Source organism: Telmatherina bonti, assembly GCF_933228915.1.
Source record: "Telmatherina bonti genome assembly, chromosome: 6".
NCBI lineage: Eukaryota > Metazoa > Chordata > Actinopteri > Atheriniformes > Telmatherinidae > Telmatherina > Telmatherina bonti.
This window is the reverse complement of record NC_136624.1, coordinates 39720366-39864544: the sequence shown is the minus strand read 5'-3', so window position 1 is coordinate 39864544 and position 144179 is coordinate 39720366. Positions and strand designations below refer to the sequence as shown.

General features: G+C 42.6%; 5 protein-coding genes across 7 annotated transcripts in view; 4 read left to right on the top strand and 1 right to left on the bottom strand.

The window, feature by feature from the left end:
• The window catches only part of fgd5a (FYVE, RhoGEF and PH domain containing 5a), a 40390-nt gene extending 28898 nt beyond the window's left edge, over positions 1-11492 (bottom strand). For both annotated transcript variants that reach the window (XM_079242440.1, XM_079242441.1), the window contains exons 1-2: positions 11310-11492; positions 6972-9735 (exon numbers count right to left, since the gene is read on the bottom strand). In XM_079242440.1, the coding sequence (XP_079098566.1) occupies positions 6972-9735; positions 11310-11319 (2774 nt within the window). In that variant the 5' untranslated portion in view covers positions 11320-11492. The remainder of the gene's footprint in view (positions 1-6971; positions 9736-11309) is intronic.
• Positions 11493-43805: 32313 nt separating this feature from the next.
• Positions 43806-49256, top strand: uba3 (ubiquitin-like modifier activating enzyme 3). Of its 2 annotated transcripts, none has more exons than XM_079242541.1 (17): positions 43806-43820; positions 45269-45389; positions 45491-45571; positions 45650-45732; positions 45821-45901; positions 46082-46125; positions 46384-46448; positions 46555-46710; positions 46808-46910; positions 47024-47137; positions 47796-47849; positions 47988-48024; positions 48124-48205; positions 48299-48399; positions 48506-48569; positions 48668-48722; positions 48811-49256. In XM_079242541.1, exons 1-17 carry the CDS (start codon positions 43810-43812, stop codon positions 48897-48899), a joined length of 1341 nt encoding a protein of 446 aa, XP_079098667.1. In that variant the 5' UTR covers positions 43806-43809; the 3' UTR covers positions 48900-49256. The 2 variants fall into 2 exon arrangements, with proteins under 2 accessions (XP_079098667.1, XP_079098668.1); XM_079242542.1 differs by lacking the exon at positions 43806-43820 and adding an exon at positions 43936-43968.
• Positions 49257-50169: 913 nt separating this feature from the next.
• tmf1 (TATA element modulatory factor 1) lies at positions 50170-60308 on the top strand. Its single transcript, XM_079241756.1, has 17 exons — positions 50170-50658; positions 50759-52137; positions 53127-53230; positions 53556-53682; positions 53831-53936; positions 54715-54857; positions 55118-55284; positions 56524-56680; positions 56789-56881; positions 56970-57126; positions 57208-57400; positions 58520-58589; positions 58672-58764; positions 58858-58980; positions 59068-59211; positions 59341-59466; positions 59593-60308. Exons 1-17 carry the CDS (start codon positions 50523-50525, stop codon positions 59731-59733), a joined length of 3459 nt encoding a protein of 1152 aa, XP_079097882.1. The 5' UTR covers positions 50170-50522; the 3' UTR covers positions 59734-60308.
• Positions 60309-60971: 663 nt separating this feature from the next.
• eogt (EGF domain-specific O-linked N-acetylglucosamine (GlcNAc) transferase) lies at positions 60972-77810 on the top strand. Its single transcript, XM_079241696.1, has 16 exons — positions 60972-61093; positions 62743-62983; positions 64019-64119; positions 64303-64411; positions 64630-64733; positions 64818-64922; positions 67701-67807; positions 68351-68454; positions 68760-68852; positions 69742-69813; positions 70678-70764; positions 76143-76211; positions 76495-76556; positions 76703-76822; positions 77190-77292; positions 77435-77810. The coding sequence occupies exons 2-16, from the start codon at positions 62792-62794 to the stop codon at positions 77579-77581; spliced, it is 1575 nt and encodes a 524-aa protein (XP_079097822.1). The 5' UTR covers positions 60972-61093; positions 62743-62791; the 3' UTR covers positions 77582-77810.
• A 19854-nt stretch (positions 77811-97664) lies between these two features.
• On the top strand, positions 97665-122274 carry tafa4b (TAFA chemokine like family member 4b; the record flags this gene model as incomplete). The annotated part of the gene is made up of 5 exons (XM_079242163.1): positions 97665-97779; positions 106908-107063; positions 120189-120334; positions 122057-122084; positions 122171-122274. 5 exons carry the CDS (start codon positions 97665-97667, stop codon positions 122272-122274), a joined length of 549 nt encoding a protein of 182 aa, XP_079098289.1.
• Positions 122275-144179: the final 21905 nt, after the last annotated feature.

Here is a 144179-nt window from a genome sequence, read left to right as displayed (position 1 = left end):
ATATTATCTAAAAAAAATCAGAAATAATATCTTCTATTAGAACATTTTTTTCAAATTATTTGTGTTTGGGAAGAAAAAGAAAAGATGTGAAATATGTTTTAGAATGAAAAAACTGTCTATAATAAGGCTGTAATAAGTTTAGTGTGAATAATATGAAACTCATTCATCCTGCTATGTACTGACTGTTTACCTGCGGTGCCTTAAGCAGCCGCCTGAGCCTCCAGTGGACAGTAGAGCGCTTTTAAAAGACTAAAGGTTAACAGAGTTACCTGCTGGACTTTATTTCCACTCAGACCTCCCCCACATCTCTCTCCTATACACACAAACACTTATCAACCTTATTGGGTGGGCTGGTGAAAGCACCTACAGCCCATTACTCATGGCTGAACTCAGGTAGACAGGTCATCCTGGCCTGGGCTCCTGGGTGATGCACTGAAGGAAAGAAGAACCAGAGGGACTCTTCTCTGAACTCATTCTTCAGCTCTGATTTATCATACAATCTATCGAAGGACCAAGTTTCACCTTCACCTTTTCATCTTCAAGCATGAGCATCACCACCGTCTCAATTATTCATGTTTTACAGAGAAGGAAATCTGGTTAAATTTGTAATTCGTTATGACACTGATGTTTTCATAAAAATGTGCCAGCCCACCTCAGCTCCTCGAGTTCAACACATTTAAACCAGTTTGTTTTGTTGTGACACAGAAAAGAAGCATTAAGGCAACGCTTTCCGGCTGTTTTCAACAATATTACAAAGTTAAATCTACTGTGTCAAACTCAAAGGACACAATGACTCTGGTAAAAAAAACTCTCCGCCGCAGTCCACAGTGGGTTTGATGGTGTGTGTAATATCTAAATCAATTGAGCTAAACACTGAAAGTACTGAAATATACATTAGAACCAGCCTTGTCCCACTTGTAATGGCATGTTAGAGGAAATAGGACCAACTGCACGGGTTCATTAACTCGCTAACTATAGATAACTGGGATACCAATGGGGGGGGGGGGGTAATGGTAATTAGGCAGTTTTAAATTGTTTGCAGTTTTCAGTGAGGATGGTTTTATGTAGACTCTATTCTAGATTCAGGGCCACAAATACAAGCAATATGGTCTCTGTTGAGTGTAAAAGTCTGGGACATTTCATGGTTTGAGTCGAGAAAAGCAAGTCAGAAATGTCTCCCTTTAATTTTACATGGAGCGGCACGTCACTCTTAATACGCTCATTTCTGCTGACGAGGGGATCTGATCCCTCATCCCTCCTCTGAACTCATGGTGACACGGCTTTACTTCTCTCAGAGAGGAATTTTTCTGCTGAAAAGACATGTTTAAAAGACTAGTGAAGTTGCTAGCATGTATACAGTGAAGTTGTGTAATTAAGGTAAAAAGAAGCGAGAATCACTAAGATAAAACTCATCTTCATCTAAAAACAGATATTCACACAACTGCAATGTTAAATTCAGGTTTATGTTAATATTTAGTCACTTTACAACAAACTCAGAGCTTCTCGACAGTTTAAAGGCTGTTTTCTGCTATATGGATGGGTGAAGATAGAATACCTGCAAATTTCAGTCTAATTCAATAAACTGTTACAGAAAAATCAATATATCATTAAATTTAATATATAAACATACATTGTGATCACCTAGTTTGACTGAGTGACATAAGATCACGATTTAATGTTTTAATAGAATAGATACATAAATGTGACGGAATGTGATTTAATACACTTTTTTAGAGAATAAATAAGAAATAAAGAACTAAATAAGATTAAAAGTAAATGTTACTGTACAATAGAAGAAAAATTATGTTGTTTTTTTATGTACCATGCATAAATGTCTAGATGACATGTAGTATGAAACATTTAATGCATGACCATATGTTGAGGCAAAAATGTGATTTTTCTCCCCATCATGTCTTAGTGGAAATCTTGTGCAGCATTTCCTTCCATAACATCATTGTTTTTTACAATATTTCAGCATTTCATTTACTAAAAGGACATGTAGAAATTGAAATCTAATTTCTCTCCCCGTCAACAGCAGCCTGACCTTGCCATTACCGTGTCTGAACCTGATAAATAAAGAGGTTTTGAAGCACTGCAGTCTTTAATGTCTGCACATTGCTTCATGAAACATCAAATATAACTACCGTTTGCATTCAGACAACATAAAGTCGTGCAACAACATGGCAATCCTGATGTTTAAACTATGAAAGCCGCCACCCCATTACAGCGAACCCCCTTCCTCCCACCTTATCCCATCTATCCTCCCTTTCTCCACCTCCCTACCTTCCACCAGAGCCCCACCCTTGTCCTGCATTTCCTGTAAACAGGCTGGTGGGAAGCTCCTGGGCTACTTGCTTCCTCCCCGGGGATGACCTGGCTGTGACCTCGGCACGACTGGCACCAGGCCTGGCGAGCCAGAGACACACCCTGTCCACCACCTCGCTGCACGCCACCCAGCACAACAATGTGCTTGAGATGGCTCCCTCATCACTCTTAACACTAACATAGCAGAGGGTGGATGTGGTGTTTTAAAGGCCATGCCAGGACACTGTCATCACGCTTAAGAGGTTCGTGTTGAACTCTTAAGAGGACAAAATGAAGCCAAAGGGTAAGCCAGATAAACAGCCCTTTAAACATCAACAATGCCATGCTAAGCATAGTAATAATGAATATGCTTCGAGTGGAACAACAGCTTATCTTTATTACTGTAAGTCTGCTTAAAGCTGAACTGCTTAAAGCTTACTTTAAATGGACGGTGAATGGTCAATAAACCGAGCAAAGGGCTCCGGAACATTCTGGATAAAATGCCTTTTTTCCTGCTCTCATTTGTTGCTGCATGGCTGCTTGGCAACGACAGTTCTGCTGAGAATGCATCCTCAGCAGCAGCTTCATCTTTGAAAAAGCAGACTTGTAGCTAAGTTGGCTTGCAGATATATGCATGGTACACCCATACCTCCAGGCACTGTGATTCTGGATTAAGATGAATCATTAGTGTGGCTTTCATCCATTGTACTCGATTGCAGGTTGCTAATTAGTGTTTCTCTTTGCCTAGTTGGAATATTTGTCTTCACACAGCATCTAAACACTGGTGTACATTAATCACACAAGTAGAAACAAGGCAAGCCTGCTGGGCAGCAAGCTTTCTAAGCTCTCTTTAACATGCATGTCTGGGACTACAGGCACAACCTTTTATGTGCAGCTTTCTGAGGCTGTTTGGTCATTTTCCTCACCACAAAAATCCACTTGTTCCTCAAGTCTGCAGCCATGCTGTGTTGAATGTGTTCTCAATGAGTTACTGTCATCCTCATCTGAGTAACCTTACAGCAGTAGGATGCAAAAAGGTTTGGAGCAAGATGTGCTCACAAAAGCAAACTGAAAACTGTTTTTTTTCCATGTGTGCATTGGCACATCCATAAGGGCACTCCTTACATAGACTTAAAGCAGGCCTGCCTCCGTCCAGAGAGGGACCCTGGTAACAGGAAGATCTCCAGTGGGAATGCCGCAGGAATGGTGACAGGATGGATAGGCTCTTTGCATCTGTGTGGACTGTGTGAGCCGTCAAGCACACAATAACCCACACTGATAACATCACTATGACACAAAGAGCCTGCACCAAATAATTGTCTCGGAAATGGGAAGGTCTCAAATTCAGAGATATGTTCAAGGTTTACTGGCTCACCACAAAGTCATGCAGTCCATGCTTTTATAGGATGCTGCTTTCTCACATAAACCATATGTTGAAACATTTTCTCAGGTGGAAGCAGGTTTTAAACACAGAATCTGTAAAATAGCCACGAAATAAGCTGTGAGCCATTAACCCTCTGGGGACCAAGGGTATTTTAGAGAGATAAACCTCGCCTGACTTTTTATTTTAGTTTAAATGCTAATAAACACCACCTTTCAATGCCCCGTAATGTCCTATACCTTGTTTTTTTTATTTTTTTAAAAATTATTTTGAATTGAAATATCATAAACTGCTATGTAAATGAGGCTCCTTTGCCTATTATAATTATAAAGTATTATAATTTCAAAGCATGACCAAAGGTACTGAAGGGGACTGAAGCACCACAGCTTTCTGAAGTCACTGTCAGCTGCACACACTGTATCTGTTACCAAGTTATACATCTGTTACGACGCCGTCGTGTCGTTTATGTTGAAATAAACTACTTGAGTAATGCAAATGTTTGGTTGAGCAATTCCGCATGGTATGTGTGCGTAAAAGCTGTTGTTTTCATAATTTATCGGCCTTGTAAATGCAGAAGGCAGCTCTCCAACTGCTAATGACACGATGCAGAGTGATTGACACTGTTTGGAGGCGTTTCCTGAGGCATCATCGGCTCTGATTGGACAAACACGCGTTATGCGCCAAAGACAAGGCTCTGATTGGAACACCTATTCTGACACAACACTGTATCACATATGAATGGGCTACAGTGATGCCGGAACCACCGTCTGAAAGCCCGGAGTCTCCCGATCAAGAGGGGGGAAAAAGCAAGTTTCTTTCTTTTATGGTTCGAAAGCTATGCTGGATGAAACACAACATGGTCCCTGGCATCGCCGACGATGCCGGCGTCCCCAGAGTGTTAAAACACAAACCAAGAGCGTCACAAAAAGGAGAACAAATTGAGGCAGAGACTCTCTGGATGAAGATGAGGATGGGAGCTCCCCTTGTGTTTGGGGTCATCAAACACAACTTTTTATTAAGACTAAGGGGGGATAGTCTGTAATGACTCACGCTGTGGTGCAGGCTGGGATCATTCTCTACAGTCTGATGGTGGTGACTACTCACTCCATCACACACTGCAGTAAATCCCAGACCCCCTCAAGGGCCGTGTGAATAGAAACACTCAGGAGAGAGCTGCTTTAATAAAAGGCCTCCTAAACTTAAACATCAGAGTCAGGTTGGGGGGAGTAATTACACCAGAAACTGCTCCTGCTTTTATTTCTATTGTTCATAGAAGATGATCTACCATTCTGCTTTATCCTTCTAAACCTTGTTTTCTCCTGCTTCCTATTAACACCTCCTCTCCTCTGGTGCTCTCACTATCTTTTTTTTTTTTTCCTCCTCCACCTCAAAGTGTGAAAAACTACCCCCCTCCTTCACCCATTTCTTCACTTTTAATTGCATGCATAATGACTTTGGCTAATGCGAACGAGCTGCACTCAGCGAGCTACCTCATTGCCATTACCTGTCCTATTGGGTCAGGCGTGCGTAGGAAGCATCGGCGCCAGATGTGACCTCTAAATTTGCTGATTGAAAAACAGAAGTAAGCTCTCCCACAAGCACTGTCCATCTTCCCGAAGCCGGTGATGCTTGACACAACAGGCTGCTCGTTTCTCACACAGAACACTTCCCAAACACTCCGACTGCTCTTATCCAGGAGGCTTTTTGCTCATCAGAGATACGGTGCAGTGTGAGAATATCTGTCAGTAACACAGAGGTGTCTTCTTGAGTGAATATGTGAGTATGGTCAAAGCAAATCGTCTGACGAGTTCAGATAAAAGCTTTCCTATCTCTACAAAGCGGCTGCATTTGAACATTTGAACATGACCTGACAGGATAAACGGCAATCCCTCGATCAGAGATAAAAAAAAGTATCATGAGCTAATGACGTTAAACTCATCTAACAGAGATGCCGTAAATGCTGTATTATTGGTTATTTAGTGTTTCAAACAGATGAAGTATTGGTTATCAGAGTAATTTTACATGCACCACTCACCAACGTCATGCAGGTAAACAGATTTCCATCTGGGATGCTCATTGCCTTCAAAATATGACCTTATTTCTACGCCCTGCTTCCACTGCTTGGTCTGGTTTAGCTTTACTTAACTGTGTTTGCTTTTTCTACATGTTTCTACTGATGATCCTGTGTTAATAGTTATTGTTTCTCCACAGCAGTCGAGCTTGCAAGCAGGAAGGCTTGATTGTAAAACAGCTAAAACACTGTAGACCAGGGATGGAAAAGGCTGGTCCTCACAGGTCACAGTTCCTTGCTGTAGACCATTAATTACTTCAGCAGGTCACCTGTACTCACATATACCTATGGAGACAGATCACAACCCCTAAACCACAGTGTTTAAAGCACGAGTACAGGTTTACACACAAGATCCAAGATCAGCTTTAAGCACACAGTTGACTGCTATTCTATCTGTAGGTTTCATGTTCAGTACCTCCATCATGACTGCTGCATGCAGCACCATGATGATGGGGTGCTACACTGGGTGCAATGGGAAAACACAGTTCTCCGCTGCAGCATCTCTTATTACAGGGGTTCCCAGACATTTTTTTCCAGAAAGCTAAGAACCCCTGCCCGCCTTGTGTTGACACCAGGCTTGGTTTTCTAGTTTCATTAGCTGGATCAGAGTTATGCAATCCAGCAGGTTTTCCATGTATCCCTGCTCCAACACATCTGACTCAAACCAATAAGCCACTGTGCAGAAGTTGATAGGCTGTCAGATCCATTTATCTGGATGTAGGTGCGTTGAAGCAGGAGCACACAGAAAACTTGCAGCATTGTGGTTTTTCAGGACAGGATTGCGTAAACCTGAGCTAGTTTTTTTACCCTAAATGATTCACTGTGATCTCTTCTCCTTAAATTGAACCAACATTAGGCTAATTACCAACATCTAGGCTTATTCTTCTTTGTTTTTTCAAAATCAGGATGAGTCATCGGCACAGTTTTTCAGACATGTTTCATTAATAAAATGCTGCCAAGTGTTTTCAGGCTTCCAGAACATGTAAATGAAACACCTAAATAATAAAAAAGAGCCTCTGGGACCCTCTGTGCTTTTAGGGGGATCACCTTTGGGGTCCATGGACCCCAGGTTAGGAACCACTGAAGTCTAAGGACATATTTTAAAACAAACAAACAAAAACCTCTGTCATTAGATAGAACTAGAGGCTTGGTTGACGTTAAGGCGTTGTAAAGACTGCTGGGGATGAAAAAAGAGAAACAAACTATCCTGCCTACCTTTCAGTGTCGGTTTTTGATGACAGGGGCTTGCTGTCTATCCCAGGGAAGCTGTTCATATCCACATAGCCGTCGTTTTCATTGCAGGGAACTGTTGTGCGGCTTGGATTCTCAAAAAACTCTGTAACAGTGTGGGACCTGACGGGTCTTCCTGGAATCTGGATGTTCTCGTAGTCTGAGCTCATGGCCGGGATGTTCTCATAGTCTGAGGTATCTGCACTGGGAAAGGAGATGGAGCGAGGTTTCGTCAAAGGTAGCGGCATGACGGAGCGGCGAGAGCGCTCCTCGAAGGACTCCACTCGGGAGACACTCCTCCCATAAGCTTTAGGGTCTCCTTTTCTCCGGTGGGGGTCTTTGTAGAGGACAAAGGAAGATGGGAGGTCTGCAGGGCGCTGCTGGGGGTTCACTATGCGAGACTGAAGTTGGGGAGAGCTGCCAGTGCTTCTGCGATCAAGCTCGATGACCCTCAAAGGGCCGTGATGGCTGGACTCGGAGGAAGAGCGTGAGGAGCGAACGCTTCCGTCACCACAACCCTTTGAATCTGTCTTCTTCTTGAACTTGAACGCCAGAAAGCGTTTGATTGAGGTCTTCTTCTTTTTGGGTATTTCACTGGGTTCATGCTGGATGAGGAGGGCTGGTGAACTCTTTGTCACCGGTCTTTTAGTGATGTATGCAAGCTCGAAAGGTGGAGGGATGTCCACGAGAGAGGTTGGTGTGGAAACGCCGCTGGATGACTGGTGGCTGCGCTGAGAGAAGCTTCCAGAAGAGGTTATGACACATGGAAGGGAAAGGGTGTCATCCTTCCTCTTTATCCTGATCTCATCCTTCAGTAAGTGGTCCTTCGCTGCTGAGGAGGTCAACGACAACTCTGGACCATCTGCAGACCGAGAGTATAGCAAGAAGCGGCGACTCTTCACAGAGGAGTTGCCTCCTGGCTGCTGCGATTGGCTGAGAGGTTTGCTGCTCTTGTCCAAGGCTACGGTGCAGTAGTCATGAGACTGGTACTCTGTCCCGGTTTCTTCTGGTACAGTTTCTGGGACATAACCTGGAATCTTTCCAGAATAGGATCGTGATCTTGTCACAATAGTCTTTCGATCGAGAGTCACAAAGTTCTCTCCTTCAGAGTCAAACCCAGCCTCTTCGTATATATGTTCTTCGCTGTCTGAGTCTGTGTCTTCATAGTAAGGCACAATATGGCAGTCCAGTTCTTCTATGTCTTCTTCGAAGGCCTCGGTGGTGTGGGCAAACACCACCCTGTTGGTGAGCTCTGGGGTGCGGCCCAGATCTAGATCTGCTGGCACTGTGATGTTGCACAACCTGAGGCGAGGCTGGCAGCTTTTCCTCTGGCTGCGGAAAGCCTGCTCTCTCTTAGCCGTCCTCTCTTTTGCACTTTTTACCCGGATATGTTTCTTTCCCGTGTCCTCCTCTTCATCCTCATCGCCTATCTCGACGTAATCCTCAGATGAGACGCATTCAGACTGATCACAGTTGTCTGCTTTTGGGCAGAGCGAATCGTCAATGTCTGCATATTCATCTGCTGACTCACCGTCTTTTGCTTTGCCGTCAGGCTCGTCAGCGCCCTCCTCAGGCGGGTCTGAGAGGGCTCGCTTGTCTTCGAGTTTGTCCACATCGTCTGACGACACATAGTACGGTTCCTGGTTCGAGGCATCTTGTGTTTCAGCTTCATTTGCAGCTGATGCTTTAGCATCATCATCATCATCATCATCCTCATCATCATGTGGGGTCCACTCAGGGTCAGCAGTGGCGCTCACATCTCCTGGAACCGCCTGTATGACAGAATACGGGCCGAACACGTCCTCAGTACTGGCTGTAAACCGAAAACAGCCGGAGACATCCTTGGTGGCTCTTTCTGGTTGCCAGACCTCTGTTTCGGCCGGATCACACGATTCACACGTGTCACTAGCATAATCTGTTGGACCAATCACATCGTAGGGGTATTCCTCAGTTACGGTGGGAAGCACGCTGAATCCGAAAGCGAAGGCTCCAGCTTCCACGTCAGTCTCGTTTGTGAGTGAGAAACTGGAAATGTCTTCAGTTTGCTCAACGTGTGCTTCATCAGGTCCAGTATCTCTGCTCTCACCACCACAACAGAAGGACTCTGTTTGAGGAAGGTTTTTCCTTTCTGCATGTTCATCTGCTTGACCCGCAGGGCAACAAAATACTTTAGTCTTTTCAGTGAGTGGCTGCTCCTCCTCTTCCTCGTGCCCCGCTTCATCCTCTGGTTCAGCTGAAGGAACTGAAGGCGGTGATGCGTTTTCATCATCTGTGTGTTCGCCAACTTCAGGCTGAATCGAGTCACTGTCAGTGTTTTCCTCTTCAGTAAGATCATCGGCTTTGACTGTGTCCTCGGAGCCAACGCTGCCGACATCACCATCGTCGTCTAATATGTCCTCCTTTTCTGCTCCCACCACAGATTCTCCTTCTGCTATACCTTCCTCACTCCCTCCTGTGCTGCTGTCACTAACCCCTTCCTCTGCCTCCTTTTTCTCCTCTTTGTTATTCTCTTCTGCCATTTCACAGGGATCCCCGTTCTCGCCATCAGAGTGGTCCAGTTCTCCGTTACTGAGGCGCTGTTGAGGACCGGGCTCTCCATGTGGCTGATGCAGGGGTCTGGGCTTGGGGGCAACAGGAGGTTTTGGGCCATGGATAGGAGGACAAGGTTTTGACATCAGCTTGGACTGCACTCTGATGGTGAGGTGACTGCGGACCTTTGGTCGAGGGACTTGCAGTGGATTCTGAAAATCTGTTCAAAGAAAGTGAAAGAAAAATGAGTTACTTGAGGACTTTTCACAGTTTTCTGACTACTTATAAACTACATAAGGATGAAAATGTGGCCTTTGCTGGTGCACTGGCTGCTGAAAGGAAGCAGAGTCCCGTACAGCCGGCTGTGACAGGCGGAGAGATGCAGGGGACATTATCAGCCGGAAAAACAACAGAGCCACCAAGTACCAGCAGGAGGAACAAAAACATCTCCGTCTGGGAAATGACACGTAAAGGTTGGGCGTTTATAGAAGGACTGGATTAATAATTAATTATCTGATTTTGATTTAACTTTATGAATCAAACTGTTGCAAACTGCTTTGAAATGGAAAAAAAATATTGTGAGACTCAAGTTTTTTCCAACTTTGGGAAAGATTTATTTTAAAAAACGGTACAATCAGTAGAGAAAAGTGATTCTGAGACGTCCAGTTGTCATGGAACCCGCCCAGTGTGTACACCCCTGGTCTCTTCCTGTTATTTAGTACCTGCCCTGACGCACATCCTACTAAACCCTGCGTGCACTCGGTTATCTCTAAGTGTTTCACTCCGTCTACAGTTTGTTCTTTCTCATTCTAGCTTGCCAGGCATCAGCTCCTTGTGAGGCTGTCCCTTACGGCTGTGTAACACTTTCTCCAAAACTTTAATGATTTTTCTCTATTATTAGCATCACAACACTTTTGTTTTCAAGAACTCTGGGTTCATTAACCAGTCCAGCTGAGGCTCAGTGAAGGACTCCACACAGGATGTCAAGGGGGGGAGGACATTACCAGCAAGCCCCCCCATCACTCCTCCATAAACCTCTCCAGGAGTACGCATACTCCAAATGGACTTCCTTCTCCTCATTCTTTCCCAATTCTCACGCACACCAACACAACTGCACATATAAGTGTGCACAGTCTTTTTTTCTTTCTGAAAAGGGTCCTTTGAGTGCGCCAGAGAACAATAAAAGAGAGGAGAGAAAACAAGAATCCCAGTCTGACAAAGCGCCAAACTGCAAACAACAGGATGTGAATTATGCAACAAGAATTCAATTAAAACAAATGTTTGAGAAACAAAGGAAGAGATAGACACTGGGACCTTGACTGTGCCAAACTTCCAGGATATGATTTCACTCTGCTTCTAAATGTCACCATGAAACAACAACAACTTGTCTGAAATCTGGTGACATCACTTTGGAATAAACTAGAAGTAGTTTCATGATTACACACAGCCAGCAGGTAATCTTCAGAGTCTGTCTCATTTCAAAGGGTTTAAAAACACACACTAATCCGTAATAATGTGGATCTTTGACATTATTCCACAGAGAGCACAAACCTTCTGCTGCAGAACAGATTTAATCCCTTTAGAAATGTCATTCATGTTGTGCCTGAAACAGTTCTGAAACAGCTGGAGCTGCATGCCACCTGAGATTTCTGCTGCGTAAAGTTAGTGTCCAAACAGCAAACAGGAGAAATGCAGGCTGACTGCAAACACAAGAAATATCATCTGCCATCCACGCACGCGACGCCTCGTCCAACACAAACAAGTTTGCTTCAACATGACTCATTTCCCACCAACCTGCGTTCATCGTGGGACATCATCATCCACGGCAGCCGACTGTCGTCCACATTTCCCCCCCAGCAGACTGACCCCCACCTCCGAGAACCACGCAGAAACTTAATCCAAACACATGGCCACAGAACCAAGTTGTGACGGAGTCACCATGATGCTTTCCACGGCAGGCTGGCGCGAGGTGCTGCTGTTCCTCTCGTGGAGTGGGTGGTGGAGCTCCCAGCTCTCAGTCAGCGCTCATCGCCACTCCTCCTCCTGTGACTGGTGCGCTCCTGTGCGCGTGGAAACGGGAGGTGCCGCTTCCTGAGGCTGGACCCTCACGGAGCGCGAGCCACGCAAGACATTCCCCCTTTTCTCCTCCTTTTTCTGAGCGCAACATGTCACCGTAGTATTTTCCCTCTGATTCTGCTTTGTTCCAGGAGCCACATGTGTCCAAACAGCTCCAGAACAATACCAGGGTCAACTGGAGGACACCAAATCTGCCAAAATAAGAGGGGATTTGCGCCAGAAGTATAAAGCTGTAAGCCTCAGTTGGGGTCCAGTTCATCTTCCCATGAACAGCTTTAAGTTTTCAGCTGCTTTGCACACAGAATATTACTATACCTTCCATGGCAGCAGCCCACGTTTGTCCCTTCAGTAACACACTGATAACTATTCTAAAGTAAAAACCTCAGCTGCTCAGATGTTTATTCTGCTCAAAAGACTGGATCATCTCTGCATTTTATAAGGAGGAAGTCAGAAATGAAACCGTTTTTCTCACAGCTATCCAGTGTGTTTTGCTCGTGCACTATTTCCTGAAACAGAACAGTGCATAGAAAGGTTCCTTATAGCGGTTTCCAAAAACAGTTTCTCTAGGACACCAGAAGCTTTTGCTATTGGCTGGGCTTCCTGGCCCAGCATCTGTTGCATGATTGACTGAATGCAACCCTTGAAAAACTTCTCTTCATAACAGGAAACTGCTCTCCCTGTTTCCTGCACAACTGGCTGCACTTCCTTAGCAACAGATGGGAAAGGTTGGTATGATGTTAACCCCTTAGGTAGCCTTCAACAGATTTGATGAACTGTTGCAGCTCAGAGTCGGATCTACTGATGAACTAGAAAAGCATTGAACACCTCAAGGTTGGGGGTAGCGGTGAGATTCCAAGGACAGAAGAACCACTGGCAACATGGCTAAGACGCTCATTCACCTGGGGTCTTTGATTTGACAGCTCCCAAAGCTGGCTAAACACCTCTTTTCTCCTTCTCATACACACTTGAAGGTCAAACAAAGCACCAGACACAGCAGAGATGAAGTGGATAGTGATAGAGCTGGGAAGGACAATAAAAGAATCCACTGTACTGAATGGCCACAGGGCTCTGGTCCTGACGGCTGCAGCGGCTTCTACACCCATTCATTACACACAGCAAAAGTCCCTTTCCAGATGGTTCGGTGCAGAAGGGATTGGGCTTCGCTGCACGCGTATCGCGTTATCAGACTGCAGGAGGTGATTAGAGAGTTTCACAATCAGCTCATCTTTCCACCAGCTGGAGGATCAACTTATTAAATAATAAATGCTTTTATGTGTGTAATGATGGAATATCTGCATTATTTAGTATGACAATAAAGAGGGTATAAAACATGAAATGACTTGAGTTGAAGATGATTATTGTGTTTGCTGCAGTAATTAAACTCTGCGTAGATGCTGAGTAATGTCCCTTGCATTATGCTACACACACAATTCATTTGCAGTGACTCAGTTGTTTTGCTTCCACTTGTTAGGAGTGAGATACTGTAGCAGCTATTGTGTTGTGCCGAGCCAAGGCAAGTTTTTTTAAGTGTCAGTAGTAGCACATTTACAGCTGCCATAAAGTAACCTTTTGTTTTGGAACTGGATGACTAAAGATAGCTCTGCTCTGGTGCCAAACTCGCTGCTCTCAAGAGTCTATCGTGCACAAATGACCTTTTTTTTTTGCACAAAAATATGTTTTGCTTTTGCAGGGTGTGCAAATACAACCTGTCAAGAGTATTGTGTCATGTTACAGGAGAAAAGAATGGCTTTAGGAGTAAATATCCCTCCAGATGTGGCACAGACGGTCAAAACATGTTTTTGGACGGAGGACACGAGTTTCCTGGACAGCCTGTAGCTGTGCGAGCTGTGCTCTGTCACCCCACCTGGAACGCAGCTTGGCGGGGACAGAAAGGCCGAATGGAGATATTAGGAAAAACATACTGCAGTAACAGGGAACAAAGTGGCGTTATCTCCCCTCCACTCGTCTGCACATACAACACCAAACAGGAAAGGGACTGGGGAAAGAGGTCAGCAACTGGTTCCCAGAACCCAGAGAATCCACAACACCTGCTTGGTGTGGACAGACGCTGTTCGCCGTGGACGAGATGGAGCATAAAGTTATGTAAAATCACCCTGAAAGCACATTGTGTGTGTTTTTCTACAGAATATGGACGTGTTATAAAGCAACTTCTGGACTGGGCAAACCAAACAGTCTGTTAAATTCACATATTGATTCCTGTGAAACTCAACAACAATCAGGCAAAGGTTTTTCCCATTTTAAAGTGACCTCAAACACCTTTGTAATTGGAAGGCAAAGCATTTGACTGCTGCCATGGATCGAATCATCATTGACAAGTTTTATTGATTCCCAGCTGTGCACAGTAAGGGACAGAAGCTGCACTCCCCCCAGACTGGTGGATTTGCTCCGAGCTTTGGATTCTGATTAAGAGACTTCAGAGCAGATGAGATGGATATGATAGGACAACAGGCTTTATTAAAACGTCAGAAAACTGAAGAGTGTGGAGATTATTTTGAGATTAATAGAGCTTGGTTGCTCTCGACAAAGAACTGTGACAAGATAGATGGTACATTATTAAACCCAACCGGATCACCACCTGCCCAGGAAACTCTGGTGTCTTTTTGCATTAAAAAGATGTTTTCTGTAACCGAGGTGAAAATAAAGCTCTGTTGTCAGCGGTGTGTATGAGAACCTCATCTGAACAACCCCCCCAGTGACTGCAGGTGTAAAGCCAGCACTTCATCAGGTTTCAGCTGCTGAAAGCTCCTCCAGGACTCCACAGCAAATCAAACTATCCTCTGTCATTTTTGTCTCCTGGGCAATAAATGGATATTACATCAAATAAAGAAGAATGTTTAAGATACATAAATGCTTCTGCTGTGTCACCAGAAATGTGGATTTCCAAAACACTTAAGCATTTTTCATCTGATGATGGCTTTTCTGAATAACGTCTGAAGAAGAAGTGGCTGATCATGGGAAACTTCAGAAATGCAGGTTGTGTTGGATCTCTAAAAGTAGCAGCGTTGCTTCCAAACATGTAGCAGAACATCACGACTTTGTTGTAAATGTGCAGGTTTTGGCGCAGTGGCTGTCAACGTTGTGCTTAATTAGCCTCCAACCCAGAGAGTAAGCCAGGCTTCATTACCAGATGAATCTGTTGTGTTTCTCTCTGCTGCAGTGCAGAGAAGCTTCCAAGCTGCAGTCGTCGACGGGATAAAAAGACATTTCAGTCGCAGCTCTGAGCAGCCGCTCCGCGGCAAGAGACTGATGAGGTTCTATGCAGAATGACTTTTTAAAAAATGATTTCTAAAAGTCTTGATTCAACGATAACTGAGGAATTTTCTGTGTGTGTAGATGTGTGCTGGAAGTATCGACGCAGCAAGTGAGCGTTTGGATTGTATATACCACTAAAGGATCTGGAGTGAAAACAATAGGATCATGAAAAAAAAAGCCCCCAAGCCAGAATTTACTCTTCCTGTGAGTGTTTTTATATTTCTCAGCCAAAGGAGACTGGGAGGATGCAGATACTCCTTTGGCAGAGCCTTTACATAACCTCACGCAAGGCTGCTGGAAGGTAAAAGTGCACAACTTGAGCTGTGCACCAACATGGAGCAGAAGAAAGCGTGCAATCAAACCGAGCTGAGCACATTCACTGTGGAGCGAAAAGTTAATTTTTTTCATAAGTACAAGTTTCAAAATGAAATATTGTCCCAAAACGTCGGCTGCTGTAATAAAAGAACACCCTACACAATGTGAGCAGCGACCATAAGTCAAATCTCTCATGCTATTTACTGCAAATGACAGCAGGTACATGAGTTGTTGCTTTGAAAACAATGATACTGGTGTGCACATGCTACAAGTGGAACAACATATCAGGGGGCTTTCCAGCTTTTTCTGACAATGCATCTTTCATCATTTTGCCCGATGTGCAGATATGAGTGAATGATGTGATGTCTGTCTGTTCACTCTGGGATTTTAGATAGCTGCGCCAGCGTGTTTGGAAATTACAGATTGGTTGTTGCTTTTGCTTCTTCCGCCAGACCTGTGTGACCTTTTACACAAAGATAACAGGGCAGTCTCTTATCCCAGGACGCCCCCACCTCCTGGCCAAAAAGCAGCCTGGCCCGGCAACGCAGACAGAGGACTTCCTCCCCTCAAGCTGTCTGAACAATATCAACACTGAGCAGCACAGCCCTCCTTCTGCGTCTCCAGCAGGTTTTTGTTTTGAAGTAATGAAGTTGTTTCTAATCAGGACGGCTCCCTGACAGCAGGAAATGAGTTTCATATTAACACAAGATTAAACATGTGGTTGTCTGATCAATTATGTAAGATTCATTTAAAAGTTCTGGTGATGGTTTGATGAGTTATACTGTTGTCGTGATGCAGATTATCATTGTAGGTGTTTGGGATTCATTACAAACCATTTTTAGAAGGATTTGATGGTATTCAAGCCTGTGGTGGAAAGGTTTTAAATGTGAACTTACATATTTTTAAAAAATGGGTCACAGTGGTTAAATCTCTTTCTCAGATGTCCAAAATCAATTTGTGTGTAAGCCTCTTTATAAGCTGGGCATTGTGGTTTATAAGACACGTCAGTCCTGCAGAATTAACTGGTGTTTAGTGGGACTTCTGTGAGACAAGAAAGAAGGTTTTTCCTGGGTTGGATAGTGCATCAGTAGTACTTCTCATATAGATGGAAATCTCTGCACACAAATACATCATCAGACTCTTTCTTCAGTGGTTTCACTTGCTGTCTGACTTCAGTTCTCTTGGAGGCAACATACTTTGTTCTCTTTATGTTATTGTTGTCATGATTTCTACTCTGCCCTCAACAAGCTGCACTATTTCCCTGCTTGATTGCTGATTGTCCTCACCTGTGCTGCCCTCTATTTAAACACCTGCCCTAGATCTGCTCAGTGCGAGACTCTGTCTTTCTACAGCCTTAAAGTGCTGTTCGTGTGCTGGACCCTAAAGAAAACCTGATCTTGACTCTGCCGGTTCCCCTTTGCTGCAACCTTTTTGGTATGAATTGACCAGCTGTTGCTGAACCCCGCCTCTTGCTTCCTTGGCTTTCTTCAGCTCAGATGTTTTTTTTTGGTGTGGAACCTGGACTGTTTTTGGACCTTGTTGTTCTGGATTGTGGAAAGTGTTTTTCCTGCTCTGGAGAACTACTCTGTTCCCCCATCTCCTGGCAAACATTCCCTTTTTGGTCTCCAGTATCATCTCACCCCTTGGATCGTTGGCTCACCTCTGTCTTTTGAGTTCCAGACCTCCTGATGATCCGACCAAGCAAGAACACCTTCAACACCATCTTTACTTCAACAAATCTGTTGAACCTTCCTCGTTGGATGAGTTTTGGATTCTGGGTTCTATAATCATTACACTTGGGTCATTTCTGCATCTACAATGTCATGAGCCTCACTGAAAGACACGGTGCATTCCAGTGGTTGAGTCTAGGCATCGTCATTACCATATAGACGGTGTTCCAGAAAATAGATTCCTGCAAAACGGCCCATTTTCGAGCTACCATCTACAAATGCTGAATAAAACTATAAAATCACAAACTCATTGTGGAAATGTGCACCACGAGAACCTCAGTTTTGGTGATGATGATCAAGAAACCATATTTCTGTGATTTTTCACAAACAAGCTCGTGGCAGCAACGTAACTAGCATCTGTACACTGGAAACATAATGAACACACAGAATTTAAGGAGCTACTAGTAGTGCCGGCCATCCTGAAATCTGAACTTTTGGGGTTCTCAGAAAAGCCCTGTTTCCTCCAGCAGGTCCGGTTTGGTACAGTTTTGTTTGATCATCCTGATCTGTTGCGTTTCCAGCTGTACCTTTACCTGCTAGTCTGATAACCAGAGATGCATTAGCTGCCTTTTGCATGATGTGATAGCATGTCTTATCTGTGCATTGCCTGTCTGAAGTGAAATGCAACACAGACCTGCAGGATGAGAAGCGCTGACATGCAGCAGTTTGTGTGGTTTCTTCTTGCATGTGCCTTTAAACAAACAATTCCCTGTAGATTTAGACACGGTGCTGTTTGTGCTTTGCTCCGTTGCGTATGCAGCTCTACCTCAGTAGGACCCCAATGGAAGGATCCTAAAGATGTGGGACGGTTCGGTCTGGATGTGCTGGTACCCTTCCCAGTTTTGGTACTGACCTGTACCAAACCTGTTGGTTTGGTGTTGTACTTGCGAGTTCAGCGTTCAGAAAAACGAAGTCAAATCATGATTTCAGGAGGAAATTCCTCAGAATTCCGAGCTTTAAGGACAACAGGAATGCAGAGTCAGTGTGGTGATTTCCTGGAACACATTGATTCTGCATTTTTTTTTCTCATCTCTCCCTAACGGACACACTCGGGGGACACGAGCAGTTTAGCTGTTTGGTCTCTGGTCGGAGTTTTTGCTGAGGTGGTTTTGTTTGGGGGGGGGGAGTTTCTTGTGAATTCCCATGCATGCATGGTGAACCTCTGGGGATGAAGGGTGTGGCTGGAGTAAGATGCTCCATGCACACACTGGAGGGTTCCTACAAGATCAGCACAAACAAAACAGTTTTCATTTGTAGCGGTTGCAAAACCACTGAAGTGTGGAATTCGCTTCAGCATGTAAATTTGATCATGTAGTAAATCAGTTCAATGCAGCATTGTGATGCTGTAGCGCCGTTAAGTAAACTACACACTCAAAAATAGAGGTACCAGCTTGTACCTAAAAAGGTACAAATGCTTGTCGCTGGGGGTGTACTCTTTTGAGAGACATTTCTGTACCCTTCAGTTCTGGTCTATTTTTGTACCTTATCAAGTTCAACCTCACCTTTTCAAGTTATGTTTTTTTATGTTTTCCACAGCATTAGGCCTGGTCCATTCCACTTAGCAATATTATCTTATCTTTAATCTAGAAATAATCTTCAAAAACTCAAAATACTGACCAGACGTACACTTAGTTTGCAGCATCTGACCTTCATTGTCTGGTGTAGTAAATGACTGTTAAGTAGTTCTACTGTCATCACTCAACTCTGCTCTAGTTTGTGACATTACAGCCATTAACATTACATTTTTCAATGCTGCAGGTACCTTTATGGTTAAAATGGTACAAATTTGTACTTTATGTCACTTTGAACCCTTTTTCGTACCCTGAAGGTGCTTCTGGTCTCTTAAAGACCAGTATTGTACTTTTGAGAGAACATTTCTTTAAAATGTACCTATAGGTACAGAAATGTCCTTATCTTGTACCTCTATTTTTGAGAGTGTATAACAGAGTTGATATGTACAAAGGTCATTTCTGTTGGATCATTTTTAAGGAAACCTTTGGATTAAACAGATAAATATATTAATCAAATCATCCACTTTCTGACTATTTATTTCTATACGTATGTTGTGACCTTAGTGTAACGAGACAGTATTGCTCACACAAGGATGAATAAAAGAATAAAATAACATTATCCATCTATCAGCCCCAGGTGATGGATGTTATTCTTCACTGTGTCTGCTGATGTCAATCAGCTATTCCTAAGAGAGAAGGAGAGAGAAAAAGAGAGAGATGATGGTGTGTAACTATGGCAACAAGGTGGTCAAAAGGGTCACCTTTGATACAATAAACCAGAATCAATTGTTACTGTTGTCGCAACACATTGGCAGGGTGATATTGTGCTGTCATTATTTGGAGCAATGAAAATCCCTTTTTCTTTCCCTCCTGGGACACACTCCTCTGCTCACCCCTCATTGACCCGGTAGCCTTGGTCTGTAATGCCCACAGTCGTTCTCCTACACGCTGTGGCTCTGTTCAGTCCAGGGTTTGAGCACCAGCACACTAATCAAGATTTAAATGTCAGGTGTGTGAGCGTCTTTCACCTTAATGTGTGTAATAAAGACGTATTGCAGCGGTGAGAGCGTTGTTTTAAGTATTAAGAGTATGAAGGTTGAAATATTTGTTTATATCTGTGTGGTGCAAATCTTTTTCATTGTGCTCTAACAAGGTTGAGGAGAGCCTGGAGGTGAAGCACAGCTGAGGTCATTGCCAGACTGCCAGACACAACAATCTACAGGGTTCATTTTTCACATTTTTCATTCAAATGAGGCAACTTCAACCCAAACCCCAGTGTCATGGCTAAAGATGTGCGATAGTCATAGAGAAAAACATGCTTCAACTACATCAGAAACATTTCTTAGATGTGATGCAGAGCTGTTCCTAAAATGTCTGGAGCTGTTCCTGACGTTGTCATGATAGATAGATAGATAGATAGATACTTTATTCATCCCCAGGGGGGAAATTCAGATCATATCATCTGTAAGTGATGCCAGTGTTTTGAAGCTGAAAGTCTGAATGTTTGTGCAGTAAAATTTCAAATCCTTCTTTTAAATTTCTATCAAGAATCATTTTTGATGCTAGTTGTGTTGCACAATATACAGCATAAGTAATAAAAAGAAAACATTTAGATTAGCATCAGTGCTCTTTTCATTGTTTCTGCCATACATCCCTGCTGTGAGAAAATCTTTACCTTCAAGCAGTGTGCACATTTTATGAGCTCCATTACAAAGTTTGTGCTAGCACAGACATAAAACGGCCATAAAATGAACATTTTCCTTGGGGCACACCTCTCTATTGAGTCGCTGCTCTCCTCAGGATGGACATATGCTTATCGTGTCAAATAACTGCTTCTTTTCATGCCACTCAGCTTCTTTTACCTCCTAAAGATGTGTGTGTGCGTTGGACATTTGTCTTCGTGTGTAATTTGCATGACCATCAGAAGGTCCTTGCAGGTCTTGCAGCTTCACTGCATCACTGCAGATGGAGAAAGAAGCAGCACTGTGTGGCAGGGTGGCGTTTGGAACAGTGTTTCCTCGTGGCGGACAGCTAGCAAAGTGAATGGTGACAGGAGTGGAAATGAAGCTCTAGGTGGTAGGCTGTAGCTGAGATGACACACGAGACGTCTCAGTCAGACGGATAACAGCAAAACAGCAGAGCCACTGAGCTCCCTGCAGAGACAGTCAGCAGAGCGCAGCATAAAGTCATAAACGGGCCAAATTTCTCTGCTAAGCTAAATGTCGCAGCTATTATATTGGAAAAGGATAGCACTTGAAGAAAATGTTCATTAGCCGAAGGTTTCATGTTTGAAATAGTAAATTCGTTTAGATGAAAACACTTTTGGAAAAAGATTTTTGTTTTGTTTTTTTGTTTCTTCTTAGCTGTGACCAGTGTCCTAACCTACAGAGGACAAGGCTGTCACAGTCTCATCTGCAATGTGCATCCATTACTGTTTGGAATTACAATAGGACAGAGTCACTCCAAGGGCAGAGTCAAACTCTAACATGATTATGGTAATGACCGCCAGCTACTCCTGTAAGCAGCAGAGAGATACCACCGACAAGGCAGGGCCTAACAATTAATCAAAACGCATAAGTGGACATAATGTCATTGACTTTCGGTCTGGCAGACAAGTGATTGGTGAAAATTGTTGTTACCTTTAAAGGTATTCAATCATGTTGATGCACGGGTCTGGAGGTCGTAAAAATGGTCAGGTTACAATATATCAAGTAAACATTTAGTTTACACTTTGTTTGCTAATTTAATTAGCTAGAATACCAGTTTTTCAGTTCTCCAACATTTAAAACGGCGCCTTGTATTTTAGTGTTAACAGACTCCTAAGGGCTCCCACTGAGACTGCAAACTGCACCCAGCAAAGCTACTGTTTTCCTCTGTTGGACACTGGTGTTTAATAAAAATAACACATTAAATTGGGCATTGAGAGGTTTGACTGTAAAAAGCTGAATTTAAAACTGGTTTTCAGTCATGCCTGCAGCTCTATGAAACTGTCCTAATGCTATTGTCAGCAAGCTAGCATGCTCAGGCAAAGACAATGCTAACTGCATGTTTGCTAACTATTTAGCTTAGGCGCTAATTGTGTGAGATTTAGTGATATCTTCAAGTTAAACTTATATATTTCAACCAGCTGACTAACACTACTGCCTAAATTTGTCATAGTTTGGAGTTTTTATTTTGTTTTTTGTTCTTGTTTGCTGTTTCATTTTGGAGTTTTCCCTCTGTTTAGCTTCCTGTGTCCTTCATTCATTCATGATCTGAACCACTTCATTTGATAAACGGTCGCGGAGAAGCCGGATCCTATCCCAGCAGTCTTTGGGCGAGAGGCGGGGTACACCCTGGACAGGTCGCCAGTCCATCACAGGGCTTCCTTAGTCCTGTTCATTATATTGCCTCTAGTGTATTTAGCTCATATAGTCCACCTGTGTCTTGTTGTGTTCTCTGTGTGTATATAGACCACTTGGTTTCAGTCCTCCTTGTCGAGTTCATTCTTCTAGTCTTCTTTCTCGTGCCAAGTCAAGTTAAGTTTTTATTAAACATCTTTTTCCTGGGCCCTGCCTGCCTCCTGGTCTGGATTTGGGTCCTCAACACAATTCTTTGACAAAACTAGAAAAAAACAAAGCCTACTAAAACTAAAAAACATGAAAGGTCCATCATGGAGCCAGTGTTTAAATTTTCCCTCCTGGGTTTTAAGACAGCATGGCTGTAAATGTCCAAAGCATTGGGTGGGTGACCACATGGTCTATTAGATATAAACTACTCATTTTCTACGAACCACCGTTCCTCATATTCTACTCCAAAGACAGTTACGAACCTTAAAGCATTAGGGTAAGACTTTAAACAGAAATAAAACTTTCTTCCTGTAATTTCCATTACCAGGCTGATATCTAATTCTTTTTAATAAAATTACATGTCTTCATCATCTTATAATGACCGGCCATTATTTTTACTACAGTGTCTGAATGGACAACATCTCTGCGCATCAAATTAATCACATGAGCTTTAAAGAATATTTTGTTTGATAGGTGCTGGAACACCATTTGGGATGATAAACACCTTAAAAGGTGTTACCAGTAGTGCAGTCATCACTGTAATGTAAGGTTAGACTTTAAAATCTTGAGTAATTCTGTGACCCCACCACTAAAAACATTTGTCCAACTCTGCTCTGAATGGACAAGCAGGACCACTCGGTCCACAAGCCGTAACGACTGCAGACTGCCCGGACGTGGCTCAGCAACAGACAGGCTTCTCATGCAAGGCCATCAAAGAATGGAACAAATTCACAGAGAATCTGAAACTCTTCACAGACCTGAAGGACTTTTCTCTTAATGTTTGAAAGGTGCTTAAAGAAAACCAGCAGTGTCAACACTAAGAGTTATATATATATTATTGATGTTTTGTTGATATTGAGTGTTTGGAGAAATGTAAGGTGATTGTATAAAAGTGTGGCTGTTGTAGATTGTTGAATACTGTTTAAATTGTATGACTTTTCCTGCTCAGAGACTGCAGATGGAAACTAGGCTAAACTGGTGAAAGGCATCTTTTGATAATGTTTTTACATGTTGTCTCTGACAATTAAACTAAACTAAACTAAACTAAACTAAACTAAACTAAACTAAACTAAACTAAACTAAACTAAACCTGTAGCCAAGGGATCCCCTTACAGATGAAAACATGTTTATGGCTGGAGGAATATTGGCCACTGATGGCCACCGTCCATTCACAACAGTGCTTGCATATATATGTATATATATATATATATATATATATATATATGTACACCTGCTAAATGTACTTCCATATGAAAACTTTCCAGTTTATATATGTATACTTATATGTATACTTATATATATATATATATGTATACTTATATATATATATATATATATATAAGTATACATATATAGTATACATATATACATATATACTATATACTATATGTATACTATATATACATATATATATATATATATATATATATATATATATATATATATATATATATATATATATATATATATATATATATATATATATATATATATATATATATGTACACCTGCTAAATGTACTTCCATATGAAAACTTTCCAGTTTTTCTGGCTGCCCAGATTTTGCAGAAATAAAAACCCAATCACACTTTTTTTATGAGCAGTGACTTGGAAAACACATGAAAAAACTAAATACAATTACTTTCCTGTGACATTTTATTTATTTATTTAAATTAGGACAATGCATATTCATCAACACATCGGCAAAAGCTTCAATGTAAATATGCCGGAGTTAGCACAAAGCTAATTTACATCCGTAGTCCTAAGGCAGGAAAGGACAGATAACACGTAGTCCCAACACAAGAAAACAAAAAAACAATACAGACATTACATCATAACAATAGACAACAATAGACAAATCTCACAGAGTTTAAGAGGCCCCAAGAAAAAAAAAAAAAACCTAGTGTGAGCATGCTTGGTTGGTTTTCAGCCAGTGTTTCAGAGCTGTTTTAAAGGCTGAATACGTGCCACAGTTCCTGACATGGGCTGGCAGTGTGTTCCAGGTTTGTGAGCCTCTGATTGACCCCACCATTTGACCAAATTTTGTCCTACGCCGCTGTACGTTACAGTCTCCTCTGGTCGATGCTCTGGTATTTGGCCGATCACTAGGTTTTTTACCTATAAAATCCATTAAGGGAGGAGGAGCAAGTCCATTTACAACTTTAAAAATAAGGCAAGCATCCATAAAAATTTGATAACTTTCGAAATCCAAAATATTATACTTACTTAGAATGTTACAATAATGGTAGTGTAATGGCTTTTTGTCCAGAGTTTTCAGTGGGACTTTAGTGGCTTCAAAATGGCGTCTGAAGTGTGAGACCAAGTGGTATAACAGTAGGTGATATGACTAAATATCATGGCGTGCATATAAGCCTTAGCTGATTCTGTGGTCAGAAAGGGTCTTATATGCTTGAAGTTTGACAGATTAAATTTAATCACATGCAATACTTTTTCCACATGTTGCTTAAAATTTAGATTAGAATCAAAAACTACTCCAAGATATTTAAATTGTTCCACCACATCCAGTCTCTCTCCATTGACTAACACAAATGGTTGTTCGGCCTCTGCCGGCTGCCGGGAAAAAAACATACAAACTGTTTTTTTTGTATTAAGATGTAGACAAGCGTCATGGAGCCAGTAAGATACTGGCACCATAGCACCAGAGAGTATTGCAACGGCTTCACTTTTGGTTTTTGCATGAAAAATATCAATGAATAAATAAATCAATGAATAGATAAATCACAGCCAAATTTCTGAAACTCTACTTGGCGTTTGTTATTCAGACAGTTTGTCACACATAAAAGATTGTTTTCAACCTCCACTGAAATAAACCAGCCGTTCTTGTGGCCATTTCTGACGTTCACATAAAGAGATGTGTTTTTTCTGTGTCTACATTAGACTGAGTGACAAAAGAGTAGATTATAATAACTAGTAGAATTTCATCATTTGAACGTGTGTTTGATAAGGTGACTGAATATGGCGTTTTAAACATATGACAATGATGGCGTCTACCGTCTGGGCGTCGTGGACTTGGTGTGAGGTGTGTGGTGTGAAGCTGATCAGAACAGTGACAGCCTCATCGCCAGATCCTCCACTGTTCAGAGGAGAAGCAGCTGCCAGCTCTTCTCATGAGCTACCAACCTTCCCCAGAAACATCCCTCCTCAGCACATACACTCGCTGATGTGGTGCAGGTGTGATCAGTGGAGCGAGTGCTTAAACGCAACTGTTCCCTACTTTCTTTGTCCACAGACACAGATGGGGCCCCCTCCTTCCCGCGACACCTTCCCTTTCCTCTCTTCAAGTATATACAGTTTTGATTTATGTTCCCCTGCCATTAACAACTTTTTTTTTTACGCCTCTTCTTTTAATTGGTTTAGTTTTGTTCCTCATGCCCCCCACCTCTTCTTCCTTTGGGTGGGAAATGATTAGACAATGTGGTCTTGTAATAAAGCTGCAGTAGCCTTTGCTGCTTCAGGCTGTGACTGAGGCCAAAGCCGATATGAAGTCCATCTAGCTGAAGCTGGTCTCATGGGCAGAACTGGCCTGGAGGACTCCGTATATGTTGGGTAGAAATACTTCAAATTTCACAGGAGATCTGCATCTACGCTACTGGTTTAAGTTTAATGACTTTAAAACCACCACAAGATGTTTTCTTTGTCTCCCCCCAGTTATGTTTTTATTGCTTTCTCTGTAATACATTGCAAGTTTTTGTTCTCAGTGTCAACGGGATTCTTATAACCAGGAGAAATATCTGCCTTTTATCAAACAGTGGCTTCAGGGTCTATATTTAGAAGCACACCCATACACAATGCATTATTACCCAGAAATTCAGGCCATTCAGAAGGTAGTTTTTATTCTATTTACTGCCATTTATTAACGATAAAGGAATGCACAATATGTTCTTATTATATGACAGCAACTGTGGATTCGGTGTAAGATTTTCTGAGCTCAACATGACCTCGTCAAAGCGAATAACAAGATATCCATAATCTGGAGAAATAGGAAAACAATCACGTTAGCTGTAATGTGTGTGTGTGTGAACAGCATTTTTGGCTGAAATGTGCGTTAGTGATTAGTCCTGATTGAGTTGTTGTGACTTCCCACTAAGTCCCACCCTGACCAGTGTGATTGACCACCTCACAGATAACTGCCTCGTTGGCGGTTTGTGAAAAAACAAACATACATGTTACCATTCAGGTCTAAATGTGCTCCAATGAAGAACATTTACATAAGCCTGCTTTTCTGGTACCAGTGGCCTTTATTTGACATTCAATAGACAGGATGCAGAGGGAGAGGGTGTGTGTGGTGGACGGCGGGGGGAGGGGGGGGGGGGGGGGGGGGTAAGGCATCATGCAAAGGTCCAGAGACCAGAACTTTGCTGTAGATCCTTGTCTGACTATAAAGCATCAGAATCTTGTTCATCAAGCTGAATCTGATCATAAAGAATGTAAATTAAGGTTGTTGTTTCATGTTCAGGTTGCAAAATGTAGCGGAGAGTTGCACTCATGGTGATGAATTACAAATCTAATAGTGTTTGCATTCCAGACAGTTTGAAACTTTCCGAGATCTTTTGCATCACTTGATGGTAAAGACTAATCCCACAACCCCATTGTGTGATACTTGTCTTCTGCTCCATGGTGGACACGTTAATAAGACATTTAAGTAGCACATTTTATCTATTTAAAACTTTATACTTTGTTGATTACTACTTTCCCAGTCTATAAAACAACTCTTGATTTCTCATAAACAGTGTTTTTTAAAAAATCTGGTGGCTGAGAACTTGTTTTAACATGTTTTAAATCAAGCTGGTGGTTTTGTGCCAACGTTTATGATCACTAGTGGAACCATCGTCTTCCTCACCAGAGAGAAATAAACTTAATGACTCAGTATAATCCAATTTTCTGCTTCATTATTAATCTCTTTCTCAGGAGCTGTTATCAGGAGGGAAATCTGTCCAAAATGAATCATTTGATGCTGTTTGTTGGAGTCTCTGTGCCAGTTTTTCTGAGCCACTTGGCTGATGGATCAGAATGTAACAGGAAGTCAAACCACCGCCCATGAAAAAGGTTTTTAAGGGTTTTCCAGCAATCAGTGAATTTCTAAAATCATTCCTGGTATGTTTGTGCATTTTTACACATGGAAACATTTAACATCATCACAAACTCCTCCCACTGCTGAAACCCATCAAAATTCAGCACCAGAAATGATATTGTAATGATTACGTCAACAAACTGACAGTAAACTCAGAAAACAGCTGTGATTCTTTACGATATTCAGATTAATCTGACATCTGTCCCACTGTAGCTCCATTTCTGTCACATCCTGCTCGGTGGCAGGTGGTACGTTTACATGAACACGTTTACGGCAACAAATGCTAATTCTCACTATTTGTTTGGAAGCAAGTCATCGATGACATTTAGTAAACTACAATGTATTACAGTATTTATTATATAAACTACTTTTTAAAGTTTATACTCCTTGCTTTTATTTGTTCTGATAATTTTCTGTTTATTTCAGCTTTGTTTTTGCTCTTTGCATCCGTAATGTCTGTGATTTAGGTTCACGTTTTTTTAGTTTTGTCATGTGTAGTGCTGGTGTGCATGCTTTATTTTGTAGGATTTTCCATCATTGGTTTACTTTCTACTTCCTGTGTCATTAGTTTCTGGCATGATTCTTTTGTTCATTTGTTTCATGTTTCTTATTGGCCCACATGTGTATATCTACACATGGTTTCCTTTCACTGTTTTAACCCTAACCATTCAGTTCTTATAAATCAGTCCACCTCGCAGCCTGCATTTGGGTTCATGTGCTGTCACAAAATCTTTTTTAATTCCAGGGTTTTCCTTGTGGTAGTCCTCCATGCTGGGGGCTATGCCTGCTTTGTCTGCGGGGTTGTTTACATGAGAATCACCTTTGTCTGGGTGGCTCTTCATGTGTGTGTGTGTGTGTGTGTGTGTGAGTGAGAGAGAGAGAGAGAGAGAAGGGTCAGAGCATGTTTGAGTTATTTTTTTTAACTCTTTTTAATTTGCAGAGACTTTGTTTTGTCAGATAAAGTGCTTTGTGCGACATGAAAAGTGCTTTATGAATAAAGTGATGATTTGAGCATGCAGCAGGTTTTCCCAAATCTCTGCAGTAACAAATTGTTTTAAATACCTTCCCTTAATGACAATGTAAGAAAATTTGATCTTTGGCATGAATTCCCTGACACATGCCTCACACGCACACACACCGACACACACACACTGAGATCAGACAAGCTGTTTATAGAATGGCAGTAAATCCTCAGGAGATGAGCTGCAGTGAGGAAGCGCCTGGGTGTGATTGCCTCTGTCTGAGCTTAACATCGCAATGTTTCCCCTCATGGCAGCCTGAGCAGATTCAGAAAACTCAACCAGGATTTACTCTTTTTATTACCTCGGCAGAGCATTTAATTTCCTGGGCATTTGTGTGGGTTAGTGGTTCAGGCGGGCGATTGTCAAGACTTCAATCACTCAAGGTGATGCTGGGAGGCAGTGACATACCAAGAGACAGCAAGTCAGAGAACTTGATCCTTTCCTTGGTATGTTGAAGCTTCAATTCTCCTGTGGGAAGGAACAGATCATCCCAACATGCACTTGCAAAGGTGGGAATGTGTGGATGCTTCTAAGTTACACTATAAGATACTTTTAGCACTGCATCAGCTTGCAACATCACTTTAATGAGGTACCCTCAGGAGCTAATAAAGACTGCTCAACCAGCACATTAAAAATAAGTTAGCATCCAAAGTGTTTTTAATGAAGATCTTATTTTAGTTTTGCTGTTAAACATAATACTTTGGTGGGTTGGGGAACACTGAGCTCAGCACCAGCTGACAAGTTGCTTAAATGTTAAATGTGCACGAGCTGGTCCAGTGTGTGTCATCAAACACATACAGGAATTATTAACTAGATATAAACATGAGTGTTGCAGTGGAAATGCATGACTTGCTGGTGTAAGTTTGTCCCTTGTTCATTTATTTTAATCAGCGCTCACAGTGTGTGATCTGTATAGATACACCTTGAATTAATTTATTTAGACAAAAAAAAAAAAGACAAAAATGAGTCAAATGAGGCTTTTTAAAGTTTACATTTTGACTTAAAACAGGAGGACAAACACCAGGTTATTCATTAGGGATGCGTTCCACGTGCATGCAGCTCTAATCAACATGCACAGGAACATCAGTGGTGCAGCACCCCTTTATACACCTGAGCGATTTTTTACTGTTTCAAGTCAGAAAGTCTGTCATGAAGACGGTCTTTTGAGCGCATGCTGAAGTTGTACACTACATCACTCCTGCAAGGTAAGACTGTTAAACAGAATATACCATCACTGGTGATAAATTAGAAGGTAATCATACAATTCAGGATGCATTTCTGGTCCTAAAATGAATGTATGAAATGTGAGTAATATTCCACATATTGTTAAGTTGGTTGTCTGTGCAGATGGCAGTCGGTGTAAATCTCAGAAATAATTAGTAAAATGTTTTCATTACTGCATGTGACACTCCTGTTAAATAAATGACTGATTCAAATCTCATATTGTGTCTAAATCTCATTGATGAGATTGAGGGGCGGTGAGCTGCAGGCACTTTCAGGCTCCTACCAGTCTGTTCCAGTGCAGAGAAAATTGGAATTTGAGGATCAACTGGATAAAACTCCTTTTCTTGCTGATGTTTACTTTGAGGGAACTAAGACGTGGGATGCAGTGTTGGCATATCTAAAGGATGAAATGTCAATAAAGTGACAAGTTTCTGCAGACTACAGGAAGTCCTTTTGCATTTCTTTCCTTAGTAGCTCGAGAAGAGATTTGACACCATCACCAGAATCCTCCACCTGAAACTCCTGAAGCCCTTAAACATGAAAAGTTTATAATTTACGTCATGACGGACAGATTTCTCTCCGCATGATTCTGTTCTGCTTCAGCAGGCTAATCATGTCTTCAGCACTTATTTAGTTTTTCTCATAGACTGTATATAAAAAGATGGGCGGAGCCTCCGTGACGTCACCCGTAGGTTTCTAAAGAGCTGAATTGAAGCTTGGTGGGCGGTTCCTGCCATCACCATCTTGGCAGCGTCATGCATCGTCTTGCCCGGAAAATACAAATGTGGGCAAAGAGGTGGAGCTGAGAGGGGGGCCGTGAGCGTCATGGTGGATGATTGACATCGAGCAAACTCCGAGCTTTCTGTAGCTAAAAGCTAACCGAGCTAACCCGGAGATAACAGAAGCTAACCAGCTAACGGAGGTAAGCAGGCTAAAGCTAAGTCACGTCGTTAACTGGCTAAAAACCGCGGTTGTTCTACGTTCTTCTGACTTAAAGCCAGAGATTGGAACCTGTCAATCAAAAGGACACGCCCCTAAATTTGCCGAACTTCGAGATTAAATTACTTTTAAACGGGCGAGTTAGAAATAAATTCACTGACCTAAATTCAAACCTGACCTAAAAACCTAAAATGGATTTTTGAACCAGGCTGTAAACATGTTTATTTCTGTTGTAAACATGTTTATTTCTGTTGTAAACATGTTTATTCCTGCTGTAAACATGTTTATTTCTGCTGTGAAGTTGGTCTTTTTAACATGGGAGTCTATGGGGATTTGCTCTGTTTTGCAGCCCCTAGTGGATGAAGGGGGAACTGCAGTTTTATGTACTTCTGCATAGGCTTTAATTTTAACCGCCAGAGGTTGCTGCTTGGTTTTTCTTCTGGAACCTATGAAGATCCACGATGTCACATGCATGATTATCCTGCATGACAATTTAAAAATAATCTGGATTTGTTTGACATTTTAAGCATAGTAAAAAATGAATAAATAAAAAGAATAGGAAGTGGTGGTTTAGCATATTAAGGATTAATAAACTCATTGCATAACAGATCAAAAGCCTTTAGTCCTCACAGGTCAGGATGATGGTCACAGTTTGTCAAAACCCTCGGCATGTTGCTGCACATAAAACACACAGATGAGATTTTGAAAACACTTCAGTCCTGTTAAAAGGTTGTTTTTTTAAATACAAATCCAGCCTTAGATTAAAAGAAGAGCAATGGACTGATAGAGTCGGGAAATGTTAAGTAATATTAAAACCAAACAAACAAACAAACCACCTGGAACATGAGGATGTAGTGTGAGAACAATACGTATTGTTTCCTCGACAGTTCCCTGACCTCTGAGCTTACGGCTCTGTGTTCATCCCCACCTCGCCTGGTTAGCCGTGACCCTCTGCTCCCGTCTGAAAACGTCCTGTTAGCACAGGAACAGGAAGGTGTCTGCACCTTTACTGAAGCACTCACCACAGACCAATCAGAGATTAAAAACGTTCCTTATGTTAGCAAACATCCGACTTTTTATTGTTTTCAAAACAAGCAAGAAAAAGTTCAAATCTTTACTTAAACTCATTTTTATCTCCACCATGGAGGTTATGTGTCTTCCAACAGTTGTCTGTCTGTCTGTTTGTTTGCAACTTAATGCAGAAAAGTCCTGGAGGGATGCTCATGATGTGTTTCTGAGAAGGTTTCTTGATTCAATTTAGATTTAGATCAGCATCTGGATGCAGGAATGTTGTGAAAGATTCTTCCTCATGTGAGATAGAAACATTTTCAGTATATCTGCATTAAACTCCACAATAAATGGAGAGAGAATCCAGAAGTTCCCAACAGGTTTTCCAAGATATCAGAGATAGATGTGGAACCTGACGGCATCATGGATATTACCATCCAGAACAGGAACAACGTTCCGGATACTACCATCCAGAACAGGAACAACGTTCCGGATACTACCATCCAGAACAGGAACAACGCTCCGGATACTACCATCCAGAACAGGAACAACGTTCCGGATACTACCATCCAGAACAGGAACAACGTTCCGGATACTACCATCCAGAACAGGAACAACGCTCCGGATACTACCATCCAGAACAGGAACAACGTTCCGGACACTACCATCCAGAACAGGAACAACGTTCCAGATACTACCATCCAGAACAGGAACAACGTTCCAGATACTACCATCCAGAACAGGAACAACGTTCCGGATACTACCATCCAGAACAGGAACAAAGTTCCGGATACTACCATCCAGAACAGGAACAACGCTCTGGATACTACCATCCAGAACAGGAACGGCGTTCTGGATACTACCATCCAGAACAGGAACAACGTTCTGGATACCACCATCCAGAACAGGAACAACGTTCCGGATACTACCATCCAGAACAGGAACAACGCTCCGGATACTACCATCCAGAACAGGAACAACGTTCCGGATACTACCATCCAGAACAGGAACAACGTTCCGGATACTACCATCCAGAACAGGAACAACGTTCCGGATACTACCATCCAGAACAGGAACAACGCTCTGGATACTACCATCCAGAACAGGAACGGCGTTCTGGATACTACCATCCAGAACAGGAACGGCGTTCCAGATACTACCATCCAGAACAGGAACAACGTTCCGGACACTACCATCCAGAACAGGAACAACGTTCCGGATACTACCATCCAGAACAGGAACAACGTTCCGGATACTACCATCCAGAACAGGAACAACGCTCTGGATACTACCATCCAGAACAGGAACGGCGTTCTGGATACTACCATCCAGAACAGGAACAACGTTCCGGATACTACCATCCAGAACAGGAACGGCGTTCTGGATACTACCAGCCAGAACAGGAACAACTTTCCGGATACTACCATCCAGAACAGGAACGGCGTTCTGGATACTACCATCCAGAACAGGAACAACGTTCCAGATACTACCATCCAGAACAGGAACAACGTTCCAGATACTACCATCAAGAACAGGAACAACGTTCCGGATACTACCATCCAGAACAGGAACAACGTTCCAGATACTACCATCCAGAACAGGAACAACGTTCCGGATACTACCATCCAGAACAGGAACGGCGTTCTGGATACTACCATCCAGAACAGGAACAACGTTCCAGATACTACCATCCAGAACAGGAACGGCGTTCTGGATACTACCATCCAGAACAGGAACGGCGTTCTGGATACTACCATCCAGAACAGGAACAACGTTCCAGATACTACCATCCAGAACAGGAACGGCGTTCCAGATACTACCATCCAGAACAGGAACAACGTTCCAGATACTACCATCCAGAACAGGAACGGCGTTCCAGATACTACCATCCAGAACAGGAACAACGTTCCAGATACTACCATCCAGAACAGGAACGGCGTTCCAGATACTACCATCCAGAACAGGAACGGCGTTCCAGATACTACCATCCAGAACAGGAACAACGTTCCAGATACTACCATCCAGAACAGGAACAACGTTCCAGATACTACCATCCAGAACAGGAACAACGTTCCAGATACTACCATCCAGAACAGGAACGGCGTTCCGGATACTACCATCCAGAACAGGAACGGCGTTCCAGATACTACCATCCAGAACAGGAACGGCGTTCCGGATACTACCATCCAGAACAGGAACGGCGTTCCAGATACTACCATCCAGAACAGGAACGGCGTTCCAGATACTACCATCCAGAACAGGAACAACGCTCTGGATACTACCATCCAGAACAGGAACGGCGTTCTGGATACTACCATCCAGGACAGGAACGGCGTTCCAGATACTACCATCCAGAACAGGAACAACGCTCTGGATACTACCATCCAGAACAGGAACGGCGTTCTGGATACTACCATCCAGAACAGGAACAACGTTCCAGATACTACCATCCAGAACAGGAACAACGTTCCGGATACTACCATCCAGAACAGGAACGGCGTTCTGGATACTACCATCCAGAACAGGAACAACGTTCCAGATACTACCATCCAGAACAGGAACGGCGTTCTGGATACTACCATCCAGAACAGGAATGGCGTTCCAGATACTACCATCCAGAACAGGAACGGCGTTCTGGATACTACCATCCAGAACAGGAACGGCGTTCTGGATACTACCATCCAGAACAGGAACGGCGTTCCAGATACTACCATCCAGAACAGGAACAACGCTCTGGATACTACCATCCAGAACAGGAACGGCGTTCTGGATACTACCATCCAGAACAGGAACAACGTTCCAGATACTACCATCCAGAACAGGAACGGCGTTCTGGATACTACCATCCAGAACAGGAACAACGTTCCAGATACTACCATCCAGAACAGGAACGGCGTTCTGGATACTACCATCCAGAACAGGAATGGCGTTCCAGATACTACCATCCAGAACAGGAACGGCGTTCTGGATACTACCATCCAGAACAGGAACGGCGTTCCAGATACTACCATCCAGAACAGGAACGGCGTTCCAGATACTACCATCCAGAACAGGAACGGCGTTCTGGATACTACCATCCAGAACAGGAACGGCGTTCCAGATACTACCATCCAGAACAGGAACGGCGTTCCAGATACTACCATCCAGAACAGGAACAACGTTCCAGATACTACCATCCAGAACAGGAACAACGTTCCAGATACTACCATCCAGAACAGGAACGGCGTTCCAGATACTACCATCCAGAACAGGAACGGCGTTCCGGATACTACCATCCAGAACAGGAACGGCGTTCCAGATACTACCATCCAGAACAGGAACGGCGTTCCAGATACTACCATCCAGAACAGGAACGGCGTTCCAGATACTACCATCCAGAACAGGAACGGCGTTCCGGATACTACCATCCAGAACAGGAACGGCGTTCCAGATACTACCATCCAGAACAGGAACGGCGTTCTGGATACTACCATCCAGAACAGGAACGGCGTTCCAGATACTACCATCCAGAACAGGAACAACGCTCTGGATACTACCATCCAGAACAGGAACGGCGTTCTGGATACTACCATCCAGAACAGGAACAACGTTCCAGATACTACCATCCAGAACAGGAACGGCGTTCTGGATACTACCATCCAGAACAGGAACGGCGTTCTGGATACTACCATCCAGAACAGGAACAACGCTCTGGATACTACCATCCAGAACAGGAACAACGTTCTAGATTCCACCATCCAGAACAGGAACAACGTTCCGGATACTACCATCCAGAACTTCCAAAACAGGAACAACTTTTCATCACTGCAAGAGAACAAGCATGCAACCATCACCACAAGAAGCCAAGACACTGTGGAATCATCTAGAATCTGATAGTGGATCCATGTAAGATGGATGTGGGATTAGAACATTAGCTGGAAATGACCATGTGAGCTGTGTGATGAAGGTCTCTGAGTACTTTCAGTTGAATATTTTCTTGTTGGTCTCATAACAAACAGTTTCATAAAGGTCAGCAGGGTGAGGAAGACCTGAGCTTGAGAAGCTGCCTCGGTTCTACTAGTTGTACTCTGTATGGATTATGAGTGCCATCATGCTTTGCCTCCATGCAGCCCCGTATCACAATGCATGTTTGTATTTTACTCTGATCCTGTTGACTTATGCTGAAGAGGAAACAAAATTTTCTTTTATATGCAGAGATTTTCATGCAGCGTTCTTTATCTGTCAGAACTGCAACAGAAACTCTCATTCCTCAGATCATGTTCTAAGTCTAAAACACATCCCATTTAGTTTTCTCCTCTAGACTGTGCACGGCATCATCCACACAGACATTTTACTGCAGCCGCTGCAGTACTACTTATCAGTACTCCAACCTCATGATTATTGTTGCATTTATCTTTCAAATGAGCTTCAGATTTTCAAAATGAGTTTTAGCTTGACCTGATCTTCCTATAATCATTATTACATGCTGTTTAGGTGATAACTGCGTGAAAAGACTCTCTCAGTGGTTAATTATGAAGCGTTAACAGAGTCAAGACACTGATAATGTCTTATGTGTGTAAAATGACATAATGTAGCCTGCAGCAGGGGTTTTACAAACTGGTAAAATGACTTTAATTAGATTTATAAATGGATACCGACCATCCAATTCGCTTTATTTAAACAGTGCATATTAAAACACGAGGCTGCTGCGACGCTGTAACATATAAAATACAACTGTTGAGATATTTCAGACAGCCAGAAAATCTCTTCTACCAAAAAACTTACAAGACTTGAGAAACAAAATACAGGTATGTCTGAAATATCCCAAATGAAGAGTAAACCTACCAAAGGCACCAAAAGAAATTAAAAGCAAATACAAGATTAAAATGCATGAAAAGAAATGAACAGATTAAGAGAGCAGGAGCAGCTGCAGCACGTCGGAGACATGAGCCATGTTGGAACGGTGACTTTTCACCTTTTCACCGCATTACGTTCACAGAGACAAAACGCCTCATAGCAGTAAAAACTGTCATGTTTTCCTGAGGAGAAATCTTAATTTACACACATATCTTACACTCACACTCAGCTGGGCATTGGCACACTTCATTACAGCCACACACACTCAATTACACCCCAACAAAGTGAGATGAACTCACACACATTAGCAGGTGAATCCATCCATGAATACTAACAGAGCTGGTGAATACGCCGAGGATCCACTGAAACTGAAAAGATACGCTGTAATGTCGCAGCTGCAAGTGAAAAACCTGCCATGATGTGTTTGATAAAACCACATTATAAAATTTAATAAAGGAATAATGAAACAAATACTGTAATTAAAAAATGTGCTTTGTTTGAGTTCTTAGATTACACTTAGTACATTTAGTGCAGCGGAGTAATTAAACAATCCATTCAGTGTTTTCCACCTTTTGGAACATATAAAACCAGCTGAATGTCATCTACATGCCGTGATGGAGGAGATCAGCTGTAAGTGGCGAACAGCAGCCATCCAAGCCTCCAGCTTCACTCCTCGCTAATGTTCTCCATGGAGAGGAAGGATATACCCCCCTTCCCTGAGCTCCACCCTGGCCAGGGCTCTGCAGAGGAAAAAGGCCAACATAAAATGAAGGCCTAAGGAACTGCTAATTGTTAAAGCTTAGGGTGGGAACAGACTACACAAATCATGGCTGTCTGGTAATAAATCAGGGCTGCGTGTGAGGTATGTATGGAACGCCGTGCCTTTACAGACGGAAATATTCTGATTTGATCGAATTGTTTCTAGAATAAGAAACAAGTAAAAAGCTCTGAAGTAATTCCCGAAGTAGGTTTGTAAATGGACTTCGGTGGAGTACGACATAAGAAAAAAGTGCTTTATCTGCTGTAAACACATCTGGATGGACAAAGGACCGCTGGTCAACAGCATTTCTGATTTATATTAATAACCGTGGAAAGAGAAAAGACAGGACACCGCCTCCCTCCCTGCCTTTCTGTGTGAGGAAATTCTTTGCTGAAAGGCTGGATGTTCTCTGCATTATGCGCTGTGTCTTTTGTCAGCGCGGGAATGATGGAGGAACAGTGGAGATGGCAGCAGGAAGCGTGCTGAAGAGGACAGGAAACAGGAAGCACAAGCAGGAAGAAACCTTGTTGAAATATCAAAGGGCAGTTTCCACTCTTCAGGCTGAAGGTTGTCCCTGAAGAAATACCTCTGCTGTATTAAGAAGCAGAGATGTGACATACACATCCCAGGTTATATAAATGCAGCAGCTTCTTTTTATCCTAACAATGACCTGAGCAACATGTGCAAAGTGTTAGCAGCAGTGAAACTCAGCAGCTGCTCTGTCGTCAGTCAGGCCGCAGATCTTTGTGGAGCATTTTCTAGATGTTGACGACTTCTCACGCGCCTGGTTTAAATGAAAAAGTTTTACCAGCATCACAGCAGCATGGAAAAGCAACGTTAGCGGGAAACACTAAGCGGCTGATACAGGGGTCTGCAACGTGCAGCTCGGAGCTGCAAGTGGCTCGTTGGACCTCCAGCAATGGCTCTTTTTAACAAGATGAACGAGAACCAACTAATGTTTTAAAATATGAATATAACAAATTCAGGTTTTGGTAGTTTTTCTTTTCTTTTTTTTTTTTTTTTCATTGAATAACTGCAATAAATTTCCAAAACAAAATAAAACAAAAAGATAAAAATGTTTTAGATCCATATTTCTTTTTATTATTAAAAAAATTACATTTATTTTTTACACATATTCTACAAATATCTACGTCCCAAAGAAGAAAATGTATCTGTCCAAGTTTTGAAAATGTTCTGTTTTCATTTGATTTTTTTAACCAAATAATTTCAGTAAAACTGTGACTCTTTGAAAAAGAAAAAAATGTTTTATTGTATATATTATTTAAAAAAATATATATTTTTCTCTCATAAGATCATGTAACATTGTGGCTCTAAAGTGTGGTTTAATTTAGCCAGGTGGGATGTCGAGCATCAGCTCAGCTTCACCAGAAAACAGGGGTGAGAAAATCAAATAGAAAAACTGAATATTAGGATTTTTTTGTGTCACAATTTCAAAATAATATTTTTTGTTTTAAAAAAATCTATTTTATTTTCAATAAATAAAAAATAATCCATTCTAATTTTTTTTAGTCATTTTTTATTGTTTTATTGATCTTTTTACTTGTCTTCTTCTTGCATTAACTATCCGTTTTGTACCATGTAATTAAATCCAACCCAAACCATGACCTTTACTGTCCAGGTCTACTTATTTATTTTATTTAACCAGGAAAATAAGTTTAGAGGTAACAGCAAAGTATTGAAGTCTTAAAACAGGAGAAAAAAAATTCTGCAAGATGAATCTGAAACCGAGTTGGTCGGTTTCTTCTTCTTTCCTCTTTTGTAAAGTCCTTTAATCTCTTGTGGCTCATGAGGACAAGCAAGATGTGGATAGTGGGCTTCATCACATAGGAAAACATCTGGAAGCTGCAGATGTGAACCTGCTGGTGGACTGAACCGAATCTGAGGAAAACATACGGATTAACTTTTAATATAAAACTACAGTGAAGAAAAGTAACAAATCCATCTTCTGCTGTTAGATACAAAAGAAAAAGTCACAAAAGTGGAAAAATGTCTGACTGTCACACTGGAAATGAGAGGTTGGAAAACAAAGGTGAGTTAAAACTGCGGAAAAAACTCTTAATTAAAACAGAGGCTGGCATTGGGCAGCATCGTATCATTTAAGAAATGCCAAAAATAATCAGAAATGTTTAACAAGGAAAATATTTACATGTTGTAACTGAAGAGTAAAGTCTGACATTCAGACTCTGGATGGTTGTTAAAGGAAGGAAAACCTTCTAATCGAAAAGATCAATGCAGGAGCTGTGTTTGGGCCAAATTTTGTGTTTTATAAGAAGTTAAATAGTCATCAGGAACATTTAACCTTTGTCTTGTTTACTGCATCATTGCATCCATGAACAGAAACAAACCTGCTTTTCACCATGACACCAGATATGGAAGCATTAGAACACGTTTTGACTGAACAACAGATATTAAAGCTTTAATGAAACTGCAGTCGTTACAGCGAACTTGCATTAATGTGGATTTTAACGAGGAGAAAGGAGTTGCGCCTACAGTGAAGGATATGTGACATGTATGATATGTGACATATCAGCAGTGGTGCGTTTAATGAGATCAGGTAGATGCCTTTTAGAAAAGTGATCCAACTCACTTCAAATTACTGCGTGGTTGTTACTAAAAATCCTGAACTTTCCCTCCGTTCCAGAAATAATTATTTTTGAGAAAACATGAAGGAAACAAACTACAAGGTCAGTGCATGTCCCCACCCTCGTGTGCAGGAAGTGCTGTGCGCTTCGCCCACCAGCAACAGGAAGAAGAAGCCGGCGATGATGGCACAGCCCTCAAAGTGGTGTTGCTGAACACGCTGGTGATGCTGCAGCCTGCTTCACTTTCAGGCTAAACTCATGCAGTGCAAGATGTTTATAGTTTCAGCTGTCATATTATGTGAAAATGAAACTTTATTATCTATTAGAAACATCCTTCATGGTGTTTCCTAAATAAATTCAGACATGCTGTAACCCATAAAACCATCTGGATGCATTTTCACAGGTAAATATCTAACTGTAGCTCCCAGACCACAGTGAAGTGAGTGCACATAAAACTATTTTACCATAAAGTAAACACATCAATCATAAATTAAATAGATTTATAATGACATGCAAATGCTTTCTGGTTGAATTCCCTGCTTCGATACAAAAAAAGAAGCAGGAAGGGTGGAATTCCCTGGGAATCTCTTCACACTTTGTAGCCATCTTTCCAACATAATGCAACAGCTTTATGAAGATAACTTGTGCATGCACAGAAACATTCGCTCGATAACTGGCAGAGGATAGCAAGACAGCACTGTTTTGTTGAGTGTATATATAGAGTCTAATTACATTGCGAGCAGTGGTGATAAATCACTGGAGTCTTAATCAAAGCACTACAACAGAGAGAGTCATCAATCACTTGCTACAGCACAACACCACATCGGCCTGTAGCTTCTCCTTGTCTTCCGGCTGGAAGTGCGGCTCTGCGCCAAACATGAGCCATGCCGCTGGAACACATTATCATTAGTGCAATCAGCACCACTTTAAAGTCCTGTCACAAGCCATCAAAGAAAAATAGATATGAAGATACATGGAGCCATAAAGCTGACAGCATTTCATTCTGCATGCCAATGAATGTAAAGGCCACAACAAGATTCTCTTTGTTTTCTTCAAAACGGAGGCAAAAGCAGTTCAGAGCTTCTTCCGCTAACAAGAAGACATTCCTGCTGATAGCCTGCCAGCCTCTAGGAAGGGCCTGTTTGAGCTGGGACTCTTCAATCTTTAAATGCATGTTAACTGGAGTTGGCTGTGATGGATGGCAGAGAGGTGGGTCATCTGAAAGGCATGACCATGACATTCAGAAAGTCCCTGCTTGAGAGGAGGATGACAGATGGCATTTCCAGTGAATTTATAAAAATGTGTCAACAGAGGAGATTTTGACATGTAGCCCTCAACTAATGTCCTCCTCATGTGGAAACTGTGTTTAAAACAATTAGGAGGAAAAACATGAGACTTGATAAGAGGCTGTGAGTGACGGGTCTCATTCAGACCAGCATCTTCCATTGCTGCAGGTTTTCATGTCATTGCTTTGCTGCTCAACGTGAGCATGTAGATGAGCCTAAATGGGCAAGACAGACAGCACAAACAGTGAACGAGACAGCAGGCAGTCATCTATGAAGGACATGGCCACAGCAGTTATTTTTAGGGACCAGTTTTCAGAGCCTGTCATTCGGAACATCTCATTAAAAATCTGAAGAAATTCTAATCACAGAAAAACTCTGAAGGTCGGAGTCCTGTTGCAGCTGCACACTCAGCTTTCCAGCTCTGAATAATCCGACCTCACAAGGCTATCGTTGATTAGCGGCTATATTAACAGACTTCTGGTGACCTCTTCAGAAGATACCAACTGCACATTTCCTTTAATATTTGAGGAGATGTGGATAGACAGATCAATTATGCTGCTGCACCTGCAGGCAGGTGTTTTACAGTGCAGGGAAGCTTGTCCCAGGCTTATTAATCATTCTATGATGAGAGATTAAACACATACATTCATTAACACAATGCAGACACAGTGAATGTTTTACTGGTAAATAATTATATGCAGTACAACAGGAATCTAAATTTAATTTCTTATTCACTGCCCAAGCAGTAACTCAGAGTGAAACCTTATGATAATACCAGAAGGACAAACCTTCTTTATATTCTTTATTAAAGGAGTGAATGATTGTCTCAAGTTGGCATTGAGGCCAGTGAAGACAATCTGATTAATTCCTCAGACAGGTCAGTTAATCTGCAATGGGACTCTGACTGGTTCAATAGATAATTGCTCAGGTCCAGGGATGGACCATAAAAAGAATGGAACCACTACAAAATACCAGCATGAATGAGCTTTTTACGTCTCAGTCATACACTGTTGTGCAGCTCGATTCATTTGTCAAAAACCTCAAGTTGCAACACAAGTTATCAACAATTAAGACACCTGCAATACAAAAAGCTACAGAGACAGATAAAATGCAACAAATCCAAAATGGCCCACAATAATTGACTGTTAAAAAGACTTTAATAAAAGGATGCATTTATCTTTAATAAAATTCAAATAAAATGAGGTATCTGCTGCTTTCAGTGCTGGTTCAGTGCTGTGAGGCAGCTGCCACAGTGCTTGCAGGTTGGATGGGTGCATTCTCCTAACTGCCTAACTGCAGTTTTTTCCGTTATTGTGCAATTGCATTAAGACTCACAAGGCTCCAAAGTTTCCTTCTCATCCATTCATTGGTGCTTTTAGATATCTGAATGTTTGGGTCCTTGTCCCAATGCCTTTAGGAGGTCTTGTTGTTTTCTTTAGATGCAAATGAATTAGTTGCACACTGAGTGACATGCAGCACAGAATACACATAACTACTTATGTTACAGAGGGCATGGCGTTATTTTCTTTTCAAGCTTTATTTCATCAACAAGAAGCTGATGGATTTGACTGTCTGAAGGAGTTTCCCACATTTTCACAATGCAAACTGTTGAGTCATAAGTGTACATTTCATACGTAGCTTTTTCCCCTCTCACATAGACATATTTTTTCAGATAGTTATACAGATTCTTTCTCTTCAACAGGGGTGTGATTTGATCGACTGTGTCCTTTTCACATTTAAAAGATTAAACACTACAATCAACGAGATCTTTGTTTAAACAATAAGGAATTTCACTCTGTTGTGATCCGTGTGAATTTCTGTGTGGAAAACTGACGACATCACAGTTTTCAAGGAAGAAAAGTCTATTTTTATTTATTTGTTTATTTATTTCTCACATGGTCATACAAAAGGTAAAACAAGACTTTACAAAAACCCCCCGCATCATTTCATCATTTCAAATGAAATAAAACTTTATTTGTATAGCACTTTTCATACAAAAGCATATCAAAGTGCTTCACAACATAAAAATAAAAAACAGTTTCACATTTATTTTAATGTCGTTAGGGAATCATTGCTCGAGGTGTTGGCTTTTTGACACATTTGTCGCATTGTCGAAACGCATTTTAAAATTTTAAATAACATCTACCCCTCAAAGGAACTACTCAGATTACGCTTTAATATTAATGACAACAATTGCTCATTCTGTGGGAACGACATTGAGCACACCAACCATGTGTTTTCTCCTGTTAAAATGTTTCGATCAGACATATTCATGGTTGAAAGGGAGATTTCCATCTTTGTTAAATTCCTTTGTAAAGGATGACATAACTTTTGGGTTGATCTTAAGGAACAAAAATGATTAACTTTTTTAAACATAAAAGCAGAATGCAGAAATGTCCCCCCAACTTTGCTCACTTTAAAAACAAATTTAATGCATATCTAAAATCCTTAAAATATGTCAATGGCTCTACAGCCCAAATTTTACTGAATGCTATGAGTGAAACCCTCAATGATTCACGAAACTAATCTATTTTATTATAATTTATATGATGACCCCCTTGTGTAAGGTATATCACCATAGTCATCTGATTATTTTACTGACTGGAACTTATTCCCTCTATACAATTTCTTTGATACTTCTATTTTCTCTGTTCCTTCTGAAGGTACTTTTCTATGCACTGAGATTGAACTTTGCCATGTTTGACCTTGTTCTTTGTAATTGGAAAGTATAATAAAAAAATAAAAAAATAAATTGACACATTTGTTTACATGCACTTGCAGTAAATGCTGCCACCTGTTGGACATTTGTTGCAATTGCAGTCTTTAAGACGCGCAACGGTGCTGCCTTCAAGGCAATGGGAAAAATTACATTAACCTAAAGCGAGTACATAAAGCAAAGCTGCCTCAAATATATTTCCACATTTACTTAGCTAAAAAAATAAATATGATATATTTAAATCACAAAGTGTTGGAATTTATGTTTGTTCTTGAGTATCCATATTGTTAGTGCTGCTGAATTGGCTTTTTACGGCGCCCTAGATAGACATTTAATGTTACTGAAACATGGCGGATATGGATGAGCCGTAAGTAGCTGCTGAAGAAACAAGCAAGAAACTCCGAAAGATGCTTTCAAATCTCATTAACCTATGACAGCACAGCATGAATCAACCTTCTTTTATTCTCTCTTTGTAGGGAGAAGAAAAGAAGGAGAGTAGTGGAGCTGACTGAGAAGTTAGTGATGAATTGGTAGAAGTGGCGGAAGGTTTGAGGTCTTTAGACAGGAAGAAGGTTGAGAGGAAAGCTAACCTGTTTGTAAATAAACCCACGAGCAGCTAGTTAAGGAGCTGATTATCGCGACTAGTTTACCATAAGTAACTAACGTGTGTAAACAGTGGTGGAACTTCTGAGGTGCTGCTCACCTTTGAGATCAGTCAGGAATCTGTTTTAACCATTTCACTGTTGACATGGTAGCTATTTATGGAAGGCTAATCACCTAGCCTAGCTAGGCTAATCACCTAGCCTAGCTACCGGGAACTGTCCAATCAGGAGCGATGATGACCTGAAATCCCGACGGTCACAAACACCTCCCTCTCGTTCTCTCTCTCTGTCTCTCTCTCTCTCTCTCTCTTTTTAAAAAAAAAAATTTTTTTTAAATTATTTTTTTTTAATACAGTAAAGGTTAGTCGTTTAGATAGTACGGAAGAGTATTGGGGTCACTGAATAAAAAATAATTTTGTGAATTCTGACTTTTTTCTTGAAATTCTGACGTTAATCTCGGAATTCTGACTTTAATCGCAGAATTCTGATTTTAATCTCCGAATTCTTACGTCAATCTTGGAATTTTGACTTTAATCTTGGAATTCTGACTTTAATCTCTGAAATCTGACTATTTTCGCAGAATTAGGACTTTTTTCTTGGAATTCTGACTTTTTCCTCGGAATTCTTACATTAATTTTGGAATTTGGACTTTAAAGTCAGAATTCCAAGATTAAAGTAAAAATTCCACGATTAACGTAAGAATTCCAAGATTAATCTCAAAATTCTAACTTTTTTCTCAGAATTCTTGCTTTAATCTTGAAATACTTACTTTAATCTTGGAATTCTTCCGTTAATCTAAGAATTTTTACTTTAATCTCGGAATTCTGACTTTAATCTCATAATTCTGACTTCTTTCTCAGAATTCTGACTTTTTCTCAGAATTCTGACTTTAATCTCAGAATTCTGACTTTTTTCTCGGAATAATTTTTTTCTTTAATTCACTGCCCCTAACACGCTTAGATAGGAGATAGGATAAGATAGGATAGGCACCAAAACACGAGTATGTTTCTCTAAAGAACGTCCATATTTTCTTCCTTAAACGCTTTAAATGACGGCATGTCCATCTGTTAACTAATTACCGTCCAAACCATTTTTTTTGCATGATGCCAGTAGATTTAGAAGCTTTGTGCTTTATCAAACCACAAGTTGTCTTGCATTTAATTTGTTGGAGATGCAGTTGACATTACCTCCTGAGCATATGTATTGTCCTCAGGATGGTGGTGGATGGAGGCAGTGGATGCTCCTGTGAGTGGGAAGGCCGATGGAACCATGTCAGAAAGTTTCTGGAAAGATCGGGGCCATTCACACATCCTGACTTTGAGCCCAGCACAGAGGTAGCAGTGCTAGAAAACATGATGTCAGTCTGCCTTTTCGCCCACCCTGGGCCATCTTCCATTTCCCTGATAAATAATAATATTCTCACTTTTCATCACAGTCCTTGCAGTTTTTGTTAGAAACCTGTAAAATCCTGGTCATTGGAGCTGGTGGACTAGGATGTGAGCTGCTTAAAGACCTGGTAAGCACTTTACTACTTTACAGAAATATCTATAAGTATAAATTTTCTCTTATATTTCTTGTCTCTATTTGTTTTCAGGCTTTATCAGGCTTTCAAAAGATTGATGTTATTGACATGGACATCATTGATGTTTCCAACCTGAATCGTCAGTTCCTCTTCAGGTTAGTATGCATATGCAATAGTAAGGTTCTTTTAAAGGGTAGAACCGCTTTTTAAAAAAAACAAAAAAATGTATGTCTTTTTCATCAGGGCGAAAGATGTGGGCCGACCTAAGGCAGAAGTTGCAGCAGATTTTATCAACAGCCGCATACTGGGATGCCACGTAGTCCCGTATCCTGAATGCTTGAGATTTAACTGCTTGTATGTCTGCAGACCTCCTGTGGAACATATGCAAGCTGTTACAGCCAGTATGGTTGTAACGATGGTTGTAATGGTAACAACCATATTTTGAATTCTAAGGTTTGATAAATGAATAATTTAAATATAAATTTATCTTAATGTTTTGTCCAGACATTTTAAGAAAATTCAGGACTTAGATGAATCCTTCTACAGACGTAAGTATCTTTAATGTAGTTTATTTTCAAATTAATTCAAATTGGTAGTTTAAGCCTGATCTGTTCTGTACATAATTAGTTTTTTTATGTCATTCATGTCTCATGTCTAATATACCAACAGTACTTTTAAATAAAATAATTACCACAGTTATCCACTTCCAAATCTTACAAGAGCACGAATGGAATTTAAATAATAGTGTATTATAGCTCATTATCAAGATTTAATATAAATCATTGCACCTTCCTGTCTTCATGTAGAATTCCATATAATTGTCTGTGGACTTGACTCTATAGTTGCTAGAAGGTGGATAAATGGTATGCTGGTAAGTTGTTCCTTTTCACTACAATGTTCCACATGTTTTACTTGCTTTTTCCTAATTTCAGACACAGGTATGAACTGATGCGTAACGCTTTTGTGCTTCCGTGCAGCTGTCTTTGCTGGTGTATGAGGATGGTGTGTTAGATCAAGGATCCATTATTCCACTAATTGATGGTGGGACTGAAGGCTTTAAAGGTAATTCCCGAGTCATTTTCCCTGGCATGTCGGCCTGCATCGACTGCACCCTTGAGCTTTACCCTCCCCAGGTAAGATGGCAGATTTTATATAACAGCTTGGCTGTAGTACAGAATCAGTAGATGGTAATTTGACTATTTTGATAAAACCGACTTCTTTTTCTCATAGATCAACTTCCCCATGTGCACAATAGCATCAATGCCCCGTTTGCCAGAGCATTGTATTGAATATGTACGAATATTGCAGTGGCCCAAAGAGACACCGTTTGGAGGTAGGAAGTCACACTATCCTTACTTCTATTTTTGTTTTTTGTTCTTGTTGTGTTCATAAAGATAATTCAGAAAGATTTTGGTTGTTTTTATTTGCGTTCTGGATGTTGATCAGATGGTGTAGCCTTGGATGGAGATGACCCAGAGCACATCCAATGGGTGTACCAGAGATCTCTGGAGAGGGCTGCAGAGTTCAACATAACAGGAGTCACGTATAGACTTACACAAGGTGCGGATATGAAGGGTGTCTGCTGGGAAGGGGGGGGGGTTAGTTTCCGTGCATCTCCTCTGAAAGCTGAGTGAAGGTACACCCGACAGAGCAAGCTGATGGTATATTACTATATAACTTACTTTGGAACTGCTGTTGTCTTTTGCACCTCTCAAGAGAGATCTACAGTATGTGGAGTAGAATAAATGAACACATTAATGATTCATGGACCATTATTTTTTTATAATTATAGTGGAGATGCTACAGCATTTTAGCATGTCTGTAAAGTAAAAACATATTATTTTCATGCTTATTTTCCCCTTTGTTCATATTATTCATTATTTTACTTGTAAGCTTTTTCTTTTCTTCTTTCTTCTTGCTGTTTGCTGAGGAAATATTTTTGGATGTGTGGGGGCCAAACAAAAACATGTGAATATATTCTATCCTATAAATATTTTATGTTAAAAAAGGAGCTGTTGACATGATGTTCGGTAATTCTGTTTGATTTTCTTTGGCTCATTTAAAAAAAAAAACAACTTTGTGCAGAAGAGGTTTTCTTGGCATTCACTCTGAGCAAAGTCCATTTTCATTTCACTGGATGCTTTTTTAAAAAAATTATTTACTTCTAATTTATAATTATGAGTCAGCTGAGCAGATTATCCATCTTGAAATGTTGCAGGTGTTGTGAAGAGGATAATCCCAGCTGTAGCATCTACAAACGCCGTCATTGCTGGTAAGAAGTCAAGACTACATGTATGTGAAGACTTTTCTGCAGAGACTTATTAACATGATAAATGTTAATCATTTCTACATAGTACCGAGTAAACAAAATGTACCACATGTAATTGTTTTCTGTCATTATTTCGCCCAGCTGCTTGCACAACTGAGGTTTTCAAAATAGCTACAAGGTGAGTTCGCAAGTGTTTTTTGGCATTCATATCCATAAAGAAAATGAGCCAACAAATCAAGTACATTTGACGTTTCTCTTGATGTGACATGTTTTGCAGTGCCTATCTACCTCTCAATAACTACATGGTATTCAACGATGTTGATGGCCTATACAGCTACACGTTTGAGGCAGAACGGAAGGTTAGTCTGTAAAATCCACCTTCTGCTTCATAGTAGTCTAGGGATTAAGTTTTCCTGTTGCCTGAGGTGCAGTTGTGTCTGTTGTTGTTCCAGGAAAACTGCTCAGCTTGCAGCCAAATACCTCTGGACCTGCACTTTTCTCCATCTTCCAAACTCCAGGAGGTGATGGACTACCTGACTGAGAATGCTTCTCTGTAGGTTCTCATCATTAGTTGCAATCAACCTGCTCAACTGTGTGGTCAGATTTATTTTGTTTAATTAACAATAAGCAGTTTTCAACAGCTAAATATTTTATTTCAGGCAAATGAAATCACCTGCCATAACAGCAACAGTGGAGGGAAAAAACAAAACGTTATATTTACAGGTAACTTTAAAAAAAAAAAAAATCACAAACAGTGCTTTCACCTTCATTTTTATGTTGGTACAAAAAAGTTTAACTTGATCTGACTTATTTTCTTTCAGTCTGTCGCCTCAATTGAACAGAGGACACGACCAAATTTGTCCAAAACCTTGAAGGGTGAGATGTTTTACTGACTGATTCATTTTATGGTATAATGAATACTGAATGTACAGACTCACTTTGTGTTCTGAACATGTTTTTCCAGAACTTGGCCTGACAAATGGACAAGAACTGGCTGTAGCTGATGTCACCACACCCCAGACCATGTTGTTCAAACTTTCCTTTACCTCATAGAACAAACGAAAGCACTCCCACACCGTGCTGAAAAACTACATAAGTTTGCAGCATGTTCAATCAAATAGTCAATTATAACCAGTTTAACTGGTTTAAAGTACTTATTGACTAAAATCGATGTTTTTGCACTGAAAAGCCAAATTGTAGTTCATACCTAGCCTTGTCTTGTAATTAATATGTTATGTGCAGCACAATTAACAGCATATTCTGTGCAAAGAGCAAGACAGGTATATACCTGTTCTGATTTAGTGTATTTATTTATTTCAGTAAGTTCTTTTTGTTTTTGTTGTTTTAGCTGCAAATGCTGTTGTGAATATTGATAATGTGTGAACTGGAATAAATTTTTTTTAAACATTTTCTGTTTGCTTCATGTTACTTTCCACGATAATACAAAGTTGATTAGAAACAACATGACTTTATGTGTGGATTTTAGGTGTGGGAAAATCTAATCGAAAAATGGAAAATTAGGATTTTTTTGCTTCGCAATTTTAATATAAATTTTTTTGTAAAAAAATCGATTTAAAAAATCCATTATAAAATTGTTGTCATTTTTATTGTTTTTATTGATCTTTTTACATGTCTTCTTGGGCACTATAGCAGTAGAATGATGGTCTGGCTACTGGGTTGTTTTTTCCTCATTGAAATCAAGAAAAAATGTTATATTTATTTGTTTTGTTTTTAATCTACAAAAATCAGCAATATCGAATAATCGTGAGAATCGCAATTTAAATGGAATCGGCCCCCAAAAATCGGAATCGAATCGGGACAAAAGCATATCATCACAGCCTAGTGGATTTGGTGATCCCCACCCCGACCTTAAAATGTCTTGTATTTATATTTATCTTTATATTTATCTTTTTATATACACGGCCTATGGTTTATTCGCCACCTTCAAGTGCTACTCGACTTTTTAGTCACTATTACTATTTCAGTGTTAAAAGCATTCTTATTGAAAACATAATCTTGGGTGATTATGCCAGTCATACCTAATCAGTTGACAAGAAAATTCTTACTGGGAGGTAATGTTTAGATTTAGTTTGAATCTGTTTTTTGTTTTTTTCCCCCCCCTGTACTATGAAATGATACTAAAATTTCCGAGTTTTTCTAAAGACGAAGGCAGCATCAGTGAGACCGGATCATGACGTCATAGTGCTACGTGGAACGGAAGTAGCGGCTAATGCTAGCAGGCTAATGCTAGCCGCGCTAGCGACCAAAACAAACGATGACGTCCGAGCAAAGAAGCCGAAAAAACACCGGAATAATCAGACAAATAGTTTTATTTTCACAACTGTGGTAAAGGATTAAATGCGACGCTAGTGGTAGGGATTTTTTACGTGGCAGACGTTTAGCAATCTTTTTATTTTGCGTGTTTTCTGTAACTTTCTGGCAGCGATGCTTTAACTTCCAGCCTTGCTAACTAGCTTTAGCTTCGTGGTTTCCAGCTGTCAAAGCTTTATGGGAGTGAATCCGTTTTGACATTCTAACCACGGTTCTGCTACAGTTAAGGAGAAATGCTGAGCCTGCTGTTTGCTTGACAAGGCGTCAGCTTTTTTATATAAACCTTGAAGCAAACTGTGAAGCCGTTGCTAGCTAGCTAGCTAGCTGGCTAGCTTCATCACCGAGATGAGTTGGTTCAACGCATCTCACCTGTCCAGCTTTGCTAAACAAGCTTTAACATCAGCTCAGAAATCAATTGATCGTGTTCTGGATATAAAAGAAGAGGACCAATGGGGTGACACAGTTGTAATGCCCTATGAAGGTAAGTAATACCTCATGTAGGGGTAAGAGCAGAACCTGCTAAAACACTAATTTTCTTTATATACAGCCAAAAATATTCAATGCAATTTGTATTTTCTCAGACGTTTCATTACCTGGGAAGCTGTCATTAAGTGGAGGATGGGGGATGACGCAATGGGAAGCCCCAGCTGAAGAAAAGAGCTCCACTCCTCCTCCTTCTTCTGGGGCCATCACTACTCCTGTCACTCGTACTGTTGTGGATGAATCCGAGAACTTTTTCAGTGCCTTCCTGCCTCCTGGAGATGCACAAGCTGTCACCAAAACCCAGGTTGTGTCTATACCCCCTGCTAAGGCTCAACGACCTCCAGAGAAGGAGAAGACCAGTAAAGGAGTCGTGGTTCAGACCCTAAAAGATGATGCGAGTCCAAAGTCAGGACCTGTTGACATGAGTTTGGAGAGTGAAGAGGTTGCTGAGAGCCAGCCGAAGGAACCCAAGTCCTCTCCAGCTGTACCGTATGCAGACACTATCCTCCTCCAGCCAGTTTCTCCTGCTCCCAGTGATCGCCCCTGTGACATTGAGACTAAAACGAGCAATGTGGATACCGCTGTTGATTCATCTGCGTCTGAAGAATCAAATGTGGAGCAGTCTGACACTCTATTAGAACACAATGTAGAGCAGGGCGCTCCAAATTCCTATGAACCATCCACTTCTGAAGCAAAGAGCTCTACCCCCGCAGGTCCTTCGGCCTCCACGTCTGCGAAGGAAGTACTCCCAGATCATAAAGACTCAAAGGTGGAGGATCGTCAAAGTGACACACCCTCACCTCCAGTCAGCGCTTTCTCCTCAGGAACCTCTACCACGAGTGACATCGAAGTGCTTGACCATGAGAGTGTGTTGAGTGAAAGCTCTGCCAGCTCCAGGCAAGAAACTGGTGAGAGCAAAACTGGCCTTCATTTAATGCAGGGTTCCTTTCAGCTCCTTACTGCCTCCACCTGCGGGGATTTTCCCCGACTAGAGGATTACCCCAAACTCACAGAGAGTTGCGGTTCCTCCTCAGATGCTTTTGAGCGAATTGATTCGTTCAGCCTGCAGTCACTGGATAGCCGGAGCGTCAGCGAGGTTAACTCGGACGACGAGATCCCTGGCAGCCGGACTCTAGCATCTGTCACTGCCGGCTCTGCTCCTTTAGCAGCGTCATGTCAGAAGCAGAAAGATGAAGCAGAGGAGCATGTGGGTGAGGAGAAAGAGGATGATGATGAGGAGGAGGAGGAGGAGGGGTGCACTGAGACGACACGGGAGCAGTCGCTGGATGAGATGGAGGAAAGCGGTCGGAGTGCAACGCCTGTGAATAGCGAGCAGCCTGAAGAGTTGACAGAGCTGGGATGTGACGTCACCGCCGCACTGTTTGACTCCACCTCCAAAGCAGAAGATCGGAGCACGACGCCAATCACAGAGGAGATGAAGAGTGTCTCCACTGTTCAGATACTGGAGTTTCAGAAGGTAAGGTTGAGTGTTTCTCCTCTGTTTACGTGCAGGAATTGTAGCGGACGTGTCACTTCCTGAACAAAATGCCTCCATAACATCCTAATGGGACAAAATTAGTTAGAGATGCACCAATCCACTTTTTGTGAGTTCCCATCCGATACCGATATCTGAAACATGAATATCTGCCGATACCAGATGTGTTTATGTGAACATTATTGTGACTATGGTTATTATTGCTGCTATAACTGTGTAAGATTTCATTAGGTTGTAATAAATGGCCCATCCTTTCTGAAGTTACCTCATCAATACAAATATTGTAGCATTACGGATCTAACAATTTCAACAAGTTTCATTCTGATTTGGCACATTTTACCTAAATACAACTATAAATGTGTGGTTTGGAAACAAAGATCTGGCTTTTGGTGGAACAAAACTGTCACATTTTAACATTCAAGGCATTTATTTAATTTAAAACACGTCATCAAACACATCTGGGCTGGCTTGACTAGCGTGGTATCGGTACACTTTTATTAATACCAAGTATGAGTACACACACATGGTATTGAGCCATATTGATACCAGTATCGGTGCATCCGTAAAATTAGTCAGTATGTGCGTTCAGCCAGACTGTCATGTGACTTTATTATTAAACCATTAGAACAGACTTTACTTCTTCATCAAGTAAAATACTTCGTATCAGCTCAGTATTCTGCAGTTTTATTTAAATGCCAAAACTGAAGTATGTAGTTTAGTTTAGCAAAATCTCAAGTCACATGTAAAGTTGTCCTGATCATTTAAATCACTTTTTAAAGTGTATTTTTTCCTTTTCATTATCTGCTGCTTTTGAATTTATTGCAGATTAATTTTCCTTCGGAAGAATCAATGCGGTTTCCTGATGAACATTATGCTTCTGTAAATTTAATCATAAAACTGGTTTCTTTAATAATAAAAAATATTTTCTGTAGTTTCCATGAAATGCACAACATGTTGTGGACTTGCTGCAGGTTATTGATGATCTTTCAAGCCGCCTGGAGAAGAGAGAGGCTCAGCTGCTGGCAGTTAGCAAAGACAAGGCCAGGCTGGAGGAGGAGTGCGATAATCTGAAAGAGTGAGTATCTGCCTCAGTCATGTAAACAACAGAGCTGCATTTGGTGATATACAGAGAAATATCAGACGTTTCCAGCATAAATCCACCACTAAACATCCTGCAAACTCCAGGAGAGATTTAAAGTTTCATAATCATTTTTAAAAAAAAGTAGCTGATGCTTGTTGACCTATTTTTTTCTGTTTTAATTGGATTTTTTTAAAAAGTCCATCTGACTGTTGAATGCTTTAAAATGTACTTGTGAATATTTTTTAAGGCATTCTTGTTCCAGCAGCTGTGTTCATTTTGACAGGAAGCTTTTCCACTAACGAGTCTGTTCATTCCTCAGTGAAGTGATGAGCCTGAAGGAAGAGAGCTCCACTGTTCAGTCCCTAAAAGATGAGTTCACACAGCGGATAGCAGATGCAGAAAGGAAGGCTCAGCTGGCCTGCAAAGAAAGAGACATAGCCAAGAAGGTAACTTGGATATTAATGCTCTTAGTTTTTACTTCCCATTACACAGATGAACTTTTAGAGAACAGTTCATTAGTCTGGTTTCCAACGAGACTGAAGTCATATGGAAGAAAAGGCACTCTGTCAAGGATTGAATGGTTCTGTGCTACAGGAGATAAAGGGCCTCCGAGAGGAGCTTTCTACACGATTAAACTCCAGTGATACAATGGAAATCATCAGAGAGAAAGAGGAGCAGATCAGAGGTTTGCTGGAAGAGGGTAAGACCATGTTTCTCAGCTCCAGTCCGTTTATCTTAAACTCACCGTCCAGTCTGAAAGCTGCTGGTATCGCTGCTGTTCTCCTTGTAAAAAGGATGTGTGGTGGTGTGTAAAATCTCCACTTTCAGGATAAACGTCTCGTCCCATGATGAAAACAAAAAAAGACTTATAGTTTCCTGACCGACTGCTTTCTATTCTGCGTCGCCGGCAACGGTGAAACGTTTCATCATTCAGCGATTGCAAACCTGCACGGGGGGCTTCATGTTGAAACGTACTGGTTGTTTTACACGGATCCGTGCCTGATTTTCTGTCTGCTTCTGTCTGAACTGCTGGGATTGACGTGTTATGGAGGCGCTCTGTCCAGAATAGACCTGGCACGTATATTAGAGAGGAGCTGTGACAAAGCATGTCTGGGATGCATCTGACACGCGCCGCGTTGTGAAGCACAGCGTTGACTTAAACGTGTACGATCGCCTGCGGAGGCCGCGGCGCAGCTGGAGGGCGTCGTACACGCACTCGGTTTAAACCCAAATCCAGACATACATGAGCAAACAACACCTAACAGAAGGCTAAAAAACAACTTCAGTTCAACAGGAGTTTTATCTTCCTCATAAATGACCAGACGGCGACATCCTTCTGATGAAAAAGTGTGAACACATCATGATACCTCAGCTGGAACACTTTTGTTCTTTTCCCCTCCTACTTAGCAAGATTCTACTTGGATATAAAATGTTTTCAGCTTCGGCGAGCCTAAGCAGCGTTAATGTCTCCCTTCTAGGTGAAAAGCTGTCGAAGCAGCAGCTGCAGCACAGCAACATCATCAAGAAGCTGCGTGCCAAGGAGAAGGAGAGCGACACAAAGATCACCAAGCAGCAGAAGAGAATCAAGGAGCAGGAGGATGAGCTTCGGCACCTGCAGCAGGTCACGATACCTCATAACTTCATTTTACAGAGTTATTACTGTCAAGACATATAAAATCTCCTGTGTATGAAGACAAGGACTCTTCTTTTTTTCTTTCCTGAAAATGAAGAATTTAAGATTAATTGAAAGATTTATGCTTCTCCAGAAGGTATAGAGTAAAAATATTCAAACCATTTGATTTCTGTTTTCTCCTAAAATTTATTAGAACTTCTCCTAACCTGTACTAACCTGCACCGTAACCATGACTGGCTGTTTTCTAGGTTCTGGATGGGAAGGAGGAGGTGGAGAAACAACACAGGGAGAACATCAAGAAGCTGAATGCAGTGGTGGAGCAGCAGGAGAAGGAGCTGTGCAGGCTGCAGTTGGACTCAGATGAACTACAGGAGAAGAACCGGAGTCTACAGGCTGCTCTGGACAACTCTTACAAGTAAACATGGTCACACCCTGCTCGTGGTAATGTATGCCACAATGAGCTCTGTGTCTGCAGACTCGGGAGGACTGGTGCAACACCCGGATGTGTTTACGCAGTTCCTTTTCTGTAAATGCAGTTACACCCTGACATGCACCGATGTAGTCTGGTTATTATTTTATTGTGTTGAAGATTATAAACCTTGAAATGAAGCAGAAAGACATGGACAGCCTCTGAGGAGCCACTTTTCATTGGAAGCAGTTTAGGTACAGGATCTCTGAAGCAAAGTGAAGGATGTTTAACGCTGAGTTAAAGCTGTCTGGTTTTTCCTGAGGTTTGCTGTAAACCAGCCTGCAAACAACCACCTTCAGCAGACTGTTTGTCACAGAGTTTCTGGACAATTTGGAATCATTTTTACCTGAAATGTTGTGAAGAGTTTTTACATTTCTAGATAAGTGGCCTCCCGTTTAGATTTTATAATCACACAGCACATATTTCCCATCTCTCCCACAGTAAACGCTGTTTCTGTCAGTCAGTTTAGATAAGTCGTCATCCTCTTTTCAAGCAACATTATCCCCCTTTTTTAATTATTGCCTGTAAAAACAGACACATGGCTAGTTGACAGAAAAACACGTCAGTTTCACAGTCGTGTTTAATAATCTTTTTAATTGTTTTTTTTTTTTTTTAAAATCACTCAGTTCAAAGTATATAAAAAAAAAAACCAATAAAATCTTAGAACACACACAAACACACACACACACACACACACACACACACAAAACAGCTACAGGGTAGTAGGGTTGTCGTCTTCCCCACTGGGAAATGTGAGCAGAGTTAGGTGTTTATATCTGTGGTTCATTTCCTTCGCTATCAGTGGATCTGAATCCTCTCTGATCAGCCGCAGTTTGGCCGGAGTCAACAGGCCAAACAAGGTTATTCAGCAAACTAGCTTATCTTCTTCCTGTTCTGTTATCAGCCCCTGAAGTGAAGCTAAATGAAACACTTCACATCTTTCTGAGCAGCTTGAGTCATGGGCAGGGAGAGACTTTATAGAACCAAGCATTCGACCAAAGACTGAATTATTTATGGAGTTTGTCTAAATGCAAAAATTAGATCATGCCGGGTTTAAACCAAGTCTTTAACTTGTGTCATATAGAGTTTTTATTGGATGTGAAAAGCAACAGTTCCTGTCTGCAGATGTGCAGAAGGACAGATGTTTGCACATGCTGATTGGTGATGGTATTTATCTGCTGTCAGGGAGCTTGCAGACCTTCACAAGGCAAACGCCAGCAGAGCCAGCGAGGTGGAAGAGGCAGCTCTGAGCAGGGAAACGCAGGCCAAAGAGCAGCTGAGCCTGGCGCTTGAGAAGGCTCAGGAGGAGGCCAGGATACAACAGGAGGCCTTGGCCGATCAGGTGAACCGCGCCTGCGTAATCACGTTCAAGTCTGATTGACTGAATTTATCTTTGTAGTGTCATTAGACTCTTGATTTCTGATGAATATCCTTGCATCCCTACGTACAGGTGGCCGATTTGAGGCTTGCTCTGCAGAGGGCCGAGCAACAGCAGGCAAGGAAAGAAGATTATTTGAGGGAGGAGATTAGTGAGCTTCAGCAGGTATCGCAGTGATTCATACAATGTGTCCAATTGACCCTTTGATAAGATGCAGATATAAACCATTCCTTCTTTTCTTGTCATCTTTCAGAGACTGCAGGAAGCAGAGACGAGGAACCAGGAGCTCAGCCAGAGCGTCACAAAGGCCACGCGGCCCTTGTTGCGACAGATTGAGAACTTACAGGCCTCGCTGGGCGGACAGACTGCATCCTGGGAAAAACTAGAGAAGAGCATGTCTGACAGGCTGGGTGAGAAACAGGAGCTCAGCTGCGTGCTAAGTGGTGAAATGACCACCAGGATGACACCTTCTATCTGCTGCTCCTCTACAGCGGACGCTCAGACACAGCTGGCTGTCGCTGTGGAGAAAGAGCGATCAGCATCAGACGAGCTCTTATCAATGAAGTCCCAGCTGGTCTCTCTGGAGTCCCAGAACTCCTTGGTCCGCCAGGAGAAATCCAGACTTCTGGCTCAGCTGGAAGCCGAGAAAAGCAAGAGAGAGAAACTGGAGGATGAGAGCAGCAGGTAAATGAGAAGCTCAGGTCGGCATGAGGCTGCCCATCAGTCGCTGTGAAGACTACATACAAGCCGGATGTATAATCTATGTTTACCAACAGAATTTATTTCTAATTTTACTATTTGTGGTTTTCAGAGTTTTGTTTCTACTTTGCAGAATGTAAGTCTGCAGAAATGATGGAATCTATGGTGTCTCATAATATCTCATGAAAAGGGTTTTTTCTCCCTTTCCAGTGACACCGAACCCCAAACTCGAATTAAATTTGTCCTAATTTAATCCCAGTTTTTGCCACTAATCTCAGAAATGATGATTTGTTATGTTTTTTAGCAGCATGATGGAAAGAGTTTGAAGCTGGCTTAAATTTTTCCTTCGGTAGCTGCAGGTGATTTTTTTTCCTGAAACTCAGAAAGTTTTGATGAAAAGCAGAAAATAAGCAAACCAACATAAAAACCACATGGCTGCCGGCGTGACGCTGCTGTTCAGCCTGGAAACAGATGAATAGAAAGAAAATGGAAAGGTTCTACATAATCCAGGCAGACAAGTCAAAGTGCTATAGATAAGATGTGAAATAAAAGGTGCAAAAGAAACATTAAAATACATTTAAAATAGAAGAATTAAAACAAACTAAAAAAAAAATAAAAGAAACGAAAAAGAACAGGTTAATTAGATACCAGCGTTAAAGTCCTAATGGTTCCTGGAGTGTTTGTGTTTTACGGCTTGTCTCGAGTCTTTGTGACGCTGACGGCACCGACCCCCGACCCCCTCTCCCCCTGACAGGCAGTCATGCAGAACAAAGAGCTGTTGTACTACAGCAGTATGTCGTCCGACACACATAGTCTTCATACAGGGCCAGTGGCGCAATGGATAACGCGTCTGACTACGGATCAGAAGATTCTAGGTTCGACTCCTGGCTGGCTCGAATTCTTTTCATCATTCACAGATTTATATTTAATTTATATTTATATTTATCTGATAAGAGAGTAAGCGACTTCTTTGTGGAAAAATCTGCTTGCTTGAGAAAAGCAATGAGAGAAAAATGTCTTTTTTTCCATGATTATGCAGAAGTTGCTATGATGTCAGACAATGATGCGTTTGCATTATCTTTATGGCTTGTTATCTGAATGTAGGGAACACGTTGAATTGACGAATCTGCGAGGAGAGCACATCCGCATGCTAGAAGAAGCCAAAAAAGAAAAGGTAGCAGTATAAATCTTCTCACTTTGGTTGTTTTTCTGCGTAAAGCTTCTTCTCATGTGTACCTTGTCTCTGCTTCGAGCAGCTGTTGCTGACCAACCAGCTAGAGATGGAGAAGATGAAGGTGGAGCAGGAGAAGAAAAAATGCTACTTAGCGCAGGAAACACTGAAAGAAAAGGTTCAAGACTTGTTTTCATTTCTTAAAAGGGGATTTTATTTGTAGTCAGTTTCAGTAAATCCAAACTTGTTTGTTAAATTTCTGCCCAATCAGGAGCGGAAAGCTTCGACCCTTCCTGGTGGAGAACCTCCAGCATCTTCCACGCCGTCCCTGTCGCGCTCCAGCTCCATCAGTGGGACAGACCATTCCGGGCTGCACAGCTTCCTTCCTTCCCAGGTGCCTGTTTGAATGAAGACAAATCTTTACTGAGAAGCTTGTTTTGGTAGCTTTACTGCTTTAATGGACTGTTTTATCCTTCCACAGGATGAACCCTTAGAGCCACAGGGACCGATGACGGTGAGTGGGACCAACCTGTACGAGGCTGCTCGGCTGTCTGGAGGCTCCAGCATCATCGAGAACCTCCAGTCTCAGCTCAAACTTCGAGAAGGAGAAATAGCACAGCTGCAGGTAGAAGACTGATCGCATTTCTGTGTAGCCATGAGCACAAAGAGCTCTGCATCAGTTTTCTTTCTGTATTTTAGATGTTGTGTGTCGATACCTTCACTGAAGCATTTTCCTTTCTTTTTGTGCTCTCAGCTTGAAATTGCCAGTTTAGAGCGGAGTCGCTCCGTGATGGCAGAAGAACTGGTTCGTCTCACAAATCAAAACGATGACATGGAGGAGAAAGTGAAGGACATCCCCAAGCTGAAAATCCAGCTCAAGGTGCCAGCTGATACAGTATAAGAGCAACATCATCAGTTTACTGTTTGACAGCAGGGCATGAATAGTGATGAATAACTTCTGCTCAGGCTCTCCTCCTCGCTGACCTTAAGTTGTTCTCTGTCTCAGGATCTGGAGCAAAGACACAACACCATTCTGCAGATGTATGGAGAAAAGGCTGAGGAGGCAGAGGAACTCAGGCTGGACCTTGAAGATGTAAAAAATATGTATAAAACTCAGATTGATGAACTGCTGAAGAACCAGAAATAAACTAGTTAAACTTGCTGTTTTACTTCTGGGATATAAATCAGTCAACTTTCAGCCACAAGTGTGTCCACAGACCTACATCGGGCGAACAATCTAAGTTTAATCACTGTGAAGATTTATTTTAATTCAGTTTGTTTTATTTGAATCAATGATCTTTATTTAAGTGTGGATGTTGGGGTTATGCCAAACATGTAAGTGGATATTACTGAATCAGTATGAAGGATAGTCAGTCTTATTCAAATCTTTGGGATTTGCTTAGCTCAATCTTTGACATAGTAGTACATAGAGAGGTTACAACTATATGACAAGTGTTTTTGCACTATAAAAATGAAAAATTAATACCAGGTTATACCTATAGAATACTATTGTACAGAGAAAAGTATGTATTAACACAGGATGAATCATAGAATGCGTCGACCTGGAAGGGATAAAATCCTGAAGACTGGATTTTAAATCATGCATATGTAAATGAATAAATGTGTATTTGAATGGCAGAAAACAATGTCATTTTTAATTTCAATGGAATATAGTCAATATCTCATGAGTTTGAATTTTCACACCATTCAGTAAATTCACACCCTATCAATGCCAGACAAAATAAATCTCCAGGTGCTGGACAATTTCACGCTGCTGTTGAATGTTTTTCTTTTTATGACATGAAATGTAAAATACTTTATTAATCCCCAAAGGGAAATTCAGTATTGTAGCAGATAATAATTAACTAGAGGAGGTCTTGTTCCGGAGGCTGATGGCTGCTGGCAGGAATGATCTTCTGTATCTTTCAGTCTTGCATCGGACCTGAAGAAGCCTCTCACTGAACACACTTTGTTGTTTCATCACTGTGTTGTGATGAGGGTGTGAAGAATCCTCCATCATCTTCATCAGCTTGTGCAGCATTCTTCTTTGGACAATCAGCTCCAGCAGCTCCAGAGTTACTCCAAGCACAGAAGCAGCTTTCTTGACCAGTTGTCTCTGGTTCTGATGCTACTACCCCAAGCAGATGCTGCAAAGCTGACTGCACTCTCCACAACTTATAGAAGATATGCAACATTTTAGAATATTTATAAAGATATGGCTGTGAAAGGGAGATATTTCTGGTAAAAGTTGGGTGGTTTAAGCCTGAGAAGGAGCTCAGACGTCTCGAACTGCCGCCGTAAGGCGTGAGAGTGGCGCCACCTTGTGGCGGCGCCTCGGTAGTGCACGGCGTGAAGGTTTCCGGTGTTATGGCGACCACCGGCAACATCACCGCTTCAGTCTGGACCGATCAGGCGGTTCCATTCGGTAAACTCATCCAGACTTTCAGCACAGGAGTTCCAGACAGCTGCTGATACAACTTCTGTGTCGCTGGATATTTCTGGACATTGTAAATATCATCTTATTTTTTGCAGCTTTGTTCTTTTCTGTCTTTTCTCTCGGCGCAGCTTGAATTAATCTGCAGGGTTTTGTGTCTTTGTGCAGATCTGCTGCTGAATGTTTCACATGTTGCTTATTATTTACAAGTAGTTTTCATTTACTGTCCCTCTGGGGACTAAAACAGTTACTAATGCTTTGTAATACATGAAACTCGTCAGTATTAAGAATTTTCCTGAATGTTTAAATGAACACTGAGGGTCTTTGGGAGTTTCTAACGTTAAAGTAAAGCTTTAGTTTTATTTACACGAAGCTTAAAGTTGGAAAGCAATATGTTACACAGTTAGCTCTCTATGATAACATTATTGTTTGCTCTGTGCAGGTTTCAGGAAGACTAAAGTAGAATTTAACATCATAATAAACATGGTTTGAGCAAAAAACAGTTTCACATCATTAAAACCAAAGAAAACCTCATCAGAATAATAATCTACAGCTAAAATATTCCAAACATATAGATAGAATAGTCATTGTCGTGTTTTTGTATTTAGCCCATTAGTTGAGGTTGTGATTATTTATATTTAATTGCTATAATTGGACAAAAAGGCAGGATGGCTCCTTTTCTTTGGTAAATACAGGTAAGTATAATTTAGTCTTTAATTAAATGTTTACCATTTAAGAAGAAAAAACTACTTAAATATCATCAGCAAAAGGCATTTAAAAGTTTTAAAAGCGGTGATGTAGTCATTAGGTGCCGTATTATTATACATAACATGATTAGATTATTATTACTGTATAAATCTGTTGTTGGATGTATGATTGTACAGGAAAGTTTGTTTTTAGACTTAAAATAGATATATATTGTGAATTGTCTGATGTTTAGCTTTACAGAAATGAAACTGCCAGACAAGTTTAATGGTAAAACTTAATCTGTTGGAGCTGTTAAATGACTACTACTGATGTTTTTATGAGACATTAAAAATAAAAAGTCCTGTTTTATTGCTGCATTAAAGTTTAGATCATTAAAGACGATTATATATAAATAATGTTTTAACAAATGCTATGGAGTAGAGTACAGCCATTCTCCTGAAACACAGAGAAGATGAAGTAAAAAGCAACGTTACTGAATGACTAAATGTACCTGTTTACATGTCAGTACTGATTTCCCTTCAACGTAGGCTTTAAAAGCATGTAATTAATGAGTAGTTATTCATCAAGCTTTGCCCCGCTTCCTTTAGATGTGCAAAGGTTTGGAGGCCATTGTTGTACAACACAATGAGGTTTCTGCTTTAACAAAGGTCATCAGTCATCCACACATACAGTTTAAATGGGAGTTAATCATATAAATGGCTCCAGGATGTGGAAACATGCACTTTTTTTTGGGACTTTTAACAAAATAGTTTGGATCATGGAAATATGTTTGACCACCTGAAAAAGCCGTATTATGAGCTAGCAGTGAATATCTCAGTTTGACAGCTCAGACTGGAGTCGGAAAAGGTCTGTTATTTCCTGCAGCAGGACCTTTCCTTATGAGGCGCTCAGATCCGCCTTCAGCTGCGTTCCCACATGCTTGCTCGTGCCCACATGCGTTTGTTCTGTGGTGTGAGGTTTGCAGCCAAGATTGCATAGTACAAGTCTGAGTTTGTGTTTCTTCTCTTCTGGCAGGGTGCTGTGAAGAGAAGCCGCTATCGCACATGTCTGAGTAATTCTGACTATGCTGCTCTGGGTAGCACTGGCCACAGTTTGCTCCCTCATCATGGTTCCCACCGAGCAGATCAGCAACCACAAACCAGCGCCGCTCAACTACAGCTGGATCTCGCTGCCGCCAGAGCACGTACCCTACTTCCTCTCCAACAACCAGAGGGTCGCCAAGCAGTGCCGCCACGACGCTCTCTGCCCATTTAAAGTAAGATATGCAGCCTCTTGCTGTACTTATCATGCTTCAGATGTTTGTTCAGAAGCTGCATGTTGGTTGTCTAAGGACCGGCCGGGAGCTCAAGATGTCTAAAAAGAACATAAAACTTGTTGTTTTAACAGAATTTAGTTGGAAGTGTTGGACTTTTTATTTCAGGCGGAACTTTGCAACGTAGATTTTTCTCAGCAGCAGATTTAAATGATTTACTTATTAATTAACTCAGTTTTCCTGTTACGTGTGAGAAAACATTAAACATTCTCCTCTTGCTTTGTCTGCTGGATGTCACTAATTCTGCTTTTCTAAAGTAGAGAACAGTGAAGAACTTCTAATGAAGACATTTATGTTTTATTCTGAAGCAGTGGATGTGTTCAGTCCAGCTGGGTTATTAATGCACAAAGTGCAGGAAATCTGCACTTTTAACTCATATTGCTTCTATGATTTTTACAATTTTAACTATTTGCTGCTTCCTTTTACTGCTTTTTTATTCTTTCTCTGCAACATTTGTGATGCTTTTAATGTTTAATATGAAGAACTTTGGATTGTCTGGTACATGAATGTACAAAATAAATAAACTCCCCTGCTTTAAGAATAAAAGGAAAGCATGTTTTTCCATTGTAGCTGTAGTTTAAAATGTTTTGATCTGCAGCACGATGCATTTCTTCAGCTTGAATTGTGCTGAATCTAATTCTTGTTCATAATACCTGAAGAAAATTAACATTATTTCAGCATAATTATTAGAGAATTAAATAAATGAATTAACATTATAAAACAAACTATTTGGAAAGACAGAGACTTGATACTATGATGCCCTATGCAACATCAGCAGTGAGGCAGGGTGACACGTGTGACACCTGCGTGGGCTCATTAAACGGTCAAGAAATCGCCAACTCTCTCATTTCTAATGTTGCTTCTTGTTCTTCAGGTTTTTATCGGTTTATAAAAGATGAAATGTTAAGATGAACGTCTAGCTTGACTCATTTTCTCTTGAACCACACTAAAATGTCCCAACACTTGTTTCTGCAACAGGATGCGCTGCAGGATTTGTCTGTTTGTTGGGGTTATGAGAAGAACTGTGGACCAGGAAAACGCTTCAGCTACCCTGTCTGCACCAAAGCAAACTCTGGATGGTATTACTGTCACACATGCTGTAAAGGGCTTTTCACAGTCTCTTTTAAAGGCCCTCAGTGGTCTTAAAATGGTACAAATCTCCCTCTCCATCATTGTGCTAAAGTAACAGTAGGTGCTGTGAATGATTGATGATGCATTAGCTTTGTAGCTTTGCTGATCTGCTTAACTCTCCGATCTGTCAGGGCTCGTTCTCTGGATGTAGCCCAGGAGGTTTTCTGGAAGCAGGCTGACTTTGGCTATGTCAAAGAGCGCCTCTCTGAGCTGAAAACACTCTGCAAGGCCAGCAAACCGGTAAGTCAGCTCATTTCCTTCGTTCCCACGACCCTTCAGCGTCAACAGGAAGAAACAACAGGTAGAAATAGACGCACGGACAATGGGCCACGAATATTTCACTTTGCAAAACTTGTGTCACAGCGAGAATACAGTGCAGAGATGAGTCCTTCAGCTTAGGAGGGTCAAAGTTTATTAATGTCACTTAAATCTGACAGATCTGCTGTTGTGTTTACCAGGGGGACTCCTCTTTAAGATGCAGCAGTCACACCAGATTCTGCAGGGCAACAAATCTGTTCCTGGACCTGCGGAACCCTCGCAGAAGCCATGAGAGGCGAGTACAGTGTCATGTTACTTCCTTAATTTATTTTAAAACCAGTTCCTGGTGAGAACAGTGACTTTAAATTCATCCATGTTGGTGCTGAAGGTACAAAGAGGACTTCATTCAGGCGGGGGAGATGGGGGGACGCTGCAAACTGAACAAGCGAGCGCTTGCTGATGCAGGAGATCACAAGAGCCCTTTGCAGTCGTGGTGAGTCACTACTTTCACACACTCATTGGCTGAACTTCAGCCAAAGACTGGAAAAGTATAAAAAATGACTTTTTTTTGGCCTCAAGCACACATGTGCTCATGCATGTTGCTTTTCAGCTGAACGTGCACGGTTTGATTCTCTCTGTTGAGCCAGATTCCCGGGACACAGTCGGCACCAGTTTCTGTTTCTCAGCAAACGAAATCTTTTCAGACTGAACAGAATTTGTTAAAAGCTGGAAGCCGAGACGTTCCTGTGCTCGCTTCATCTGAAAGGATGCAACTGACATTAGAAGATAAATAGAACATGTTTTTCCATTCTTCAGACTAAATCTGCATGAAACAGATCACACTACAGAACTTTTACTATTTTCCCATGACGCGTCGCCTATTGACGGCTGATCCCGCCTCCATCCTGCATCCTACCTGACCTGTTAGCTCTCTCCAGCCTGCAGAAGACCATCTCACCATGACTCTTGTTTCGTCTCTTTTAATCTTCTTGTTTCTTTGCTGAATCAGCGACGGTGTGTGTTCAGAACATCCAGTTCCTTATTATATCGTGAAGTGAAACATCACGTCTCGTCCTGGATGTAAACGTTGCTGGGCAGCAGCGGCTCCAGAAATGCACATGATAGATGTCACTGTGCCATCGAACAAGTCCGGGACGCGACGTTTTAATGTCAGAAAGTTACGTAATGCGTCTAGAAAACATTATTGTCTGTTGAAATCAGCAACAACGCCGCCCAGCAGGAGGTGAAGCCACAACTCTGCTGGTTTTTTATATGTTTATTTCAAATCTGCTCCAGAGAGTCTACAGGCCATTCCTGCCTCCCTGTCTCCCATCAACACCACCATGAACAGAAAGACTCTGACTGATCCCAGCCGTCGGAGCACCGAGACTAACGTTTGCTTCCACACGGTGTCGCTCCTGCATCTGAAGCAGGAAAGCGCTTTACATGTTAGAGGGAAGGATGAGCTCTCGGTCGGCTCTCACTGTATTCTGCTCAATATGCCTCTGGATATGTTCATATATTCCTCAGTAATTCTACTGTGTGCTGTTGTTGTTGTGAAAGATAAACTAAATGCTAAGTAGATGCAAACTCTGCTGGCTTCAGCTGTCGACACAAAGTCCCGCGGACTACCGCACAAGAACAAAAGGCTGCTGAGTGAAACCCTCCCCCTCCCTCTGAGAGTCATTTCCTTTCATTTCATGCAGCTGTGCAGCGGGCCAGTGGCGCAATGGATAACGCGTCTGACTACGGATCAGAAGATTCTAGGTTCGACTCCTGGCTGGCTCGATTTATTTTCATCATTCACAGATTTATTATCTTATTTATAGATTTATATTTAATTTATATTCATATTTATCTCATAAGACATGAAACGACTTCTTTGTGATTATGCAAGCTCAGAAAAATCTGCTTGCTTGAGAAAAGCAATGAGAGAAAAATGCTCAGTTTCATCTTTTCTCCTTTTTTCCACATTTCTCTGTAGAGAGGCCGTGCTGCAGTCGACTCCTGCAGACCACATGTTGATAATGTGCAGTAATCCAGTAAATATTCACATCTTTTCTGGTGATCCAACAATTTCATGCATCTCAGTAATTATTTAAACAGATTTGTTGGAATTAGTTGCTCCTGCTGAGTTTCCAGAAATCATTTTCAACATTTTAAAAGTCGTCCTAACCCTAACCCTAAGTCTGCAGAAAAATCTGCTTGGAACATTTTAAAGGAACAGTTCTGTCAAAGGAATAATGTGCTTGTTGATGATCATGTATGAGGACTAATTTCCTCTAACAATCAGTAATAATAATCAGGTGATGAAGACTAACTGAAAGATGCATTTAATATCAGAGTTACAGAGGAAGCAGAGCCATAACTGGAAACTTAAAACATAAAAAATCCCAAACAACCACCCTTGACTTGCCCACTTCAATCTGCAGCGGTATGTTTTTATTTACTGAGGCAACAATGCTGAAGGCCGTTTCTGAACGGTGTGTTATGCAGCACGGGGAACTAACGGCTGAAGCTGCGTGTTTGGCTGCATCAGTTTGCCCTTAAAAGAAACTTTTTGTTCCCGTTGTCCCTGAAAGTAAAATCCTCTGATTTTTACCGTCTTCTAGATCCTTCTTTTCCTAATTATTCCCCAGTAAAACAGGAATCCTGAGGCATGTTAACTGCTGTGTGAAAAAGCAACCAAAGGCCTTTTGGGCTGATTTTGTCCTGTTTTGACTTGTTTTTTAACTCTTTACCTGACTGTGCACGTGGAGGTGCTCTGGATCTGGTACATCTGGAACAACAGCAGTGTTTTTATGCACTTTATCTTCAGACAGAGGTTTTCATTTATGCAAGACTAAAATAATGAACAAAACTCAACAAGGGACTCAACAAAATCTCCTGTAGATAAGATAATGTTTTTAAACATGACATTTTATCCACCTAACCAGAAACATGAAACATTTTCTGACGTGTACCAGTAGTAGCGGTCATTGATGCATTTAAAGAGAGAATTTTTCTGAAAATGACTGCAGCACCTCCAGTGTTTCATGCTGAGGTATGTAGACAGCGGCTTGAAATGAAGGGAGCAGAGATTACTGAGGAAGAAGCCTCAAAACGGTCAAGGTTCATGTCTTTTCTTGTTTGGAGACAGGCGACAGAGTGATTTAATATTTTACTTCAGCTTCAGATGCAACCAGGAATCAGTAAACGTGCACTAAGTGTTTACATGTGACGTCTGAAAGTTGTTTACAGCTTAATTTATAATAATATGTTGATGCTGCAGGTATGCTGAACTACAAACATACACAGAGCTGAACTTCCAGCCCGTAGAGGATGGACACTGTGACGTCATTGTTGAAAAGCCGACTGTTTTCATGAAGCTTGATGCTGGTAAGTAAAAAATAAGATTATTTAATTTAAAGCCTTAATATTTAACACACAACAAAACCCACCTGTACAGATACACAGATGTAAAAATACATCTGTGTATCTGTAATACACTAAGAAATTAAGATACTGAAAAGATTCAAATGTATTAAAAACATTAAAGAAAATAAACACATTTAGACAGGCTTAAATAAAGCATGTTAGACAGTAAAATACACTAAAATAAATGATATGCTTTAACAGTTAAAGACACTCAAAGAAATTACAACTAAAAACATGAGAAAAAGACGAAGGTGCATGAAATGAAAAGGTTAAAATGCACTAACAGCCAACAGCTAAGTAATAAAATGCCTTTTAAGAAACAACATGAAGGTTTTATTCCCATGAAGGAGAAGTGAAATCCTGTCTTCTGTTGCTTAAATGTATTTTCAGTTTGAGGTTTGATCGTAAATAAAGATGTTGTGCAGTATTTACAGACACATGTTCACCTGTTTTCTCATTTCTGTCACCGTTGCAACATTTAAAATGTGCTTTTTATGCTAATAGGGGTGAACATGTACCATCACTTCTGCGACTTTGTCAACCTCTACATCTCTCAGCACATTAACAACTCCTTCAGCTCAGACATCAACATCGTCATGTGGGACACGGTGGGTACCTGTTGCCTCCCTCCGCCATGTCTCTGACGTGAAACTACGTTTGTAAATGGATTTTCTAGTATTTTCTATTAGTTAAAGGTTATTAGCACATGCTAACAGTTAGCAACACATAGCTGATCAAATTCTGGGGAAATGTTTCATCATTACTGAATAAAAAGCTTCATTTTGCCCTCTAAAAACATTCAATTTAATGTAAATGTTTAAGCTGCTCTTCCCTCATTTATATTTATTTATTCATTCATTTGCATTTAATTTGATTTTATTTGAAATGAGTTTTTGTGTTGTCCTTTTCCCAGAGTTTTTATGGATATGGAGATCTGTTCAGTGAAACATGGAAGGCCTTTACGGAGAACGATGTCGTCCATCTGAAGACATATGACTCAAAAAGAGTAAGTTTAATTATATATATTATATTATATTATTGGTTCCTATCTGGTTATTAGGGCTGTGACGATACGCTTTTGTCCCGATTCGATTCAGATTTTTAAGGTGCTGATTCGATTTAAATAGTGATTCTCAAAATTCTTCGATGTTGCTGATTTTATATATTAAAAACATAAAAAAATTGTACGAAACTTTTTTTTGCTCATTATTTTTCTTGATTTCTGTAAATAAAAAACAACACAGTAGCCAGACCAACATTCTGCTGCTATAATGCCCAAGAAGACAAGTAAAAAGATCAATAAAAACGATAAAAATGACAAAAAAATTATTTTTTTCATTTTTATTGTTTATAGATTATAACAAAAGAAATATTGGGGATTATTTTTATTTATTTGTAAAAAAAAAAAGATTTTTTTTGACAAAAATTGTGAAGCAAAAAAATTCCGATATTCAATTTTTAAATTCGATTTTCCCGCCCCTACTGGTTCTGATACCTTTATTGGTAAATATCTACTAGTCGATACCGATACTGACACCTCTAATGCAGGTAATGATATTTGTTGTATTACTGATAGCAGCAAAGATTTTTGTATTTTTATTTTGACAATTATATGGCACTTGGTAGCAACACTGACATTAGTAGTAAAGTATCCTATCAGAAGTATCAATCCCCGATCAGCAGATAGGTTCCACTTCCAGCTAGACTAGAAAAACACTCAGAGAGCCAAACCTCCACCAAAGCCTTTAAAAAGTTCCTGGATCCAAACGGTGATCCAGATCACCTCCAATAAATGAATAATAATGTGTTGTTTTCTTATCATGTCTTATATCTGAAAATGCTTCATCAGGACATAACCTTTGCATGTGCCGTGCTGATGTCCTGCCTTCCCACAGGTGTGTTTCAAAGATTCCTTTTTCTCGCTTCTTCCAAGAATGAGATACGGCCTTTTTTACAACACGCCTCTCGTAAGTTATGTTTGCTTTTGTGTTTATCTGTTTTTTTTACTTTTAGTTTTCATCATTATGGCTGATTAACAGACGAGGTTTTCTGAGCTGTCAAATGTTTTTAATGTTGACCATCAGATGCTGCTGTGTGAACGTTTTCCTGTCCGAGTGTCTGAGTAACTTCCAGGAGAAATTAATGTAAACAACACAGAGTCTGAACTTGCATTTGTCAATTTTTTAAACGTTCTTTCCTTTTGAATTAAGCATTTCATTTTTATAGAAAGAGGAATACATGATTTTTTTCTTACATTTTTGTTATTATTCATTGGTCTTCCACCGCCTGGATGATGATACCCAGTTCAGCCAGAAACATGTGGTTTATGTCAAATATTTATGTGATGTATTCAATATATCTACAAGCGCTTATGTTATTTAAATGATAATTCCAAGGAGATAACTATAAAGACGACACCATGTAACTGTGTGCTGTCCCGTGTCTCCAGCCTTGAGCTGTGAAATTCTGCTAGGTCAGCCTCAAGCTGCGGCTGATTACCCCTGCAGCAGATGTCATGTTTATATTCATGTGCTCACATTTAGAAATGCACCACAGGAGTCTGTATGGGAGATCCTACAACCTGAGAAGGCTCATATAATATTCATTCCAAAGAAATAGATAAGAAAATATGTTTACAATAGTCAGATTCCTGTTGCTAAATGTACTTTTCACCACAGTCCGCTGCAGTGTTGCAGCACTGTGGTCAGGTTCAGCCAGACTTCTGTTCATTTCATAGAGAAGACTAAAGAAAGTTTCACACTGTAACGGATATAAGAGACAAGTTGCACATAACGAATGAATCAGACTCTTCATGATTTGTGTTGATGCAGATTTCAGACTGCTACAGTGAAGGGATGTTCCGGGCATTCTCTCAGCACGTCCTGCACCGCCTCAACATCCCACAAGACGGACCAAAGGTAGGAAGCATTTCTTTCAGCCAACTTCTGGTCCTCGTGGCTTCTAATCCTGCAGGTTTCTATGCATCCCTGCTCCAACACACTTTACTCAAACTAATCAGTCATTGTGCGGAGCTTCATTGGCTGTTGGATCCATTTCATGGAGGCCAAGTGCGTTGGAGCAGGGATACAGCAAAACCCTGCAGGCCAGCGACTTTGGGCCCCCCTGCTTTAAGGAAACACACCAGCTGCTTTTAGCTTGTTGTCATGTTTACATGTTTACCTTTACAGTCCAACATAACACGCCGTCTGCTTTTCTCCACATGGTCTCAGGGACATGACGATTCCTCTCAGGGTGGGTTTGCAGATGAACTAATGGTTTAATGGTCATTTATTCCTGTCAGCTTCCCTGTTTTTCTGTCCTTTCTCTGCTAAAACACAAAACACGGTTCAGGAATGTGACCACTGACGTTTTTTTTAAATAAAGTAAAATGAAAAAATTCTTTAAAGGGGTGCTATGATGGTATTTGGAGTTTTCTGAGCTTTCTACAGTGTTACAGTGTTGAATCCTCATCAGACATGTGAACGGCACCGTTTTTATCACCTAAACGCATGTTTGAGTTTGAGTTTGAGTTCCAGCACGCTCTCCGTTCGGTTTCCATGGCGATGAAAAACGCGTGGTTTTAGAGAGTATTTTCTACGTGGAAATCCTTGTGACGTCCCGGGGGATAAGGTTGGGTGATTGGTTACCTTCTACTGGTTAACAAGGGCATGTACAAATACATCAGGCGGGTGGAAAACGTGGGATAAAGTTATTTCCAACGATGGCTGGTGAGTTTACCAAAGAGAGACATCCTGCTGCATTCGTTGCTGTGGGTTGCTGTTTTCCACTTCGCTTTCAGGCTCTGATTCAGGTTCCAACATGTAGGGCTGTATGCTATGTGTTGACATTGTATTTTGTTGTTTTATTGAGTTCATATGAGCCTAATCCTTCTGTTTATGAGATGTTACAATGACGGCGAAAGCAGGTGCGGTGCGCGCTCCCGATGTAGTGCAGCGGCGGGAGGCGGGGCTTAATGCGGAAGAGTCTCAATCCACTCGTTTTGCCCACAGGCTGATCTGACAGCCTACGGAGAGGGTCGGTCTGAAGTAAATAAAGCCATTTGTGACAATAACTCCATCAATCCCAGCCCTTCTGGGCTCAGAAATAATAATAAATTAGCCTGAAATGCGCATAATAGTTCCAGTATAAAAATCCCTGAAAGGATCATGTAAAATTACACTTAGCAGGATCATGAGGGTTAATTTATGTCGGATGGACAGGAAAAATCTGGTGCAGCTCAGAACAACTTGATTTAAAGTGTGAAGTACTGCATTGTCCTTTGCAGGGAATGTGATCTCCGAGCGCTGCTCTTCGTATCCGACTTTCACACACTCCTGAGACTCATTGACCTACAGCTGTAAATACCACCAGCCTCACATAATTAAGTCTGCACATAACTAATGTGAAAACGGGTTTAATTGTGAACAAAGGACATTTCTTCTGCATGGATCATGTTGCTACGGATACTTTCGCTCCCAAATAGCAGCTTGTTTGCTCGTTTCTGCATCCAGAAAGATGAACTCTCACCTGGATGGAAGCGAGAATCAAACCTCCTGAACTGAAACAAAGCAGTAGTCTCTTCACCTAGAGCTTACATAAACACGTAGAAAAGAAGTAATAGATTTCACTACAACAGCATGAAGGAACAAAAGAAAGGAAAATCAAACATATTTAAAAAGAAGCAAGAAGAAGAATCTTGTTGAATCCCACCTCTTCCTCATCATCATCAGTAAAAACCTGTCACACGTCCGCAACTGACCTTCGTTTCATTCTTTACGAAAACGGAAGAGAAAAACAAAATGAATCGATAAAAAGAAGAAAAGAAAAGCAAGAAGAGAAGAATAAAAAACCAAGTTGTGTTGCTTAAACACCCTCCTCCATGTTAACTTCACCGTGAGCAGCTTTACATCGCTGTAAGTTGTTGTTCACACGGCGTCTCTCAGCAGAAACTCCTCTACAGTCATCAGGAGACGCTTTAATCCAGAGCAACTTACCTGTGAGGATCGATCCGTTAACTAACCGAATACACACACGTCTGGTGGGTGGGAGGAAGCCGGCGTACCTGGAGAGAACCCATGCAAACCCCCCCAGCTGAGGCTTGAACCAGCAACCTTCCTGTGAGGCTGCAGGACTGACCGCTACGCCACCGTGCAGCCCACGCTGGATACTCAAACACTTCCTTCTCGTAGTTTTCACATTTTTTCTGCAGTAAACAAACTTTTGTTCCCTCTGACTAAACATGACCTGGATGTTTCCGGTTTATTCATTCCAGCCTTAAACGTGATTCATGCTGCTGATATTCAGTTTGATCCATAAGTTTTAATCTCCTCATGACTGTTCGCTCATGTGTTGGCTCGGTACGTTCCTTCTGCAGGTTGAGCCGCTGCTGCTCGTCTCTGCACGGCAGCTCAGATGTGATGAAACTAAGGAGCACAGCGAGACAGGCTCTTTGTTTTAAACAGCCTTCGTTTGAAACTCTGGTCTGTAAACGTTTTATTTGAGGCTTCCAAGTGAGATTTTCCAATCCAGTCCAACTTTATTAATAAATCGCTCTAAAACAACCACAGTGGACCAAAGTACAGAAGGATAAAATGAATCAAACCACGAAGAAACAATTAAATCAGAAAAATAAAACGAGTTCAGACAAGAAAAATGTCTGTTTTTATCAGTTAAGTTAAAATAAAATAAAAAAGAAGAATTTTCATTAGTTCAGACTCCCAGAAGTTTGTTTTCAGCAACTTTTTCAGAAACTGCCCCAACAAACACAGCGAGTAAGCTGGAGAGCTGTCCTTCTGGAAGAACTCTCTCCATGAGACTGTGTGGGATATTCCATCATGTCTGGGAAAGTGCTGCTGTGTGTGTTTGCTGGCGCAGACAGGTCATGTCCTTTTACCCTCTGCAGGTCAGATGTGATTAGTTTGGTTCCTCTGCCTGATGCACGTCCGATTTCACCTGAAACAAGCAAAAAGCTTCTTAATGGAGCTTCGTCCTGGAAGGATTACTCTTACTGGTTGTTTTTTATTAAAGTTTATTTTATACATAGTGAAAATAACTACATTAGCAAATAGTATTTAGATTAGTTTTCTTTTTCCTTAGTGTGAGCGCCTGTTGATGATTGGTGCTTACAGTGGGAGTGAAGGGACAAAAAGGCTGGTGTGAAAAAATCTGATAAACAAATCAAGGCTGTGAATTTTGTCACTGGGATTCAAATTAAACTCACAAACTGTGTCTGCGAGGACAGGAGCTGCGAAGAGAAGAAAAATCCCAGCTCCAGGAAATGTTCTGCAGGAGTAGAAACCACTGCTGGGACTGAGTGAACAAGAACCATTTTCCAGGAGTGTCTTTGGCTTCCATGCTCCGCTGGTTCGGAGTTTCTGTCCTCACTGGCTTTTTACGTCCATTTACAGGCGGAGAACAGACGATTTCTTCTTTTTAGAAATGAACAATGTTGACTTTTATCTGTTTTTGTGCATCTTTAGGAAAAAAGCAACTTTGTCTTCTAACAAATAGAGATTGTTATGTTAACATAAGGCATTAATTCTGCATACATAGAGCCTTCATGCAAGCCGCAACATCCTTTTACTGTCATCTGCAGTCCAGTTAGGGATGGATTTATTGCTTGTTTGGGAATGAATTATTGTTATTCCAGATATGTGACAGTTTTTTTTCCAAGCCATAGTTTTCTCAAACAAAGGGAAACAGAACCAGCAGACTAGTTTGTTTTAGCCGTGCCTCCCTGTAAACTTCATAATGCGCATTTTATTAAAATACATAAATAATAATTATAGTAATAATGCATTTTATTCAAAAGCGCCTTTCAAGTCACTCAAGGACTCTGTACAATAAAAACAGACATTAAAACAATGCACGCAAAACAATAAAGCACGCATACCAAACTGGAAAATGTCATGAAGTCCAAGTTTGCTGAAAAAGGACATTTTTAAAGGAAACATCATGGATCAGAAGAATGTGAAAGCTTGCAATCTGTCTAAAATATTTTTATTTAAAATCAACCAAACTTTTTCTGATCATGTTTATTGATCACATCGAACTCCTTCAACTCGACTCGACTTCATGTTCAGCTGCAGCAACGTGCTGAACGTAGCAGTAAAACATTTAAAGACGAGCCTTTCCTAAAGTTTCCATCAAGTCCTGGATGGTTTGCTGGTTTGGATTGGTTTCCAGTTCCAGGGATGCTTTTCTGCTTCCCAGTACATTTCCTAACGCAACCAGTGTTTCATGATTTACATCAGATTTCAGTGAGCAGACACGCATCAGGGAACATGTCAATGAGCTGGAAAACCCGACAAACACACGAGTGTTTTCTCTCTGCCATGGATAGAAACTCTGGTTCTCTGGCGAGGAGCATCCGGAGTACTTCTTCTGCACTGATGTTACGGCGAGACTTCCTGACCTTAGCTGTGACGTGCACGGCTGAACATTTCTGAGCTGAATTATGGATCCAGAATTATTTCTGGGTTTTATCAACATGTTATCTGAGATCTGAACTTAAAGAACATTTAGAGCATGATACGGTAGCCAGAATGTATATGCCTGTAAACCAGCCATGAACCAGGCCTGGTGCCTTTTAGGGAACACAACTATGATTTATTTCAGTAATGTTAGGAAGAAGTAGCCGTAGACAACGTAGACATCCTCTGTCTGGGATTTCTTCCCAGTGATGAACTTCAGGATTCATCATCATCATCAGTATTGTGTACAGTTACACCACCAGGATACTGGATAAACCTCCCTCTCCATCTGCTTCATCTGGAACTTTCTGGTAACTTCCTCCCTCCTGCTCATTGGCTGTTCCTGCTTCAGGAGAAACATGCGACGTTGTCCTGCTGAATCAGCGCTCTTCCTGCCCCCCCCCCCCCCCACGCAGCTCTCTCTGGATTAAATCTTTTAAATGCTTTTAATCTGATACGTCTCAGGTTAAAGCTGCAAAGCTTGAGCTGAATTACGATGAGGAGACGCATTAAACTGGATTTACAGATACTTCATGCTTCGTTCCATGTCGGTGTTTCTGCTTCTGAAAAAGTAGAAGTGCTGTTTCTGCACACAAGGTGGCAGTAGAGACCAGGAAGGAACATGTCTGATGAGTGCACACTGATAAAACAAACCTCTTTTCATGAATAAGAAAACTTAAGATTTACTTTCTGAATATTTACTCCGTCTGCTTCGCTCCACGTGAAGATGTCTGGACTTGTTTGGAGACAGCGGTGTGTTTTCCTCGCTACCTGTCTGCACTGCCCTTGGCTGATTGATTTTGTGGTTTCATTGCTGTTTTCAGGAGGGGCGTGTTCGTGTCACCCTGCTGTCACGCAGCACAGAGTACAGGAGGATACTAAACCAGGAGGAGGTGAGTTCAGCACCTCCCTCCTCCTCTCTGTCACTTTGCTTTCTTGCACTTGTTCTTCTCTCTGTCCTGCTTTTCCTTTCCTTCTTTTACCTATTTTTCTTACTTATACAACCCCTCCACCTTTTCCCTCCATTGATTTACTGCCCACCTCTGTTAAGTGCCTGTTTAAAGTCTTATTTGCTATGAGCAGTACAAGCACAACAGGCTTGTGATTTATGCTGTCAGCATCCATATTTGTTTGCTGTCATTGATCACAGTTCATGTCCATCTGTTGTCGTTCCAGCTGGTAAATGCCCTGAAGACGGTGCCTCAGCTGGAGGTCAACGTGGTGGACTACAAATACAAGTGAGTTATGGAGTGGAGCAGTGAGGTGGAACACTTCTAGATAAAAAAAAAGCATTTATTATTGTTGTTATTATGATTTCATGCGTTGTCTAAGAGTGTTTAGTCAGTGAAGGAGACAGATGTGCAACTCCGTGTCTGTCTTCCAGGGACGTTCCCTTCCTGCAGCAGCTCCGCATCACCCACAACTCTGACATCTTTATCGGGATGCACGGTGCAGGTCTCACACACCTCCTCTTCCTCCCTGACTGGGCTGTCATCTTTGAGTTGTGAGTGACATTGTTGGGCCCGAGCATGTTTGTGTGTGTGTTTCTGTGTGTGCGAGTGTGTCAGGAGACTCTGCGGAGCGTGGAGAGCAATCGGTTTGGCAGCGTGTTCTTTCCAAAGTGCCTCTCAGCCACTGGGTGGATGACTGTGAAGCTGCGCCTTATTAATCAGCCGTTCATCACACCTGGCGGTCGCTGGCAGGGAGGCTGGATGGGGTGTGTGTGTGTGTGTGTTTGTGCACAGCAGCCTGTGTGGTGGATTGTTGTGTGGATTTACATGACTGATGCAGAGTGCAGCACAGCGAGCATGCATGTAGGAAAACAACAGGAAGACGAGAATCTGAAAGGCATCTGCATCTGTCCCTCTCAGGTACAACTGTCAGGATGAGAGCTGCTATCGAGATTTGGCCCGTCTGCGGGGCGTTCGCTATGTGACTTGGCAGAAAATGGACAAAGTGCTCCCACAGGACAAGGTAGGGAAGACTCAGTAGCAGAACCTGGACTCGCCTCACACGGTCCATCATGTGGAGGAATGTTGGCTTCATGTTGTGCTTTTATGATGAGTCTGGACCGGTTCTGGATCTCTCTGAATGTCTGATGGGTTTTTTTTCTCAGGGCCATCATCCCACGCTGGGGGACCACCCAAAGTTTACCAACTACTCCTTCGATGTGAGGGAGTTCATGCGTGTTGTCCTGGAGGCAGCTGATCACGTCACACGCCATCCTAAATGGCGGCATGGCGGCCGTCACGATGAACTCTAGAAGATCTGAGTGTGGGAGCGGACACACAGAACCTGGGATGGAAGCGGTTCCTTTGCTCTCCAGCGGATCTCCGTCATGCAGTGTGTTGTTTGTGTCTGAGCGGCAGCTGGAGTTTAATCCGCCTTCACAGCCTGATTCGTGTCAGAGCAGCCAGATCACCTGCAAGCCGCCGACTTCCTTCCACGTGGTGAAAGCTGCTAAATGAGCGTCTGCTCCTGCATTCCTTCACATGCGACACGTCGTCTGATCTCATCAGTGTCACGTTGATGGGGGGGGGGGGGGGGGGGGTCTCCTGACAGTTTCATCACACTAAACATTCCTCTCACTTTGTTTCTTCTCAGTGTTACATTTCTGCTGTATGGTTTAATCAGCTGAAAGAATTCATCATAACAATATACAAAATGATAAAGTAATGCTCCTCCTTTAGAGTTTGTTTTTTTATTTATTCATTAATTATTTTGGTTATTATTAGTGTAAAATATTAGATGTTTCATCCTGCAGCAGCCTGTAAAAACTGTCTGATTCTTCCTTAAAAAGGAGGGTAAAGTAGTTTCTGGTGGTTTGCTGGACTGACTAAACATCTGTTTGTTCAAAATCACTTTTTCACACCGAGAAAATACCAAATTCAGATTTTTCATAGGAAATTTGTTTTTTATGTGTTTAAAAAGGATTTAATTTCACAGATTTATCTGCATTAGTGGTTTAATTTCAACATCCTGGTTAAAAAAATTCTTTGATAAATTTTGGTTATATGTTTTTTACAATCCTCTGGCGACCCTCTAAAACGATCTTATGACCCCCCGGGGGTCCCGAACCCTAGTTTAACAACCTCTGCTGTACAGGAAGTAAAAAATCAGAACGATTCATTAAAAACAAAAGATCCAAAAAGCCTAAAATCAGGATTACCCGAAGCAAAACGTAAACACTGTAAGGGTCTCTGTTGTCACGACGAGCTACTTTCATCACTGACTTTAACCCCTTCATGCCCGAATTTATTTACAGTAAAAAGAAAAAAATAAAATAACAAAAGAAATATCCAACTTATTGTGAAAGGAGTTAATAACAATAAATAAAGACTAGTAATAAATAAAATCATATAGAAGTGAATAAGAGCGAATGAATACATAAAGTTGAATAATTAGATCCTGAGATGAAGAAAAGCCAGAAGTTGTTTGATGTAAATCAGCTGTTTGTAAAGTCTCAAACTGTATTTTAAGTTTTCTTTGTCAGCGATTATGTGTGTGTGTGTGTGTGTGTGTGTGTGTGTGTGTGTGTTCAGCGACAATGTGTTACACACTCCAAACATCAGAAATCTGCTTTTACACGTTTGTTTACGTGTTTGTTTATATCTAACTCTGTTATGTTGTTATGTTGGGTGGGAGGGTTGCGTGACGACCACGGCGCTGCTGCTGCTTCCCGACGCCTTCTGGGCGCCGTTAGTTTTACATTTCACTATAAAAGAGGCTGAAAGGGAACGAGGACAACATCCTGAAGCATCAGAGGAATATTTTCAGCTCTAGAAGATCCGATGATTTGTTTGTCTGTCTGTGAGCTGGATGTTTTATTTATCAGAGAAAGTATGAATCTGCTTATGACCTTTATTATTATTATTATTACAGATTTCCTGAATTTGTGACGTTTTCTCTTCTGGAACAGTTTGTTGTTTTTAATAAAGAAGTTTTACAAATGTCTGAAGCTTGTATTCGTCTCTGGCAGTCCGTGTCAGGCTTTAGATTTAATTCATCTTAATTTAAATCTTTGGAAGCCTGACCTTGGAAGGTGTGTGTGTGTGTCGCCTGTTCTTGCTGATGCCAGACAGCCCTTTGCTGTAAGTTTCATTATTTCCTGAGTTCAGGTGGAAGGAGGGAAAGGGCTCCAAGCAAAAGGGCACTTGTTCAGTTTTTACTGTCACCATAATAAATCTGGATGACCTGAAAAACACCTGAGTGAACAGTGACGGCGCGCGGCCACGTGGGGGCAGTATGACACCGCGCGTGGCGCCAGGTCTCAACCCTCCACGGTGTCCCTTCCTGCTTCAGCTCAGCAGCGTGGACTGGATGATGCGCAATCATCACTGGACTGCAATGTTTGCGCCAAAATCACAGCGCTGTGCGGAAGTTATGTGTTTGCATGTTGTTTGAAACCTCCTGCCTGTTGCCACCCAGCCTGTCTGGGATGGAGGTTATTCTGCTCTGGCTGAAGGAAATGGAGAATGTGTTCTTGTGGACCGGAACCAGATGATCCAGAGGAACCAGATGATCAAGAGGAACCAGATGATCCAGATGATCCAGAGGAACCAGATGATCCAGATGATCCAGAGGAACCAGATGATCCAGAGGAACCAGATGAACCAGATGATCCAGAGGAACCAGATGATCCAGATGATCCAGAGGAAACAGATGATCCAGATGATCCAGATGAACCAGATGATCCAGAGGAACCAGATGATCCAGATGATCCAGAGGAAACAGATGATCCAGATGATCCAGATGATCCAGAAGAACCAGATGATCCAGATGAACCAGATGATCCAGATGATCCAGAGGAAACAGATGATCCAGATGATCCAGATGAACCAGATGATCCAGAGGAACCAGATGATCCAGATGATCCAGAGGAAACAGATGAACCAGATGATCCAGAGGAACCAGATGAACCAGATGATCCAGATGAACCAGATGATCCAGAGGAACCAGATGATCCAGATGATCCAGAGGAAACAGATGATCCAGATGATCCAGATGATCCAGAAGAACCAGAGGAAACAGATGAACCAGATGATCCAGAAGAACCAGATGATCCAGAGGAACCAGATGAACCAGATGATCCAGAGGAACCAGATGATCCAGATGATCCAGAGGAAACAGATGATCCAGATGATCCAGATGAACCAGATGATCCAGAGGAACCAGATGATCCAGATGATCCAGAGGAAACAGATGATCCAGATGATCCAGATGATCCAGAAGAACCAGAGGAAACAGATGAACCAGATGATCCAGAGGAACCAGATGAACCAGATGATCCAGAAGAACCAGATAATCCAGAGGAACCAGATGATCCAGAGGAGCCAGATGATCCAGAGGAAACAGATGATCCAGATGATCCAGAAGAACCAGATAATCCAGAGGAAACAGATGATCCAGATGATCCAGAAGAACCAGATAATCCAGAGGAACCAAAGGAAGCAGAGGAACCAGATGATCCAGAGGAACCAGATGATCCAGAGGAACCAGATGATCCAGAGGAACCAGATGATCCAGATGATCCAGAGGAAACAGATGATCCAGATGATCCAGAGGAACCAGATGAACCAGATGATCCAGAGGAACCAGATGATCCAGATGATCCAGAGGAACCAGAGGAACCAGATGATCCAGATGATCCAGATGATCCAGAGGAACCAGAGGAACCAGAGGAACCAGATGATCCAGATGATCCAGATGATCCAGAGGAACCAGAGGAACCAGATGATCCAGAGGAACCAGAGGAACCAGATGATCCAGATGATCCAGAGGAACCAGAGGAACCAGATGATCCAGATGATCCAGATGATCCAGAGGAACCAGAGGAACCAGAGGAACCAGATGATCCAGATGATCCAGATGATCCAGAGGAACCAGAGGAACCAGATGATCCAGAGGAACCAGAGGAACCAGATGATCCAGATGATCCAGAGGAACCAGAGGAACCAGATGATCCAGATGATCCAGATGATCCAGAGGAACCAGAGGAACCAGATGATCCAGAGGAACCAGAGGAACCAGATGATCCAGATGATCCAGAGGAACCAGATGATCCAGATGATCCAGAGGAACCAGAGGAACCAGATCCAGGATCTCTGCGCTCATCAAACCTCCACGCGCACCAGGCAGGTTTTAGCGCAAAACGAGGCTGCTGCGTCTGAACTGGAGGAAGTCACGTGAGGAGAAGACGCATCATCCTTTAGGGTAAAGTTTAAAGAAAGCTGAGTAAGTTTCTAAATGTCATCTTTGCTGAAGCAGTGTGTGCGCGCGCGTATAACCTGCCAACAGGTAGGTTTCTCTACTTTTTCCTCCGCTCTGCGTCTGCGCGAGATTTCCTCAGGTTTTAAGCAGCCCTGATGGGCTTCAGGTCTCCCGGACAGAATGACAGACTGCTCCAGTCATTATCACGCACACCTACAGCTCAGGTTGGTGCACACCCCGCGCGTGATCGTGGGGAAGTTTTGTTCAGCAGCTCTGACTGAAAACTGGCCTGCAGTCCCTTCTGTCCCTGTTTACAACATGTTCATTAGCATAATCTCATTTATCTGTGAAGACCAACTTTTCTCACCTGATAAATCCACTCATCGTTTCACCTGCGTGGGTCACCTGTCCACCCCCACCACGTTGCACCACACTACACTCCTCCCTTTAGCGCGAGACCGACTCTGCGGCCTTCAGCGTGACGTGTCTGATCAGGAGCTGCACGCGGAGCGTTGGGAGGAAGTGATGTCAGAGAGGTTTTACATCTTCCATCAGCTTCTACACTGCTGTTGACGTCACATGATGCAGTTTACACACACACACACACACACACACACACACACACACACACACACACACACACACACACACACACACACACACCACGTGGTGTTTGCGCGCGTGGAGCTGTCCACGGTGCTGAACCTTGGGGCTGGTCCAGATTGGCTGCATCAGTCTAGAATCTGTCCACCCGCCAAAACCAGACTGATCGATTTGTAATCAATTCAAGCAAAGATTAATGTGTAGAAAACAAAACACTGCAACACACTCCAAAGGTGATGACGCGCTGTGGTGCGCGTGATGGTTTGCTTTGATAAGCTGAAGACACTGATGTTACCTCCCCACCGAAGTGCCTGTGACCCTGGTGTGTGTGTGTGTGTGTGTGTGTGTGTGTGTCCTGCAGTGTGGAGTCACCTGAACGCATCAGATAACCCTCACCTTGGGTCGTTAGCAGACATCGACCTCTTCTGGTCCTAATGACGCAAAAACAGCGCAAAGAGATCAATCCCCATCAACACAGCAGGATCTTCCTGGATGGAATAAATGATGGGATGTCTCCTGGTGCGTCACGGAGAGGCTGCGGTGTTTAACAGCTTGGTAGAGCTGCGTGGATGTGTGTGTTACTGGGCCTCCGAGCCAGTCAGGTGTAAAGTCATCAGTCAGAAACATCTTCCAGATGTTCTTCTAGCAGAAGCAACCAGAAGAGTTACAAGCTTCACAACATCTGGGAGCTAAGAACGCATAAAAACCTCCCACACCTGCCATAAGCTCCTGATCTTTATTCATCCCCCCCCCTTTTGTAACTTGTTTCCCTTTTAGACAAAAACTTGTAGAAATAAAGAAAATGATGAAGAAAAAAGCTGCCACACATCTCACCTCTGCCTGGACCCACAGTCCATGAGACTGCATGACATCAGTGAGGGGGGGGGGGGGGGGGGGGGGGGGGTGGACTGGGCGGGCGCTGTTGCACGTGCTCTGAATGGGAAGACAAGCTCACATCGCATTCTCATGTCCAATCGATCCCAGCTCGGGAGGAGCGACGTGAGAGCAACTATCAGTCCTTCATCACCACCATCAGTCTCATCACACTGGACCCACGCCGCGCGACACGCGCGCAGGGAGAGGGAATGAACTTCTCCACCAATCTCAGGTCGCTTCGGGGGATTACACACTTCTGGTGACTTTCTCCTCAGTCTGAGCCTGAAATGGGACCCGCGGAGATCATGGAAAACTGGACCAAGTCGCTGTTGCGCGAGACCTGCGTTCTCCCGCTTATTCGGAAGGTTGTTTCCGCGGCGCATCTGTAGCCCCCCCCGTCCCCGTCCCCGTGTGGAGCTGGACTAGAGACCGGCAGGATCCCACAGTGTGGAGCTGGACTAGAGACCGGCAGGATCCCACAGTGTGGAGCTGGACTAGAGACCGGCAGGATCCCACAGTGTGGAGCTGGACTAGAGACCGGCAGGATCCCACAGTGTGGAGCTGGACTAGAGACCGGCAGGATCCCACAGTGTGGAGCTGGACTAGAGACCGGCAGGATCCCACAGTGTGGAGCTGGACTAGAGACCGGCAGGATCCCACAGTGTGGAGCTGGACCAGAGACCGGCAGGACCAGAACGGGGACAAGCGCGCGGCTGTCCTACTTGGACCTCTGACAGTCCCCATCATGCCAGCGCAGGTTGTAGATTTGGGTAAGGAGATGTTTTCTCATTCAGATCTAGTTTTTGTGAACCAGACTCTCCTTTAACCCCCGTTTCTTCTCAGAGTCTCCTCTGTTGGGTAAAGGATCCAGGATGGGGTTCATGTGGGACTTTGGGGGGACAGTTGCTGACTTTAGGTGCAACTTCAACCTGTTTGTTAAGAGATCAGACCCCCGCGCATCTCCGCTCCTCTTGGCGCGTGACCGCCTCGCGTGAAGCTGGAACACATGACGAGTCCGCGCACATTCCCGCCTGCGTGTCGCGCGAGCTCCTTGGGAGACCGCGGGATGGATGTGAGGTTGATGCAGCGTTTCATCATGTGGAGGGGGGGGTGGGGGGGGTGCTGACCGGGCTGCGGCGCGCGGAGCTCCGGCTCCGACGGGCACATTGCGCACGGAGCCTCCTGGTGGAGGTGCATGTTGCGCAACCTCACCGCCTGGACGCGCACACCGAGCAGCGCGCGCGCAGAAAGTGGGAGGAAAATGACTCGGTGCATGTTAATGGGTGCAGTAATGAGACCAACCCTCCTGTTGTAATTGTTAGTCATCCATGTCTCCTCCCTCCCTCCCCCACCGGGCTTCCATCCTCCCGCAGCTCTGCTGTTTGTTCAGCATGGAGAGAGTCCAGTTGTTTTGCATTGTCTTTAACTCCACAGATAAAGGGGGGGGGGGGGGGGGGGGATCTGTCCACGCACTTAATTCTCATTGACAGCCACATTAGAGCAGCCTCTAACCTGCCCCCCCCCCCCCACCCTGACACCCTGTCACACAGCCTCACACACCACAGCACCTGCAGGAGGCTAACACTCCCATATCTTTGTGTCTGTTTCTCCTCCACACACACACACACACACACACACACACACACACACACACACACACACACACACACACACACACACACACACACTTTGCATTCATCACTCACTCCAGGCTTATTTGTATTTGACCCCTTCTTTTCGCACCATCCTCCTTCCACCTGACAGCGGAGCGGCTGCTGTTCTCAGGAGGCGGTTCAGCTCCACATACCTACTATCCACTTACCCCACAGAGGGCTGTTCAGGATGACTGGCTGGGGATGAAGGCAGAATGGATTGTGTGCATTTGTGATTGTGCATGAGGAAAGCCGGGCGGAGAGGCGGCTGATGGCAGAGAGCAGGGAGGAAAAGCAGAGCAGGGGAGGCGAGAGAAATGAGCTGAGGAGATATCTGTGAGAGATGAGGTGAGGGGAGGGAGGTGACGTGTGTCTCTTTAAGTGATGGTAGGAACTCTGCACAGTGGAACCTCACATGTCTAAGTTTATGGGAGAAACTCTGCGTGTGTTACGTGGTGTTTAGCGTGCGTGGCAGGCTTTGCAGGTGATGTCGTAGATAAACAAGGTGGAATTAGGCATGACTGGTGAGGTGGCATCAGCGCGGCAGATTGCAGACCTACACACAGCGGCCTGAACAGATTGACTGTGATGAGTGGATCTGGGTGAAGAAGAAGGAAAAAAAACAGCAGAGAAGAAGATTAGAGTCATTATTTCATGTCAAAGGAAGAGAGATGGAGAAGAAAAGCATCTCGTTTGGAAGTGACGGTGTCCTGGACAGCTTTCCATGCCAGGCAGCTTCTCGGTGTGTGTCGGAGGGCGTAGACTGGAATCACGTAGAAAAACACACAATGGCTCCGATGTGTCTTCTTAAACAGGAGATACATGACTCTAATGGAAGAAGGAGGGATACGAGATCAATGAGTGTGAGCGGGGTGTGTGTGTGTGTTTGCTTCCTGTCGCTATGACCAAACCACAGCTGGATGGAGGTCATGACCTGTGGTAAGAAAGGGTGAAACATGTGATACCTTGTTGATGGTGTGTGGCTGCCTGGATCACATCCACTGAGTTTACATCTCTGGGAATAAAATAAACGTGTGTGTGTGTGTGTGTGTGTGTGTGTGTATCTCTGTCATCATCAGCAGAACACATGCAAGAATCACGCTTATTATGTGTATGGACCGTTTACACACACCTCTCTCCAGAAAGTTCAAGCCGAGTCGATCAAACTCTGAAAGAAAAGTGAAAGTTTCAAACTTTTTCTCTGGACATCAGTTATTTTCTGTCTGTCTGTCCAGACAGGAGACGTGTCATGCTGCCGTTTCACAGCTGTGTGGGTGTTCCTCACTCTGCTTCCTCAGTCCGACAGTCAGTGACAGCGCAGGCTTGGTTTCCTCCCCGCGTGGCGCCGCAACGCCATCTAACAAGTCCTGCTCTGTCTGCGCTCCCACACCTCCACATGCCCGTTTCCCAGAGAGGAGAGAGAAATTTAAAGTTGCTGCTTCAGAGTGTTGAGAGGATCCTTTGGGACCAAGGCATTGTTTGGCATTTTTATTGATGTGAAATTTGAGTTGTTTTCAGACCAAAGGGACTTTAAAAGTCTCGTTATCATTTTGCAGAAACTAAAAATGGTGAAAAAGGGGATTTTCTTTTATTTTGACTACAACAAATCTCCTCTAGTGGAGGTAAAGATTATAACGGAACAGGCACAGCTCCTTTCCACGGTGCTCCATCATTCTGCTGCTTCCACTCATGCATTCACATCTGAGTGTTGTGCTCCCTTCTCCGTCCCTTCAGCAGCTGGCAGATGTGCTGGTAGCTGTGTGTGAAAGGGAGTGTGTGTGTCAGCTGGGTTATGAAGAGCTCCTGCGTGTTGTGCCTTGTGTGGGTCCACTGTGAAGGCAACGGCGGTCATCCCAGCAGCTTTTAGAATGCTGCCGCTCATGAACAGGGAAGAAGTTTTACGCCGATGGGATGCAGGATGCAGAGTAGCAGCGAAGGAGAGGAGAGATGGAGGATTCAGATAATCATGAGGAAAAAAGATGAAACAGAGAAGAAGGAAGGAAGCCAGGGTGCCATGTTGATGTCTGCTGGATGAAGAGCTGCACGCGATGACTGTGTTACAGAAAAGCTCCAACAGAGGAGGCAAAAAGGTAGACAGAGCTACGACAAAGTCAGTGTGTGTAAATGTGTGTGTGTGTGTGATGTGGAGATGAAAATAGCGTGCAGGCAGCGGTTAAAGGCCCCTCCTGGTTGCTCACTGACTTCAGTCCCCGTCGGACAACGGTCCCTCAGGGGGGGCTTCTCTGATGAGGATGAATGATTGTGGTGTGTGTGTGTGTGTGTGTGTGTGAGACATGGACTGCATACATGACATGACTGTGTTTTACCGTACACCTCCCATCAGTGTGAATGGGCAGAAATCAGATCCACCAGTAAACTCTCATAATTTCTTCTCCTCTTTTAAGAAATTTCTACTTCCGTAGAAAAGAAAACTCATTTAGGAGGTTTTTTGGTGAACCGGTGTGTGCGTGTGTGTGTGTGTGTGTGTGTGTGTGTGTGTGTGTGTGTGTGGGGAGGACGTCTCCATCCGCAGCTGGTGTGAAAATGTTTCCGTGTCAGCAGATCCGTTTCTGATAAGAGTTCTTCATCCCTGCATGGAATTGCTTTGTAAGAGTGTGTGAGGTTAGAGGCCCAGCCTGTCTGCGGGGAGCAGAGTGATGGTGTCACGCTCCGCAGACTCACAGACAAATTAATTCACTTATTGACACTGCTGACACGTCTCAGTGACTTTGTAAAATGAACAATTGATCAGGCTTCCTCTCTTTGCTCTCTCACACTCTATTTTCCTGACTTCTTCTCAGCAGACCTTTCCTCCACTTCTTTCAGCTGTCTTCTCCCTGTCTTCACACACACACACACACACACACACACACACACACACACACACACACACACACACACATATATATATATATATATATATATCTATACATATATATATATATGACAGGTGTAGCATGTAAGGCATGTAACTCTAAGTTCGTCATTGGGAGATGCATGTCTGCATATATTAGTGTGAGTGTGTGTGTGCTGAATGTGGATAAACAGGATAAAACAGAAAATGTGTGTGTGTGTGTGTGTGTGTAAGAGAAGCAGAACTTAATGATCCTACATGAGCATTAAAGCATTGAAGACTGTAACTTAGTTGTAACTGTTATTCTGGGCTGTAAATGAATCACATGAAGGTTTATTCTGGACTCGTCTTCTCGCCTCACTCCATAATGCTGACCGAACTCCAAAATTACCATTTTCAATGTTGCTGCTGACTTCTTGGCATCCCGCTCAAAATAACACGTAGCAGTTACCATAAATTGGCCTAGTAGCTGTCAGACATGCTCACAAGCTGACACCGACTCTGCAGCAGTCATAGCTGATGGCTGCTCTGCACATTCGCAGCAAAATGAACATTTCATGATGACAGGATGCTTTTCTCTGGGTCAGAGGAGCCGCTACAACCACATGGGAAACGAAAGCTCAAAGAGAATCAAAGCAGGCCTCATCAAGGTTTTTTACTTTCCATTCATCATAATTTGGACACAAAACAACCGAGCAAACTCCTTCCAGAGACCCCGGTTTGCTTTTGTCCAGGGCAGACGCTGCCGTGCACACTTTGTTCCTGACTGCTTCTTTTGCTTACTCTCTGTACAGACAGATCCGTTGCTGGGTCTGTAGAAACATCTTTCATCACCAGGTTAGGTTGTGCTGCCTCTCTTGTGCCCTGCTGCGGTTCAGTTCCCTCTTCAGTATGTTCTGATTCTGATCCCCGCTCAGGTCGGAAGGGCAGAGAAAGCCTGCAGATAGGAGGGAGAGTTGGTGAAAAGAACTCCTGCACAGTGAATGAAGAAAGAGATGAAAGATGGAGAGAAAAACTGCTCTTCTGTTCCTGATACTAAGTCAAATCCATGCTTGAATGTGTGCGTGTGCAGGTGTGTGGAAGAGCTGGTAAATACAGATGCAGCAGAAAGTGTGCGTCTCCACATTGTAAATGTCAGCGTTCACCTTTTATTTTCTATTTTTTGCATCTGAAAGACGAGTTCTAGTTAGGAAGAATAAAAGAAGCGACGGCAGGAGAGAAGCATCAATATCACTGATTGTCCTGAGTAGAGAGGAGAAGAAAACCCAGAGAGATGTGGGCGGTGGTGTGTCATCTAAAAGTGTCTCCTGTCCGTTCCACCTTCCCATCCATCTTCCAGCTCTGAGGGATGCTGACTTTTAATGGCTCCTCATTGCTTTATTAGAGATTTACGGTCCGGCCCGTGCTTCTGTCTGTCAGCTGACTTCTCTGTTACGTGTCTGCCCAAGCTGGCTTTAAACGACTGACTTTAAAATAAGAAGCGAGGAACTTGTTGTGTGAGTGGACAAATGTTTATTAGCCTGTTAGTGTCTGAACATTTTCCCTCTTCATGAAACATCCCCCCTCCACATCTTAAAACACTTTAACGAGACATGTTTGCATTGTGGGAAAGAGACGGACACATTCAGCAAAGCTCAGCCATGAATCAGGATTGGTCTGCAGAAATGTGTGTGTTTATTAACACACATGGGACAGAACAATAAGGTGTGTGTCTCTGTGAATGGAGGCTGCTGATGTGTTTGTAGCTGGCTGCAGAGGTGAGTCCAGAACCCTGGGAGCGTCTGGTCGTCCGCTTCGACACGTGAAACACACAACTTCTGACTTTTATCCACACTAAGGACGGGAAGAGAAAAGGAGCAGATGTAGTGTGGAAGAAGCAGTGTGTGTGTGTGTGTGTGTGTGTGAGTGTGTGTGTGTGTGTGTGTGTGTGTAAAGAAAATTAGACAGAAGACAAAAAGCAACCTTGAAAAACTCCAAAGAATAGACACAAAAATAGATTAATTTTCTACCGTATTGAACATACCCCCCCTTACTCTCTGTGCTCTCAAACACACACACACACACACACACACACACACACACACACACACACACACACACACACACACACACACACACACACACATGTCTCGGTCACTGGATCCTGAGACAATGGCATGGGCAACAAGGTGGGATTTAGACTTAAGTGCAGACAGATCAATGGAGCTGTAATGGTACCTGAGTGCCAAGGCCATTCTGTGAAGCGAGGAGTCAATACCACGGTCAGGTAATGCTCCTCAATTCAGACTTTCACTCACAACTCTCCTTCCTCCCTTTCTCCCACTTGGCCATTTAAGCAAACAGAGCATTTTTCACTTATTTGCCTGTCATGAGTTTCTCACCTGCCAACCATGGAAAATAGTAGGAATTATGTTATAAAACGTTTTCATGTGATTTTAATTATAATTATTTTAATAATATCGCCTTAATTTATTAAGCAAAAAGTCTTTGGATTTGATCATGATTTGCATCAGACTGAAAACAGTTTCAGAAGAGAAGCAGTGAACACATGCAGCATGTGGAGGGATGAATGATGCACAGAGATACAAGGAGGAAAAGCAACATGCAGAACATGAAAATTACAGAGCAGAGTAAGAAGCTTAGAAATCCTGCAGTTTGCATATTACACCTGTGTAATTCAGTGCGTTTATTTACATCCACACACACACGCCGGTGACCCCTGGTCAGCGGATCATTCAGAGCAACATGCTGTCATGCTAATATGTACAAACCAGCAGAAATCTGAAACGCTTCACATGAGATTCCTCTGGGCTTTGCGTATTCGCCCGATTCCATTTTCAATATCTTTCCGCCTTCAGAGAAGCACTTTGTTTTGCACTGATATGCTGTTTGTCTGCTTGGTCTGCGTCGGAGACACGCAGCATGTAGCCTTCCATCTTATTCTCCTTTTCTCTTTCATTTTACCCCCCACACACACACACCTACACACACATCATAAATCATAGTCATAAATGTATGATTTGATGATTTTGCTTTAATAAATTTAAAGTTCTACACATATTGAACCACCATTGTTCCAAAACAGAAGTATTGATGGATTTTAACACTTGAGGGGTAAAAAACAAATAAAACTGCACTTTTTACCCTTCAGTACCAAAATGCTCCTGCTCATGAAAGTCTCATAAAAATGTAAAATGTCTTTTTTTTCCCCTCTCTAATGTGAGATTTTTTTTTTTATCAACCTCAGACCTAACCTCTGATATAAAAATGTCATTTAAAATGTTTTATATTTTCCAGATTGTTTTATAAGAAAATGCAATAAATATATAATGATTATTGTGTTTTAAAAACATATATCTACAATGAGAGTTAATGGGACAAATCAGGCCCGTGTGTTTTGCTTGTCTTCTGTATAAAAGACACATTCTGGTCAGGTTTCATACCATTAACCTTTAAACTGAAGAAGATATGAAGAGAGAAAACATGAAATAAGCAGGAATCAACTAAACATTTGAGCCTTTAAAGGACAATTTTTACAAAGTTCTGAGAAAAAAGAAGAAAAAATCCAGGTGAACATTAAAAATTTAATATTATTTAATATAATACGCTGCAGTCTCCACCACAATGTGCCTCAGCTGTTATAGTTCACGTTGCAGCAGGAAGCAGTTTCATAGCCACAGATTATGGATATTTAAGAATCAAAGTAATCAACCAGAAGACGCAAGCGGAGACAAGGGGGGTTACAGCTTCTTCAGCGGCCAGTTGTCCAGCTGCTTTCTGAGCTAAGCATAAAAAACAATCTGGTACTTTTGTCCACATATTTTTTACCAGTTGTGTGTTTTCCTGCGAGGCTGAAGCAGTGCAGGGTTTGACGGACATGCAGGATGGTCAGCTTGGAGCTGCTGCTTCAGTTAGAGCAAACATATGGCATTAATTGTGTTATATTCAGATGAGAAGCTCAACAGATTGGGAATATCAGTCATTGTTTGTAGCTTTTAAAGATCGTGAAACAGACAGAGATCCCAGTGTTTCCATCAGCAGACTGCCTGGTGATCAGCTCTTTTCCATGCTAAACAGGCGACACCGAGGTTATCGAGTAAACGTGCGCTTGCTATTCCTGGCAGTCCTGCTGAACGGGAACTTCCTGACAAATGATCTGATCTCTGAGTGACAAACAGCGCTGTGCCAGCGGCGCCACATCACGCTGGAAGTGCTTTATTTCTGACGCCTGCTTCTTGCAGATGAGGTCAGAGATTGTGTGCAGGGGAGTGATTTAGCAAATTCATGTGTGTGATGCTGCGGGGATGCTCGCAGAGGGCCGGCAGATGATGCTGTTTGGATGCAAGGCACACAGTCATATATATTTGTGGTGGAGGTGGGATCGCCTTGATGCATGCCAATGTGCCCCCGTGTCTGTCCTGGTGGGTGGGTGGGGGCACGTAGAAGGAGAGAGCATCCTAGGAAAGGTGTTGCTTGATGCTCTCAGATAATCTTGAGCATGCATGTGCTCTACTTACTAACATATGTCTGTGTGTGTGTGTGTGTGTGTGTGTGTGTGTGTGTGTGAAAGTATTCTTTTGCTGCTAATTTCAACAACTCCATGTGGGCATGATGGCCAGCTGAGCCCTCCATGCACCCCCCCAGCTGACATAATGCATCCAAGGAGCATTTTGGCCACTTGCATCTTTTGTACTGAAGTGTTTTGTGTGTGTGTATGTGTGTGTGAGAGAGATTGTATCTCTGGACACAAACAAAGATTAAAATTCTCTTTTTGTAATTATTTTCACAAATTCATCCATCTTTTATCTTCCTGCCGTCGGTACGAGACCCGGTAAAGGTGACAACATGTCTGACTGATGGGATGCTTTTTCCCCAGAGTCCCGGTGAGCTGCATCAAGGGACCACATACACCCTCACCCACCCAACCACACATGCACACAAACACACACACATGCACAACTGTGCTCTTTTAATGAGTGTATCAGAGAACAAAGCTGATAAAAATGCATGCCATGGCTCAGCCTTTAAAAAGGGAATAAGAAATAGGCTTCTGTGTAGCCATGCAGCATGCCTAATCGCTTCTCACAGCACTTGCACCTTGCATACTCTTACATACTGTAGTAGGATAAAACACGCACACCTCTGACACACAAATGTGCAAATCTGCACCTTGCACAGACACTTCAAAACACACATGCCATCTAAGACACACAAACACATGAATATTTCATGTATCAGCCGTGGTGCTACCGTCAGTCTGCAGAGGCACGTCTGAATATTCCCAAACACACACCAAGATTTAAATAAACTTTTATAATTAACAGACTTTATGGAAAATCTCTGCATTGCTGTAACCATCAGAAGGATTCAGCATGTCAGTAGATAAAAAACAACACCTATTAACTTCATGCCACTTTAGTTTCCCTTTTTCTTCTTGCCTGGTGAAAATCTGGCTTCTGTGAAACCAGAAAACCAAACACACACACACACACACACACACACACACACACACACACACACACACACACACACACACACACACACACACACACACACACACACACACACACACATCTCCTGAAGTGTCTTGTGGACGTCTGCTGTTCGCTTCTTGCCCACAGGGGGGCAGTGGCGCTGCACACATGGCTGCAGAGACGCGCGAGCCTTGCTGGGAGTTCCTACCTTCTCTGGAAGTTTCAGCAGATTAGCAGACAGAGCTGCATATCAATGACTTGTGATGAATAATGAAGGTTTGAAGAGGGGAGAACATTTTGTTATTAAAGCGTATCTGTTGTCTTTAATTTTGACTGCAGAGTTTTTCTCTTTGTGAGAAGAAGTGTGTGTGTTGACACTATTACAGCAGGGTGGTAATTGACTTTGTGTGTGTGAGTGTGTGTGTGTTTATGAAAGTGTGCAGGAGCATCAGAAGCTGTCACTCAGCTGTAATTAGAAGCAGTCTCTCCTGCTGTCCTCTGATAGGCTTTCAATTTACTCTGCAAACACTGTGCAAACGCAGTGTGTGTGTGCGTGTGTGTGTTGGGGCACAACTTGTTTGATCAGCTGGTTAATGTTTTAGTTAATAGGCGACTCCACAGATTTCTTTTATGTGCACCCATTTTGGAATCAGTTAAAATTTTACTTGTCATGCACACTGTGCTGTGAGTCCATCTGTGTGTGTGTTTGTGTGTGTGTGCGCACATGATTGAGTGTTAGAGTGTTTGTAAGGGAGAGAGAGCTGTGTGTGATGTCTGTAGTGGGGATCACTTTCAGCCTGGGGGTAGGTGAACCTAGTGTAAACAATGGATCTGACAGAATCTAGGCCTTCACATCTCCAGCCCTGGTGTGTGTGTGTGTGTGTGTGTGTGTGAGTAGACCTTCATATAAGGCCAGTGAAGGCCACTGAGGAACCCGGGAGCAGACTGGCCTCTCTTACGGTGTCTTTGTTCCTCCTTTCTCCAGAGGCTTCGTCTGTTTGAGGAGAGGAAGAGGAGAGGCAGGAGGAAGAGGAGGCCGACTTGAGGTGCGAGCGAGTGCAACCATGGCGTGTATGCCATGAGCACGTGCACCGAGGAAAAGAAACCAAAGGAGACAGAGAAGAGCAACAGGTGAGATGCCATCATGCAGCAACGTGTTTTATCAGGAGTTTATCGTTTCCATCACAGTTTGGTGTGAAAATGTTCTCAGACACGTTTCCAGAAGAAATGTTTTCGTCCTGAAGAGAAGACTCGGAGAAGAGTCTCGGACAAATATAAACAATTTATTCATCATTTCAGTTGAAAAGTGATTCTTATTTGACTGCTGGTTTGTTGCAGTTTTGTTTGTTTTTTCTTTGTCATGAAAAACATTCAGAATGAGAAGCGATACCTGAATGGTTGGTGATGGTTGGTGATGGATGATGATGGTTGGTGATGGTTGGTGATGGATGGTGACAGATGATGATGGTTGGTGATGGTTGGTGATGCTTGGTGATGGATGGTGATGGTTGGTGATGGTTGGTGATGCTTGGTGATGGATGGTGATGGTTGGTGATGGATGGTGATGGTTGGTGATGGTTGGTGATGGATGGTGATGGTTGGTGATGGTTGGTGATGGATGGTGATGGATGGTGATGGTTGGTGACGGATGGTGATGGATGGTGATGGTTGGTGATGGTTGGTGATGGATGGTGATGGATGGTGATGGTTGGTGACGGATGATGATGGTTGGTGATGGTTGGTGATGCTTGGTGATGGATGGTGATGGTTGGTGATGGTTGGTGATGCTTGGTGATGGATGGTGACGGTTGGTGATGGATGGTGACGGTTGGTGATGGATGATGATGGTTGGTGATGGTTGGTGATGCTTGGTGATGGTTGGTGATGGTTGGTGATGGATGGTGACGGTTGGTGACGGATGATGATGGTTGGTGATGGTTGGTGATGCTTGGTGATGGTTGGTGATGGATGGTGATGGTTGGTGATGGATGGTGATGGTTGGTGATGGATGGTGATGGTTGGTGATGGTTGGTGATGGTTGGAGATGGATGGTGATGGTTGGTGATGGTTGGTGATGGATGGTGATGGTTGGTGATGGATGGTGATGGTTGGTGATGGTTGGTGATGGTTGGTGATGGATGGTGATGGTTGGTGATGGATGGTGATGGTTGGTGATGGTTGGTGATGGTTGGTGATGGATGGTGATGGTTGGTGATGGTTGGTGATGGATGGTGATGGTTGGTGATGGATGGTGATGGTTGGTGATGGATGGTGATGGTTGGTGATGGTTGGTGATGGTTGGTGATGGATGGTGATGGTTGGTGATGGATGGTGATGGTTGGTGATGGATGGTGATGGATGGTGATGGTTGGTGATGGTTGGTGATGGATGGTGATGGTTGTTGATGGATGGTGATGGATGGTGATGGTTGGGAGTTGATGGGACTGGCTGCAGCCTCTCTGCCGGAACAGCATAAAGAGGATGTGGGAAATGGATAAGTGGCGGGATTAGTTGTAATCCATAAGCATCCATCCATCCATCCATCCATCCATCTTCTGCCGCTTATCCGGGGTCGGGTCGCGGGGGCAGCAGCCTAAGCAGGGAAGCCCAGACTTCCCTCTCCCCAGCCACATTTGCCAACTCTGCGGGGGGGATCCCGAGGCGTTCCCAGGCCAGCCGAGAGATGTAATCCCTCCAGCGTGTCCTGGGTCTTCCCCGGGGTCTCCTCCCCGAGGGACGTGCCTGGAACACCTCACCAGGGAGGCGTCCAGGAGGCATCCTGACCAGATGCCCGAGCCACCTCAACTGGTTCCTCTCGATGCGAAGGAGCAGCGGCTCTACTCTGAGCCCCTCCCGGATGACTGAGCTCCTCACCCTGTCTCTAAGGGAGAGCCCGGCCACCCTGCGGAGGAAACCCATTTCAGCCGCCTGTATACGAGATCTTCGGTCACGACCCACAGCTCATGACCATAGGTGAGGGTAGGAACGCAGATCGACTGATAAATCGAGAGCTTAGCCTTCTGGCTCAGCTCCTTCTTCACCACGACAGACCGGCGCAGAGCCCGCATTACGGGCTAAGCGGCATGCGGCTTCGGCCGTTGCCGAGGCAAAAACTCGGGCATGGGAGGAGTTCGGCGAGGCCATGGAGAAAGACTTCCGGACGGCTTCGAGGAGATTCTGGTCCACCATCCGGCGGCTCAGGGGGGGGGGGAAGCAGTGCTCCATCAATACTGTGTACAGTGGAGGTGGAGAGCTGCTGACCTCAACTCAGGACGTTGTGGGTCGGTGGAGGGAATACTTCGAAGACCTCCTCAATCCTACCAACACGGCTTCCCATGAGGGAGCAGAGCTGGTGGACTCAGGGGTGGACTCTCCTATCTCTGGGGCTGAAGTCACTGAGGTGGTCAAAAAGCTCCTTGGCGGCAAGGCCCCGGGGGTGGATGAGATCCGCCCGGAGTTCCTTAAGGCTCTGGATGCTATGGGGCTGTCCTGGCTGACACGCCTCTGCAGCATTGCGTGGACATCGGGGGCAGTACCTCTGGATTGGCAGACTGGGGTGGTGGTCCCCCTTTTTAAGAAGGGGGACCGGAGGGTGTGTTCCAATTACAGGGGAATCACACTCCTCAGCCTCCCTGGTAAGGTCTATTCAGGGGTCCTGGAGAGGAGGGTCCGCCGGATAGTCGAATCCCGGATTGAGGAGGAGCAGTGTGGTTTTCGTCCTGGTCGCGGAACAGTGGACCAGCTCTATACCCTCTCTGGGGTCCTGGAGGGGGCATGGGAGTTTGCCCAACCAGTCTACATGTGCTTTGTGGACCTGGAGAAGGCATTCGACCGTGTCCCCCGGGGGCTCCTGTGGGGGGTACTCCGGGAGTATGGGGTACCGGACCCCCTTGTACGAGCTGTCCGGTCCCTGTACGACAGGTGTCAGAGCTTGGTCCGCATTGCCGGTAGTAAGTCGGATTCGTTTCCGGTGAGGGTTGGACTCCGCCAAGGCTGCCCTTTATCACCGATTCTGTTCATAACTTATATGGACAGAATTTCTAGGCGCAGCCGAGGTGTTGAGGGGATCCGGCTTGGTGGCCTCAGGATTGGGTCCCTGCTTTTTGCGGATGACGTGGTCCTGTTGGCTTCATCTGGTCGTGATCTCCAGCTCTCGCTTGAGCGATTCGCGGCCGAGTGTGAAGCGGCTGGTATGAGAATCAGCACCTCAAAATCTGAGACCATGGTCCTCAGCCGGAATAGGGTGGATTGCCCTCTCCGGGTCGGGAGTCAGGTCCTGCCTCAAGTGGAGGAGTTTAAATATCTCGGGGTCTTGTTCACGAGTGAGGGAAGGATGGAGCGTGAGATCGACAGACCATAAGCATATCGTATTAATTCTCGGCTGAGCTGCGTTGCTTTCACTGCAACCTGCCATCACTCATAGAGTCAGCCCTTTAGTAAGGTGCTCCTGGAAGAACACTGGAAGAGTTAATCCTAATGTGATACAAAGAGGCATAAAGAGTTTCAGCTGACGGCTGAGCTGAAATTACTCCGACTACAGCGTGTGTGTGTGTGTGTGTGTTTTAGCTCATCTGTCACATTCTTTCTGTTTGTTCAGAAAGCTATAAATTCTCTTGTTTGTTCAGTCTCTTGTATCTTCTCATGTCCTCCCCCCCCCTCCTCTTTCCCTCTCTCAGGATGAAACTGAGGGGGAGGTCAGGTTGGCCTTGGCAGGCGGTCTTCCTTGTTGCCTTGGTGATGCTCTGGCTTGACCCAGTCGCCGCTGGCAACCGTAATCATCGGGGACCGACAGGTACACCGGGCCTTGCTCTGAACCCCCCTTCCAACACCACCACAGGTTAATTACACTGTCACTTCAGAAGCATAACACATGTTCCCCGATCCTGCCGCTGACTGAGCCGTCCACATGGTGAAGGAGGGGGCTGCACAGGGACAGTCGGCTCGGTTCCTCTGTATGACACAATGTAATCTCCTTCTGGGCTTTGATACAAACACGCCTCTGTTTGAGATGATCAGCAGATACACGTATGAATGGCACTCGGCTGTCAGAAGCTGTCAACACAGATGGATCACTGTGGCTGAGATCTGATCTATCAGAGAGCAGACGTCCACCATCTCAGAGTCAGAGGTCCTCTCAAGCGCTTGAACTCTCAGTGGTTTGGTAGAAAATAGGCTGCTTGTAGAACAGGCCGTGGTCTCATGACTTTAATCCGCAGGCTTATAATCGCCCTGCTTACATTAATATGCATAACTTTGCAGCTCTCTTTGGACCGCTTCACTTAGAAATCCATGAAGAAAGAAACCACAGCCAGCATTGACTTCATTCCAGCCTGCAAAGCTAAATCTATTTCCTATCTTTGATTTCTGTAAGTCATGGAGACGAGCCACACTCAGCCTGAGAATGACTAGCCCAGGCTTATTAATATTTCATTGAGGATGACAACAGGGACAGTTGTGCTGAGTCACGGCATTTTGTGCATCAACTTGTTGGCAGAAACCCCCCGTGCCACCTCGTCCTCACACTTAATTATGACAGTTTCCTTAATGATCTCTCCGATTCTCCTCCCTCCCAGCTTGTGTTTTGCAGGGTGACCTTTATGCGCCGCAGAAATGCTACCAGTATTCAGCCTGTTCAGTGAATGATGATATTAGTTTCCTTTTAACTGAAGTAAGGCGGCCTGCTTACGGCAGGGACACTGCTAATTGCAGGCCTTGTGGATTGTGAAGGTCACCATGCGTTGCTGCCCTATTTCTCATTTCACTTCTTTTGTAAGACACAAGATGCCTGGCTGCCGAATCAACCAGTGCTTTCTCTTCTTGTCGTGATGGTTTTACTCTAATTGGTGGGAATTTCAGACCCATTGGCTGGATGTACCAACAAGCCACGCACATTGAAGCTGAAAAATAATTGGCTGTAAGTTGTGGCTGCTGGATAAAATCAGGTGGGTTTGTCTTTAAGCACTTTTCAAGCTATTTTGTTGCCTGATCAGTAAGCTGTTTGATCGAAGATGCTGCTGTACCTTTAGCTGCCACACGGTGGCTCTGTAGGTCAAAAAATGCTCGACAAACGGTGCACGATGCTTTTCCCTGAATCTAAATCTCATTTGCTGAATGCCGTTTCCAGAGGCAACCTGTGACGGAAACTCAGCAAAAATAGATCTATAGGAGGGATTAAATAGAATGATGGTGCTGCATAAAACGTGTGATATTACAGATAGAAAATGGACATTCCTCCTGGGAATAACCTTTTCCTCCTGCTTCTCTGGGTGTTACTGCGTCTCAGTAATCTGTACATTGATCCACCACTCATTTGATTAGCTGGCATCATTCCACAGGAGAAAATAAGCCTGGGGAGTCCAATCATTTAGTCTGCTGTCCACCAAACAGCCGCTAATAAAGTTATCTCATAGAGATGTCATCCTTTAGGCACACACACACACACTGCTGATTTCACATGTTTTATTATCACAAATACAATCAGATGTGCAGAAAAGATTAAATCAGTTGCAAAAAGCTTTACTTGTGATGCTTGTTGAAGTTCTTGTGGGTTAGGTCATTGGGCAAGCTCTTCGGTCTTCTGACAATAAAATATCTGGTTTTCATCTTCTCATAAGCCTCTTTTCTCGTGTGAATGCTTAACATGCGATCATATGAGATGCAGTTCAAACCTCTCAGAGGTGAAATTCCCTTCATATGCCCTCCTGCCACAGCTGCTCAGTGCATGCTTGACAAACAAAACTTTTAAGAACAGCCAGTAATCTGTTGCTGCATTTGTGAATTCACTGCACTAGTAGGGCCTTCTGTGCCCGCCTTGGTTCCTGTGTGAGACCACATATGTAGCTCCATCTGCACTTAAAATGTATCTGTCATATTTGTGCATTCCCAACATGAGCGAGCTTGCTGCAGAGTTCAGGCCCCATCTGCGTGTCCATCTATTTGATGCATACTACACGTGTTTATATGAAATAAATACAGAGCCGGCAAGGTCAAGTGAGCAGATTTTATTGGGGAAAGATTTGTAGTACGGCGGTACTCGGCTGTAGCAGCAACCTGTAGTGATAATTAGCATGAATCTGGGTGAGGCATGATGTGGGCCTGTTAAACACTGATAATGTCAGGAGGACTGATAAGCTGTGCTGGACCAAGGTGAGCAGGAGAAGACACAGTATGTGTGACATAGTTCTCACATTATTTAGCTCTTTTCTGCAGAGATGTAAACTGGATCTTCTCCACATTGTCACCTCTGATACCCGGCCTTTCACGGCGCTGAACATGCTTGTCAGGTATCGACAGGGGAAAGAGAGCTTTTTGATAAAATGGACAATGCTCCTGCTTTCCTGTGTCTGTCAGAATACATCAATCGCCTGGCTAACCCATCAGTTCAAGGTAGCTGGAATAGCCAGCTATTGTTACGACCCCCCTCCCCCCGCCTGCAGCCGGAATAGAAGCATTTAGCCATGCTTGAGAAGTTATTTCATCTCAGCATGTTGGTCTCTATTACACTGAGATGGCCATAACAAAATGCTTTAAAGGCAACAGTGAGACATTAGATACGCTGGCATTTTGTGTGTGTAGCTGGAAGCTGACGGCTCGACACATGAAGCTGTGGTAGATGAAGGGTGAGAGGCAGCAGCATCCTGAACGGAGGCTGATGGGGAAGGGCTCACAGTTCAGCTGCGTTGCTTCTTTAATGTCGGACTCTTGTTTCGTACTTATTTATTCCCTTTTTTGGTTCAACTTTTTCTGTGAAAGCCTTTTTTTACCAACATATTTAAAAGGACGTACTAGGCCCTTGTTTCACAAAGTAACACAGAGAGAAGGTGAAGTGCATCATTTTCTTTGGATAATTTACACCTCTGAACACGCAGATTATTCAGCAGGGAGCCTCTGTTCCTGGAAAGAAGGAGCAAATCTGTACCCGTCTAACCCTGAATCACATCATTCCATCATCCAGTAAACAGCCTGAGAGGTCAGAGCACATGCAAAACGCTTAGAAACAAACATGACCTGACTGTTTCGTTCTCATAACAGCAGTTGGTAGGTTGTAGGTCTGCACGATTTCTTCCAGCATGCGCCACAGAACAGCAGAACTCAGGTTGTAATGCCTCGGTCGCACACCAGCTCCATAAACCCTGTTGTTCCAGTAACGTTAGACACCAGACTCCTTATGCTCCATTACTGACTTGTCTGGTTTTGTAAGACAGCTGCTGTACTTATATGAGATATAACAAGAGTTTTCATTGCCAGCTATTAAAAAAACAAAACAAAAAACTGAACTGGAACTAAAATTCATGAAAGTTCTGCTGAATCATTATTAGCTCATTTATTTCTGAAGATAAGTTGAATTATTTAATGAATAATGTGATTTTCTGTTAATCGCAAATGGAGATGCAACTAACTATCTTGTCCTGTCCAACATTAAAGTAAGCAGAATAATGGTCTGATTGCTGTGTTATGCTGAGCAAATTTGCTTTTTCAAGAAGAGATTTAGACATATAAAGATCCCCTTGATGACTTGAGTTTTTACATTTTATTTGTTTGGTTTAATTTGCATAAATATTTGTTTTATTAAGTTGACATGGTACTGCTGGACCTGGCTGAAGAAGAAAAAGGATAGAGTGAGAACAGAAAGGAAAATACTGAAGGCAAAGAGGAAAACAAAATACACAAAAAAAGGAAACAGATGTATTTCTGAGGTACTTCAAGTTCAGCATCATCTGAACTTAAAGTTGGCTGAATAGAAAATAAAAGAAGCAATATGACTTTAATTCCTTGTGTGCGGGACAGGACAATATATATGTTGTTTATTCAGTCTCTTTTTCATTTACCTACACATTTTCTACACCATTGCAGCAGGAAGATTCCTGACATTTGGTTTAAAACAGACCATAACTAATAAATAACTAATAGATTCATTAACCAGTTGCCAATGTAATTTACCTATAAAGCCATACTGGATCCCAGTAGCAGATGATACTCCAGAAAAAACACTCCTGTTACATCAGCATATTATAATATTTTATCTATAAAAACTTCTTTTATGGGAAACTTTTAGGATTTTAAGGAGTAAAAGAGGGAACCAACTTATTCACCTATTGTCACATTTTCAGGAAAAGACTCAAATTCCTGCTCTGAGTCACAGAAAGCAGAGGTTTCTTTCACCACTTGACCTCTGTAATGTAAAATCTCTCTGAAGTCTTGCAGGTTGATGGTTAAAACCAGCATCAAAGTGACTGTGAGCTGAAGAGCGTTTGTTCATCCTGCTGACCGCCACTTTGGTGCAGTTACATCAATATGACCTTGTTAGCATGTTGACTTAACGTTTTGCGCGTAGGACCATGCAGCTGCACACACTGCTGCTATTTCTGTCCGTCATAAGTCATGTGTGGACACAGCACATGTTTAATGTTACACCGCAGAAGACTGAGAGACTGTTTGGTGTGACGGCATCACATTGCTTTACACCTCCTCTTTTTCCAGCAGTGAGAGCGTGTGCTTTTAAATTGATATCTCCCTCATTAAATAGATTTTGGCTGTAAATTCTATCTGGCTCCTGACTCCAGTTTATTGATTAAACACCTCAGATGCTCCAGGGTATAAATCATAGCAATAACCTTAGAGGTCTAGCTCCTACAGGCAAACACAAACACACCAGTACATAAATGCATGTAGATATTGACCTGTCCACCTTCTTTTAGCAGAGTTTTCTCAACCTTTCTGCTTTTTGAAATAATTTAACCTTTTCCTGATCTTTGCTTGAGTGCATCTGAGAAAACGGCAACTGTCTGTTAGTCTTTCTTATCTTGGTCCATGCATGCAACACAATCCTTCTTTCTGTATGTTTCTTTATAAGCACATTTCTGTTCAGAAATAAAGCAAAATTAATCTGAAGCTAACTCTCTAAGTGCAAAGTCGCAAAAGTTGCAAAAGTTGCAAAAGTCGCAAAAGTTGCAAAAGTTGCAAAGTTCTGACAAACACCAGGCCATATGGGCAGAAAGAGTTGCCAGTTCCCACCACTAGAGGGCAGACATGTACATCTTCATTGTAACGCATGTGGTGTTGGAGGGGAGGGTTTCAAAGTTTAAGACCTATTTGAAAGACACCATGCAGAGTGGATTAAAAAACTTTTTCCACTTCTGATGAAGTATTTTTTCAGCTTCTCTGATTTTTGAGGGGAATATTTGCCTCCTCAGGATGATGATTGATCATCTAGAGATGGTAAAAGTGATGCTTCTGTTAGAAATCACGGTACGTCTGTCCATAGTCAAGGCAGCAGGGTGGAAACAGCTGTGCGAGCAGCAGCCACCAAATCGCTGGGTGTATTTGGAGAAATGAAACATATCATCACAGGTGGATCAGACAGTTTGATGAGGCAACACCTCATTACTAAGATATCATAAATGCTAAACCTGCTGTGACTATACCAAGTCAGGTCTGATGCAGGTGTACCTACCTGTGATGCTACAACATTTATTTAGATGGTGATCATAAATACTTTGTTTTCACTTAGCTTGTTGTGAAAACCTTAAAAACTCCATCCCTAAAGCAGGGGTGTCAAACTTCAGTCCTCCGGGGCCGGTATCCGGCAGGTTTTTGTTGTTTCCCTCTACCGACACAGCTGATTCAAATCAAATGGATCCAGCAGCTTCTTGTCAAACTGCTTTTAAGTTTTGGTCAGGCTATAAAAGTTCCCCTTGGCAAAATAAATTTGCTCAGCAGAACACAGCATCCAGAACATCAGTCTGCTGCTTAAATGCTGGACAAGACAAAAAAAAATGTTTTGGTCAGGTTGAGTTGGAGCATGGAGACAACAACAACCTGCAGGATACGGGCCCTCGAGGCCTGGAGTTCAACACCTGTGCCCTAAAAGGTTAACTACAAGGCCACAAACCGTTCGGGAACTTAAGTAAATACGGTCCAGAGAAAGTTGTCGTTCAGCTTGCAGAAAATCATGCTGCTTCCTGAAGAAGCTTTCACTGGCAACATTTTGTCTTGTCCAGCATTTAGGCAAGCAGAATGATGGTCTGGATGTTCTGCTGAGCAAATTTTCTCTGCCAAGGGAAGCTTTATAGATATAATGATCCCCTTGACTTTCTGAATTTTTATTTTATTTCTATATTTATTTTGTATTGTTGTTTGAATTGTAGAGTTTGTACTGCTGGACCAGAGAGGACAGACGAAAGACAGAAAGAGGAAGGAGAAAAAACACCTCATAAGAAAAGGGAAAGAGATAAAGGGAGAGAAAAGGGAGAGAAAAAAAAAACTAAAAAATAACCCAAAAACAAAAAGAAAAAAAGCAACCTACAGATGTATATATATACACACATACATACACACATATACACACACATGTATACACACACACACACACACACACACACACACACACACACACATATATATATATATATACACACATATATATATATACATATGTACACATATACACAAAACTGGAATGGTTTTTAAACCGGACATGAAAGCCCGCCTGTTTTAAAGAATCTGCCTGAAGACCACCATGGGTTGCATCTGTGCACCAATCACCCCCCCACCCTCCATACCCCCCCAGTCTTCTTTAAATAACAGAAATCTATTTCAAAGCTGCACATGTGCTCTTCTCATATCTTACACCTGCCGAAAATGTGTCTAATTTGCATTCATGCATAATTTGTTTTGATTTTAATTGGGCTACAAACCACGGGCATACACACACACACACACACACACACACACACACACACACACACACAACACACACACACACACACACAACAAGGAGCATTAATGAAATTTAGGTGGGTTTATTATCTGACGCTCTCTCATCCTCGGAGGCTTTATGGTTTATAAAATACAAACAGATTGTTCCCAGTTCTGATGGAGGTAATAAAGAGAGGAGACCAGTGCACCCTCTGACCTCATTATGCCAGCTAAAGATGAGCTGCTCTTTGTTCTCTCCACTGGCTGTGACAACACTTTTCCTCCACCTGGTTGACTCCATCGCTCTTCCCTTTCTTCCTCTCTAACAAACCGTCTTTGTCGGAGACGAAGGAAGCGGGTTGAGCAGCCTCAGCCAGTTAGAGTTCTGTAATAGCAGCGGAATTAAATCATAGAGTAATTATAATGAGGGATTAAACAAGGGAATCTGATTGTTCTTGATTGATGTTTTCATTTTTTCTACATTGTTTCTCTGTACTTTAATTGTGTCTATTACTGTTGTAATTATGTCTGTGCTGATAGTTGCCGTTCCACTGAGTTATGTTCATTTTTTTAGTTGTAATCTTGATTTTTATCAGTGGATTGAGGCATTGTGTGTGTTTGGGTTTGTGTGTGTATGCGTGGGGGGGGGGGGGGGGGGGGGGGGGGGGGGGTTAATGTGGCAGCTGCTTCAGCCTCTGGAGAGCCTGAGACAGAGGAGTGAGGGAAATGAAAGTGGAGGGATGATAGTGGAGGGGCGCCCTCAGAGAGCCAGGGATCATTGATGGGGCTCTCTGGAGAGAAGAACAAACAAACTTTAAATCAGAAAGGATGAGAGGGGCCATGGCCTGGAGAAATGGAACCCTCAGCAGAGTGTGTGTGCTGTCTGCGCGCTGCTTTGTTTGTGTGTCTGGATACGTTTGTGTCTGCTTGCAAAGCTCATTCAGCTGAGCGTGAAAAGTTTCAGTGTCTGGGTAAAGTCACGAACATAAACGAAATCTGGGCTTATGCTACGGTATAACCAAGGTTTTTCCAGGGGTGTAAAGGGGCTTATAGGTAGCTGGTGATGTCGCCTGCAGGGTTTGCTGTGCTCGCGCAACGATGCCAGAGACTCTCAAGAGTGCACAACAAGCTTTGAGAGGGAAGATAAGGCGGCTGGAATCCATTCAGAAGCCATAAGCAAAGATTAGCTTCACTAAACATTTCACCCAGCAGTTGGCGCGTATGGTGGGCACAAAACATCTCTCCCAGGGGAATTAATGGCTTTAATGTACTGAATGAAATGTATCTTTAACACAGACACTCCAGTTTGAAACATTAACGCAGCACATAAGCCCATTTGCACATTCTCCTGCATGCACATGCAGCAGATGCACCGAGGTTGGAATTTAAACTGCTGTTTCATTGTCTTTGTATTTTTTCCAAGGTGATGTGAGACTGTTTAACAAATGTTCCTCTGGAATGAACCAGGACCACTGAGTTGAAGCTATTTAATGGAAAAGGAAGTAAAAATATTGTAGCAGTAATATCACACAGACTTTGTGATGCATTTGGCCACTGGGCGAGCGGGAAGCTTCGTCTTACCTTTTCCTTGAGTTCAACTTGGCCTTCTGTCCCATTACTGTCAGGATAATGTTATAATTAGCCCGACTGAGGTCTCGGGGGGGAAATGTGAGGACAGTCGAGAGAGATTAGACGTTGTTTGTGTTGGAAGTAAAAAAGCAATTATCGTTATATAAATAATGACTCTCAGGAACACACAGCTCAGTTAAGCACACACACCTGCACAAAGACATAAGGAACCCAGAAACCGGTTAAAAACGACGGGTTCTGGCCAGTTTCCATCATCCTTTCAGACTGTCCTAATAAGGCGGGGCGTCGTGACAATAATGCATCATAAAATTCTTAAATAAACGTCTCTGCTTGGATGATGAAGCCCACTCAGGGAAGTCAAAAGAAATAATTGTTTTGTTCAACATTTCCTGCCTTTGTTGAGTTTTCCCTCCTGCACACAGTCACACAGACACGACCACACAAGGCTGAGAATTAAAGAAAAATCAGAAACTGGAATGAGCTGAAATAATTCTGCAGAAGCTGCTCGCTTTGTGTGTTTATTGACTTCAACGCTGCATCCTTTGTGACAAGAAGCCATCAACATTTTACCATGCTGCCTGCTGCAGCTTCTGCTTTTACAGCTGAACTATTTGCGTCTTTGTGTCTCTCCAGTTTCATACCAGGTGAAACAGGGTACGTGCGAGGTGGTGGCCATTCATCGCTGCTGCAATAAGAACAAGATCGAGGAGCGCTCTCAAACCGTCAAGTGTTCCTGTTTCCCGGGGCAAGTCGCTGGCACCACAAGAGCCAGACCCTCCTGTGTGGAAGGTAAATGTGTGTGTTAATGTTTGTGTGAATGGATACACTCATGCTGACTGCTTCGTACAAGGCCGTGACCATCGGCTGCAGCATGATGCACCTTTAGCATTCCTTCTTTATAAAATAGTATAAATCAGCTCCTCTGGCAGAAATGATTCGATGGCCGCCGGGTAGGTGGAGGAATCTACATCATCTGCTTCAGCTGCTAAAACATCTGGATCACTGAATTTATGCCCAAATGTCACAAAGTCCAGTTTCCATTCTGCAGATCTGACAACACAGCTTTGATTCATATTAATTTACTTTTGCTTTTCTACAACCTGCAGTCAATTCAGGCGTAATTTCTGTGTATTTTGCATCGTTTTTTTAGTTACTGTACTTTCATGCTTCTGTCGAGCCTTTTATGTGCACACAGGTAACCTTGGAGCATGACTGGATTTCAAGCGGAAGGTTTCACAGGTCCAGACTAGTATGTTTTTTTTTTTTTTTTTTTTAAATAATCGAGGCACTGACGGGGTTGCAGAGGCTAAAAATGTTTTTAATCATCTCGCTTCATTAGAGATGCTACATGAAACCTCTCGCCTTAAACAAATCACTTCAGCTGTGTTAGTAATGAGCTGTGCAGGACTTTGTGGAAGACACGGATGTCTTTCTAACAAACGCTTCATCCTGTAAAAGTAGGTAAAGACATTAAAGACTGATCACAAATCAGTCTCTTATCTTTAGATTCTTCTCCATTCTGAGTGACGCCACAAATGAAACACTGTAATCTACTGATATTAGTAGGTGGAGGTTAACTTGAAGGTGCAACGTTTCAGTATGACTTGCTCTCCGTTCTGTTTAAACAGTTCAGTGATATAAAGTGAAACTATTCTGCTTTGCTGCAGCATCGGTGAACATGTGGTTTGTTGTGTCTCTGAGAAGTTAAAGCCAGTAACTCTGGTGATGGAAGACCTGCCACCGTTGACCTGAAAGAAGAAGAAATGGATTAAACCAGACTGGAAGTTTAAAGTGCACTTATAAAGGCCTGATGTCATTTGGGACAGTTTTCCAGTAAGGCTTCTAGAGCTCATAACAGACGGGGAAGGGACACTTCAGATGTGTTTCATGGACCAGACGATACATTTGAGAGATTAAAAGGACAATTTTGATTTAAAAAAAGAAGGTTATATTATTAACAAGTTTGCCTTTTCTATCTATTTACACAAAACTTGCAATCCAGAGTCATGGAAGTGGAAAAACGCAGCGAACGGAATAAGACACCAGTTAACACATATTTTATTTACTGAAGAAGAAAATGCAGTATTAAATATTAGTGACTGCAAAAGTGTGTGAATCTCTTGCGGTCTCAGTTATCTGGAGGTGGAATATGAGCCCGCTGACAATCATACATGTTTTATTTACAGCAGAAGGATCCATCCCCGTCTTCATGACATGTTTGCAGAAACTGGATGGAATGTGCCGTAGTCTTCTCCTTGCCAGCTCACAGTTTCCTCATTTGACCTAAACGTAGCGTTACCTCCTAAAATAACACACTGTTTTAATGGAGGCACACAAACCTGCGCTGGTTAAACAGCCAGGATCCACTCTGGATGGGGTCTGAGGGTAGCAACAGAATGAACAGGATTCCTGCTAAACACCGTCCATGCATGGCTGATGGCCGATGCTTCTGACTTCAGCTGCAGAATGAAGAGACCAAAATGCTGCTGCTAAACCTGCTTCTGTTTTTATTGGAAGCAGAACGTTGACAGACAGAAAAACTGAATATCGGCATCAGACTAATGATGGAAATGTTATGTTCTGAGCCTGGATTATCGATGGAGCAATAAATCCTGAAGAAAATAAACCCATTCTGGAAAAATACGCCACTAATCTCTCAGTGAATCTGAGAAACCCGAATCTGACCGGTTGTTAAATACCACGTCTTATTCTTTTCTAATGGCCTCGTCAGTCCTGACCTGAAGATGTTGTGGAGCAGCTAAAGTGAGAAATTCTTGCACAGGAAACCAGCACCATCCCAGAGTTGAGGTTTTGTCCAGAGGCATGATCTGAACTTCCTCCAGGATCACGTTGATGACTGAGCTATGTGGGGGTGTCAAACTCCAGTCCTTGAGGACCACAACCCTGCAGAAATTAGCTGTTTCCCTGCTCCAACACACCCGAATCAAATCAAATCGATCCAATATCTTCTTGTCAACGTCTTCACAATGACTAACTATTGTCATTCAGGTGTGTTGGAGCAGGGAAACAACAGAAACATGGTGGACAGTGGTCTTTGACACCCCTGAGTTAGAGGGAACATTTAGTTGCAGCTGCAGGGCTGCAGGTCACACCAGATACCAAAAGCCACATGTTATATTGTTTTACTTCATATGTGTTGGAGTCAAATTCACTATTTCACATTTTATAATTTAATTTAAAGGAAAGGTAAAAATATATGAAAGGATTTTTAGCTCTGAAAGTTTATTTTTGCTAAAATCTATAATTTGACGTTTCTTAAGTTACCATACGCCACTGGGAAGTTGCTGATTAGTCAGATTGAAGCCAGAGACGTTAGAAGCAACATCGTTTTTTGACCGTGTAATCCTGTTTTGTTATATTGTTAAAAACTAAAAGAAAGAAGAACTGGTCTACTCGCGTTTCAAAGTTACTAGACTGACTTCAAAGTGGTGGTAAAGAAGAGAAAGAAAGTGCCCCATGCAATATGTTTTACTCATTTCAAGGCGTCTGAAGCTGCTGCGCTTACTGGAAGTCACATGCATGCTGACATACAGGAAACATGAAAAACTGCTAACATATGCATGCGTAGCCACATGTGTGTCTGCTGGTGCGTGCTGTGCATGTGTGGCTGTGGAGATGATGGACAGATGAAAGCTGGGGGTCGCTTTCATGGACCCCTGTTACACCCGTTTGTCTGCTTGGCGAGCTCCTGCCCGGCCAGAAACAAGCAGGGTCACTGACCCCTATCATCCGCAGACGCTCCGCTGAGATCAAACACACACACAGTGTCAGCCAACCTGATCGAATCATGCTGCGTTCGCCCCCTGCCAGTGGAAGATACATGGCTGTCTCGTATGCGAGTAGGGCCAGCGACTCTCTAAAGCACACGGGGTTATTCAAACTGTTAAGGTCAGGCGAGGGGGATGGAAACGGATTCTGAGCTCGCAGTCAGATGACTGGATCAGGTTTTCAGCTGTTTCCCCTCCTGCGAGCCTGTGTCGGCATCAGTAGGGATGGTGGCCACTCACTGTACTGTAAGCTGAATTATAACACTTTATACTCCCTTTTAACACAGTTTTATTCACTTTTCATAAAAGTGGCAGCACAGAAATGAATAAAAACCACAAACATGCAATCTGAGAAATTAGATCAGTTGGAGCTCATATGAAGAGACTTTATAGTGCAGCCAATTAACTAAGATATGGAGAATTAATATGACAAGCAAATGCGTTTCCTCTGCCTGACTTGCACTGCTGGTTTTTAGTCACCAGGGATCCACCAGATCCAGACCATCATGCGGCTTTTTAAAGTATCCCTGCTCCAACAAACCAAATTAAATGGATCCAACCGCCTATGAAGTTCTGCACCGTGACTGATTAATTTAAGGCTGGTGTGTTGGAGCAGGGATGCAGTGAAACCCTGCAGGAAAGGCCATTCAGAGTGAGTTGCTGTTGCTTTACATGTCCAGCAGGAGGCGCTTTTCCCACTGAAATGATTTAGTCAAAACTGCTTCATTTCTGCACTATTTTCAGCCAATAAAGCAGGAGATTTGTTTTTTAACCTTTTTGATGAGTTCCTAGATGGAACTGTTGCTTGATAATGATAAAAGCAGGCAACCATAGCAAAGATGATTGGCTTTGTAATGAAAGCCAGGAGAAATGCGGAATCACCTGAAACTTTTGCTAACCTTTAGGAATAGGTGTTGCCCTGCTTCCTCGCCATTGTTTGTTCAAATCGAAGACTCGGCAGAGCTTGTTAAAAGGAAGAAATGACACTGATTAGAAGCTAATAGATTCACAGTTTGACTGAAAGTCAGACAATGATAAATTCTTCACAATGGTTTTAATGACGTTTTCTCTAACTCACTAATCACACATCACACAAACGAGCCCTTTTTTCTTCTTCTCTCACGACTCGTGGCGTTTTTCTGATCCGATTCACATCTCACCTCCGGCTCTCACTTCCCCTGCTCAGCAGCACTTATCCTGTGAGTCACGCTTGACCTCTGAGTTCAGAGCAGCAAAAGATCTCACCCCATCAGATAGTTTCCTGCGCACACATTAATGCATGTGCATCCACACATGCTGTTCTCACATTTGGAGGCTTGAAAAGTGATGGAAAGAGACATTCCCCTTCGGTGGACGGCCTTAGTGGAAAAGCCATAGTGTAAATGGAGCTACATTATTGATGATGACTGAAAAACAAGTATATGGTTAGAGCTCCTGTAACTGGCGGCTGCATGGTGGCGTTTCTGTTCACTGCAGATATTCTGAGACGCGCCTCTTTCTCTTATGGTCTTGTTTTAGCATTATAGGGCTGACATGTGTGAGTGAAGCCTATCTGTAAAACACAGTAAAGCATACATAAAGACAAAATGTTTCACCAATTTTGTCTTCCCTTCACTGGCTCCCTGTCCGTTACAGAATTGATTTTAAGATTCTTTTATTTGTTTTTAAATGCCTGAACGGTCTGGCCCCTCGCTACCTGTCAGACCTGCTGGTGAGGTATTCCCCTACACGCTCTCTGAGGTCCACAGATCAACTTCTGCTTGTGGTTCCTAAGACGAAGCGTAAACTGAGAGGTGACCGAGCTTTTTCTGTTATTGGTCCCAAGTTGTGGAATAAGCTGCCCCTGTACATTAGACAGGCTGAATCGCTTCTTGTTTTTAAGTCTTGTCTGAAGACTCATTTTTTCTCTTTGGCGTTTGACTAATTTAAAGGGTTGTTTTACTATTAACAATGTGCTGATGCCCCATTATGATGTAAATATGTATGTTTTATTGTTTCTTCTGTACAGCACTTTGGTCAACTTTGTTGTTTTTAACGGTGCTTTATAAATAAACTGGATTGGATTGGATTGGATAAATGTTGAGAGTTTGATAGAGGTAGAACTGAAAACTGCTAACAAACAAACTGGAGTGAGTTTAAAAAGGTTAAAAAGCTCGTAGGGATGATGCTCAAGCCAATGCAAGAAACGCTGCTACGGTACAACGTGCATGGTTTCTTCTTCTTCTTCTCCCCGGGAGCTCCTTTGTACAGGCAATGATGTGTGCAGAGAGAAACTCTACCAAACAAAACACAAGTCACACCCCAAGCGATTCTGTGGGACACGAGAACATCAGTGTCCACTTCAGAGCTTCTGGTCATTTCTCCACCCAACCAGGGTGTCGTATGAAAGCAGAGACTCGGCTGGTTACAAAGACGTCGGTCTCGTTACCGTGGGACAGAAACTCTGGCAGCTCGCAGCCACAATCACACACCACGTCTTACTTTTGCTGTTTTATGGTGAAAAGTTTGATTCCAGCTCTAAAAACTCTGCTAATGTGACTCTCCATGACTCTGCCTTTGTTCGAAATGCTGCATCTGGCTAGTTTCCATGGCGATGAAGGGGGTTTACAGTGAAGTCGTCATTCTTCCTATCATATACTGTGTTACTCTTCCTTTCTTTCTGGTATGTCGATCTCCATGGTGTTTCTAAGGCGAGTGTAGGGTCTATAAAGCCATCCTTCATCATCATCATCATCATCATTGGCTGATGGCTTTCTGATATATTTATCTGCATAACGCCTCCATTAAAACACCCGTAAAACTCCTCAGGTTCAGTTTTATTGCTTCTACTTCAGCACAGATACTTTACTAATTCTCAGATGAATTTGCTTTCTTTAGTTTTTATAAAATACCAACAGATTGTTTGGATAGTTTTTACTGAAACTTTATCTATAACACACTTTAAAACAACTAAGTTCACAAAAATGCTATGATGTGCAACACAAAACTAAATACAGCACATGAATTATTTTACAAATTCAAATTACACCTGTGAAAAAAAGTCAAATAATTAAAATCAACTAAAATCTGATTAAAATGTCAAGCTGTGCTCTGCAAAGGCCACAGTGAGCAGGTGGGAGGCTTGTTTCTGTGTTAAAGCTGTAGCTCCTCTTTGAGTTTCTGACGCGTCCTGGGTACCCTGACGAGGAGCTGGCCGGTGGAGGCAGCACCATTCAACACTTAAAATCAGTGTTAAATGAGATTAAGTGTTAAAATAATTTAAAATGGATCCTGAAGCGCACGTGGCAGTTTAAAGACGAGCTGCTGTTGAGAGGAGGACCGACTCGCTCCAGAATAAAGTGCACGACGGTGATCCAGCCAGGTGGTTACAAAGCCACAGATTACCGTTTCAGACTGCTTCATTCTGACCAGCTGCCTCAGGCGAAACCTCCAAGCTTTAGTTCAGAATCCATTTTAAAACCCAGTTTTATGATTTCTGACTTACAAAATGATTTCAAATGATCCAGCCCTGCAAGAGGAACAGCAGCAGAACTGGGTCCAATCACCATCGATGCAGTTTTGGAATCATAAAAAAAGAAGAAAGTTGAGTTTCATCCAAGATTTAATGTAGTTTAATGTGTTTCAGGTGAAATTAAACAATGTGTTGATTCTGACAGACTTCTGCAATAATCCTGCATCTCTCAGCTTGCTGTTGAGACCTTGCATTGTGAAGAAAAGATCAATGCATGTGTTCCATTCCTCATAATCTTTGTTAAAGCAAATGTTATTGTGATAACTCCATTTAGGGCAGAATGTAAACATCATCCGGTGAGGAGGTACCTATGAAAACGTACTGAGCATCAAATCACTGATGCATTACGATAAAAAGCACATTTTAATTTTGCAGTGCTTATAAGCAGAGCTAAAAGGAGCAAAATGATATGATACTTTAATAACGTGGCAGAGTAAATTAACCTCTGTGCTGTTATTGTCAGACCTACGAGGAGGAGCAGCCATCCGGTAAATGTAGCAAGGTAGAAAGTCCAATATTCTCTGTAAAATATCACAGAGTCAAAGCTCAACCTTTCATGTGTGTGACGGGGAGTTGTTTCTCACAATGAGAAAGAAGAAGTTTACATCTTTCCACAGACAATGTCATTAAAGTGGGTTTTATGTGGGGGAGGGGGCAAAACAAGGGAGAGTGACCTGATGAAAACGGTGGATGAGTGGATTATGTTTGGTGTGTGACATGATGACAGAAAAACTGTGTTTTATTGCCGAGCTGCAAAATGTCGTTTGGTGTTTCAGCGACACATCTAGCAGCTGTTGTTTACTGTCGTCCGCTTCACGTCGCGCCTTTGTCGTTTTCTCAGCCTGTTCTGGCGACGAGCACACCCGCTCACCGTGTCTAATCTTTTTTCTGACAGTTTTTCCACGGCTCTTCCCACCTGGGCTTTCTCGTCATGCATACCTGGGTGTGCTGGCGCGGATGTGCTAGCTGAGGGTGCAGAGATACAGAGCGTTAGTAAATCATTGTGGAAAGAGATGGATGCTGCTCTCCAACTGCTTCTGCACTCCAGGATCATGGAGCGGAACAGTTACAAAGCCTGAGGGTATTCATACCTCGGGGTCTGTCCTTAACCTCTCCATGCACGTGTGTTTATGTTTGTGTGTGTGTTTTTGAAGGTACACTATTTTCCTTTAAATAGTAATGACCTAAAAGCAAAAGTTTAGGATTGTTCCACCTTCATCTGGCTGCAGGATTGGCTCTGAATATACCTGCACACCAAAACCATACACACCTGTACCTGAACATGACGTGGCATGCGCGTCTGTAGCTGCACACATGCATGTGTTTGTGCAGATGCACATAGACACTCACAGACTCTGACACAAAAGAAAACTTCCTGTTGCAGTGAATGCTTCCAGCTGCTTGGCTGAGCGAGTTCAGGCAGGAGCCTTTGTGAAGTATTAATGGGGAAACACTCGGAAAGGAAGACGCCTGAGTGCACATATTGTATTAGCATGCCTCGCCTCACATCAAGGCAGGCGTCTCTGGAATTCTACTATGAGATTTATAGTCAATGAATTTGTTTAGCTACATCAAGCGCTAATCTATTATTCCTTATCAAGTCCCTGGCATGACTTCAGATGAAAGGGTTAGAGGTGAGAGGAATCCCTTTGATCGGGAGACGTTTCAGTTTCATCAGAAACAGATTTTCTCCCGACATTGTTGGGTGGAAGAGCAGGTTTGCTGAGCTGATGCTGCATTTTCTGCTTCAGAAGAAAGAAACTGCAAAGTACCTTAAAACGTCTCCGTAACAGTCTGGTTGCATGTTTTGACTTTTAGTATTTCTTTAAACCTCAGACATCTTTTCATGGAGGAAACACGGATCTAAAAACACATTTAACACCTCTGAGGAAGACAGTGTTGATTGGTCACGCGTCGTGATTGAACCTTAACTTTTATATTTAGACACAGAAATCTGAGCTGAGCATCACTTCATAGCCGGCTGACAGATGCACCTGCAGTTTCAGCTTTGTCCACTTGATGTCACAAACATTACAATGACAGTGTGAGCGGCGGCACAGGGAGGAGGGCTCTGCAGCCGAGTGAGGACGACAGCTCCAAGCACACGCACACATATCTGAAAAACTGCAGTCAAAACTGCTGTAACCAGAAAGGAGTGACATTTCTCAGGTTCATACCAGACTGATGTGAAGTAATCAGTAGAAAGAGAGATGGCGCTGCAGGCGGCCTCATGACGTGAAACCTCTGTAGACCTTATTTAAAGAGCCCCAGAGACTTGGGGAGAACCTGGGGAATAGCATAGCCTCAGTCCCTTGTCTTGCCTAATCACCTGCACCCAAAGCAAAGCCCCGTCTAGTAGTTTGCCCTCGGCTCATCCTGTGCTCAAAGTTTCTGACACAACTTAAAGGGGAACCATTTCGGGTTCAGCTCCAGCTGTAATGAGCTGAGAAGAAGTGTGATGAAATGTATGCCTGAGCTGTAAACTTTTGTCATTTGCAAAAGCACCTTTCGTGAATATAAATGCAGGTTTTTAATGAGAATGATGCAATTATAGTGGATTGGCTGAGTGCTGCTTCATGTGTTATACATATTTTCCTGGTTACTTTATCTTCTTTCTATTTCAGAAAATTCTCTCATTTACACCACGACTTGTTGAGTTTCACAGCAAAATAACGAGAAAGCAGAGTGAAACACAATAAATGTCAGATCAGAGGGTTTGTATTGCAAAAACATGCTCGTTCTTTAACTTTCCCTCTTAAGTCAGTCACTGTTTCTGTGTGAGGAAGGAACTCAAAGCGAGGAATAGCTCTTGTGATCAATTGCAGCAGTAAACCACAAGATGCATATTTAAGGAGTGATGAAGCTCTTGTGTTGCTTCAGAAAGTCAAGCTGGAGCCAGCAGATGGTTAGTTTATCCGTTTGCATGACAACAGTCGGGGAGTAGCTTGGCCTGCTCTGTCTGAGGGTACCATTATCAGTTTCCAGCCTGCTAAAACTCACTCATTAGCTTTCTATGGTAAATCTAGTTTGGTTTGTGGAAAAAAGACAGAAAATAGTGCATGCTGTGGTTTTATGAGGGGCTTTGTGTTCATCAGGCTTCATTCAGCACTGTGGGAGTCAAGCAGACTCCATGTTAGTGAGGAAGACTGTTAAAACCTTCCATAACATGATTACGTGTTGTTAGTTCAGTCTGACCTTCAGACACACAAAGCAAAGCCTCAGAGTAGCGTTTTGGGCAGAATGTCAGAACCTCTTTCACACTTCTTCTGTTTCAAACCTCTAGGTAACAAAACAAAGCAGCTAATTTATCCCAATCATTAGTTTATTTGCTCATGGAGAAAGGAAACTTCATACTTTTATTGCAAAGGGTTCATTTTTTAGCTGTTTGTTTATGTTTAAAGCTGCTTAGTTATCATCCACGTTGCTATGGTTACTCTGATTATTACCGCAACCTGCCACTGTTATTAATAAGTGGTCCCTGATCTCAGAATTAGCCCTTTACAACGGTCATCTTTCTGTCTTTGACCTGAGACGAAACGTCTCCCATTGCTGTCCAATGTCTAAAATATCTATGAAATCACCGGGCCGTGTCCTACCCTGCATAAATACTTAATGGTCAGCACTCATAAAGCTTCTTTTTAACCTTCTACAAGCACTTTACCAGTGTTGGTCACTCACACAGGCTACAGCTCCTACTTTATGTTTTTTGTAAAGCTGACACTGATGAGGGACGCTACAACACACGGACACGTTGCTGACTGAACCTCCCCTCGGAGGGCCGCTCTACCCGCCGGGATGTGGTGACCCCAGCAGCACCAGATGAGGTGAAGAAAATGAACGCTTACCTCATGTCGTCCTCAGTGAGGCCTTTTTCTTTCCCACCTTCTTCTCAGAGAATGGAAGGGTCTTCATTAGGGCTCACACAGCGTTCACAAGGCTTCACAACGCAGCATCGTGATCGCTGTAACTGCACCGTTGACCTGTTGATGCTGGTCTATCTGGCATCTGGGTTACGTATGACATCATAAACCAAGTGCCAGCCTGTCCATTGTCTGACTTGATGGTCCTTATGAGTCACGCCTGCCCCGCCCTTGTGGTAATAAAGCATGAGATAAGGAGCAGGGAACACTAACTCCATCATAGCACTCAAAGGCCATGCCTATTAGCTCTATATAACACTCTGGCAGTGCAAGGCGCTGTTGTCTGCACCGTAATGGCCACATTAACGAGCATTACACAGCCATTGGTTTTTGGGAGCACTTACTGCCATTAAGCTCATGCATCATAACAGTGTGTTCAACATTATGCTTCATGATAGCTGTGAGAGTTGGGTCTTATTTTTTTCTAGTCATATTGGAGCTAGCTTCCTTTTCCTGCCTGTTTCCAATCTGCCGAAATGATTTTTTTATCAGCTTCTTTTCACTCCTGCGCTAAGTAATAGTCATCCTCAAATGGCCTTTTTCCTCTCCACCCTTCTCGCCGGCTCCCCCGGTCCCCCTCACAGCTCATTTCTGCACTACAAAGATGTTTTACTTCTGAAAACCTTTTATTTAGCTTTGTCTTCCCGCCTTCTCTCATGCTCTCTTTTAGTCAGAGTATCCTTAATACATGATGCTTGAGAGGATTTCACCATGTTTCTCTGCACGAGAGCCCATTTTCCCCACACTAGCAGCTTTTCTACCTCCTTTTGCTGCAAACAATAGTCACCAGAGATCCAAATTTCTTTCTGAGCATCATCAGTGCCGCAGGTTAATAAAGTTGAAGAAATTGGTGTGCTCTTTTATCCCTCTCTGGAGCCCCCATTGAGACAGCAGGTTGGATAGACGATGAGCTTGGAGAGAAAGAATAGAGTTATTCTCAGCTTGTCAAGCTGCCTCTCGTCTAGACAGTGAATCAGATAATCTGGGAGATTTGAATGTCACTTGGGAAGACGTGGAAAATCTTTGGCTTTTTAACTGAATATTAACCATACAGGATGCTCTTGCATGCAGCGGAAACCATTTTTAAAATATATCAAATGAAAACCACAAGAAAACATTTAAATTCAACACAAAATTTTAAGATTGACAAGAGAGGCTGTGACACTGATGTTTCCAGCTGAAATGAGGTTATTCTGTTCCCCTGAGCAAACAGGGCCTTCCCCAATGTTCACACTGCTGCCAAACACAAGTACGTAGACAAAAAAAACCCTGCAACATCAAAACATCGATGCATCAAGCTTTGCTCATTAGATTAACGAAAGCCCATCCTCCCTGCAGATAAAGAACCTGCTGGAAATAAAAGCGGGCTGTAAATAAGGGTGAGGTAGGCTACAACATGCCAGCATTTAATGGTGGAATGAGGAAACGTTGCTGATTTGTGACAGAAATAGAGAAGCAGAGCAGAGGATGACAGCAAAGTGCAGGAAACCTGGAAACATCTGAACTTTTTCCACCCTGCCCAAGGAGAGCAGGAGCAGCGCGTCCTGAGTGCTGCAGCCTTCCTGCTGCAGCCTTCCTGCTCGCTCACCTCAGCCTGAAACGCTGAAAGACGAAAAGAGCCAAACTGTCCTGACTTCAGAAAAAGCTGCGTGATGTCAGGTCGCTCTGGGACAACATGGTCGTCGCGTTTCGCTCACATGTGGATCTCAACAGCAAAAGGCGGCGTTGCTAACAGGATCCTCTGAGCGTTTTCCCAGATTTTCTTTTTTATTTTGCTCCAAATTTTAGGCTGAACTGATTTTACCTAAAAAAAAAAACCCCAAAACAATACTTAATATAAATAAAAGATGAAAACTTCATGTTTGGTTGTAGTTTTTACAGTTTGACTACAGAAAATCATCACTCAGATTTTCATTATTCCCGTGTTTTTATTTAGTATCTAACAAAAAAAGTTTTTCTAACCTTTGTGTGACCTCTGGCAAGCTTGTGAAAAAACCATTCTTCTGTTTAGCCTGAATGTAATGAACTCAGACTATTCGGTTGCATTTCTTCATCATCTGTTTTCTTTCCTCTGTTGTGTGACAGGAATTATTATCATTTCTTCCTCCTTGTCTCAATGTGCTGAATTTACTGGACACAAATCGCATGTCTGATAATAAGCAGTTATTGCCTTTGTGTTATAGGAAGTGACACATAATATGTTCGGACGCCCTCGCTGTCCACCACACATCTGCACAAACACGAACATGCAGCCTTTTCTACGAGGGACTACGTCCACATTTAATGATTGGAAAAAGAAGAAACAGAATAATAAGTTCACATCTTGTATTTATATTTATAATCCCAGAGAAATGGAAGTTTCCTCAGAACCTCAGTGTTAGCCAGAGGTGGTGCTGTCCATGGTGCTGATCCGGCTGTACCGGTCCTGTAACGCTCACATCTCTCATGTTCACAGTCTGAATGAAACGTAATGAAAATGAAAAATTATCCTGAATTATGACGTCTTGTTTTCTGAATTAATCAGGCACTGATGGTGCGACGATGCTACTCCGTAGTTTTGCTTTGGTTTGCTGGTACGTTGCTGAAAAACTGACTGCTGATTTGCTGTTTTACTGTGATGCAATAAAATACTTTCTGTTGATGCGTTTTTAATTAAAGTTCTTCATTCTTCCTCACATCTTCTCCCCTCATCCAGCGTCCATCGTAGCCCAGAAGTGGTGGTGCCAAATGCAGCCGTGTATGGATGGAGAGGAGTGCAAGGTCCTGCCTGACCTGACCGGCTGGTCCTGCAGTACTGGCAACAAAGTCAAAACCACCAAGGTGAGAAGGAGACCAGCCTGGGTCTGACTGGGTGTTTATTCTAAGATCTGTTTTGTGAAACGTTTCTTTTTGTTGTTATGTGCATCTTGTCGTTTGCAGTGATGGAAATCTTTAACTTTTTTTATTTGTGAGCAACAACAAATCATGTAGTAATACAAGGTTCACACCAGAACGTTTCATCAGCAACGTGCATCAGCGAGTCTCCCACCCCGATCCAGACAGTGTTGACCTTATTACTGAAGTTCTGTTTTTCTTTCTTTTCTCAGAAACCTTATGGCTTCATTAAAACTTAACTTTCAACTGAATGACTCCTGTAAGACCTGAAGCAGCTGTCTATGAAAACTGTCAGTTGGATTTCGCAAGCAAATTAGAGACAATCTGGTAAATAAATGCTTGGATCTTGAAAATGCCAACAAAACAGTTTAATTTAGTCATCAGCATCTGCTGGTCCAAAGAAAATTAGTTGTAAATCAACAAGCAAACCTCTTGCTTAACTTTTTTGTGCCTTTGTATGCACTGTACCTCCAACAACCACTGCATGAGGCCAAGTGATCTGACACTATTCAAGTGACATAAATGGATTTAAATGATGGTCCTTCATGGCCCCTTTGGAAGCTGTCCAAGTGTGAAAGTTAATTTGCAGGACTGACGACTTGGGCGCCTGTATGTACACACCGGTGTGTGTGTGTGTCATGAGCTGCAGCAGGTGCCATTTATTCACAGGTGAAATATAAAAAGAGAAACAGTTGGAGGGAAAGAGGCGCAGGCGCCGTAGGAGTAATTGCTCGAGAGATGGCACAACAGCCCAACATCTGTCGTATTCATTAGAATGCATTATGGTTGGGGCCTTCCACAGAGGCTGTACAATTAAGAGTCATAATTAAATTGTTGAGTGGGGTAGAGTGAGAAGCAGAAGCACTGCTGGGCTCAGTCACAGGCAGTGGAATTAATGACCCTGAGACTAACACCAACTCTGGGAGTGATAGCTACAATTATCCTCATTCTGTTGCATGTTACCATCTCTGCTCTTTCCCCCCTTTTTGCCCTTGTTTTGTCCCCCCCACCCCACCCCTACAAGCTGATCAGCTGACTGCATCAGTGGATGTTAATTGTGCATTTGCAAGGTGCTTTGGAGCCAGGGTGCCGTTACTTGGAGACTTGGTGGCAGATGTCACTGAGAATAGTTGCATTGAGACATTGATTCCCTGGCAACTGCTCACACGGCTGCACTGTCGCTTTCTTCTTTTGCCTGCATCTCTCTTTCTTCCCATGACCTCCTTTCACCACCTCAGCATCTTATTCACTGTGATGATCTGTATCTGTCCATCTTTCTTTCACTCCCACACAGCGTAGGTGGGATGCAGAGCGATAGAGAGACGCCTGACCGAGGCGCTGCTTAACGAGGAGGAGCAACAACACCACACAGATTAGACGCTGTCGTTAAACTTAAACAGCACTGGGGTGGACAACTGGAGCTTTTAATTCATGCACATATCAGTGCATAATAAATGCAGAAATAATTAGCTTTAGTGATGGAAAACAAGTCCTCTACGTCTCTTCAGCTTCCTGCCAAGGTGTGAAGAAACCTTTCCAGCTTCAGAACACGTGAGCTCGGCTGCAGGTCCCTGCAATCAGCCTGCTAGCTACCCTGCAAACAAGCAGAGAGAAAAACACACAGCAGAGATACTGAGAAAATGGTTTGATTTGAAATGTTTTCCTCTGACCCCTCATTGGCTCTTTCAGATGGAAACATTTATCCAGCGAGTGGGAAGTGGGATGCAGAGTCACTTAATGTAATTACACGTCTCTGTGACACTGATTCTCTGCTCTTATCTCTTTTATTGTTTTCTTTTTTAGGTTACACGATAGCAAGACAGCCACAGAGCCACGAGGAAACCGGAAATTCTCCATGCAGAGAAAAGACTGCTGTCAGGATGCCCATCACTAACCAATGGGATTGAGTGTTTTCATCACAAACTTTTGGCCCTTTGGAGCCGCACATGCAGCATATTTACTGTACTTGTCAAGACTAACGGACTACAGTCAGGGTACACATGGACAACTAAGGATCTCTTTTCTAATAACGGACAGTGTGAGACGAAAGACACTGTGTTATCCCAAACACCAACGATGCATTTTAAAGTTCTCATTACAGCCAAGCATTTGAGATGAGCGTGAGATGTGAAGCATAAGTTGGACTTTGTCTGAACACGGCGCAGAGCCTTTTCTGTACGTAGAGGGTAAAATGTTGGAAAGAGACAATTTGGGGACAATGAGACAGATAGTAACTAGCAAATAGCAAATTAGCTTCAAATTGCTCTTGTGGGTCAAGTCGCAACCATGAAGACTGTTCTGCAGGAGTCATTTCGCAGTTCTAATTAGGAGCTGCAGTAGGATCATCACAGCATATTAAAAATTCATGTAAGATATTTGCACTAGTCAAAACCATTTGGGAATGTTTTGTTTTCCTAGATAGCCCCCCTCCCCCCTATTTTTTTTTTTTTTCCTGTGGACGTCATATAAAACTGAAAGACTTGGAGGTTGTGTAGATAAATATGTATATGATACCACACTAATTCTGAGTAGTTATTTGCTGGACTCGCGTACATTCAAGCTTTGAACAACATGACTGATGAAATATGATTCATCCGTCTCAGTTATGCCCGCAGACATTTACCAGCTCAGCCTTCACACTTCTATACCTTTGGTCTGTTTTTTCTGCAGCATCTTTTGTGTTTAGGTTTAAAGGAGCTCCATAAATGTTCAAACAAGGACGGCTTGTCTTCATCTGATTTCAGTTCATTAGAATTATTTTATTCTCTTTCTCTCACAATATTTAACTTTTTTTGTTTGAAGGGATTCTTGCTTTTTCTATTCACAGATTTATGTTTTTGTGCTCACATCTGCTATTGATCGTATCCACACTTCTACGTAATCAATGCCTCAGTGAGGTAAACTGAAATAATTGCTGCAGATAATGCCAGCTTTACAAAAATGTTCTTTTTTCTTCTTCAGAGCTTGATTACTGCCCTCAGCTCAAAAGTGTTGTATCCCAAATAAGCACCTCTATGTCAGGCTGTCTCTCCTTCATCCTCCTCTCTTCTTTTGTAGCAGAGCGACTAAAGACGCTTTACAAAAGCTCTGCCGCACGCGGCTCACCTCAGCTTGAAGCTGTTTTCTCAGCTGTTTTCCAAATGAAGTTTTCTCTCATGGACACGTAGCAGCATCTTCTCCAAACGGTATCATTCTGCTTTTCTAATGTCTGGATGTGTTGGGTCAGTGTGCCGACGGGTCTCCACAGCCCCCACCTTGACAGAGTGCCTCTGCTTTCAGACATGCTGCCTTGTGAGCTATGATAAATCTTTAGGAGCTGAGCCGCTGACTCTCCAGCTCTAGTGCTGAGCTCTGAGCCGGAGGGAGCTTGGGGACAGTCGGGCTACCAGTGGCAGGCAGCTCCATTCTCTCATTACTGAGAGGCCTGGATAGCGCCGGTTTCTCTCGGGACCACTGACATGGAATATTTTTAGGCTTACGGTGCAGCACTGCAGTTAGGCCAGTCACACCACACTGCCCTCTTTCCATGAGCAGTGTCTGCAACAATAGTCCACTTAGACTGGGAATGTGATGACATTCTGCAGCAGCATGCACACACCAGCAGAAGCAGCAAATCCACACAAACTTGTTTTTATCTTCGCTTTCACCAGCCTCTCTCCCACACACACCTACACACACGTGGATGTGGGAGAACTGGAATCAGCGGAATAAATGACATGCTTTAATTTAACCCAACATGTAAAACGTTTTCTGAGCAGCATCAAAGCAAATGAGGGATCTGCTTCCTTTATTCCCCTCCTTCCTCCTTTCCCCCCCCAGGGATGTTCTGTGGATGAGCCTGGCGCCTTGCTCACTCCATCCTACATGGCACTCTGCAGTAGAATCAATATTTGAGGACTATTTGCACTGCGCTGCTCCCTGGTGGCTGGGGTTTGGCGATGCCGCTCCATCCAGTTTCAACCTTGTTTAAAAAGACAGAAGTCAGGGAGAGTTTCACACTTCTTCTCAGGTCACCAATATTTAACAAGAAAATCTGTAGTGTGCACTGTAAATACATCTACTGTTGCTATGCTGGCTGGCTGGTTTCTCGGAGAAAATCATATTTCCACATTCACCTTTAATGAGATGTTCCATGGTAGGCACAGACACAGTGCGTGTCCAGAGGTTTCTACAGTACTCTGCTTCGTCTGTGGATAAAAATGACTTAAAAAGCCTAAAATATGCTCAAATACAGGTTCATAATTTAATTTATCTGTCGTTATGGTGATTGGACTGGAGACTCCAGAAGCAAATTGTAACATACACCATCACAAGCAGTTCTACTGGTACTGAAGTCACTGGTGTCTTCATTACATCACTGCAGACTGCTGATGAAACAAAACACACTGCAGAACAGGACGAACACTCAAAGTCCTATTGGTAAAAGTAAATAATAAAAATGTAGAAATGTATTAATCTCATAAACCCTTTTTTTAAATTCCAAATAAAACATAGACATCATATGAGATGCTCATTTTGACTTTTGATTGCAGCAACACATCCATAAACATCCAGGTTGATATTTAGCATTGTTAGCATCTCTTCTTTTAGAAGCAGCCAGTGCAGGTCTGGGGAGCCAGGAGACCAGACCAGATGCTGGAGTTTTTAGGACAGGAATGTTGTCCTGTTCTGGTTTCACGCAGGATTCTAGCTGCTGGTGGTGCATTTTACTGGTTACAGCTCCAGCTGGATTCCTACGGTGAAGCCATGCTGTTGTGATGGATGCACCATGTGCTTTGGCATTGTTTTGCTGAAATCTGCAAGGTGTTCCCTGACAGAGACGTCATCTGGATGGGAGCAGGTGTTGCTATGAAACCAGTAGATACCTTTAAGCGCTGATGATGCAGATGTGGAAGCTGCCCTCATCAGAGATACAAGAAGTGTGTTTGTGTTGTGTCTGCTGACAGGCAGCCAGACGGCCTCTTTAGTCTTTATGTCACATCTTAATTCATCTGATCACAGAGAAGTTTTCCTCTTCACTGTTTAGAGGAGCTTTGGCTCAGAGGAGACAGAAGGCTTCTGGATTATGTTCACATTTGGCCTTTTTGCATGATAGAGCTTTAACCTGCATTTGTGGATTTTAAACTAAACTGTGCCGACAGACGGTGGAAGTTTCCCTGAGCCCATGCCGTGATTTCCTGGAGAGACTCATGCCTGTTTTTAATGCAGTGCTACTTGAGGGGCTCTCATGTGCAAAGCCTGGCACGCTTTAAGTACGGTGGGGAAGTTCTTCATCTGCATCCAGTCGCTCCTCATCAAGTCACTCAGCAGTGCTTGCAGTCACTTATCTCCTCTGGCTTCTATAAACCTTGAAAGCAGCTCAACATCCGGACGCACTTGTTAATTTTCTTTGAGGGTGCAATGCTCCAAGAGTTAGTCAAACTTTCTCTTGGACATATATTGGTCAACTTCACCTCCCTGTGAGGCATCTGACAGCTCACACTCAGTCCTGCAGTGCGGTTCTGACTTCCCCAGTCAGTAAGCTCGGCAAAGCGTCTCAAAAACATCAGTGTTTATCAGAACTTGAAGCCTGCGATGCAATGCCATTCCTTGATGTTGTCCCGTGGGCGGTTGTGGTTACAAGATGTAACTCCAGCTCTGTGAGAGTGTGTGAGCCTGCAGAGACAGGACTTGATTGAAGTCAGCAAACTAGCCATGAGGTTGGTGATATGCAGGATAAATTTTCAATTCAATTCAATTCAACTTTATTTATATAGCGTCAAATCACGGCAATGCCATCTCAAGACGCTTTACAGACAGAGGGGAAAACATAATGAAGGCCAATTCATAACAGCCTATATAAGGAAACCAACAGATTGAGTTGAGTCCAACTCAATCTCCCATCCTGAACAAGCACACTGGCGACAGTGGGAAGGAAAAAACTCCCTTTTAACAGGAAGGAAACCTCCGGCAGAACCCGGCTCAGGACAGGCAGCCATCTGCCTCTGCTGTGTGGGGGGAAGAGGACAGAAAGACAACAGACAACAGGAACAGGAATTGGATTCATAATCCACGTTTACATGCAGACTTTATTCATTTATTCTGATTAAAGACCTCAGGTCAGCTGTTTACGTGAGACGTTCCGATCATGTGATGCTACGTTTAATCAGAACCAGCATGTGCAGACAGAACCCAGCCTGATAACGCTTCGTTTCACTGTTTACATGACAAAACTTTGCTTTTAATCATTCTGGCAAACATAAAACAGAATGAAACTCCATTCGGTTTCTGCCAGTTCATTCTGATTTAGGTCTTCATATGGAGAATTTGTATTCAGTTTAGGTTTATAAACCAGTTCTGTTCAGAATATTAACCCCTATGTAAACCCAGCTAGAGAACTTGTGGTGTACTTAAATAACAAAGCGATGCACACGTTTACCCACTTTATCTGTATCACCCAGGGAAAGGACAGCATAACAACAACCAGTCACTTCTTTTTGGGTCTCTGGGAACATCCACGATAGGCCCAATAACTGAGTATACGGCAAGTCAGTAAGGTTAACTAGAACACAGATGGCTGCTGTATAAATACACCACAGAGCTGTTTAGTAAAAGGAGCCTGGACATCAAACTAGGCATCAGTCAGCTCCGTAATTCAACCTTTGTGAGAGAGAAGAACTCCCTTTGCTGTGGACTTTGTAATTTGCTAACTCTTCACATACACAAAAAGCTTTCTAGCAGGAACATAAAAGCTTAAAAGCACGTTATGACCTCTTTAAACCCTGCATGCTAAACCCTTTTCAGCTAGCTTTAAGTAATTATGAAAATATTACATCAATGTGGTTACAGAAGATTATGAAGTGTGGAAAAAAAGGAGAAATTTTACTTTTAAGCAGCCTGAGATGTGTGTGTGTGTGTGTGTGTGTGTGTGTGTGTGTGTGTGTGTGTGTGTGTCAGTGAGGGCTAACCTCAAACAGCCATCAAGACTAAATGCTTTCATCTGTACTTGTTAGCAACTGGTGGGACCCTGCAGGGCAGGAGTCACAGAGGCAAACAAACTGCATGGAGGAAACAAGCCAACATCATACTAATGAGAGGACAAGCAGTCTGAGTGAGAGTGGAAAGCAGGAGGATGACTTGCTACCAAGATGAAACACTGATGAAGAGGTATAGCTATTGTGTTTGAAAGAAGAGGGTGCGTGAGGAGTATTTTAAGTGTGTCTTTGTTTATGTACCGAGCATGGGTGGCTCCCTGGAGGACACCTGCTTCTTCAGCTCAAACGCCTCCAATAATCCATTATCACGTTTGTTGGAAATTGGCACAATCAGTATTCACAGAGGCAGAAATAAAGGGATGGAACTGTTGTCTTGGTTTATGCATCATCTTTTGTCAAGCCTAATTTGTTGCAGCCTCTAGCCATAGTCAGGAAGTCTGAGTTTAGGATTCCTGTTCTGTGAAAATAGTCATCTTCATATGAAGCAAGTCTGTCAGATGTGGAGAGACGTGCGACAGCTCGAGTCAGCTGAGGAGGTTTTGCCCTGAAAGAGGAAGAAGGCTCCAACTCTGAAACTGACAGTGATTTCATCCAAGTCAGGGACAGATGAGCTGATGAAGACGATCTGATTGGTGTTATCTGCGCTGGATGGAAGCCGCTCAACTTGTCACTGTCAGTGTCATTCACTTCAGAGGCAACAAATAAATCAAGCCAAGACCTTTATATCAATACATCTAGGAACTATTGTCCCAAAAGCCATGAGGAGTATCTGCTCGTTTGGGATCAAACCTCCCAGAAACCTTTCAAAATATATTTGCACCACAACTTCTTTAAATATATCTCATAAGTTCACATGAGACCATCTCTTTTTTTATTCATGCTGCAGCACTTTAGAATAGAGAGCTACACGGTCACGTGGCCTTCTTGTCTCCCACAGCTGGTTAGCTGTTAGCTGATAGTGTGGAGGGATTAATTACATTAGGCCCAGTCTCTTAGCCAGCATAAAAATGTGACAAAAACACCCCAAAACAGCCTATTAAAATTCAATGAAACCAAGAAAAGAAAAAGACAAACAATCAAAAGTGTCTTTAATATTCATTTTGCGGCAGGCCTGCAACGGCCTGATATTGACGGTGGAATGAACGAGGGATTCATTAACATCTCCTCCCTTGCTGCTTCCCCTCGCTGAACCGCTCCTTGCTGCATCGTCAAACTCACTTATCTCTCTGAAGCAATTAGCCACTTGAGGCTCCATTGACCTGAGCCTTTGTTAGACTAAGGGGTTACATTAGCATGGCCGTAGCCTGGCAGTCTTGGCAATGCACATGTCGCTGCCAATGTGAGCCGCACTGATAAAGAAGGTCCCTGCAGTGTGTATGTGTGTTTGAGAAGATTCAGTAATAATATTATCTCTATATTAACTGGTCACTACCATCAGGACTCTGGCACTGAACACCTGCACTCTCTTTTAAATGCGCCTTAAGGAAGGCGTTTGACTTCCCTGCAAGAGCAGTGCATATCTGTGAGCACATTTATGCCTTTATGCTGCGAGACATGCACATACACACAAATCGGGAACTGAATGAATAGCATTGTGAAAATGTGCAAAACAGCTATCAGACTCCAGGAACAGCAATATACGTTCTCATACACAATATCTCCATTGTGTTATGTGTATGAGATGCATACTAGCTCCCAAAGTGACACATTTAATTTTGCCTACTGACGATTTAAGATATACACACACACACACATGCACATGACAATATGATGAGTTACAGTGCTTACAGGGGGAAAAAAAAGAACAAAAAACACTGCAGGCTGTCTTGGCTGAGCTTGTAAATATGAAGCCCGTAGTGACATGCATGGCCTCTGACACGTCGCTGTTGAATGGGATACAGTAACAATGCTATTTCAAGCCCATTTCTAATTTGTGGAAATAGCATTTCACGTACTGTGTGACACCATATCACTGCCAACATATAGCAGACTCCCTGACAACAGAGAGAGAGTCCATATTATCAAACATAAATATGAATTTAACAGTCAGATAAACAGCAGCCGTTTATGCTAAGTAGATAAATAGCCCACCAGTAAGTGTAATAGTGTTTACACGAACAACAAGATCAGCTAAATACGCATGCATTATTCATAATTAATTGTCCAAATGCACTAGTCCTTCCATATTTACCAAATTAATGGTTTGTTTTCCTGAGAAATGTCTGCTGTGCGGTACGGTGGGGGGAGAAATGGTATCCTCATAAATTTCTCTGGCAGGTTGGGTATGGAGAGAGTGATGAGACAGAACAAGGGAGGATCAAACACACAGAAACCATTAGTTCCGCACTTTCCGAGTCCTGCTGCTGATTTTCACAACTTAAAAACCATTACATGCAGAAGTCTCTGTGCTGCTCTGCTTCTAATATAATCCAGTCACTCATCACTTCTGTCTTTTCTGCTTGCTAAAGGCGGTGACCCACAAGCATTTCTAAGTTCACTTTTTCTTTTGCAAAGCTGGAATGAAGGAAAAAAAACTAGTTTTGTGTTCCAGTTTAAAGCTGACCTTTAGATTCAGCTGAAGCCAACACTGGGCTCATGCTGGTATCATCGTTACTGTCGGCTTTTTGAGAGTGAGACTTAATGCAAAGCACAAGCGTCACTGTTCAGAGCGACATCTGATATGGATCAGAAAACAGAGTAGAAGTAAGTCTGACATTTATAACCAACTAAATAAAATTGTGAATATAATTACTGTATCGAGAAGTTTCTGAGCTAGCTTGAACATGCTTAACATTTCATTTCCAAGCCTTTGACATGAAATGTGCTTTATAAATAAACTTGCCTTCAGAGTGTCAGAGGTGACTGTGGTGTAAATAGGAGTAAAAAAAAGAAGAAATTAACAAAAGTGTACTTGCCAATTTAAATTTTTTCGTGTTATGTGACCTTTAAAGTAACACTACATGTGTTTCTGATTTGTTTTGATGACTTTCACTGTGCATGCTGCAGGAGCTGTGCTTGTTAAGGGGAAGTGAGCATGGCAGGAACCTCGCAGAAACGTAAAGGATAATAAAGTTCAAAAGCAGTTTCATAAACAGTAATATAGGTTGTGACCCGTGAAGTCAGTGGTAGCGATGCAGAGTGGCTGATGTCCTCGAAAGCGCAAATGGTCTGGGTCGTTGAATCCTGCGTCGTATCAACAAGAAAACAGTCTGAGGTAAGCTGAGCAGAGAGAAGGAAAAAGAGAAGACAGAAATACTCAGAGATTTTCTGGTAGCCCTGCAGGTCCGCTGGGAAACAGCCCAATAAGGAATAGACCAAGTCTTATATAGAGGAGACACTTAAGACCAGGTGCATCCATCCAACAATCAGCCAAATGCAGGAGATGGGGGCCAGATCCTAACCGCTGTTTCCCTGCAGAATCCTGAGGTTGAGAAGACGCACAAAATAAGTTTTTTTCCAGCTCGGAGCGTCACATGACCAATAAACTTTACTTTAAACTACTGAGTCAAACACCAGCAGATGGATATCAGCACCGGTTCGAAGGTGCATCTTTCAGCTAAGAAACACATGACATTAGAAAAAAAAGCAAGTAAAAGAAAGGGAAAAAAAGGACAGAGAAAGAGGTACGTTTCAAAACTGGATGAACTTTTTCTGAATAGAAAGAGCTCAGAGAAGAGATGGGATGAAAAAACTTCAAATCAAACCAAACTTTATTTATAAAGTCCCTCTCTGCATCCGTTTCTGAGAGAGATGCAGAATTAGCTGCCATCGGGGGCTGAGTTGAGTTTAAGGCTGTGAGAATGTATCCTACTGTTCCTCACTGGTCCCTGATCTTTAGTCCCCATGCCTAGTACTAGTACTACTAACTAGTACTAGTAGTCTTTCGTTTGCTGTTCTGCATTTCAGTAGCTTCATGAAATTATTTATGTATCATTCATACATTTTGCTTTGCCTCATTGTATTAGGTTATGTGATGTAATATGTGGCAGGAAAAAGAAGACGATAGATTTGCACAGAAACTCTTCATGAAAAATGATTTTCAGAAAAAATCAGATGATGTGAAATCAACATATACAAGCTATCAGATCTCCACTGTAATGAGTCAACCTATTTATTATGAATGCAGGTATTTAAAAGTCATATTAAATGTCCACCAGGCTACCCTCTGCTATCCAGAGCCGACTGACATTCAAACATTTACAGAACCTCACAAGCGCACATCTGCTGGGACTGGCAGGCAGATGCTGTGCCCTCAGCCAGACCTCAGTCCAGACGACAAGCAGTGTGGCTGCAGCCTTTCAATGCGCTCACCCCTGTCAGCTCAGGGCTTTCTGCCTCTGTGCCAGCCTGACAGATGTATCATCAGCACAGATGTGAGTGGTGGGGCTTAGCAGAATAAAGGTAAATCGGCGTGTAATCAACGTGTGTGGCTGGGAGGTGATGGGGGCTCAGCGGGCACACAAACATTTACAATTGGCCGGGCAGTCCTTGTAAACAGGAGTGGTTGTACAAAAGAGGCAGGCTGAATAATTGATGGGATGTAAGAGGATCTGGCTTTAGGGGATTTTTGGAGCATTGATTCTCGCTGAGAGGGAGTGAGCGGTGTGAGACAGTGAAAGGCTTTGCTTGTGCCAACCTTTATTCATGCTTCTCCTTCTTTTCACTCTTACCTGGATGAGCTCTGCCGATTCTGTAGTTGCCAGGTATAGTTGTCCCTGTTTGCCTCATTTCCTTTTTCCGGGGGGGTAGGGGGGGAGATTTTCTATGTGAAACGGTGGATAAACTACCATGCCAAGGCCTGACAATAGCATAGCTAGAAAAAAAAAAAAAAAGAGCAGATGGCTGCAGAGAGCAAGAGAGAAAAGGAAAGACAGAAATAGAAAAAAAGAAATGACAGAATTACAAAGATGATTTACAAAAAGAAATGAAGGAAATAAAACAAACAAGAAGAGGATGGAGAGATGAGAGCGCAAACGTAATAGACTCGGTAAAAGGGTGGAGAGAGCAACACAGTCATTACAAAACATTTCATTCCATCTGCCTCTGGCGCAAAATGCCAGAAAACAACTGATATAAGTATTATGTTTCCCCATTCTACCTGGATGAAAGTCATTACAAACTTATGCACACACTCACCCACCCACACACACACGCAAAACATACATACATGCTGTGGTACTTCTTTCATCTTTCCAGCCGCAGGGCTCTTAGAACAAGCTGATATAAATAAATTCACCAGTTTGGTTTCCAAGCCTGCGCGCGCACACACACACACACACACACACACACACAGAGAAACAATCACACACAGTTTTCACACACACTTCACATTCTCATCATGTCCACATACAGAGAAGCAGGCTTATCTGCGGCGGTTTTGCTTGTTCTGTACTTTCCAGAAGTTGCAAAAAATGTCTTTAAATCTCAGTCTGGTCTCATCAAAAAGAATCATATCAAGATGTGTCTTTTCACCGCGCTGGCCACAGGTAAAAACACTCCTGCCACGTTAAAGTGAGCAATGCATTATTTTAACAGATTCATGTCTCCAGAAGCGCGACTGTATGTTGCCTGTTTTGATCTGAAAACATCACACAGGTTTCAGTGCGTTGCAGCACACACACCATCAGGAAAAAAAAGAAAACTCACATTCTTCTCTGTCCTCAAGTGGCTGCAGTTGCTGTGGTAATTCAAAGTCTGGGTCTTTCCTTACTGTATCACTTTGCAATTAGCTATGATGGCTATGCTAATGCATTCCCTCCTCTTGGCATCTCTCTCTGGTTTCTCACAGAGCTCATATGTCTGGGGAAAGGGAATAGACTTATTTGGACTTTGTTTTGCTCCAGGATTCGCTTCATCTTTACTTCAAATCAGACCCATTTTGTGCATGGACTCTCTGTGAATAGTGGGTGGCTTTTCCCAGACAAGAGACATGTGTTTGTTTGGCATTGAGTGGGTGGGTTACATCATCTAGCTGTCCGCCTCATGGCCATGCGCTCCTTTGTGCCGACACAAAGACGACGCGCTAAGACCATCATCAGTGGAAATTAGCTCAGTAGCAGTGAAAGCGCTCGCTTCTCACAATAGCCAGTGGCCATGCTAAATCATTAGCCTGTCACATCGTTGGGGTTGAGTCCAATTATTCTCTCAATCCGCCTCCAAACCAAATTGCATTATTGCAATTATATCCATAGCATGACATATTGTCACACTGAGGGTGTATGAGATGGGGGAAAAGGGAGCAGGCCAGAAAAAATGAAGGAGATGAAGGGGAGAAATTATTGGTGGCATCATCAAGCAGTGCTGAATGTCTCCGTCTTTGCTCTGCAACTCTTAAAAAGGGCATATTGATTATGTTTTCAGTTGTAATGAATGTTTGTATTTGCGGTACGGCATCCCTTCCTCTTATTTTCTTCTTATTGATTAAGTAGCTTCTACGTGGACTTTGTTACGGGACACATCCTTGTCACTTGTTACACTTTTCCCACCTCTGCCTCCCTCTTTTCCTTCACTCAGTGAATGTCTTCACATTCTCCCCCTGTCTTTCTCTTTCACACATCTCTTAGCACAGCTTTTGCTGTCACAGCACTCATGTCATCAGGCTGTCAGTGGTAATCAGGGCGTGGTGCTGCTGATCATTGTGCATCAGAACATTATCAAGACCTTCCTGCTGTGATGAAGTCTGAGGTGTATTCACTGCAGTACTGTCAAACCCACTGCCAGTTCTGTTGGGATCACCTGCTTGAACTGTAGATCATAGCAGCTTCTACCAGAAGCGGTGCTGCCACTGCGACGTGTGAGCATCAAGGTGAGGTGTACAGCGGTAACACAAGCTGACTTCGTATGACTCTACTCCAGTCTCTGGGCTGATGGGCCACAGTTGTGCTGGAGGACTCATAGTTCTCAAACCAAAACACAAAAAAACATACTTTTTTTCTTTGATTGCCACTAAAATTAAGACATATTTACAGTTTTACAATAAAGTTGGCAAACAAATATTAGATGTTCATGATTTTACACAATGATTTCTGTGATGGGGTGCACAGTAGTGTGTTTGTTAGCACTGTGGCCTCATAGCAAGAAGGTTGCTGGTTCAAGCCTCGGCTGGGGGAGGCTCGAGTGGTGGCATTTCTGTGTGGAGTATCAGGCTCTCTCTGTTTACTCTCCGGCACTCTGGCTTCCTCCCACCATACAGACATGCACGTTAGGTCACTTGGTTACTCTAAATCCTCCATAGGAGTGATTGTGAGCATGAATAGTGGTTTGTCTCTCTGTGTTGGTGCTGTGATGGACTGGTGACCTGTCCAGTGCATACCCTGCCTCTTGCTTAATGATTGCTGGGATAGACTGAAGCTTTCTTGCAACCCTGAATTGGAACAGTTAAGAAAACGGATGGATTTCTGTGATTTCATGAGTTGAAAACATCTGTTGTTCTTCTTGCATCTATGTTGTCCAGACAAGAAAGCAATTTGCTCTAATTCTACTTTCATGGACATTAATAGAACTACAAACAATGAGAAAGCAGTTCGTCATCATCCTCATAGCTGTCATAATGATTAAAATCAATATGTGATGTTGGAGTGGATGATGAGTTTTACACTGTTATGGTTATAATTGTCATTTTAAAACATGTTAAAATGATTGTAATCAACTTTTTGCAGAGGTTTATGCAACAAAAAATCCATCCATTTTTTTTAATCCATCAATTTTTATATCACTTCTTTCAACTAAGGGTCACTGTGGAGCCATTTTATCACACGTCCAACATGAAACGCAGGTCGAATCATTCTCACACTCACTCCTGGAGAGGATTTAGTGACCAGTTAACCCCAACAACCCCGTTACCTGTTGTCATGTGTGATAATAATATGAAATTATAATATATGAATATGAATAATAATATGAAGTAGCAAACCACATAAAAGATTCCTATCTAAAAGAGCCGAATCTTTAAAAGGATGACTCTGTATTTTGTAGGGCACAGTATACGGTGAACTCCATAGGAACAAAGACCAGCATCACACCAGGAGGAAAAGAAGACGAGCCTTTTGGAAGACAAAGTGTAGCGTTTCAGACCAGGTACACAAAAAGAGCTGGAAACCAGATTTAAATTACAAATGTGTCAAAAAAAAAAAAGCAAAAACAGAGCAAATTTAAAGTGTCATAAAGTTTCTAATTAAAAATAAAAATAAAACTTTTATGATAAAAAAAATGTAAAACAATCAACAAAACAATTGTAATTTAGACTAAAATAGAAGTTCTGAGAGATACTAAGGGGGCTTTTCGACCGAGCTGATTCCAGAGCTGGTTAAGAGCCAGAGCCAGACTTGGCACCGGTTCTTTGGCTTTTCACTGCCTAAGCACCGGCTCCTGGGTTCCAAAACCAGTTCTATCCTGGCACCAACTCTTTGCTGGGCCAGAATTTGGAACCGCTTCACACTGTGTGGGTCAGCAGCTGGTTGTGGGGTTACCAGGTCAAAATATGAATGCTGAAGTTTATTTGAAAATAATGACACATCTAAGAAAAAAAAAGAGAAATAAAACATAACAAATTGTTCAAAAGGAGTGGGTAGAAGCTTAAGCTTATATATAATCCCACTTCAGTGATGAAGCAATATAATATCCATAACAATAGTAATCCATTAGCAATACAATAACAATAACAACCCAGTATATTCATAATACCTGTATAAAAATAATAGTATCCTTAATATGTCATAATTTAATCAAGTACAGTGATGGAATAATGCAGTAATAATAACAATAATAATATTACAACAAATTAGTTTATCAAATTTTACAGACGATTTCTGGAGACCAGAAAGAGGAGCTGGGATGCAGCAGCATCGGACGACCCAAAAGAAACCCACATTTCCAGATCCTGAATTCTGTTTTTGGTGACCGGCCGGCAATGACGAAGCACTGACCTCTTTCAGTCAAAACCAAACTGGTTCTTTGCGAGCACCGAAGCTGAACCACCTAAGTTTTAGCACCAGCACCGGTTCTTCTTTGGTGGAAAAGCCTGACAAAAGAACCATTAGAGAGCCGAGCCAAAAGGGCTGAATTTCCCACCTCTCTGAACTTTTTTGCAGGTTTGATTCTGACAGCTGACAAAATAACACATTAATTCATGCTAAAGAAGTTATATTTGTTGTTTGTTTGTTTTTTTCATCACCATTATCCATGAGAAAATATCAGTAGGAAAACATTTTCTATGTGACTAAAACATTTATGCTGAATAACTTCTGATGTAGCCGTCTCTAACTTATTTCTCCTTTTTCCGCAGGTCTTCCTGAATAAGTGCAGTTGTACATGTTGATCTGTCTTTCCTGTCCTCTCCACCCCAACCAGTCGAGGCAGATGGCTGCCGGAGGTTTTCTTCCTGTTAAAGGGGAGTTTTTTCCTTCCCACTGTCGCCTCGTGCAGCTCAGGATGGGGGATTGGATCCAAGTCATGACTCAATGCAATCAGTTGGTTTCTATTACAGGATATGTATGAATTGGCTTGAAATGATGTGGATGTAAAGTGCTCTGTGACAACATTGTTGTGAAGTGGTGCTTTACAAATAAAGCTGAATTGAATTAAATTGAATGTCCTCCTTTCGTGTCTTTGCTGCTGAAGTTCTGGCTGAAGATGCAACCACCATTAGCAACTCTTTCTGCCGCTAGCTAGCACCGTTAGCACTTTCAGCAGAAGGAATAGCCATGTTAGCAAGAAGCAAAAGTACCAATTGTGCCAACTGTAACAGCTGAAATGTGTTTGGTGAGACTTATAGTGAAGATACAGACAGAATGATGTATCTCTCAGTTGTTTGTGCAACAAATAAATGGAAAACTAACACAGGAATTGATGCATATTTCCTACCTAATGCTACGTCAATGATTCACAGCGACAGCATTAATGTACGTGCTAATTTCAAACCAGTTAGTAGAGAGAAGTGGAAGCAGTTGAACTGCCTTTCCTGTCCAAGTTTCTTTATGTTTGTGTTGGTTTGTGTGGCCCTTGCAGTGTGAGGGCTTGTGCCTGTCTGCAGTGAGACCTTGGACTCAGATGTAATTAGACTTGGTAATGATGTGGCATATTTACAGCCTAAGCCCTCTGCTAATGATAAATGCACTTGACGTATGTAGTCCACACAGCGCTTCAAAAAGCCAGTGTGGGAAAGACTCCATGTTAGTTTGTCAGCCATCAGTGATAGATTATTCATTTATAACCAGGACCTTGTGCACATTCGACTCATGTCCTTAGAGATGCTTGGACTGAACATAGTTTGAACAGCAAACTAACCACTCTGGAAACACACTAAAATGAGTTTGATCGGCTCACTGTATCTTGGTGAAGAAAATGGCTTATATTGTGATTAAGGCTTGTATTTTAACTTAAGTTCCTGTTGGTTTGGATCCGACAGGTCTTATAAGACCAGGTGGATCTAAAACACCAAGTTTAAGTTACGCTTTTTTATGATTTTTTTAAATGGAACAAACTACTTCGGATTTTCTGAAAAAAAGTTCAACCATTGCACAAAAGACTTTAGTACCAACGTAAGGTGGAGGTTAGTAAAGCCCCTCTAACTTTACACAAACCACAACATGACAGTGATTTTGGCAGCAAATGAAGAAAAATCGATCTCACCATTCAGTCTTCGTAGGTTTCTTTTGCAACTACAGTGTGTCATGTCATTTTCTAAAACTCTAACCTGTCTGCGGAACAGCACAGTTAAGTCGTTGTCAAATGAGAGGAGGAATAAATAACAGTACAGTTACTGTCTGCTGGCTTTTGTTGGCTTATTGACAGGACACATCGGGAATCAAGGACCTGCGGAGCTTGGAAGCTTCTTTCAGCCGGTGTTAATATGAGCAGAGAGTAGAAAGCACTGCGTGCAGGTGTAAACACATGCAGGAAGGCCGGAAATCTAATCACTTACACCAAAACTGTTACAATACAGGTAGAAAACCTCCCTGTTTGCATTCTTACAAGCTGCAGGGTTTTTATTTGAGATGGTTTAGGAACATCATTATTTGTTTGCTTACAATTATGATTCCGATGGCTGTGATGTGATTATAAATGAATTATCGATGCATATTCTTTTCCTTGTGTGACGACTTGACTACTTTCTGAGGAAAACATGTAACATGATTTCGCATACTTGTCTGACAAACAGTGAAGAAGAAAAAATTGCTCATCTGTTGGCTAATATGGGAGAACTTCTCTTTCCAACGCAGAGTAAAACATGGAGCTGAATCAGATCCTGGCGGTACTGGGAGCTCTCAGGAAGCTCACAGCAGGAAGGACGCAAGACGGATGCTGAATGAGTTGTTGATGGGGGAAAATCTGCAGAAGTTTCATAGTGGATCTTCAATCCTTTGGTGTTAATGTGAACTACAAAGAAAGTATGGCTCATTTACACAAAGCCTCCAACTCATCCAGTGAATTTAACACTGAATTCATCAGTGAAATATTTAGTCCATCCTGTAAGTCCTGTCAGCTGCCTTCTACCTCAGTTCTTCACTGTGTGTATGTTTGTGCTTGTCAAAACCCCAGTGTTTGCTCTGATAATTATTGTTTGACAAGTTTTGCCTGGGAGTACAAATATCTCAGATCACACTGTACAAAGTTTAAATTGAAGGGGGAATTATACACAGTACTGTTACTTTCTGTAAAGGTGTATTTGTCCGTTTTGTGGGGGGAGTCTTCACAGGACTGACTTACAGACGTCAGCATTATGTCCTCGGATCTTGCACAGTGTGCAGAGAATGCCACAGCTGCAGACATAACTGAATATTTTGTCCATCTGATCAGGATTCTACTGGACAAGTTTGGTGTTTCTTTCAGCTTAACTTAAGCATGAATCTTGAGGCAGTGCCACTAATAACCACTTCCAAGACAGTCAGTACAGGAGGTGTCAATGGGCCTCTTTCACAAATATCTGCCTGTACATTTTCTTAAATTTGTTCATGAATTGTACTTTGAAAGATTGTTTTTTTTTTTTTTTTTTTTTTTAAATCCTTCTGTCAGGTGTTTGTGTCATGATGTGGTGTTTTGTGTTTCTCCTTACTTCTGGTTTCCTGTTTTGGTTTGTAGTTTTCCTTGTTTAGTTCTCTGGTGTCTAGGTTCCTGTCCATTAGTTTCACCTGGTTTGATTTTCTGATTAGTTTAACCTGTGTCTTGTTGTGTTCTGTGTATCTATACAGTTTTTGTTTCGAGTTGCTGGTTCATTTTGTTGGTTTTGTTTGGTTAGCCCTGGCTTTTGTTACTCAAATTAAAATCACGTCTGATTCCTGCATCTTGGCTTCCGATTCCCCACCGCCTCCATGACAGTTTGTAGACTAGATCTGGGTGGATCGATCCAAATATTGATTGTATTAATACCAAGACTTGTACCGGTATTGTTTGACATCAGTGTGATGATAGAAGTATTTTCTTGCAGAGTGCTTTGGGAGAAAAAAACCAACAAATGTGAAAAGAAGCCAAACAAAAGCTGACTTTGATTTTGTTTAGCTAATTTGCATTTTCTACTTTATTTTTCTCAATGTTGTTATGTCAGTGATGTTACTTACTAAATGTCTTGCTTGTTCCATCCAGGGCAAAACCAGAACTTCTGAATAGCACCCAATGAAGATCTTAAGAGTAATAATACTTGAAAATGTTTTTTTCTGTAACTCTGAGGAAAGCAGCGGCTTCATTTAAAGATTGGCCCCAAGTTCCAGAACTAACCAGACTCAGCAATGAAAACTTTGTAGCATCACAGGATCATCACGTTCAGATTATTGTGAGGTGTACTTCTGAGGCAGCTGAAGTGGAAAAAGTAGCTTGGATGCAAAAAGGGTCTCCAGACACCAACTTGATGAGTAATAAAACGGTTTATTATAAAAAGTCAGGCATCAAAAACAGATCTGCAGAACCCATGAGGACTTCTGAGTCGAATGCAGAAAATCACTCTGACCATCTGTATCAGCATGCTCTTACAGAACGTAGGCAAAGACATTCCTAAGCTCCTATCTGGGGCAATCATAGAGACATATCACACTCTGCATGTACGGGGCATAGATGTCATTGATCCTTTGACGGTAAACAGACCAGTATAGCTGAAGTTAGACAATGCAGATTGTGGCCCCCTCCCAAAAAAAACCCCAAACAAACAAGAGAAAACTAGTAGAATGAGATCAAGCTGCGCTTTGTTGCCACATGCTAATAACAGCTCATGAATTGTTAAATACTTTTTCTAGATTTGAGGTAGGAGGGGCAGCTGTTCTGCCAACAACAGATAATTAGTTTTATTGTTAATATTTTAGACTTATAAATTGATATATTCTCAACTTATGCCTCTAAATAAAGTCACAAGTCATGGCACATGATAGTGATCTGCGGATCCCAGGTTTGCTTGGTTGATTTAACTGCAGCAATACCCTGCATGTTTCTATTTTTACCTCAGTGAGGATAAAAACCACCGCAGGAGACGACATGCTGATAATCAGGAAGTTTACAAACTGTGGCGGTATAGTATGAGTAGTGCTGCTTATGGTACAGTAACTGCTAACACACAACAAATGTTAATGTATTCAGTCAGTTTACATAATGTATGTGGTCTAAATTAAATAGAAGAGTAAAGGAATATCATTATGCATTACTATTGATGATCATTACAGCTATATCAATAAAAAAAATAAAATTTTCCATTACAAGTTCTAATAATTTTTTTAAAGGTAGAGTATGTAAGATTTTCAATCTTTTCAAAATAAATTAACTAAAAAAAAAAAACTACAATCATAATTAGATGGTTTTTTAAACATGTAGGTTCCAGTCTGTCCATATTTGATGCGTTATTAAATTACAAGTTGAATTAATGACAACGACCCTTCTTGAATGTTTTCTGACCAGTAAAAAAAAGTACTTTTTTCCACCAGTAGGGGTGGGGGGGGGGAAGCCCATTTATTGCAGAGCGGCTCTGAGCTACAGCTCCCAAGCTATTCCTGCCCTCATTGGAGCTGGCAAGGAGGAGGGGTGAGTTTTGCTCATTACTGCCAACCTGTGGTCGTTTGTAGAGGTAGCAGTTTTGTGGTTTTGCTCACGACCTGGTGTTTGCCACCTGGTGGTGGAAAGAATCGACTTGTAATCTTACATACTCTGCCTTTAAAGCAAAAACTTGTCTTGGTTTTTAAATCTTGTCATCTGGCTGTTGTTGGTTGCTACGGGCAACCTTCGGCTGTGCTGGATTCATAAACCCCATCACTAATGACCACGTTTTTGCTGGTGATGTAGCTTGAACCCATCTGCTCATCTTAGTCTTATAAACAGGAATTATTGCGAGCATCGTTTCCATCTGTTGCTTCAGCATGCCAAAAGTCATGTGACCACACCACAGGAGGCCTCGTGATGTCATCTGTGCATTTTGAGCTGCACCGGGAATTTCAAAGAGCTGAGCTGTCAATGTTTTCAAGGATTCATGCTGTCATTTGGTTTTAATAGCAAATTTCTGTCTTTTAATAAAGAAAACAGACTGAATGAAAGCGTCACATCAGGAGGATTTTAGATTCATTTACACTTTCATGGCATACCATGCCCTGGCATACTTTCATATTCATGTATTCACAGTGACAAGACTGAATAAATTCACATATTTGCTGGATGTACATGCATGTGAATTTATTCACATACATGTGCGTACAGCACACACACTTTCACAAAACATATAGGCTATAGTTAGACAGGAATATAGAATACAACTGATTAGTGTAGAGAATGAGAAGCCACTGAGGAAATTAATTCAGGAGGTCGTCACCAGGTGGAATTTCACATTTTCCATGCTGCAGCGCCTACGCGAGCAGCATGGACCTGTTGGAGCAACGATGGCATATCTCGCCACTGAGGCCAACACCAAGTAATTCCAGTGATTCATATGATTCAGGATGAACTCATAACAAAATCATCAGGACTAAAAAATCCCACAGCCATTGAACTAATATCTGCTACCTTTCTGCATATAGATGACAAGGACTGACACCTGGATTGGAGCAACCCAGTCCTCTCTCACACACATTCCTGATGAATGTTTCTGCTCTAATTCTGCGCTGCTACCGCCACAGACTGCCGCTTTCCGTTTACAGCTGTGATCGGCATTTCAAGTTATTTCCATGTCCTTCACTTGGGGCACAGTAATTATAGCCAAATTGTTTTGTCTTTTTAATGAAAGAAGTTAGAGTTACCTTCTTTCCTCCTTTTACAGTCATGACTATGTTCACTTATTCTTACATTCCATGTCTGCTCTTCAACTGTGCACAGAAATAAAAAATCAAGTGTTTTCTGCACCCTATCTCATGATGCTTCTTTCAAATGAATCTGTTTAAAATGACATGCAGACGAGCATGTTTAGCTATAAATGTCACGGTGGATCGTTGCCATCAGAGGACAGTTTTGTAGCATCATTTAACTACATCAAATGTAGTTCTGGGTATTTTCTCTGGCGTTAGGATTTTGGTGAAACCATAATCAACATGAGTAAATCCTCGGTCACATGGGGACAGGTGTAGCGGTGAACCGTGCATTTAACAGTGGCAGTGAGCCAGAGGCTTGACATTGTAACAGAGAGATGCTGTGCTATCTACACCCCCAACCACCTGCTCTCTTTTCTTTCTTGCCATCCTGCCTGGGGGGTCACAGTGGACACACTCAGAAGACCTCTGCTTACACTCACAGGAATCCAACTCAAATACATGGATCTTCTTAATCCACTCAGCGTGTGTGTCAGTCGCATTGTGCACATTTAAACTTGTGTAGCCATGAGTGCATGCATGCGTGTTCTTGTGTGTGTGTGCATGAAAATACGCTGGTCTTGCCCCCCAGGGGGTGGGATGGTAGGATGGTTGGGGCTAGGTGTGGGCTGACATGACAGCATTGGGGCAGAGAAGGGCCATTCACTGCAGCGCCATCTGTGGCCCTTCTGTTCCTTCACTATTTGACCTTTGACTGTCTTTAGGTGTTACATGACAAGGATATCTGAACCATGGGCCCTTTAAGACTGCTAATGCTGCACTCTCAGTAAACAAAGAGGTTAGCATTGTAATGGAAATGTACATTAAATGACTCACACCTCGAAGCAAAGGTCAAATGACTTCTGACTACAAGAGTGTGTTTCTGAGTGTGCAGAAGTTTTTTTCCTCTACGGTGGCTGTGTTTCGCATTAGACACAGTGCTAAAGAGAGAAAGAAGCAAGAAGCTGTCACTTCATAGCACAAATTTGGGTGTAATATCCCAAAGTCAGCCAATTCACTGAGGAGGGGAGAAAGAGAAAATTAAGCATCTGCTTCATTTCCCTAACTGGCTGTAGCCAAGCTCATTACGGAGAACTATGCTCTTCCAGAGAGGATCCCTGAAAGCAGGGTCCTCACTGAAACACACAGACAGCCAGTTAAAAATGCAAGCAGACTATCAAACCTGCATCACAGCTCACCTCCTTTTGTCAAAGAAAATCTCTTTGTGTATTCACACAGCAGATGAGTTACATCCAGTGACCAATACTTTAAAAAACCTTTCATGACATCAGATGCTCCTGACGTTGCTACCTTCATGTGTTTCCAATGAATATGAACATCCCTCATTAACCTCCAAGGTGAGCTGCGAGCCTGACTTAAACAAAGCTCCCCGTCAGGCTGTTGCTGCCTGCTAAGATTTCTGGGTCACTAAATGTGAGAGCTGAGCTCATACTAAGGTGGAGGCTGCTGTCGCAGAACAGATGGGGTGCAGAGACTATCTGCAGCAATGGCGACTGGAAAGTTTTCTGTTGAAGAGGTTAGTTAGAGTGCGAGGAATCAATTAGATTTAGATCTGACAAAGTTCCTAAAATT

Bases quoted from the DNA above. Each gene is read 5' to 3' on its own strand.
- uba3 (XM_079242541.1), top strand. The intron at 45,733-45,820 runs GTTAGTATGCAT...CTTTTTCATCAG, and splicing joins AATCGTCAGTTCCTCTTCAG to GGCGAAAGATGTGGGCCGAC. The intron at 47,138-47,795 runs GTGCGGATATGA...GAAATGTTGCAG, and splicing joins CACGTATAGACTTACACAAG to GTGTTGTGAAGAGGATAATC.
- tmf1 (XM_079241756.1), top strand. From the start codon at position 50,523: ATGAGTTGGTTCAACGCATCTCACCTGTCCAGCTTTGCTAAACAAGCT. The intron at 57,401-58,519 runs GTAAATGAGAAG...ATCTGAATGTAG, and splicing joins CTGGAGGATGAGAGCAGCAG to GGAACACGTTGAATTGACGA. The intron at 59,467-59,592 runs GTGCCAGCTGAT...TCTCTGTCTCAG, and splicing joins AGCTGAAAATCCAGCTCAAG to GATCTGGAGCAAAGACACAA.
- eogt (XM_079241696.1), top strand. From the start codon at position 62,792: ATGCTGCTCTGGGTAGCACTGGCCACAGTTTGCTCCCTCATCATGGTT. The intron at 64,120-64,302 runs GTATTACTGTCA...CCGATCTGTCAG, and splicing joins ACCAAAGCAAACTCTGGATG to GGCTCGTTCTCTGGATGTAG. The intron at 68,455-68,759 runs GTGGGTACCTGT...TCCTTTTCCCAG, and splicing joins ACATCGTCATGTGGGACACG to AGTTTTTATGGATATGGAGA.